Source organism: Oncorhynchus kisutch, linkage group LG11, assembly GCF_002021735.2.
Source record: "Oncorhynchus kisutch isolate 150728-3 linkage group LG11, Okis_V2, whole genome shotgun sequence".
NCBI lineage: Eukaryota > Metazoa > Chordata > Actinopteri > Salmoniformes > Salmonidae > Oncorhynchus > Oncorhynchus kisutch.
The window spans coordinates 28,002,629-28,146,807 of NC_034184.2; the positions used below are offsets into that span (position 1 = coordinate 28,002,629).

Here is a 144,179-nt window from a genome sequence, read left to right on the forward strand (position 1 = left end):
CTCCATGCTGACTGGCAGCTCTGGCGGCTCCATATTGACTGGCGGCTCCTTGCAGACTGGCAGCTCTGGTGGCTCCTTGCAGACTGGCAGCTCTGGCGGCTCCTTGCAGACTGGCAGCTCTGGCGGCTCCTTGCAGACTGGCAGCTCTGGCGGCTCCTTGCAGACTGGCAGCTCTGGCAGCGCTGGACTACGGCAGCGCTGAATAGGCGGGGGACTCCGGCAGCGCTGAACAGGCGGGAGACTCCGGCAGCGCTGTAGAGGAGGAAGGCTCTGACAGCGCTGGACAGGCGGGAGACTCCGGCAGCGCTGGAGTGGAGGAAGGCTCTGGCAGCGCTGGACAGGCGAAGCGGACTGTAGGCCTGGTGCGTGGTGCTGGCACTGGTGGTACTGGGCCGAGGACACGCACAGGAAGCCTGGTGCAGGGAGCTGCCACCGGAGGGCTGGTGTGTGGAGGTGGCACTGGATGGACCGGATCGTGAAGGCTTACTGGAGATCTTGAGAGCAGGGCTGGCACCAACCGCCCTGGCTGGATCTTCACCCTAGCCCGGCAGATGTGAGGAGCTGAGATGTAGCGTACCGGGCTAAGCACACGTACTGGGGACACCATGCGTTCCACCGCATAACACGGTGCCTGACCAGTACCACGCCCGCCACGGTTAGCACTGCTAGGCGCACTGTAGCGCTGAGCTGGCACAGGACGTGCAAGGCTAGGGTGGTGCACAGGAGGCCTGGTGCGTGAGGCTGGCACCATCTTCACCAGCCGACTAGCACGCACCTCAGGACGAGTATGGAGAGCTGACCCAGGTGCCATCAAATCCCCGACACGCTCCGTCGGGCGAATTCCGTGCCTCATGCACCAACACAGAAACTCCCTCATAACTCTCTCCTCAAATTTCCCCATTAACTCCTTCACAGTCTCTGCTTCGCTCACCTCCAACACCGGCTCTGGTTCTGGTTTCCTCCTTGGCTCCTTACGATAAACAGGGGGAGTTGGCTCATGTCTGACTCCTGACTCTGTCACACTCTCCCTGTGCCCCCCCAATACATTTTTGGGGCTGACTCTCGGGCTTCCATGAACGCCGCCGTGCTCGTCTCTCCAACACCATTCTCTTATAACCCTCCTCGCACTGCTCCAGCGAATCCCAGGCTGGCTCCGGCACTCTCCCTGGGTCGACCGCCCACCTGTCTATTTCCTCCCAAGTCGTATAATCCAGACTTTGTTGCTCCTGCTGCCGTTGCCTGTCACCACGCCGCTTGGTCCTGTTGTGGTGGGTGATTCTGTTAAGGTTCTCTTCTTCCTCTTCCTCTGAAGAGGTGTAGCAGGGATCGGATGACCAAAATGCAGCGTGGTTATTTTATCTTTAATAAAGATAATAACGAACAATACAAAACAAACATAACGTGAAAAAACCGAAACAGCCCTATCTGGTGCAAACATACACAGAGACAGGAACAATCACCCACGAAACACTCAAATAATATGGCAGCCTAAATATGGTTCCCAATCAGAGACAACACCTGCCTCTGATTGAGAACCACTCTAGGCAACCATAGACTTACCTAGACAATTCTACTATACCACAATCCCATAACCTACAAAAACCCCAAGACAAAACACACCACATAAATAACCCATGTCACACCCTGGCCTGACCAAAATAATAAAGAAAACACAAAATACTAAGACCAGGGCGTAACAGTATTGCATTAGAACTACATGTAAAACAATTTGATTTTATTTGAAAATCACTGTTAGTTCACATTTAATAACACTAATCAGGCATTTTATGATAAACAGATAATTTTATGATTAACAGACCTACTCATTTTCTCCTAACAATTCTGGACTCATAGTTCAAGCTAAATAAAATATGTCATACATATAAGCATACATAAACCTTTAAAAAGTCTGACCCCTCCCAAAGTCCCATCATCCCCTTCTTCCCTCTCACCTCTCCTCCACGTCACTCCCTTCCAAAACCCTTCCCCCTCAACCCCTCTCTCGCCTTTCTCCATTCCACTCCATCCCCCCTCCACATACTGCAAGTCCCTTTGCTCCAGTTGTAGTTCAATGGTTTCCAAAGGGGTCTTTTATGTACCTTTTATGTACATCCAAGCTCTGGGATCAGCCATACTACCTGGTGGTCAGCAGGTACCATGTCACGTGGGCTTGGCCAGAAGAATTTGGTCAAGTGCCCCTTGACTGGGGCACTTGACCCTGAATGCTCCTGTGGGACGCTCTGAATGGGAGTGCCTGCTAAATGACTAAAATGTAATGTAAATGTTGAGCAGCTTCACTACAGGTGGATTGCATGTTTTAAAATGAAATACAAATGAAATACATTAAAACATTAATAAAAGACTAAGATCAAATCCTAATACACCGGCTCTGACACTCGTTGGTTCTGGCAGGGCTTGCAAATGATCACGGCACGCAAATGCAAAACCAGCCATGAGCTGACTACTGACGCGAGCCTACCAGACTAACTAAATGACTTCTATGTTTGCTTCAGAGGAATGTGTGAACACTGTACGTAGCCGATGTGAGTAAGACCTTTAAACAGGTTAACAATCACAAGGCTGCAGGGCCAGACAGATTATCAGGACGTGTACTCGGAGCATTGCCTGACCACCTGGCAAGTGTCTTCACCGACATTTTCAATCTCTCTGACCCAGTCTGTAATACCTACATGTTTCAAGCAGACCACCATAGTCCCTGTGCCCAAGAACACCAAGGTAACCTGTCTAAATGTATATCGGCCCAAAGCATTCACATCTGTAGCCATGAAATGCTTCAAAAGGCTGGTCACGGCTCACACCATCATCCCAGACACCCTGGACCCACTCCAATTCCCATACCGCCCCAACAACACAGATAACGCAATCTCTATTGCACTCCCACACTGACTGTTCCCACTTGGAAAATAAGAACACTTCAGGACCTTCAGAAACGATTCACTTTTCAAATAAAAGATAAATAAATAGAAATTCACACCCCTTTACTTTTTCCACATTTTTTTGTGTTACAGCCTGAATTTAAAATTGATTACATTTGGATTTTTCTGTCACACAATACCCCATAATGTCAAAATTGAATGATATTTTTTTTTAAATGTTATGAATACTGTCTGAAAGCACTATATGTGAGAATGCTGTTCATTGATTACAGCTCAGCATTCAACACCATAATGCCCTCCAAGCTCATCACAAAGTTAAGGACCCTGGGATTGAACACCATCTTCTGCAACTGGATCTTTGACTTCCTGACGGGCCACCCCCTGTGGTGAGGGTAGATAACAACACATCAGCCACGCTTACCTTCAACACGGGACCCCTCAGGGGTGCGTGCTTAGCCCCCTCCCGTACTCCCTGTTTTTCCACGACTGCAACACCATCATTAAGATTGCCGACGACACTTTCGTGGTACTGTAGGCCTGATGACCGACAACAATGAGACAGCCTATAGGGAGGAGGTCAGAGACCTGCCAGAACAACAACCTCTCCCTCAACGTCAGCAAGACAAAGGAGTTGATCGTGGATTACAGGAAACGGAGAGCTGAACACGCCTCCGTTCACATCGATGGGGCTGTAGTGGAGCGGGTGTCCACATCACAAAGGATCTATCATGGTCTAAACACACCAACACAGTGGTTAAGAGGGCACGACCATGCCTCTTCCCCTCGTGAAGCTGAAAAGATTTGGCATGGGCCCCAGATCCTCAAAAGGCTGCCTCTCCGCTTGGTATGGCAACTACTTGGCATCAGACTGCATGGCGCTACAGAGGGTAGTGCGTACAGCCCAGTACATCACTGGGGACGAGCTCCCTGCCATCCAGGACCTCTATACCAGGCGGTGTCAGAGGAAGGCCCTAAAATTAGTTGAAGTCTCCAGTCACCCAAGTCATAGACAGTCCTCGCTGCTACCGCAAGGCTAGAGGTATCAATGCACCAAGTCTGGAACCAACAGGACCCTGAACAGCTTCTACCCCCAAGCCTGCTAAATAGTTCGTTCGAGGAGCTATTTGGTGAACTATTTAACTATCTGCATTGACCCTTTTTGCATTCACTTTTTTGTCTCGGCACATATGCTGCTGCTACTGTTTACTATCTGTCACTCAATTACCTTGTACCCCTGCACAGTGACTCGGTACCGGTACCCTATGTATAGACAAGTTATTGTTACTCAACGTGTATTTATTATTATGTGTTTTACTTGTATATTATTTCTCTATTGTCTTTCTCTCTGCATTGTTGGGAAGTAAGTAATCATTTCACTGTTAGCCTACACCTGTTCTTTACAAAGCACCTTTCATTTGAATAAGGATCTTCATAGGGCTTTAGCAGCTCTTTGTTGTAGAATGATAGTTTGAAACATGCTCAGTTGATTATGTTCATGGGTTCATAGCTGATATGAACACTCAGTCCTGATATTACATGTAGACTATAAATGGATAACATGAACAATATATTCACATGTTAGTTGAGAACTCTGGACATTACAGTAAACTTATAATAATATACAAAATCAATAGACACCTGAAAATGAAAAAGCCATATATGGTTCAGTTGAAGGGTTCAAATGTCACTGTAGAAGAAAATGTTTCAGTTCTGAGAGAGATAACAGTTTAAAATACAGTTTCATCTCTCAAAGTGAACATTGTCTTTTTGAATAAAGTTTAGATATCCTTTTTTTTTTTCATGGAGACTTTTCTGTGGTGGCCATATTTTGATTCTTAGCCTTAATGTGTTTTGCTGTTGTGTCTGCATGGGCTTTTGTGCCTCCTCGTGAGTCCGTGCAGAATGGACACAGCTATCACATTTGGCACCTCTGCAGCCATTTATCTTTGTGTAATGCTTACTATGATCCAGCAGAGGGGAGAAGCACATCAGTGACTGGGAGCCTTGGATTAAACAAGTCCATATATGTAAATAGTCCCTGTCTACCACTGAAGGAGGCATGTGTACACCAACAGCAGCAGTAAGAGAGATAGAAACAGTGATGTCTAAGTAGATAATAGGCAGCCAGCAATGCGAAGGACAGTCATTATCTTTGGTGTCTTGGTCCTTGACATATTTACAATCATACCCACACATGGATCCCCAACTCTTCCTGTCCCTCTCTCTCTCCCTCTACCTCCTCATATTTTTCAGTCTGAAAAAGGGTGATATGTTCCTATGAAGACTTATGGTTCAGTGCACTCCTCTGTGACGTCAGGGACGGGGTACATGCTGAAACGCTGAAGACAGGAGCATCAGATGGACTAGCAAATTTTTCTGCTGTGTGCGGATGGGCTTGAATCCCATCTTAATGTGTTTTTCTGCTGTTTTATCTTCAGGTGCTGAGTCTGTGTATGTGAAGACAGGGTGGTCCACCATCATCTCGTATCGTTATGATCAGATGTCTGGATAGGATGGTTCGACCTGTCTGTCACTCCAGGTAAGATTCCTTACAACTCAGTAAAGCAGAATAGGTAGTTCGCAGTAATGATGACACAATCAGCAATAGCCTGTTTTCACAAATTACATTTCCTGGTAATGGTATCACCATTACTGTTCATGTTGTTGCCTGAGGAATGTTGGTATACTGTACTTTCTGTTCTCTATCCATTTTGGAAGTGGTCGGTTGTTGCCAAAAAACACACTTGATCACTCAGAACTAATAGAGGCCTGCTCCGGATCTCCTTTTTGTCTAAACCTCTGTGTTCAGGTACTCCAAAACCCCATGTGGACCAAAATGAGGTGACCAGAGTAGAGGAAGGGATAATCACTGTCCATTGTTACTATGCACCAAGCTGTCTGTTTGAACTACTGGCACACAGCCCAGACACCCATGCATACCATAACACCAGAGTTCTCTTCATAGTCCACAAGTCCAGAACAGACTATGGGAGGTGCACAGTACTACATAGAGCCATGACTACATGGAACTCTATTCCACATCAAGTACCTCATGCAAGCAGTAAAATTCAATTAAAATATAAAAATACACCTTATGGAACAGCGGGGACTGTGAAGCAACACAAACAGAGGCACAGACACATGCATACACACACACGATAACATACACACTATGCACACACATACACATGGATTTTGTGTTGTAGATATTCTGTTGTGAATGTATTGTAATGTTTTCAAAATTGCCTAGATTTTTCTGGACTCCAGAGGTAACAACACACACCATGGAGTCCAGGGGTAACAACACACACCATGGAGTCCAGAGGTAACAACACACACCATGGAGTCCGGAGGTAACAACACACCATGGAGTCCAGAGGTAACAACACACACCATGGAGTCCAGAGGTAACAACACACACCATGGAGTCCAGGGGTAACAACACACACCATGGAGTCCAGAGGTAACAACACACACCATGGAGTCCAGAGGTAACAACACACCATGGAGTCCAGAGGTAACAACACACACCATGGAGTCCAGAGGTAACAACACACACCATGGAGTCCAGGGGTAACAACACACACCATGGAGTCCAGAGGTAACAACACACACGAGTCCAGGGGTAATAACACACACCATGGAGTACAGGGGTAACAACACACACCATGGAGTCCAGAGGTAACAACACACACCATGGAATCCAGGGGTAACAACACACACCATGGAGTCCAGAGGTAACAACACACACCATGGAGTCCAGAGGTAACAACACACACCATGGAGTCCAGAGGTAACAACACACACCATGGAGTCCAGAGGTAACAACACACACCATGGAGTCCAGGGGTAATAACACACACCATGGAGTCCAGAGGTAACAACACACACCATGGAGTCCAGGGGTAATAACACACACCATGGAGTCCAGGGGTAACAACACACCATGGAGTCCAGAGGTAACAACACACACCATGGAGTCCAGGGGTAACAACACACACCATGGAGTCCAGGGGTAATAACACACACCATGGAGTCCAGGGGTAACAACACACACCGTGGAGTCCAGGGGTAACAACACACACCATGGAGTCCAGAGGTAACAACACACACCATGGAGTCCAGGGGTAACAACACACACCATGGAGTCCAGAGGTAATAACACACACCATGGAGTCCAGGGGTAACAACACACACCATGGAGTCCAGGGGTAATAACACACACCATGGAGTCCAGGGGTAATAACACACACCATGGAGTTCATGAAAACTATTTTGCGCGGTAGCACGAGGGCATCACGTGAACAAGCTGTGCAGGCAGTCAGGCAGACATGAAAGCACACCTCCGGTGCACAGAGAGCACATTTTAGAACGGAGAGAGATAACTCCAAAACAGAGCGACACAGACTCAAAACATGTGGATATTGTGGATACACAGTGTATCGCGAACAAGGAAATTGCCCAGCTAAAGGCAAACCGTATATTAAATGTGGAAAATGGAATCGCTTTGCAAAAGTGTGCAGAGCTTACCGTGGAAAAACAGTATATGTAGTGAGTGAAGATGAAATGTCAATCAAAGAGTCAAACGCTGATGAACTGTTTGTTTATTCAGTGACAAAGAAAAGTCAAATATCAGAGACAGAGCAAGCCTTTGCTGACATTGAGATAGGAACACAAGGCACAGAGCTAAAGTTCAAACTACACACTGGTGCACAAGTAAACATTATTCCTCTGAATAAGTACCGCAGCTTGACATCTGAGTGCGAGCTACAGCCCACCACGTGCAGACTGACTGGTTATGGTGGTGAACAGCTCCCAGTAAAAGGCAGATGCACTTTCAAATGCAAATACAAGGAAAGTGACATGATGTTGGACTTTTACGTTGTTGACACTAGAGCACCTGCAGTGCTAGGTCTTAAAGCATCTTTAGACATGGACCTCATCAAGCTAGTTTTATCAGTGACAGCACCAGTAGAGACAGACAATGTACTGGAGGAGTTTACTGATGTTATTACAGGAATAGGACTATTCCCAGGACAATGTACCATTCACCTTGACCGAGACGCAACCCCTGTGGTCTACCCACCGAGAAAGATTCCCCTTGCTCTCCGTGCATGTCTGAATAAAGAGTTGGAGAGCATGGAGCACTGTGACATAGTCACCAAGGTTACAGAACCAACTGACTGGGTAAACGCGTTAGTGGTGGTGGGGAAACCACGCACAGGCAAGCTCCGAGTATGTCTCGACCCAAGAGACTTGAACAAGGCTATCAACCGCCCCCATTACCCTTTATCGACGATAGATGGCATCACACACAAGCTAGCGGGAGCACACTACTTCAGTGTCATGGACGCTAGATCAGGCTACTGGGCTATCAAGCTCACAGAAGAGTCATCTAAGCTCACAACATTCAACACACCGTTTGGACGCTACAGGTTCCGTCGCCTGCCTTTTGGGATTATCTCAGCCAAAAACGAGTCTCAGCGAAAGATCGACGAAGTGTAGGAAGGCCTCGACGGAGTTGTGGCAATTGTGGATGAAATCCTTGTCTATGGTTAAACCAAAGAGGAGCACGACCGAAACCACCGCGATGCTGCACAGGTCCCGTGAGAGGTCAGCTACTTCGGACATCTTCTCACAGCGAATGGAATCAAGCCAGATCCACAGAAGATCTCAGCCATAAAATAAATGGAGCCACCAAAGAACCGTGCAGAGCTGGAAACAGTGGTTGCCATGGTCAACTACTTAGCCAAGTTCGCACCCAGCCTCTCCAATGCTAATGCACCCCTGCGTCAACTGCTAAAGCAGTCCAGTGAGTTTCTCTGGGTCAAACAACACAACATTGCTTTCCAGCGTGTGAAAGACTTGATCACGAGAGAACCAGGACCAATCCTTGCCTACTATGACCCCAACAAAGACTCCAAGTAGACGCATCGAAGTATGGACTAGGTGCAGTGCTACTGCAAGAAGGAAAACCCATTGTCTATGCTTCCAAATCTCTCACAGACTGTGAAATCAACTACGCTCAAATCGAAAAGGAGCTCTATGCCATTCTGTTCAGATATAAACGTTTCCATCAGTACGTATATGGACGACAAGTCATTGTGCAATCCGACCACAAGCCCCCTGACTCAATCATGAGGAAACCACTAGCCGCAGCCCTGCCAAGGCTACAGAGAATGATCCTTCAAATACAAAAATATGACTTCGCAATCACTCACCGTCTAGGCAAAGACATCCCTGTTCCAGACACACTCTCCAGGAAGTTTCTTACCTACAAGGACAGCAACCCTCACTGAAGGCATGGACATGCAAGTGCACACTGTGTACAGCAACTTACCAGTTAGTGACACAAAACTGAAGGAGAGCCAAGCAGAAACAGAAAAGGACTCACAACTCACACAGCTGAAGAAAGTCATACAGGATGGATGGCCTGAGGAGAGAAGAAAATGCCCTCAGAGCGTCTCAGAATTCTGGAACCATCGTGATGAACTATCACAGATCAACGGAATAATTTTCAAAGGAGAGAAAATCATTATTCCTACCAGTGTTGGAGAAGAGATTTTGACAAAGATCCATGCTGAACACATGGGCATGGAAAAGTGCAAACAGAGAGAACGGGACATTTTGTTTTGGCCCGGAATGTGCAAACAAATAGAGGACATGGTTGGTAAATGCGCCATATGTCTTGAACGACGCCCCTCAAACACCAAAGAGCCAATGTTACCTCACTGTATCCCAGACCGACCCTGACAGGTCGTGGCAACCGATCTGTTCACCTGGAACAATGAGGACTACATCAACCCCGAGAAGTGGACTACTACAGCAGATACTTTGAACTCGACAAGTTTCACAGCATCACAGCTGCAAGCTAAAAGCAGCATTTGCCAGGCATGGCATTGTAGAGACTTTAATATCTGACAATGGCCCCTGTTACAAATCAAATGAGTTTGAATCTTTCACAAAAGCATGGGAGTTCACACGTCACCACAAGCCCACATTACCCTCAAAGTAAGTGCCTTGCTGAAAAATCTGTGCAGATTGCTAAATCACTCATGGACAAAGAAAAAGCAGACGAGAGACCCCTACCTCAGTCTCCTTGAATACCGCAACACTCCAGTTGACAACTTCAAATCACTAGCCCAGCTGTTCGCTTAATCCTTCCCAGCACCAACCAGCAACCTGAGGTCGTCAGCTACAAAGAAATGCATGAAAAACGTGCACAGAGACAACAACAACAACAGCGATACTACGACAGGTCAGCTAGACTACTACCACCACTGATCGACGGAGAGTCAGTTAGAATCCAGGAGCATGGCCTCTGGAAGCCAGCAGTCGTCATCCAGCCAGCTGACACTGAACGTTCATATCACGTTCGCACCGCAGAAGGAGCGGTGTACCGCCGCAATTGTCGTCACCTACTGAACATAAAAAACAAAACACTGCTGAGAATCCCTTGTTTGAAAAGTAACAGTATTTTGGATTATTGTTTCAGAGTCTATGTTGATTCAGTTGCTGTAGTATGAAATATAAATGGTTACTTACCTTGAGTTCAAACTACAGAGCATGTATTCAAAAGAAACCCTTAGAATATGTCAACATTTTTCTTTTGTTTTAAAAGAAGGGGGGTGTAATATTCATATGTGTAAACATACTGAATTGTAATTGGATGCATTTTACCACCATACCATACTGTGCTAGGATTGGTTAAGACCACCCAGATGGTTAGGTCATGGTCGGTTGATCATGGTTGGAGATACGTGAACATGCCAGTTGTAGCTAGCTAATAAAGAGCTACGTTAAGAAATATCCTGTAGTACTGCATTTTATTATGTTGTATAAAGTGGGCAAAACAAGACACCCTATGCCTCCATACACCCATTCTCTCCCGCCCTCATACACCCATTCTCTCCCGCACTCCTCCACATATTCATATTCATCCTCCTTCCCTATCCTATTCATATGCACAGACATAGGATGTGAACAACTTTGTGCACAAAATTTGAGATAAACAAGGTTTTTGTGTGTATGAAACATTTCTGGGATCTTTTATTTCAGCTCATGAAAAATGGGACCAACACTTTACATGTTGCCTTTATATTTTTGTTCATTGTAAATTTGCATCACCAAATAATTGATTAAAACACACTGTTTTGCAATGAAGGTCTACAATAGCCTCAACAGTACTCTCTGGAGTAGCACCATGGTGTAGCCGGAGGACAGCTAGTTTCATTCCTCCTCTGGGTACGTTGACTTCAATACAAAACCTAGGAGGATTATGTTACTCACCCCGTTCCAGTAATTATGACAACTTCAGTCCTCCAACCTGTCAGAGCTCTTGCAGCATGAACTGACATGTTGTCCACCCAATCAAAGGATCAGAGAATTAATCTAATACTGAAAGCATATTCCGGCTGTATCCCAAACGGCTGTGGTTGGGAGTCCCATAGGGCGACGCACAATTGGCCCAGCGTCATCCGGGTTAGGGGAGGGTTTGGCCGGGGTAGGCCGTCATTATAAAATATTTGAATTTGTTCTTAAAAGGTTCCCCCTTTTCTTTTTTTTTGTGGCTAAAATGACATACCCGTCTAACTGCATGTAGCTCAGGCCTTGAAGCAAGGACACTTTGAAGTTTGTGTAAATGTTAAAGGAATGTAGGAGAATATAACTCAATCGATCTGGTAAAAGATAATACAAAGAAACAACCAACAGTTCTAATGTATTTTTTTGTACCATCATCTTTAAAAAGGCTCAGTGCTGTTATCCTCGCAAATGGAGGGTGCAGAGTATTGAAAACAGGGGTGCCAATAATTTTTTTACATATCTTTTTTTATCCTTTAATTTAAATGACTTGTTAAAGAAAATGTCTGTCTCTGAGCAACTGTGTTAGTATAAAATAAGATAATTTCCCAATTTCTTTGAGCTTACAATATAGCTCAGTATTTTAAATATTTATTTTTAGCTCATTTTTATCAAGGGTGCCAATAATATTAGACGTGACTGTGCTTGACTATGACGTGATCAGAACAAAGGCAAAGGTGCATCTTTTTCACTAGGTGGCACTCTTTCCTTTACATGATAATAAAATCCTAGAACATCTAAACATAGCCATTTGTTTGATTTCTTTTAAACCATAGCATACATTAGACACATTTCAGTGCATAATTTCACTGCAACGATTGTTAGAATGTTGTGTATGTTACATATATAAAAGGTGTAATACCAGTTTGGAAAACCAATAGGAAATGTATATGCCACCATGATGCAAAGAATCTACATGTAGGGTATCCATGTTGGTGAGCTAAACAAGGCAATCGATTCAAACCAAGACAATGGTCAATACCAACATGAACGAAGCAGGTCTTTATTGTCCGTCATCATTGATGAAATAGATAACTTGTCAGCAAGCTAGTTCATATAATAAGCAGTTTATTTGATAATGATTTAATTCATGAAACACATTCATGCAAAGTCTGTCCTAGATTGGGAAGATCAATAGTCCAGATAAGTAAACGTGGATTGAGGACAGAAAACGTCTTGAATGTACCCATAACAGAATAATATATTTTCTCCATCTTCCTACCATCATTTTATGTATTCATCACTTTTGTTTTTAGATCTTTAATCAAAGTTAAAGATTAAGTACATGTACTGTTCACTGTTTACATTGGATACTGTATCTTGATGTTCTTTAAAATGTAGGTACATGTAGTCCTTAATACCCTTGATTGGTTAGCATTTCGTTGCACTTCAATTTACATACCATATTTAATTATGAATGTTGTAGTTTGTCATTGCTGCAAGTATTTGTTCTGATAACTTTCCATAGGTTCTCTTTCTCACCAAACATTATTTTGAATAATGTCAAACTAAACAAATGCTGTATATTTAACACCACAGAAATTTTAAACACATTTTGACTTGTTAGTTTGAATGAAGCAGTATTGTTAAAGCTTGAGGTCTCGTTCAACAATTTGACACTTCTGAAAATGAAAGTAAGTGAAGCAAATGCAAGTACACGTTTTTTTTTCTAAATACTTGATTTATCAAATAAAAATAAAGATAACTTATTGTCTCTAGAAGTAACTATATTATGTACAATACACTATGGGTAAAGTATTATGGAACACCAGTATATTTCAATGGCAAGGCATGGCAAATGCATGGCCAATTTCTTAGAAGTGCTAATTGGTGCACACTAGATGGACCAATTAAAAGCAAACTTTTATTGGTGTGAGCCAATGAAATGGCTTCTTATTAAACTGTGAATGATTGACATCACATAGCAGCTCTACCTGATTGCATGTCTTACTAAATTGCTCAAGACATTTTGTTGTGGTATTGTTGTTGGGATATAATACATTTTAAAACGTTGCATTGCACTATTGTAGATGTATCGCTATATTGTAAGTTGCATTATCCTTGTCATTTGTTGTGAGAAATGATGATTTCCGTAAGTTAAATGGTAACACGTTTTATGTGAAGTGCAGACTAACAGTAAGAGAAGACAAATAAACAGTGACATTTAAAGTGCAAAATAAATCATATTCTACAGTGACGTTTTTAATATGCAGCATGTAGTAAGGGGACATATATGTTCAGAATAATAGTTCTTTGTAACTGAAAAAAACTAGGAATTAGCTAAATCTCTGAAATGTGAATGATTGACTGATGATTTTACACCTGAAGTAAAGATTCGGTGAAACTGTATAGCTAGCGTATTAGCTGTAATACAAAAATAACAGAAATCATGTTCGTTTGGACACATTCCACAGTATCTATCTTCAAATTTGTTTCTGATTTGCGCCCCAAATGGCACTCAACTCCCTATTTAGTGCAGTACTTTTAAAAAGACCCCTATGAGCCCTGGTCAAAAGTAGCGCACTATATAGGGAATAAGGTGCCATTTGGGACGTAATATTCATCTCTGGGTACATCCAGTGAATTCCCCTAAAGAAAAGCCACTTGTGATCATATCTGAGTGAAACCATCTCCCGAGGTAGACAAGAACACATGCGGACCATTACAAAGCCACAAGTAGATACATCGACTTTATCTTGCAAAACGCATTCATTTCGATTCCCACCAAAATCCTGTTCTATCTCAATGAACAAAGAAAGAGTAATAATGACACTTATTTCTGCAATACTTTACCTAATGTAGTATTACCGTTATTTCAAATGGCGATATAGGCCTACTGTAGGTAACATTTAGTAACACTTGAAGCAGTTCCTCGTGAAGTGTTATATGGTCTAATAAGCACATTCATAGCACTTTATAGATGCATTCGTAGGGCTTAATAAGACTGTATAATAAATACTCTATAATAGTTATCATTGATACGGCACACTTTTTCACTCCAAATGCAGACTTACCAGCTGTGATAGTCCCTGATTGGGTGTGAGAGATAAATAATAATGCCATGTGTAAACTGCACATTGCCTTTTTATAATCAAACACCATTTCAGATCTGATTCTTTAGTACATGAAGGTAAAACTTTACTTGATCCCCCTTATGTGTTATAATGCTTTAAAACATGAATGCAGCACATAGATACAGTCATTGAGCATTGTGAAACTTTACAATAAAGGTAATAAGGCATGAGAGAGACATTAATGATATATAACAGTCTCTGGCACCTTATTGCTTTATTGTACAGTTTAATTGACTTCATCTTTAAGGTGATATGAATGCTTGTAAAGCAATACAACAGTTGATAACCCTTCATAAGAAGGAGCGTCAAATAAAGTGTTACCTAAATTACTTCTGAGGTCTGACCTATATAAAGTGAATCCTATAATTGAGCTATATATTATGTTCATATCACACATGATCATTCTAATTTAAAGCACTTCTTTACGCAAACTAGTCAGTAAGATCAGATGAGGCTGCTGCTCTCCTGTTACAGTTCTTGTTTTGTCCCTGGAAGCGTTTGTGATGGGAGGAGCAGATAAGAACAGGTCTTAGAACAGGTCTTATTAAGGCTTTTGAGGGCTGTTGTACTGAGTCAGACTCCATTAGATTCCTCCAGGATCAGGATTTAATTACAGAGGGGTTAGGGGACCCCCCATAACAAATCGGGGACCCCACATTTGTCAACGACATGGACGTTGGGCACCATTGTCGTGCAGAGCCATAAAGAGTCAATGTGTAATTCGAACCCTGCTAAAGAACATGTTCCTAGACTGGAGCAGGGAGGCCTTAGCTGCAGAAAGAGGTTAGTAACACCCACTTCCCTAGTCTGTGCGGCGTTGGGGGTCACACCGCTGCCTAGTGCTCCCTATTACTTGTTTTGTTCTTGGGCTTAATTGTAATTTGAAGCAGACCCCTCTTTGTATTCTTAAGCTGAGAGTTAAAACAAAGCGTTTTTGCACAATTTGCGACAAACACGTTTGTGGTTGTGGAGTTACTCTGACATACAGTAGATAAAGGGGTGTGTGAAGTGAGGTTTGGATAGACTGATATATAGATTGCCCTGGGCTAGCCTATATTATCTGGTGGCTGTCTTGCTCTCAGAAGCATCTGACTTCCCTTTAGTGGGTGTGGATGTAGATGACGATGAGTAAAATTTGCCTCGCCTTCTGGGCATCCCAGTGACGGAGGAGTCCTCGGTCTGAGGCGGTCTGGGTTTTAGCGGAAGTGCAGTCTGCGCCCGCACAGATATGAGCTGCCTACGGACCTCTGTGACTGCAGCCCCCCGTCGTGGGCGCTGAGGGGAGGGGCTGTCGGTCCGGGAGGTGGAGTAGCTGCGGGGGGAGGTGCTGAGGCTACGGGGGGAGGGGAATGCAGAGTGAGGGGTTCGGAAGATGACCCCACGCAGGGGGGTTCGGGAGGTGGAGAATAGGGTTGAGTCGGCCCCGGGTCCAGGTCGGGATTGCAGAGTCTGGGACCTCTGGTGCAGTGGAACATTCATGCTTGGGGTCCTGGGTTTGTGAGATTGATGCCTGAAAGACAGAAACACAACACAGAAATAGTCAGAGATCTAGAATGATGCTTTGAATCCTATGTTCTAAAAGGATGCTTTGAGTTTATAATATGGAGTCTTTCAAATAACATGAATATTATTATCCATGCAGAATATTATTCAAAGGACAGGGTGAACAACACAGTCGACAGAAGGCAGCCTTGGCTTGAGCCCCTATAGATTGAGAATTGATAAGAGCATGTGTTTCCTGTCAGATATGTTATAACTGAACCCACCTAGTATATACAGTTGAAAGTTGTGGCTTGTGGACACTAGCATTGGTGCCAGTTTGGGAGATGGCATCAGATGCTGTAACAGAGGGACCCTGCAGCTTAACAGGCGTGACGGGACGGGGTATCCTGCTTCTTTGACGCCCGCCACGCCTCTCCCTTTCCCAGCCAACACCCCTCTCCTTCCTGGGCAGAGAGTCGTCCTCATCATGGGTGTCTTCCTCCGACTGAGTCTCTGCTGCTGCTTTACAGCCATCATCAACAGACGAAGCTGAGGAAACAGAAGCCAGTCTTAGCATACGACCTTGTGTCCTTTCCATGACCAGCCGGGCTAAGTGAGGTCGCTTGGCCTTCTGACGAGTCTTGAGTGACTGGGACGCCGCCGACTGGTCCTGGTCCGAGCCAGTGTCCTCCTCAGACCGGGAGAGAACCGGGATTCGGCTCAGTTTACGAGGCCTGGTTTGTTTGCTAGTCTCTGCCACTTCTTTGCTCTCTACCTGGTGCACTGCCAATGTTTCTGGATCACCAGAGTCCTTAGGTTCTTCTTGTGGAGAAGCCTCAATGTTTTGTTTGAGCTGGACCTGGTTCTCCATCTCTGCCATTGTCACGTCTTGGGCAGGTGCCTTCTCAGGGGAAACGGCAATAGGAGTATCCTCTTGTTCAGAGTATAACTTGGTTTCTGTGGAAACGACCAGGACATCCTGGGCTTCAGGTTCTTCGGAGGGACAGAGAATGGGAGAGGAGAGGTTTGACTGTATCTCTGGCGGAGCCTCCGCCCCAAGTTCCGTCTCTTCTTCCTTCTCTTTTTCTGGAGAGATTAACTCCTCAACCTCTTTCTTTGCAACATCCTCTTCCTCTTCCTCCTTAGCTATGTCTCCATCTGGGGAACCTGGGGTTTCTCTCTCTGGAACTTCCTCCTTGGACCTACCATCTCTCTTCTCCTCATCCGGATCTTTCTCATCCTCCTTGTCGCTCTCTGGAATGTTCTCCTCAAACCTGTTCTCTTCATCCCCTTCCTCGACTTTCTCATAGACATCGCCTTCTGATCCACTCTCCCTCCTGTGTACGTTGTATGTCTTTGGGACCTCACCTTCAGACTCCCTCTCCGTCCCCTTCTCAACGTCGTTTTCTGAAAGGTCCCCATTGGATCTGCTCTCCCTACCTTTCTCTTTCTCTCCATCGGAGACATCCTCCTCTTTCTCTCCCTCCAAGCAGTCCTCCTGTTCAGCTGTGGGCTCCTCAACCAGCCCAGGGAGCAGCAGCCTGGGTTGCAGGGTCCCCGAGGAGCTCATCACATTATGGTGGGTGGTCTCGGCAATGTGGATAAATGTACGCTCCACTTTGGTGAAAGGAGGGGAGGTGCTAGTGGGAGCAACCACATTGGATGCCATATTGACCAGGATGGCAGTGACGGCTGTCAAAGACAATTTGGGCTCGGACTTCAGCTGGGAGGACAGAGTACCTGGCTCAGATACATCCAGCAGGCTTCCCAGAGCTCCCAGGGCTCGCTCACACTGGGGTGTGACGGCTGCCAGGGTCCCCTGGTGGCTCGCGGTATCGTCAGGGGGCAGATCTCCCACCACAGCAAGGGACTTCCTCATGTCTCCAGGGGAGAAGAGCACCAGGGTCTTGGAGCCTTCCTCCAGCTCCAGGTCCGGATCACCCCCCAACCCCACTCCCGCAGAGACTAGGTGAGGGTAGTCCAGAGGAGGCTCGTCTGCAAGGAGAGTAGAGGGCGCTCCATCATCACCCTCCTGGCTGTGCTCGCTACTTTTGGGGCTCCCGACACCGTTGGACCCAACCCCGGCCCCATTCATATCCCCATCACGATCCTGCTCAACAAGGGTTCCGGAACCAACCTCAAAAGAGGTTTGGAGAGGTGGAAGGGTGGCGGTGAGCATGGCAGAGAGGAAGTCCACCCGATGTATGCGATGCTGGGCCAGCATGGTAAGGTCAGGTCTCTCTCGCTGGTCCTCCACACTGCCACCCCGGTATGTGTTGATCTGCTCCTGGGCCTATAACATATGACAAAGAGAGAGGCTGGCTGTAGTATATGAGTATCAAAGAAAAGGAAACACTTTCCCTGAAGCCTAGGACATAATACATACAATATATAATAATGAAATATCAGATGTATTATCTAACAATGTGTTACTGAAATGAAACAGAACAAACATATTTGAAGAACACCGTCACAAAGACTTTAGTACACATATGAACGCAGACACCTGTAAACAGTTGCAGAGCAGAACCAGTGTATGACCTTAAAAATATGAATCTATTAGAAAAATTCAGATACGTTTAAAATGACTATCATAGCATCAAAACAGCTCACGCAAAGACAACATTTCCACAAAGTACTTCCCCAAATCCTTTAATCATATTTTGGTTGTATACAAGAGTCTGAGGATTGTCTAGTATAGTTTACATCCATGGATAGAAAAGGCACGGAAAGTTCATACTGTCTGTATGTACATGTTATGTTCTCTGTTTTCTTTTAAAATGCTCAAACCAGGTTTGATTTCAAGTGTGGCCAAGGTGTAGCCATGATTAAAAACAGTGTGTTGCCAAATGTATGTACAGGTGTGAAGCAGATATACAAGATCACATGACATGCTGACATTAAAGTGTTGCAATGTTGTTGATCCAGCAATGTACTAATATACATGTTTTTAAACATTTATTGAAAAAATTGCTTGATATACATGCTTTTAAATACATTATGTAATACATGACTCTACAGGGTTATTGCGATACAAAAACAAATGCTTATAATATATTCACAAAAGGCGATAGGGACTGTCCCGTCCTCCTTTACTGAGAAAGACACTCACAGATCACGATGTTGTTCAAATAATGGTTGACATCTTTTACATTCACTCCAAAGTGTTAGAAAATAATGATTGGTACTGTATTATCTTACACATTCCCATGCCAACCCACCCCACCGCACACATACATTATCTGCAATGAACTGGAGGAGATCATAAGCACAGGTATGCAAGTACTGCAAATCATTATACATCCTAGGAAGAATTTGGTCAGGAAGAACTTTCATAGAAGAGGCCCCAATGAAACGGAGTCAAAAATATTGTCTCCAAGTGTTTGATATTTGGTACCATTCCATTGACTCAATTCCAGTCATTACAATGAGCCCGTCCTCCTGTGGCTCCTCCCACCAGCCTCCTCTGACCTACACACAAGACCGGGGCAACAGAATACAGGCTAAAGCAGCATCATTACAGTATATGATTGCATGTAATTTTACATGAAAATGCTTCGTCAGGAAAACTCCCAAAACGCATTTCAACGTTACCAGCCAAACAAAATGTTTGACATGCATGTTTTTAACACATGGTTACCAAGCCTACTAAGGTAATCCCTGATCCGTGAGTATCCTTATTTGGTTTGGAAATAAACCAAAGTGCAGAAGATAAACTCTAGACCAACGTACACAAGGACATATCACATACAAATCAGACTTGACAAAATATAGTTCAAGCAAAGTGGCAACCATTATTGTTTATTGTGAGAACTGAACTGAGATCAGGGCCCCTATTCACAAAGCGTCTCAGATAAGGAGTGCTGATCTAGGATATATTTTTTCATTTTAAATCCTAACTAATAAGATTACATGGACAGGGGTACCTGACCTTAGATCAGCACTTGTATTCTGAGATGCTGGATACATACAGCCTCAGAACTGAGCTTAACCAGAGGTTGAGAAATACATTCAGTGAGTTTCATTATTAGATCTCTGAAAAAGTGAAATTGATGGAAGACCAAAAAGGCAAGTGTATTATAAGATATTTTTTGCTCATTATAACAATCTTTACATGGTCTCAATTCAATTAAACCTGCATTGTCTTGTTTACGCAGCATAGCTCTTCCTTTCCCACGGTCAAATGAAATGACAGAGCGGTGTTTGGTACTGTTAAATCCATAGAATTAGGAATTAGAATACAAATGGATCATGATGAGAGGGAGGGAATATGTTGTGTACCTCCAACCAAGTTTACTTGCAAAGTTTCATCGAAATGGGTGTCACATCGGCTTAGATTTGATGGAAGGAAGACTGGAATTTATCATTGAGCATCAATCAATGTTTATTGGATCTCTATGGTTAAATCCTACTACTACTGGCCTAAAGCAAGCAGATGAGACTCTCTGCTCTGGAACCATATACCGTGCATTCCAGGAAATATTCAGACCCCTTCACTTTTTCCATACTTTGTTACGTTACAGCCTTATTCTAAAATGTATTAAATAAATAAAACCCCTCATCAATCTACACACATTACCCCATATGTTTTGAGATTTGTTTGCAAATGTTAAAACAATTTTTAAAAATAACGTTATTTACATAAGTATTTAGACCCTTTGCTATGAGACTCGAAATTGAGCTCAGGTGCATCATGTTTCCATTGATAATCCCTGAGATGTTTCTACAACTTGATGGGAGTCCACCTGTGGTAAATCCAATTGATTTTCCAGGATTTGGAAAAGGCACACACCTGTCTATATAAGGTCCCACAGTTGACACTGCATGTCAAAGCAAAAACCAAGCCATGAGGTTCAAGGAATTGTCCATAGAGATCCGAGACAGGATTGTGTTGAGGCACAGATCTTTGGAAGGGTACCAAAAAATGTCTGCAGCATTGAAGGTCCGCAAAAACACAGTGACCTCCATCATTCTTAAATGAAAGAAGTTTGGAACCACCAAGAGACTCTTCCTAGAGCTGGCCGCCCGGCCAAACTGAGAAATCAGGGGAGAAGGGCCTTGGTCAGGGAGGTGACCAAGAACCCAATGGTCACTCTGACAGAGCTCCAGAGTTTTTGTGTAGATGGAAGAACCTTCCAGAAGGACAACCATCTCTGCAGCACTTCACCAACAAGGACTTTATTTCTAGAGTGGCCAGACAGAAGCCACTCCTCAGTAAAAGGCACATGACATCCCGCTTGGAGTTTGCCAAAAGGCTCCTAAAGGACTCTCAGACCATGAGAAACAAGATTCTCTGGTCTGATGAAACGAAGATTGAACTCTTTGGCCTGAATTCCATGTGTCACTTCTGAAGGAAACCTGGCACCATCGCTACGGTGAAGCATGATGGTGACAGCATCATACTGTGGACATATTTTTCAGCGGCCGGGACTGGGAGACTAGTCAGGATCGAGGGAAAGATGAACAGAGCAAACTAAAGAGAGAACCTTGATGAAAACCTGCTCCAGAGCGCTCAGGACCTCAAACTGGGGCAAAGATTCACCTTCCAACAGGACAACGACCCTAATCACACAGCCAAGACAATGCAGGAGTGGCTTCGGAACAAGTCTCTGAATGTCCTTGAGTGGCCCAACCAGAGCCCGGACTTGAACCCGATCAAACATCTCTGGAGAGACCTGAAAATAGCTGAGCCGCAACGCTCTCCATCTAACCTGACAGAGCTTGAGAGGATCTGCAGAGAAGAATGGGAGAAACTCTTCCAATACAGGTGTGCCAAGCTTGTAGCGTCATACCCAAGAAGCTGTAATTGCTGCCAAAGGTGTTTCAACAAAGTACTGTGTAAAGGGTCTGAATACTTATGTAAATGTGATATTCTCCGTTTTTTTTTATTATTATACATTTGCAAAAAATTCTAAGAACTAGTTTTTGCTTTGTCATTATGGGGTATTGTGTGTCGACTAATGAGGGGCGGAAACTATTTAATACATTTTAGAATAAGGCTGTAAGGTAACAGAATGTGGAAAACGTCTAGGGGTCTGAATACTTTCCGAATGCACTGAAGGCCTTCATCCCCCTGCAAAATGGATCCCAGTTTGATCCTCGCATGAGCTATTTCTGCTCCCTCTACTCTGTCTCCCTTCTTCTGCTCCTATCCTGTCATGAAACAATTATTACTAAAGGAGTTCGGAAATTCCGTCAAATCTACTACTATTACCAGGTAGACTCCTCTCACAAGTATTTATGTTTGTAAACAAACATTGCATAAACATAGCTAGGACAGGTTCAATTGAATTTCATCCTTAATCGCCTCCTTTTAAACAATTACATAAGTGAGCAAAAAATATTGACAACATGGACAATTTAAAAAATCTATAGTTGTGACTGGTGCAGCAAAATGAAGGCATGTTCTTGAAGCAACAAGATCTGTGTCTTCTATCCAGAGTCCAAACAGCAGTATCAAAGGCAAGAGAAATGAAACGATTGACAACAATAAACATTATTAACTATAAAATTATGAAAAATTAATAATTATTGCTGGTAACACTGGTAAAACTGTCAAAACTGACATGAAAAAAACCAGATGCAATTGTTTGTGTGCATATGAATAATACAATATTATAGACATGTTATAGGCATTCTACATACATGTTATAAACATGTATATGTGGTAAGACAAAGCAGCATTCCACTAAAATGATGGAATCTATTACCTATCAATATATTGCTTATCAATCTATTGCCTATGAATCTATTGCCTATAATGACCCATAATTGACCCTCAGACAGTAAACAATCATATAGAATCCATCTCTGTTCATCTCAACATCCTGGCACATTGACTATGATAAAGCAGCATCCGGAATAGCCATTCAACATTTTGCTATGCTTCGATATTTTAAATAACAAAACCTTAAACTTGATCAAACAAGAACAATACATGGTGATGAAGAGGGTAATAGTGTTTGTGGTGATGATGATAATAATGAGTAGAAGGGGAAAAATACTTATCCCCCCCTATACACACACACACACACACACACACACACACACACACACACACACAAAAGCCAGACCTAAAGCACTTTAAGCATGTGCAGATGAAAGCCTGGGCAGAGCAGAAATGAGCAGAAACCTCTAACAAAGCTACAGTACTCAGCGCTTGAAGAAAAACAGCATCTTTGAAAAAACAAATGTCAGTGTACAGTAAAGTGGGGTGTACAGTAAAGTGGGGTGTACAGTAAAGTGGAGTGTACTGTAAAGTGGAGTGTACTGTAAAGTGGGGTGTACAGTAAAGTGGAGTGTACTGTAAAGTGGAGTGTACTGTAAAGTGGAGTGTACAGTAAAGTGGGGTGTACAGTAAAGTGGAGTGTACTGTAAAGTGGGGTGTACTGTAAAGTGGAGTGTACTGTAAAGTGGAGTGTACAGTAAAGTGGGGTGTATAGTAAAGTGGGGTGTACAGTAAAGTGGGGTGTACAGTAAAGTGGAGTGCACTGTAAAGTGGAGTGTACAGTAAAGTGGAATGTACTGTAAAGTGGAGTGTACAGTAAAGTGGAATGTACAGTAAAGTGGAGTGTACAGTAAAGTGGAGTGTACAGTGTCTGTGGTGTACAAGTTTTTGAAACATGTGGATCGTTCTCTCTCTCTCTCCTCTCACAATACCTATCTCTCCCTCTGTCTCTCTTTTAAAGCTGGGTGATATAGACAAAAATCCATATCGCGATAAATTGCCTAAATTGATGCAAAAACGATAAAAAGTTTATAACATAAAATTGCACCACAGTTGTTTTATTCTTCTTTAAACGACTACTACTACTAACTTGGTTGTAGCCATCAATTGTGCCATTAACAATCACATGGAGTGATTTCAGTGCCAACAGAAATTGTATTTGAATTCCATCATTTTTTATTTGTATTAGGATATTGCATTTGAATTGAATATATTTGAATTTGTAATGCACAAATTTAATCATTTAATTCATAAATTTAACTAGTATTTCATGATTTTAAACTGAATTGAATGAATATTTAAAATTAATTTTCAATTTAATTGAATATTCAAATTCAATATTTAGATATTCCGATATTGCATTCATTGTCTGTATGAAGTTTACAAACTATTATTTCAAGTTGATCAAAGTTTCATATATTCAACTTCTCAGATGCGCTCAGAATCAGTTTTCAAATTCAGATCTCTAAATTCAGATTCAAAACCATAGACAACATCCTGGTACTTTGCCAGTCAGGACAGGTAGAGGACAACAGATAGAATCAAACTCTCTCTGTGGTAGAAACTTCTGGCGGTTTCTGAAGCCAATGTTGCATGTTACATGAATTTTCTAACTATGAATTTGGCTCTATTGGCACTAAAATCGCTCCATACAATCACCCATATTAGCAAACATATTTCATTTCAAACTTCACATTTCTCTAGTATAGGCTTATCGTAATGAACAATATCAGCAAAATGCCTGCGATTAGTGATCGTTATGGTCGGTGTTGATAATCTTCGGTTTATCTTCCCAGCTCTATTCTCTCGCTCCACATCCACAATATCCACTGAGCTGTATGCCTCGTGGAGTGGCCATTTTAGGAGCCTGGGGTTCGTATCCAGTAACCTTGCCTGCATTTCCTCCAGAAGGACGAAACCCGACCATACTACTCCTGGTCTACAGACCCACAGGCTTATCTGGAGCACAGGGTACAGGCCGGCCCCAGTTTATTGCACAATAAATAAAAAAGTTATATTTGTTGTAATATTCCCTTTTGTTAAACCCTCCAGTCCACTTAGATATAGCCAGGATTGTGTTTATTTCTGTGACGAGGTGGAGGAGGGAGCAGAATGTATTGTTGTTGTGGTTTGGGAAAAAGCGCTGTATGTGATTACACAAAACGCTAGCTACAACCCTTACTGGGTTTTTTATCCGATCACGTCTTATTCATTAGTTTGGCCAGCATCTGTTGTATCTGGAGTCGGGACAGGTTGAGGACAGAGTGTCTGGGTCGCGACCCCCCGGGGCTGCCGGGTACCAGGGGTATGTGGCGCCGCGAGGGGAGACGGGCGGGGCTGCTCTCGGCGGAGCGGCTTCTCTGGATCAACGCCCCAGCTTCCGAATTACCATGGGGATACTGCTCCGTCTCCAGGGTAGAGGACGAGAACACGTACGACGCCAATCTCCTCAATTGTTTGGGCCTCGGGAAAGAGTGGTGGGGGTGGGGCCTGTCCTCCTCCAACTGAAAAAGACCAATAAGAGTGGAGGAGAAAGGCATCAGGCGTGGGTGTGGCCAAGAAGACTCCGTCTCTTCTCTATCTCTGCTGGCAAGGGAATATCTGGGTCTCTGTGTGTCTGTGTGCATGTTGTAGTGAGCACACCACACACACACGCACATACAGCAGAAATATAGGGGGGGGGATCTCTTTTTTCAATCTCTTTTTTTAGGGAGGGATAAACGAGACCGAAGCGCAATGGTTTGGGTTGGGTTTTATTTTGAATGGATAAAAACAGATGTTCGAGCATTTCAGTGTTTGCCGACTGTCACTGGATATGGATATGCAGGCACAGGGCCAAAGTTGTTCTGGCAAGATATTGAATGGGGTTTCCAAGGGGCTGAGATTGACTTGGCGCTGAGAGAGAGGAGAGAGAGGAGAAACATATCCCTACTTGTTTTGTGAAACAGTTTTTGTGTAACTGTCTGGAGCAGTTTACCGTCTGAACCCAAAACATAATCTTCTATCAGAACATGTATTCACACAACAGCATTATCCTGCATCATCAGCACAAAATGGTTGCAATGATTGCTATCTTGAACAGGTCTCTCTTGCAAAATAACTCTTTGTATCAATGAGACAATCATGGATAAATCAATTAAAAAAAGCTAACTACAAGGAACGTTCGCTCCACCCATTTCAGTAGCTGCCAAAATTAATGTTATTAAAACTATGGCCAGAATTTAACCATTGCAGATAACTGTTCCTCCACACTGCTGTGCTTCATGAAGTGTGTTTCACTTGCACAGCTGTGTATCCCGGATGGGGGGAATTCATTCTTCATAGGAGATAGGAATCTGCAGTCCTCTTGCACACACTGGATGACTTATTAAATACAATACTACCGGTATAAATAAAACATTATCCATTGACTTTATGACAGCTTGGTAATTATAGGCTTTGGTCAGTGGATAGATGAAGCAAAAATACAGTAAGCTATGTAATGCACTGTTATTGGTCAAATTAACACTGGGTGTACATAAATTGACCTTCAAAAAGTAACTACCAATGGATGAGAAGATTAAGAATAAGTATACCATTCATTCAAATTGTGTCCAGTTACATTGTCGACACAGGAAATAACAGGAAATGGCCCCCGGCCCAAGATAACATAGACATATACCCGCAGAAAGACAAACACAGATGCAGACGAAGACAGACAGGTGGCCAAGTACATTTCAATTTAATTAGAATTTCAATTCAGTTCAAATGGACCCCAACCCATACAAACACACTCACACACCAAGACACACACCAATTCTCCACCCCGCAGTCCCTTGATCTTACCTGTCCTTGAGCTCCAAAGTGCTCCGACTGTGGCCGTGGTCTTTGTCCACGGCTATGAGGCAGAGTGTGATAACCCGAGTGTCCAGGACTAGCCCCATTAGACCCCTCCCCTTCCGGAAGTGCCACTATGCCTCCTGCTCGCATCTTAGGCCTCACCACCACCTCTCCACCTACAGCTCCCCGTAACCTCCTCCGTTCCTCCAGTTCATCCAGGGGCTTCAGCTCCTCGGGCTCCTCATCGGTGGTGGGCCCCGAGGTGGTGGGCTCGGCACCCGGGCCCAGGAGACCCAGGAAGTCCTGGAGCTCAGTCTCCTTGTCAATGATAACCCACTCCTTGCTGTCAAAGTCTTCCTCCTCGGCGAGTGGTACAGACCGGATGAAGGCGTTACTGTGAGCCTCGGGGTCAGCCGCGGAGGCAACGGAGACCTCCTGGCCTGGTCTCCCACCGCCACCCTGCCGGTCCCCACCTCCTCCCTCCAGGGAGTGCATCTGGGCTGGCTGGGAGGAGTGCACGTAGCGGGACGGGGATCCCAGGATATCCATACGAGACCTGGTGGGGAGGCAAAAAAAATCACTGTCCAAAATCTTGGTAACTTGACTGTGTGTTGCGTTTTCAGTGTGTGTGTGTGTGTGTGTGTGTGTGTGTGTGTGTGTGTGTGTGTGTGTGTGTGTGTGTGTGTGTGTGTGAGTAGGTGGGGAAGATCTTCCTGGGTTATACTCGACCTTGTCTCAGGGTAGTAAGTTAGTGGTCTGTTCACATCCCTTAACACTAGAACCGCCTTTTAATTTTAATTTAAATAAATAAAAGATAAATAAATAAATAAAAGAATCACCCCCCAAAAAATGTCCTGCTCCTTCCCTGACTTTTCCTAAATGTTTTGTATTTTACACTGCTAATTTGTCAGACTTAAAATCACAAACAGAAATGTATTTGGAGCCTTTTTACCTGTTTTACCACACCTATTCCTAACTCAATCCGCCAAGACAATGTGCTGTAAGACGCTGGTACCCAGCCAGATGCTAATGCTTCTCTTTCCTCACTGTATGAATGACCAAACTGATGAATGGACGATTTAATTGTGCACTTTACTTCACAACTGAATCTGAATTAGGCCTAACTGAATGATGAGGGTGAAGAGGGCGTTTTAATTTAAAACAACAATAGTGTAACGATGAGTTTGTGTTATGCTTATTTATCTATGTTTGGCGCTCATGTTAATAATTTGACCGCATGCCTTGCGGGTTGATACCATTCTCTTTTACATCTTAATTTGTAAAAGGAAGCTGTTACAGAACTGTTTTATTTACTATAACTCTATTACTAATCAAATGTATTGTAAGGGAAACAAAAACATGCTGTGTGTTGCTTTGGGACTTTAGAATAATGAAAAACATATCCTTGACTGCATCCAACTTGATGAAGTTTGATTCTAGTAATCTATCCTCCTTCAGGCTTCATCTTCTTTCTATAACTTGATTAAAGTTACCAACTTTAAGGTGGATTACAACTGTACTACCAACTCTGGACTGGAGTGTGGACCTCAGTTATCTTTCAATCACCCACATGGCTATATGCTTCTAAAAACCAAGGAGGAGATGGGAGAGCCGGGACTTTCAGCGCATCAAGCGTCACAAATAAAACCAAGTTCTATTTTAGCGCCTGGCTACGCAGATGCTCATTGATGCACGCGAGCAGTGTGAGTGCAAAGATTGAATAACATATATGTGTACATTTTATTTTGCCATGCTCACGCACGCTACGTGAGCGAGCGGTGTGGTCAGCATGTTAGAAAGAGAATATTCTGCAGTTTCTATTACACATACCTTTGTCAAATAACTCATAATTCAAGAGGTCCAGCTCTATTTCCAAATTTCACTTTTTCCAAGAATATCCATGCTGTCCATGCATTCAGCACCACTCGCACGGAAGCATTGATCTGGCTTCTACGCAAAAACTAGTAACATAATAAACTTAAAATATGCTATTTATTTATGCAATTCATATTTTAGTTGTTTATGCACTGGTGCATTTGTTCAGGAATACAGTAAATCATTTCACCTGTGCACCTGGCTGGTTGTATTTTTATTAAAGTCCAGCTGTAACTGGACTTTATGAATTACTATAACTCTATTACTATAACTCTACTACTATAACTCTATTACTATAACTCTATTACTATAACTCTATTACTATAACTCTATTACTATAACTCTATTACTATAGACTCTACTCTACTATAACTCGTATTACTATAACGCTACTACTATAACTCTATTAATATAACTATATTACTATAAACTGCTACTCCTATAACTCTATACTATAACTCTATTTGACTATACACTCTATTACTACTAACTCTATACTATAACTTCTATTACTATAACTTACTACTACCCTATTACGAACTCTATTATACCGATTACTATAACTCTATTACTATAACTCTATTACTATAACTCTACTACTATAACTCTATTTACTTAACTCTACGATTACTATAATACTCTATGACTATAACTCTATTACTATGAACTCTACTACTATAACTCTATTACTATAACTCTATTACTAATCAACTCTATTAATAACTCTATTGACTAAATCTATACTATAACTCTGTTCATACTCTATTACTATACTCTACTACTATAACTCTATTACTATCAAACTCTATTACTAAACGCTATACTATAATCTATTACTATAACTCTACTACTATAACTCTACTACTAAACTATAACTCTATTACTATAACTCTACTACTATAACTCTATTACTATAACTCTATTACTATAACTCTATTACTATAACTCTATTACTATAACTCTACTACTATAACTCTACTACTATAACTCTATTACTATAACTCTATTACTATAACTCTATTACTATAACTCTACTACTATAACTCTATTACTATAACTCTATTACTATAACTCTATTACTATAACTCTATTACTATAACTCTACTACTATAACTCTATTACTATAACTCTATTACTATAACTCTATTACTATAACTCTATTACTATAACTCTATTACTATAACTCTATTACTATAACTCTACTACTATAACTCTACTACTATAACTCTATTACTATAACTCTATTACTATAACTCTATTACTATAACTCTATTACTATAACTCTATTACTATAACTCTACTACTATAACTCTACTACTATAACTCTATTACTATAACTCTATTACTATAACTCTATTACTATAACTCTATTACTATAACTCTACTACTATAACTCTATTACTATAACTCTACTACTATAACTCTATTACTATAACTCTATTACTATAACTCTACTACTATAACTCTATTTCTATAACTCTATTACTATAACTCTATTACTATAACTCTATTACTATAACTCTATTACTATAACTCTACTACTATAACTCTATTACTATAACTCTATTACTATAACTCTATTACTATAACTCTATTACTATAACTCTATTACTATAACTCTATTACTATAACTCTATTACTATAACTCTACTACTATAACTCTATTACTATAACTCTATTACTATAACTCTACTACTATAACTCTATTACTATAACTCTATTACTATAACTCTACTACTATAACTCTATTACTATAACTCTATTACTATAACTCTATTACTATAACTCTATTACTATAACTCTATTACTATAACTCTATTACTATAACTCTACTACTATAACTCTATTACTATAACTCTACTACTATAACTCTATTACTATAACTCTATTACTATAACTCTATTACTATAACTCTACTACTATAACTCTATTACTATAACTCTATTACTATAACTCTATTACTATAACTCTATTACTATAACTCTACTACTATAACTCTATTACTATAACTCTACTACTATAACTCTATTACTATAACTCTATTACTATAACTCTACTACTATAACTCTATTACTATAACTCTATTACTATAACTCTATTACTATAACTCTATTACTATAACTCTACTACTATAACTCTATTACTATAACTCTACTACTATAACTCTATTACTATAACTCTATTACTATAACTCTATTACTATAACTCTATTACTATAACTCTATTACTATAACTCTATTACTATAACTCTATTACTATAACTCTACTACTATAACTCTATTACTATAACTCTATTACTATAACTCTATTACTATAACTCTATTACTATAACTCTACTACTATAACTCTATTACTATAACTCTATTACTATAACTCTATTACTATAACTCTATTACTATAACTCTATTACTATAACTCTATTACTATAACTCTATTACTATAACTCTACTACTATAACTCTATTACTATAACTCTATTACTATAACTCTATTACTATAACTCTATTACTATAACTCTACTACTATAACTCTATTACTATAACTCTATTACTATAACTCTATTACTATAACTCTATTACTATAACTCTATTACTATAACTCTATTACTATAACTCTATTACTATAACTCTACTACTATAACTCTATTACTATAACTCTATTACTATAACTCTATTACTATAACTCTATTACTATAACTCTATTACTATAACTCTATTACTATAACTCTATTACTATAACTCTACTACTATAACTCTATTACTATAACTCTATTACTATAACTCTATTACTATAACTCTATTACTATAACTCTATTACTATAACTCTACTACTATAACTCTATTACTATAACTCTATTACTATAACTCTATTACTATAACTCTATTACTATAACTCTATTACTATAACTCTACTACTATAACTCTACTACTATAACTCTATTACTATAACTCTATTACTATAACTCTATTACTATAACTCTATTACTATAACTCTACTACTATAACTCTATTACTATAACTCTACTACTATAACTCTATTACTATAACTATATTACTATAACTCTACTACTATAACTCTATTACTATAACTCTATTACTATAACTCTACTACTATAACTCTATTACTATAACTCTATTACTATAACTCTATTACTATAACTCTATTACTATAACTCTATTACTATAACTCTACTACTATAACTCTATTACTATAACTCTATTACTATAACTCTATTACTATAACTCTATTACTATAACTCTATTACTATAACTCTACTACTATAACTCTATTACTATAACTCTATTACTATAACTCTATTACTATAACTCTATTACTATAACTCTACTACTATAACTCTATTACTATAACTCTATTACTATAACTCTATTACTATAACTCTATTACTATAACTCTATTACTATAACTCTATTACTATAACTCTACTACTATAACTCTATTACTATAACTCTATTACTATAACTCTATTACTATAACTCTATTACTATAACTCTATTACTATAACTCTATTACTATAACTCTATTACTATAACTCTATTACTATAACTCTATTACTATAACTCTACTACTATAACTCTATTACTATAACTCTATTACTATAACTCTATTACTATAACTCTATTACTATAACTCTATTACTATAACTCTATTACTATAACTCTATTACTATAACTCTATTACTATAACTCTACTACTATAACTCTATTACTATAACTCTATTACTATAACTCTATTACTATAACTCTATTACTATAACTCTATTACTATAACTCTATTACTATAACTCTATTACTATAACTCTATTACTATAACTCTATTACTATAACTCTATTACTATAACTCTATTACTATAACTCTATTACTATAACTCTATTACTATAACTCTATTACTATAACTCTATTACTATAACTCTACTATAACTCTATTACTATAACTCTATTACTATAACTCTATTACTATAACTCTATTACTATAACTCTATTACTATAACTCTATTACTATAACTCTATTACTATAACTCTATTACTATAACTCTATTACTATAACTCTATTACTATAACTCTATTACTATAACTCTATTACTATAACTCTATTACTATAACTCTATTACTATAACTCTATTACTATAACTCTATTACTATAACTCTATTACTATAACTCTATTACTATAACTCTATTACTATAACTCTATTACTATAACTCTATTACTATAACTCTATTACTATAACTCTATTACTATAACTCTATTACTATAACTCTATTACTATAACTCTATTACTATAACTCTATTACTATAACTCTATTACTATAACTCTATTACTATAACTCTATTACTATAACTCTATTACTATAACTCTATTACTATAACTCTATTACTATAACTCTATTACTATAACTCTATTACTATAACTCTATTACTATAACTCTATTACTATAACTCTATTACTATAACTCTACTACTATAACTCTATTACTATAACTCTATTACTATAACTCTATTACTATAACTCTATTACTATAACTCTATTACTATAACTCTATTACTATAACTCTATTACTATAACTCTATTACTATAACTCTACTACTATAACTCTATTACTATAACTCTATTACTATAACTCTACTACTATAACTCTATTACTATAACTCTATTACTATAACTCTATTACTATAACTCTATTACTATAACTCTATTACTATAACTCTATTACTATAACTCTATTACTATAACTCTATTACTATAACTCTATTACTATAACTCTATTACTATAACTCTATTACTATAACTCTATTACTATAACTCTATTACTATAACTCTATTACTATAACTCTATTACTATAACTCTATTACTATAACTCTATTACTATAACTCTATTACTATAACTCTATTACTATAACTCTATTACTATAACTCTATTACTATAACTCTATTACTATAACTCTATTACTATAACTCTATTACTATAACTCTATTACTATAACTCTATTACTATAACTCTATTACTATAACTCTATTACTATAACTCTATTACTATAACTCTATTACTATAACTCTATTACTATAACTCTATTACTATAACTCTATTACTATAACTCTATTACTATAACTCTATTACTATAACTCTATTACTATAACTCTATTACTATAACTCTATTACTATAACTCTATTACTATAACTCTATTACTATAACTCTATTACTATAACTCTATTACTATAACTCTATTACTATAACTCTATTACTATAACTCTATTACTATAACTCTATTACTATAACTCTATTACTATAACTCTATTACTATAACTCTATTACTATAACTCTATTACTATAACTCTATTACTATAACTCTATTACTATAACTCTATTACTATAACTCTATTACTATAACTCTATTACTATAACTCTATTACTATAACTCTATTACTATAACTCTATTACTATAACTCTATTACTATAACTCTATTACTATAACTCTATTACTATAACTCTATTACTATAACTCTATTACTATAACTCTATTACTATAACTCTACTACTATAACTCTATTACTATAACTCTATTACTATAACTCTATTACTATAACTCTATTACTATAACTCTATTACTATAACTCTATTACTATAACTCTATTACTATAACTCTATTACTATAACTCTATTACTATAACTCTATTACTATAACTCTACTACTATAACTCTATTACTATAACTCTATTACTATAACTCTATTACTATAACTCTATTACTATAACTCTACTACTATAACTCTATTACTATAACTCTATTACTATAACTCTATTACTATAACTCTATTACTATAACTCTATTACTATAACTCTATTACTATAACTCTATTACTATAACTCTATTACTATAACTCTATTACTATAACTCTATTACTATAACTCTATTACTATAACTCTATTACTATAACTCTATTACTATAACTCTATTACTATAACTCTATTACTATAACTCTATTACTATAACTCTATTACTATAACTCTATTACTATAACTCTATTACTATAACTCTATTACTATAACTCTATTACTATAACTCTATTACTATAACTCTATTACTATAACTCTATTACTATAACTCTATTACTATAACTCTATTACTATAACTCTATTACTATAACTCTATTACTATAACTCTATTACTATAACTCTATTACTATAACTCTATTACTATAACTCTATTACTATAACTCTATTACTATAACTCTATTACTATAACTCTACTACTATAACTCTATTACTATAACTCTATTACTATAACTCTATTACTATAACTCTATTACTATAACTCTACTACTATAACTCTATTACTATAACTCTATTACTATAACTCTATTACTATAACTCTATTACTATAACTATTACTATAACTCTACTACTATAACTCTATTACTATAACTCTATTACTATAACTCTATTACTATAACTCTATTACTATAACTCTACTACTATAACTCTATTACTATAACTCTATTACTATAACTCTATTACTATAACTCTATTACTATAACTCTACTACTATAACTCTATTACTATAACTCTATTACTATAACTCTATTACTATAACTCTATTACTATAACTCTATTACTATAACTCTACTACTATAACTCTATTACTATAACTCTATTACTATAACTCTATTACTATAACTCTATTACTATAACTCTACTACTATAACTCTATTACTATAACTCTATTACTATAACTCTATTACTATAACTCTATTACTATAACTCTATTACTATAACTCTATTACTATAACTCTATTACTATAACTCTACTACTATAACTCTATTACTATAACTCTATTACTATAACTCTACTACTATAACTCTACTACTATAACTCTACTTACTATAACTCTATTACTATAACTCTATTACTATAACTCTATTACTATAACTCTATTACTATAACTCTATTACTATAACTCTATTACTATAACTCTATTACTATAACTCTATTACTATAACTCTATTACTATAACTCTATTACTATAACTCTACTACTTACTATAACTCTATTACTATAACTCTATTACTATAACTCTATTACTATAACTCTATTACTATAACTCTACTACTATAACTCTACTACTATAACTCTCTTACTATAACTCTATTACTATAACTCTATTACTATAACTCTATTACTATAACTCTATTACTATAACTCTATTACTATAACTCTATTACTATAACTCTATTACTATAACTCTATTACTATAACTCTATTACTATAACTCTATTACTATAACTCTATTACTATAACTCTATTACTATAACTCTATTACTATAACTCTATTACTATAACTCTATTACTATAACTCTATTACTATAACTCTATTACTATAACTCTATTACTATAACTCTATTACTATAACTCTATTACTATAACTCTATTACTATAACTCTATTACTATAACTCTATTACTATAACTCTATTACTATAACTCTATTACTATAACTCTATTACTATAACTCTATTACTATAACTCTATTACTATAACTCTATTACTATAACTCTATTACTATAACTCTATTACTATAACTCTATTACTATAACTCTATTACTATAACTCTATTACTATAACTCTATTACTATAACTCTATTACTATAACTCTATTACTATAACTCTATTACTATAACTCTATTACTATAACTCTATTACTATAACTCTATTACTATAACTCTATTACTATAACTCTATTACTATAACTCTATTACTATAACTCTATTACTATAACTCTATTACTATAACTCTATTACTATAACTCTATTACTATAACTCTATTACTATAACTCTATTACTATAACTCTATTACTATAACTCTATTACTATAACTCTATTACTATAACTCTACTACTATAACTCTATTACTATAACTCTATTACTATAACTCTATTACTATAACTCTATTACGATAACTCTATTACTATAACTCTATTACTATAACTCTACTACTATAACTCTATTACTATAACTCTACTACTATAACTCTATTACTATAACTCTATTACTATAACTCTACCTACTATAACTCTATTACTATAACGCTATTACTAGAACTCTATTACTATAACTCATTACTATAACTCTATTACTATAACTCTATTACTATAACTCTATTACTATAACTCTTACTTACTCTATACTATAACTCTATACTATAACCTATTTATATAACTCTATTACTATAACTCTATTACTATAACTCTATTACTATAACTCTATTACTATAACTCTATTACTATAACTCTATTACTATAACCCTATTACTATAACTCTACTTACTATAACTCTATTACCTATAACTCTATTACTATAACTCTATGACTATAACTCTATTACTATAACTCTATTACTATAACTCTATTACTATAACTCTAGTACTATAACTCTATTACTATAACTCTATTACTATACTCTACTACTATAACTCTATTACTATAACTCTATTACTATAACTCTATTACTATAACTCTATTACTATAACTCTACTACTATAACTCTATACTATAACTCTATTACTACTATACTCTATTACTATAACTCTATTACTATAACTCTATTACTCTAACTCTATACTATAACCTATTACTATAACTCTATTACATAACTCTATTATATCACTCTATACTATACTCTACTTACTATAACTCTATACTATAACTCTATTACTATAACTCTATTACGATAACTTACTACTATAACTCTACTACTATAACTCTATTACTATAACTCTATTACTATAACTCTAGTACTATAACTCTATTACTATAACTCTATACTATAACTCTATACTATAACTCTACTACTATAACCTCTATTACTATAACTCTACTACTATAACTCTATTACTATAACTCTATTACTATAACTCTATTACTATAACTCTACTACTATAACTCTACTACTATAACTCTATTACTATAACTCTATTACTATAACTCTATTACTATAACTCTATTACTATAACTCTATTACTATAACTCTACTTACTATAACTCTACTACTATAACTCTATTACTATAACTCTATTACTAACTCTATTACTATAACTCTATTACTATAACTCTACTACTATAACTCTCTTACTATAACTCTACTACTATAACTCTATTACTATAACTCTATTACTATAACTCTATACTATAACTCTATTACTATAACTCTACTACTATAACTCTATTTACTATAACTCTATTACTATAACTTATTACTATAACTCTACTACTATAACTCTATTACTATAACTCTATACTATAACTCTATACTATAACTCTATTACTATAACTCTATTACTATAACTCTATTACTATAACTCTATTACTATAACTCTACTACTATAACTCTACTACTATAACTCTATTACTATAACTCTATTACTATAACTCTTCCATACTATAACTCTATTACTATAAACTCTATACTATAACTCTACTACTATAACTCTATACTATAACTCTATTACTATAACTCTATTACTATAACTCTATTACTATAAACTCTATACTATAACTCTACTAACTATAACTCTATTACTATAACTCTACTACTATAACCTCTACTACTATAACTCTATTACTATAACTCTATTACTATAACTCTATTACTATAACTCTACTACTATAACTCTATTACTATAATCTATTACTATAACCTCTATTACTATAACTCTATTACTATAACTCTATTACTAACTCTATTACTATAACTCTATACTATAACTCTATTACTATAACTCTACTACTATAACTCTATTACTATAACTCTATTACTATAACTCTATTACTATAACTCTATTACTATAACTCTACTACTATAACTCTATTACTATAACTCTACTACTATAACTCTATTACTATAACTCTATTACTATATATACTCTATTACTATACTATACTACTCTATTTCTATAACTCTATTACTATAACTCTATTACTATAACTCTATTACTATACCTCTACTACTATAACTCTATTACTATAACTCTATTACTATAACTCTATTACTATAACTCTATTACTATAACTCTATTACTATAACTCTATTACTATAACTCTATTACTATAACTCTACTACTATAACTCTATTACTATAACTCTATTACTATAACTCTATTACTATAACTCTATTACTATAACTCTACTACTATAACTCTATTACTATAACTCTACTACTATAACTCTATTACTATAACTCTACTACTATAACTCTATTACTATAACTCTATTACTATAACTCTACTACTATAACTCTATTACTATAACTCTACTACTATAACTCTATTACTATAACTCTATTACTATAACTCTACTACTATAACTCTACTACTATAACTCTATTACTATAACTCTATTACTATAACTCTACTACTATAACTCTATTACTATAACTCTATTACTATAACTCTACTACTATAACTCTATTACTATAACTCTACTACTATAACTCTATTACTATAACTCTATTACTATAACTCTACTACTATAACTCTATTACTATATCTCTATTACTAATCGAATCTGCAAATAAAGCTGATCAAATTGATTACACTGTAATGTTTTTATTGTACGGGAAACTAAAATAGGCTATAGGCCTACGTTTTTTCTAGGACTTTGTAGACTTACACAAAACATATCCATGACTCTATCTAAACAAAAAACTATTGTTATTTTATATATATATATATATATATATATATATATTTTTTTTTATAAACAGTGCATTTGAAAAGTATTCAGACCCCTTGAATTAAAAAATAAATATAATCTTCAATCTACACACAATACCCCATAATCACAAAGCGAAAACAGGTTTTTCATTTTTGGGGGCAAATGTATAAAAAAACTAAACAGAAATACCTGATTTAAATAAGTATTCAGACCCTTTGCTAAGAGAATCGAAATTAAGCTCCGATTCATCCTGTTTCCATTGGTCATCCTTGAGATGTTTCTATAACTTGATTGGAGTCCAACTGCGATAAATTCAATTGATTGGACATGATTTGGAAAGGCACACACCTGTGTATATAAGGTCCCACAATTGACAGTGCATGTAAGAGCGAAAACCAAGACATGAGGTCTAAGGAATTGTCTAAGGAATTGGTCACTCTGACAAAGCTCCAGAGTTCCTCTGTGGAGATGGGAGAACATTCCAGAAGGACAACCATCTCTGCAGCACTCCACCAATCTGGCCTTTATGGTAGAGTGGCCAGAAGGAAGCCACTCCTCAGTAAAAGGCACATGACAGGCCGCTTGGAGTTTGCCAAAAGGCACCTACAGACTTTCAGACTATGAGAAAAAATATTCTCTGGTCTGATGAAACCAAGATTGAACTCTTTGGCCTGAATTTCATGTGTCACTTCTGGAGGAAACCTGACACCATCCCTATGGTGAAGCATGGTGGTGGCAGCATCATGCTGTGGGGATGTTTTACAGCGGCAGGGACTGGGAATCTAGTTAGGATCGAGGGAAAGATGAATGGAGCAAAGTAAAGAGAGATCCCTGAAGAAAACCTGATCCAGAGCACTCAGGACCTCAGACTGGGGTGAAGGTTCACCTTCCAACAGGACAACGCCCCTAAGCACACAGCCAAGACAATGCAGGAGTGGCATCGGGACAAGTGTCTGAATGTCCTTGAGTGGCCCAGCCAGAGCGCGGACTTGAACCCGATCGAACATCTCTGGAGAGACCTGAAAATAGCTGTGCAGTGACGCTCCCCATCCAACCTGATAGAGTTTGAGAGGATCTGCAGAGAAGAATGGGAGAAACTCCCCAAATACAGATGTACCAAGCTTGTTGCGTCATTCCCATGAAGACTCGAGGCTGTAATCGCTACCAAAGTTGCTTCAACAAAGTATTGAGTAAAGGGTCTGTATACTTATGTAAATGTGATATTTCAGCTTTTTATTTTTTATACATTTGCAAAAAAATCTAAAAACCTGCTTTTGCTTTGTCATTATGGGGTATTGTGTGTAGATTGATTTGGGGGAACAAAATGTGGAAAAAGTCAAGGGGTCTGAATACTTTCCAAATGCACTATATTTACACAAATATAAGGTTTACTGCATCTTGCAGATTTATATGCATCTGATGCATATGCTAAAGAGGAAGACCGGCAACGTTCTCTAGTGGGTACTTATAGGCTGAAAGGTCAGGCGGTTCTAGGTTTAAGTGGTGTGGGGGCTGAGCTTTGGAAGAGTGGTTGGGGTTAACTCCTTCCTGGTTGGCCCCGTCCAGGGGTGATGTTGTACGGGGCCACAGTGTCTCCTGACCCATGTCTCAGTCCCCAGTAGTTATGCTGCAATAGCTTGTATGTGCCAGGGGGCTAGGGTCAGCTTGTCTTAACTGGTGTACTGTGATCTAATCCATTCTCCCACTACTCCCCCTCTATCTCTCTTCTTTTCTTTCTGTGTCGGGACCTGCGGTCCGTATTGACCCCATTCCGGGTCCGGATCCGGATCGCCTGTTGAGCATGGCTGCTCTATAGCCATCATGGTTACTAATCTGACCATGCTAGTCATCAATGAACGTTTTAACATTTTGAAAAAACGATCTGGCCTTAATGGTCACATGTACTCTTAAATCTCAACCGGTACAGCCAGAAGAGGACAGGCCACCCTTCTGTGCCTGGTTCCTCTCTAGCTTTCTTTCTAGGTTCCTGCGTTTCAGGGGTGTGTCTTAGCCACTGTGTTTCTGCCTCTGCATTGCTTGCTCTTTGGGGTTTAAGCTGCCGCTTTCAAGGAGCTGCTGCGTTCAAGGAGTGGGACTCTAACCTGAAAGCTTATAAGAAACCCCGCTATTCTCTCCGACGAACCATCAAACAGGCCAAGCATCAATACAGGACTAAGATCGAATTGTACTACACCGGCTCCAACGCTCGTCGGATGTTGGATGGCATGCAAACTATTACAGACTACAAAGGGAGGCACAGCCGAGAGCTGCACAGTGACATGAGCCTACCAGACGAGCTAAATAACTATGCTACTAACTACTAAATTCTATGCTCGCCTTGAGTTAAGTAACACTGAAACATGCATGACAGCATCAGCTGTTCCAGACGACTGTGTGAACACGCTCTCTGCAGTCGATGTGAGTAAGACCTTTAAACAGGTCAACATTCACAAGGCCGCAGGGCCAGACGGATTACCAGGACGTGTACTCCGAGCATGCGCTGACCAACTGGCAAGTGTCACTGACATTTTCAACCTCTCCCTGTCCGAGTCTGTAATACCAAAATGTTTCAAGCAGACCACCATAGTCCCTATGCCCAAGAACACTAAGGCAACCTGCCTAAATGACTACCGACCTGTAGCACTCACGTCTGTTGCTATGAAATGCTTTGAAAGGCTGGTCATGGCTCACATCAACACCATTATCCCAGAAACCCTAGACCCACTTCAATGTGCATACCACACCAACATATCCACAGATGACGCTATCTCTATTGCACTCCACACTGCCCTTTCCCACCTGGACAAAAGGAAGACCTACAGTGCCTTGCGAAAGTATTCGGCCCCCTTGAACTTTACGACCTTTTGCCACATTTCAGGCTTCAAACATAAAGATATAAAACTGTATTTTTTTGAAGAATCAACAACAAGTGGGACACAATCATGAAGTGGAACGACATTTACTGGATATTTCAAACTTTTTTAACAAATCAAAAACGGAAAAATTGGGCGTGCAAAATTATTCAGCCCCCTTAAGTTAATACTTTGTAGCGCCACCTTTTGCTGCGATTACAGCTGTAAGTCGCTTGGGGTATGTCTCTATCAGTTTTGCACATCGAGAGACTGACATTTTTTCCCATTCCTCCTTGCAAAACAGCTCGAGCTTAGTGAGGTTGGATGGAGAGCATTTGTGAACAGCAGTTTTCAGTTCTTTCCACAGATTCTCGATTGGATTCAGGTCTGGACTTTGACTTGGCCATTCTAACACCTGGATATGTTTATTTTTGAACCATTCCATTGTAGATTTTGCTTTATGTTTTGGATCATTGTCTTGTTGGAAGACAAATCTCCGTCCCAGTCTCAGGTCTTTTGCAGACTCCATCAGGTTTTCTTCCAGAATGGTCCTGTATTTGGCTCCATCCATCTTCCCATAAATTTTAACCATCTTCCCTGTCCCTGCTGAAGAAAAGCAGGCCCAAACCATGATGCTGCCACCACCATGTTTGACAGTGGGGATGGTGTGTTCAGGGTGATGAGCTGTGTTGCTTTTACGCCAAACATAATGTTTTGCATTGTTGCCAAAAGGTTCAATTTTGGTTTCATCTGACCAGAGCACCTTCTTCCACATGTTTGGTGTGTCTCCCAGGTGGCTTGTGGCAAACTTTAAACGACACTTTTTATGGATATCTTTAAGAAATGGCTTTCTTCTTGCCACTCTTCCATAAAAGCCAGATTTGTGCAAAATACGACTGATTGTTGTCCTATGGACAGAGTCTCCCACCTCAGCTGTAGATCTCTGCAGTTCATCCAGAGTGATCATGGGCCTCTTGGCTGCATCTCTGATCAGTCTTCTCCTTGTATGAGCTGAAAGTTTAGAGGGACGGCCAGGTCTTGGTAGATTTGCAGTGGTCTGATACTCCTTCCATTTCAATATTATCGCTTGCACAGTGCTCCTTGGGATGTCCAAATCCGGCTTTAAACTTCTTCACAACAGTATCTCGGACCTGCCTGGTGTGTTCCTTGTTCTTCATGATGCTCTCTGCGCTTTTAACAGACCTCTGAGACTATCACAGTGCAGGTGTATTTATACGGAGACTTGATTACACACAGGTGGATTGTATTTATCATCATTAGTCATTTAGGTCAACATTGGATCATTCAGAGATCCTCACTGAACTTCTGGAGAGAGTTTGCTGCACTGAAAGTAAAGGGGCTGAATAATTTTGCACGCCCAATTTTTCAGTTTTTGATTTGTTATAAAAGTTTGAAATATCCAATAAATGTCGTTCCAATTCATGATTGTGTCCCACTTGTTGTTGATTCTTCACAAAAAAATACAGTTTTATATCTTTATGTTTCAAGCCTGAAATGTGGCAAAAGGTCGCAAAGTTCAAGGGGGCCGAATACTTTCGCAAGGCACTGTATGTGAGAATGCTATTCATTGACTACAGCTCAGCGTTCAACACCATAATGCCCTCAAAGCTCATCACTAAGCTAAGGACCCAGGGACTAAACACCTCCCTCTGCAACTGGATCCTGGACTTCCTGATGGGCCGCCCCCAGGTGGTAAGGGTAGGTAACAACACATCCACCACACTGATCCTCAACACGGGGGCCCTCAGGGGTGCGTGCTCAGTCCGATCCTGTACTCCCTGTACGATACACAGCTGTACATTTCAATGAAACATGGTGAAGACCCAAAATTGCTCTCCCTGGAAGCCTGCATTTCAGACATAAGGAAGTGGATGGCGGCAAATGTTTTACTTTTAAACTCGGACAAACAGAGATGCTAGTTCTTGGTCCCAAGAAACAAAGAGATCTTCTGTTGAATCTGACAATTAATCTTGATGGTTGTACAGTCATTACAAATACAACTGACCTTAGCGTTTCTCTGAACCCTGATCTCTCTTTTGACGAACATATCAAAATTGTTTCAAGGACAGCTTTTTTCCATCTACGTAACATTGCAAAAATCTGAAAGCTTCTGTCCAAAAATTATGCAGAAAAATGAATCTATGCTTTTGTCACTTCTAGATTAGACTACAGCAATGCTCTGCTCTCCGGCTACCCGGATAAAGCACTAAATAAACTTCAGTTTGTGCTAAACACGGATGCTAAATTCTTGACTAGAGGCAAAAAATTTGATCATATTAGGGTTTTACTGATAACCTACAAAGCATTACATGGGCTTGCTCCCATCTATCTTTCCTATTTGGTCCTGCCGTACATACCTACAGGTACGCTACGGTCACAAGACGCTTGCCTCCTTATTGTCCCTAGAATTTCTAAGCAACAGCTGGAGGCAGGGCTTTCTCCTATAGAGCTCAGTTTTTATGTAATGGTCTGCCTACCCATGTGAGAGACGAAGACTCGGTCTCGACCTTTAAGTCTTTACTGAAGACTCATCTCTTCAGTAGGTCCTATGACTGAGTGTAGTCTGGCCCAGGGGTGTGAAGGTGAATGGAAAGGCACTGGAGCGACGAACCACCTTTGCTGTCTCTGCCTGGCTAGTTCCTCTCTCTTCACTGGGATTCTCTGCCTCTTACCCTATTATGGGGGCTGAGTCACTGGCTTACTGGTGCTCTTCATTGCCATCCCTAGGAGGGGTGCGTCACTTGAGTGGGTTGAGTCTCTGACGTGATCTTCCTGTCTGGGTTGGCGCCATTTGGGTTCGTGCCGTGGCGGAGATCTTCGTGAGCTACTCGGCCTTGTCTCAGGGTAGTAAGTTGGTGGTTGAAGATTCCTGTAGTGGTGTGGGGGCTATGCTTTGGCCCTGTCCGGGGGTATAGTAGGACGGGGCCACAGTGTCTCCAGACCCCTCCTGTCTCAGCCTCCAGAAATTATGCGTCCGGGGGCTAGTGTCAGTCTGTTATATCTGGAGTATTTCTCCTGTCTTATCCGGTATCCTGTGTGAATTTAAGTATGGTCCCTCTGATTCTCTTTCTCGCTTTCTCTCTTTCTCTTCTCTCGGAGGACCTGAGCCCTAGGACCATGCCTCAGGACTACCTGGCCTGATGACTCCTTGCTGTCCCCAGTCCACCTGGTCGTGCTGCTGCTCCAGTTTCAACTGTTCTGCCTGCGGCTATGGAACCCTGACCTATTCCCCAGACGTGCTACCTTGTTCTGGACCTGATGTTTTCAACTCTCTCTACTGCACCTGCTGTCTCTAACTCTGAATGATGGGCTATGAAAAGCCAACTGATATTTACTCCTGAGGTGCTGACCTGTTGCACCCTCTACAACCACTGTAATTATTATTATTTGACCTTGCTGATCATCTATGAACATTTGAACATCTTGACCATGTACTGTTATAATCTCCACCTGGCACAGCCAAAAGAGGACTGGCCACCCCCCAGAGCCTGGTTCCTCTCTATGTTTATTTCTAGGTTCCTGCCTTTCTAGGGAGTTTTTTTTAACCACGTGCTTCTACATCTGCATTGCTTGCTGTTTAAGGTTTTAGGCTGAGTTTCTATATAGCACTTTGTGACATCGGCTGATTTAAAAAGGGCTTTAAAAACACATTGATTGATTGACTCATGACTGCACAGCCAGGCATGACTCCAACACCATCATTAAGATTGCTGATGACACAAAAGGGGTAGGCCTGATCACTGACACATGGGCGGCAGGTAGCCTAGTGGTTAGAGCGTTGGACTAGTAACCGAAAGGTTGGAAGATCGAATCCCCGAGCTGACAAGGTAAAAATCTGTCATTCTGCCCCCTGAACAAGGCAGATAACCCATTGTTCCTAGGCTGTCATTGAAAATAAGAATGTATTCTTAACTGACTTGCCTAGTTAAATATAAAGTACAATTTAAAAAAATAGGGAGGACCGTGTGGTGCCAGGACAACCTCTCAATCAACATGATCAAGACAATAAGGAGATGATTGTGTACTACAGGAAAAGGAGGACTGAGCACGCCTCCATTCTCATGGACAGGGCTGTAGTGGAGCAGGTTGAGAGCTTCAAGTTCCTTGGTGTCCACATTACCAACAAACTAACATGGTCCAAGCACACCAAGACAGTCATGAAGAGGGCACGACAAAACCTATTCCACCTCAGGAGACTGAAAAGATTTGGCATGGATCCTCAAAAGATTTAACAGCTGCACCATCGAGAGCATCCCTGCCTGGTATGGCAACTGCTCGGCCGCAAGGCACTACTGGGGATAGTGCGTACGGCCCAGTACATCACCGGGGCCAAGATTATTGCAACCCAGGACCTCTATACCAGGCGGTGTCAAAGGAAGGACCTAAAAATTGTCAAAGACTCCAGCCACCCAAGTCATAGACTCTTCTCTCTGCTTCCGCACGGCAAGCGGTACTGGAGCGCCAAGTCTAGGTCCAAGAGGCTTCTAAACAGCTTCTACCCCCAAGCCATAAAACTCCTGAACAGCTAATCAAATGGCTACCCAGACTATTTGCATTGCCCCCCCCCTCTTCTACACCGCTGCTACTCTCTGTTATTATATATGCATAGTCACTTTAATAAGTATACCTACATGTACATATTACCTCAACACCGGTACGCCCTGCATATAGCTCCGCTATTGTTATTTACTGTTGCTCTTTAATTATTTGTTACTCTTATCGCTTACTTTTAAAATATATATTTTCCCAAAATTGCATTGTTGGTAAGTAAGCATTTCAATGTAAGGTCTACCTGTTATATTCGGCGCATGTGATAAATTAGATTAGATTTGATTTTGAGGCTGGTGCTGATGCAAAAAGGTCTTTATAAAATCAATTTCATGCATGTATGGTGTACAGAAAGTATACATCTGCACAAAAGTGTATTATAACTTGTCTGCACTCTATAGAGCCCTCACCCTCGTTTATCGTAGACATCGGGTCTCCCATCTGCGCCGGACAGACGGTCTGACTCTGGGCTGTTGATCCTCCGGTACCGCAGAGCACAGACCTGAGCACCAGTCATTTCTAGGGGAGCTCCACCCACAGTGGCCTCAGGACACACCCCTCTAGCAGGCTCCTCCTCTGCAGCCAACTGTCCCTGGGGGAATGAGGGTTTCTAGGGTTACCACTGTTAGAAAGCACTGTCAAGAGTTAGACCTATTCTGTTGACTAATTTCAAATAAGAATTCTAGGTATATAGCAGATTGAATTGTACTGTAAATGCGTTACTATTTACTTTACCATGTTTGAGCACTGTTATTTCATGGTAAACACAGTACCTGAAATATATCTCTTGCTCTATCTACAACCAGGTATGTCTATATCCTCTGAATGTAATAGATGGTAATTGAAAACCAACAAGAAAGTAAACTAGACCTTTTAATTTATTTCTAACTTTGAGTATATTTAAAGAATGTAAGGCCATGTTTTACAGTGCTGCCATCACCAAAGTGAGACACACAGAGGATGTATTAGATGGTCCCTCCTGTACCTTGCTGATGCTGATCCTGAGTTGGTTGCGGTTGAAGTCGGTGTCGTTCCATGCCTCGCCTTCCGCCTGGGGTCGTGTCCCCTCGCAAGGCCTGCTAGGTACTGCAGGTGGAGCATTCTCCTGGTCACTCAGGTGCTCATCTTGTAGAACGTCATCTGTGTTCTCCCTCGGCAGCTCCCCAGGAATCAGAGTCACGTTCACGACCCTGGGAAAGCACAGAACATACACTGACATTTTTACTATTTGTTTATTGATTGCCTTTATTTAACCAGGTAAGTTATTGAGAACACATTCTCTTTTACAAAACAACCAGGCGATTAAATAGATTTGTGTTGTCGAAAATATCCTGTACCACTTCAAATGCAAACAGTGTGCTACAAATTCTCATAGTTGCATTCTAATCCTGAATGAATTATCACAACAAGGCATTGGACTATTTGTTCCTGATTTTGTAATGTAAATTAGGCTACAGGTAATGGGAATTGTACAATCTCTTGGCTAGCTGGATGTTTTAATATTTAATATTAATGTGTCCAAATGTGTGACCCCATTTGAATTCCTTTCTGCTGTTTAATCTGGTTGATAAGTAGTGGATACACTGTTCAAATCAAATCAAATCAAATTGTATTAGTCACATGTGCCGAATACAACAGTGAACCTTACAGTGAAATGCTTACTTACGAGCCCCAAACCAACAATACAGTTATAAATAATGTAAAATACAAATAAGAAGAAGAAATAAAAAGTAACAAGTAACTAAAGAGCAGCAGTAAAATAACAATAACGAGACTATATACAGGGGGGGTACTGGTACAGAGTCAATGTGCAGGGGCACCGGTTAGTTGAGGTAATTGAGGTAAAATGTACATGTACGTAGAGTTATTAAAATTAATATGCATAGATGACAACAGAGAGTATCAGCGGTGCAAAAAGGGGAGGGGGGGGGGGCAATGCAAATAGTCTGGGTAGCCATTTGATTAGATGTTCAGGAGTCTTATGGCTTGGTGGTAGAAGCTGTTTAGAATCCTCTTGGACTTAGACTTGGCGCTCTGGTACTGCTTGACATGCGGTAGCAGAGAGAACAGTCTATGACTTGGGTGGCTGGAGTCTTTGACAATTTTTAGGGCCTTCCTCTGACACCACCTGGTATTGAGGTCTTGGATGGCAGGCAGCTTTGCCCCAGTGATGTACTGGTCCGTATGCACTACCCTCTGTAGTGCCTTGCGATCGGAGGCTGAGCAGTTGCCAATCCAGGCAGTGATGCAACCAGTTAGGATGCTCTCGATGGTGCAGCTGTAGAACCTTTTGAGGATCTGAGGACATATGCCAAATCTTTTTAATTTCCTGAGGGGGAATAGGTTTAGTTGTGCCCTCTTCATGACTGTCTTGGTGTGCTTGGACCATGTTAGTTTGTTGGTGATGTGAACAACAAGGAATTTGAAGATCTCAACTTGCTCCACTCGGTCCTCTTATTCCTGTAGTCCACAATCATCCCTTTTGTCTTGATGACGTTGAGGGAGAGGTTGTTGTCCTGGCACCACACGGCCAGGTCTCTGACCTCCTTCCTATTGGCTGTCTCATCGTTGTCGGTGATCAGGCCTAACACTGTTGTGTCATCTGCAAACTTAACGATGGTGCTGGAATCGTGCCTGGCCGTGCAGTCATGAGTGAACAGGGAGTACAGAAGGGGACTGAGAACGTACCCCTGAGTGGCCGCTGTGTTGAGGATCAGTGTGACGGATGTATTGTTGCCTACTCTTACTACCTGGAGGCGGCCCGTCAGGAAGTCCAGGATCCAGTTGCAGAGGGAGGTGTTTAGTCCCAGGGTCCTTAGCTTAGTGATGAGCTTTGAGGGTACCATGGTGTCAATGAATAGCATTCTAACAAAGGTGTTGCTTTTGTCCAGGTGGGAAAGGGCAGTGTGGAGTGCAATAGAGATTGCATCATCTGTGGATCTGTTTGGGCGGTATGCAAATTGAGTGGGTCTAGGGTTTCTGGGATAATGGTGTTGATGTGAGCAATGACCAACTTTTCAAAGCACTTCATAGCTACAGACGTGAGTGCTACGGGTCGGTAGTCATTTAGGCAGGTTGCCTTAGTGTTCTTGGGCACAGGGACTATGGAGGGCTTCTTAAAACCTGTTGGTATTACAGACTCGGACAGGGAGAGGTTGAAAATGTTAGTGAAGACACTTGCCAGTTGGTCAGCGCATGCTCGCAGTACACATCCTGGTAATCTATCTGGCCTTGCGGCTTTGTGAATGTTGACCTGTTTAAAGGTCTTACTCATATCGGCTGCGGAGTGCATGATCACACAGACTTGCTGAACAGCTGGTGCTCTCAAGCATGTTTCAGTGTTATTTGCCTCGAAGCGAGCATATCAGTAGTTTAGCTCGTCTGGTAGGTTTGTGTAACTGGGCAGCTCTCGGCTGAGCTTCCCTTGTAGTCTGTAATTGTTTGCAAGCCCTGCCACATCCGACAAGCGTCAGGTGTAGTACGATTTGATCTTAGTCCTGCATTGACACTTTTCCTGTTTGATCGTTCGTCGGAGGGCATAGCGGGATTTCTGATAAGCTTCCGGGTTAGAGTCCCGATCCTTGATAGCGGCAGCTCTAGCCATTAGTTCAGTGTGGATGTTGCCTGTAATCCATGGCTTCTGGTCGGGGTGTGTACGTATGGTCACAGTGGGGATGACGTCATCAATACACTTACTGATGAAGCCAATGACTGATGTGGTGTACTCCTCAATCCCATCGGAGGAATCGCAGAACATATTCCAGTCTGTGCTAGCAAAACAGTCCTGTAGCTTAGCATCTGCTTCATCTGACCACTATTCAGGAACCAGGAGGATAGAATTATGGTCAGATTTGCCAAATGGAGGGCGAGGGAGAGCTTTGTATGCGTCTCTGTGTGTGGAGTAAAGGTGGCCTAGAGTTTTTTTCCCTCTGGTTGTACATTTAACATGCTGCTAGAAATTTGGTAAGACAGATTTAAGTTTCCCTGCATTAAAGTCCATGGCCACTAGGAGTGCCGCCTCTGGGTGAATGTTTTCCTGTTTGCTTATGGCGGAATACAGCTCATTGAGTGTGGTCTTAGTTCCAGCTTCAGTCTGTGGTGGTATGTAGACAGCTAAGAAAAATACAGATGAAAACTCTCTAGGTAGATAGTGTGGTCTACAGCTTATCATGAGATACTCTACCACAGACAAGCAAAGCCTCGAGACTTCGTTAGATATCGTGTACCAGCTGTTATTTACAAAAATACATAGTCCGCCACCCCTTGTCTTACCAGATGGCACTGTTCTATCCTGCTAATACAGCGAATAACCAGCCAGCTGTATGTTGATAATGTCGTCGTTCACTCACGACTCTGGGAAGCATAAGATTTTACAGTTTTGAATGTCCCATTTGTAGTTTAATCTTCCGCGTAGGTCATCGATTTTATTTTCCAAAGACTGCACGTTTGCTAGCAGAATGGAAGGCAGTGGGGGTTTATTCTATCGCCTACAAATTCTCGAAAGGCAGCCCGCCCTCCGGCCCCTTTTTCTCTGCCTTCTCTACGCAAATGATGGGCATCTGGGCCTGTTCCCGGGAAAGCAGTATGTCATTCACGTCGGGCTCATCGGGCTCGTTAAAGGAAAAAAAGGATTCTGCCAGTTCGTGGTGAGTAATCAAAGTTCTGATGTCCAGAATATATTTTCGGTCATAAGAGACGGTAGTAGCAACATTATGTAAAAAATAAGTAAAGAAAAAGTTACAAACAACGCAAAGAAACTAACAAAAAAAACACAATCAGTTAGAGACACGTAAAATGTCAGCCTTCTTCATCTTTATTTTGATACGGTCATGGCCGTCATAAGAATTGGACCAAAGTGCAGGGTGGTGGACGTACATTTTCCTTTTATTTTAGTAAATGTCGCCAACAAACGAAAAACAACCGTGAAGCTTACAGGGTTAAGTGCCACTAACAAAGATAACTACCCGCACTGAAAGGAGGGAAAAAGGGCTACCTAAGTATGATTCCCAATCAGAGACAACGATAGACAGCTGTCCCTGATTGAGAACCATTTCCGGCCAAAACATAGAAATAAAGAAACATAGAAAACAAAACATAGAATTCCCACCCCACATCACGCCCTGACCTAACCAAATAGAGAAATAAAACGTCTCTCTAAGGTCAGGGCGTGACAGATGCGTTTGTAATACACCTAAATAGCTCATTTTGATTTCCTTACCCGACCACAGCGGGGGTCTGTCGTGTGTTCTGTTGAGGGGGCGTTGACGTGCAGGTGGACAGAGGCACTCCATCCGTCCCTCCCTTTTCCCAATCAAAAGACTCGTTCTCTGTGATGATGCGTTCCTTCATACTGTTCTCAAAGACAGACATCAGCAACTGCAAAGAGGATCACAGAGAAATGTAAAAAGTAAGGTATAAAGGTGACATTCGATCAAACCTACAATGCTATAAAATAATAGGCTTTACTTTAAGTACTAAAAGTTATTTACTTTTATTTAGTTTCGACATACTGTAGTTTTATTACTGACACTTAACAGAGCGGGTATGGTATGGGAGTTAGTCTCACATTGCCACACTTCCAGGTCTTGTTCACTCTGCTATTGAAGTGAACGCAAGGAAATCAAGGTTCAGTGGGGATTAACAAGGTGAATCCACTTGCAGGGAGTGAACAGTACGTATTCATGTCTAAGAATTAACCAATGATATCAGGCCACACCCGGCCATGATTACAGACACTATATAAACTAGTGACCTGCAGTGTTTGTTTGATGAAGACAGCTTGTCTGTTGAAACGTTGGTTATTAGGTTATTCAATTATTGCATCTGAGCTCCTAGAGTGTGTGGCTCTCCTTTTCTTTTTCAAGTGAACAGTACGTACCTGGTAATCTGGTTTGGTAAAGTAGTCAAGGCCTAAAACATGATCCAGGAACACATGAAACTCAGAAGGCATGTGTTTGAGCAGCATTCTGTGGTCGTAGCGCTCCTTAATCTGACCCACTTGCTCCTGGTGGCACACAAGAGATACAGTAGAAACCATTAGAAATTAGTTGAGCCCAGCAAGACACCAGTAGACACCAGTAACCATTCTCTACTGCAGGATTTCTTAATCCTGTTCCTGGGGACCTAAAGAAGGGATTTTTAGTTTTTGCCCTAACACTACACACGATTCCACTAATCAAAGGTTTGATGATGAACTGTTGAGTCTAACCAGGTGTGTAGTGCTCGGCCAAACATAACAATGTGCACCCCTTTGGGCCCACTGCACCAGGAAACAGAAATATTGGAAATAACTGAAACTGCAGTAGACAGTAGCTCACCTTATCTTTTATTTTTCGCCATGGTAGCTGACCGACTGCAAATTCTACCAACATGTAAAATAGCGACCATAGATCGTCATGGCGACCCATTTCCTGAGAAGTTAAAGAATGAATGAATCAAGTAATTATTTTCATGACTTATTAGAATTCCTGAAGTACATCTGCAACAGTTATTTTGGATTTCCCGACAAACTGATGATACACAAAACCCTCAGGTCTAAATGAATTTGTAGTGCATTGCATTTTTCGAACCCAAAAAGACACTTACTTTGTTTTTATGAGCATTTACTGAAGCATAACGAACAGTGCCCCGAAATCCCGCTACAGTTCTGGGCTGGAAAAATAAAATTAGGTAAATTCTCTTTTCAGCACAAAACCTAAAAGAATTTCACACTGACAACTAGAAAGAAAAATAAAGTATTTAAATTAAAAACTCAAAAGAGACAAGGAAGGATATGGAAAATATCTCAGGCAGGGAGAGATAATAAAAACTGAAATGGGATCAAGCACCTTACTGATGAGACGGATCACAAGCATGCGCTTCGAACAGAAAAGGCCGAAAAGGAACAGCAAAACTGCAAAACATAAAATCACACAGGTGAAAAAAGGACAGCATCACATTGCAGCAAAACAACTGTAAACACTTTATTAACATCAACACTTTGTGAACATAATATATGAAACAATGTTGCAGTAATTTACAGTAACAAACTATGCACTAATGCATTTACAAAGCATAAGGCATCATTTAAATGTATCATTTTCCTGTGATATCTTCCTAATATTTGTAGTTTCTTATAGTCATTGGAATCTGTGATATAATAACTGGAATCTGCATCACCATTTTGGCTCAAGAGTGGAGGATGACAGGTTTGACCTTGATAATAACACCCATTCCATTCAGGCAGGTAGTCCTATGAATATTACCTTAGAAACCGCATGTTAGAATTTACAACAGTGTGTGTGTGTGTGTGTGTGTATGTATACTGTATGTGTGTGTGTGTGTGTGTGTGTGTGTGTGTGTGTGTGTGTGTGTGTGTGTGTGTGTGTGTGTGTGTGTGTGTGTGTGTGTGTGTGTGTGTGTGTGTGTATGTGTGTGGTCTAGTTGCTGTTCTAAATCTGCAGTACAGACCCGCCCTTCTAATCGATGAGTAGAGGCTGAGTCAGCAAAAAGAAAAGCAGAAAGAATCTCTACTGTGGCCCATCAGCCTATATCAGCCTAGCCAACTTCATCAACCTATATCAGCCTAGCCAACTACATCAGCCTATATCAGCCTAGCCAACTTCATCAACCTATATCAGCCTAGCCAACTACATCAACCTATATCAGCCTAGCCAACTTCATCAACCTATATCAGCCTAGCCAACTACATCAACCTATATCAGCCTAGCCAACTTCATCAACCTATATCAGCCTAGCCAACTACATCAACCTATATCAGGCTAGCCAACTCTAAATCAGCCTATATCAGCCTAGCCAACTACATCAACCTATATCAGCCTAGTCAACTACATCAACCTATATCAGGCTAGCCAACTCTAGATCCGTCTGTATCAGGCTAGCCAACTATTAATCACATCACAAAAAGGCACATGCCCTGTGCTTTCCTATTCTCCTACCCACTGTGCCCTGAGGACCAAGCATTTCCTGTGCAAAAAAAACATTGCCACTACCCCCAGGTTGTGTGAACTACCCCTCCTAACTCAACACCAAAACAGCAAACCTTATACCCCAAGTCCTATATTCTTGCTATATTCATAACATAATAAATTAAATGAAGAAAATCCTTCCACGGCTACTTACCGGTCGGACCTCTCCGGTAGTGTTGGTGTACTGGCGAGCCAGGCCAAAGTCTAACATGAAGCACTTTCTATAGGTGGAGGGGAGTCGACCCATGGCAAAGTTTGACTGGGAAAAAAACAACAGAAAAACAGAGTTGAGTCGAGGACATCACAGGCATATCAACAAGTGAAGCCCAAAGCAGTGTTTCTCTCTGTCATTGTATAGACATGACCCTAGCTCACACCCTCTCTCTCTCACAATCTCTCTCTCTCTCTCACACACACACACACACACACACACGCACACGCACACGCACACGCACACGCACACACACACACACACACACACACACACACACACACACACACACACACACACACACACACACACACACACACACACCTCTCTCTCTCTATCTCACACCCACTCTCTCTATCTCACACCCACTCTCTCTATCTCACCCCCATTTCTCTCTATCTCACATCTTTGCTCTTTCTCTCACCCACCCCTCTCTATCTCTGACATGTAAAGTGCCCCCTACAGGCTTGATGTCTTAGTGCAGGAATCCCCCAGAGTCAATGACCTCTATGAACTCTAGAATAGATTAAATAGTCTTACAATGCATTATAACCACACATCACAATCCCTTATACCTGCAAGCTTTAGGTAAAGTGCTACAGAGAGGGCCACCTACAGGCTTGATGTCTCTGTGCAGGAAGCCCACAGAGTGGATTGCCTCTATGGACTCCAGGATCTGTTTGCCCAGGCGTAGCGTGGTGCTCATGGTGAAAGTGCCGCGGGGTTGACTCCTCCTCAGGTCCGCTAGGTTTCTCCCCTGCTGGGGTGGAGAGAAGGGGGAGGGAAAGAGGGGGAAGGTGGGGGGAGAGAGTGAGATGGAGGGGTCAGAGGGAGGGAGGGTAGAGAGAGATGAGAGAAAACAGGGGGAGGGAGAGGGGGGACGGAGAGAGGGGGGATAGAGGGAGAGAAATATATTTCATTCATTTTTTTCTACTTTAGTTGTAGCCTTGGCTACGATTCTCTCTACCTAAAGCAATTGTATCAGACTGTTCTGATAAATGGTTACCTGAAGTTGCATGACCACATAGTTAAACTTCTCGTTCCTTCCACATCCAATGAATTTACAGACATGATTTTTTCCTGTGACAGAAGTGAGAGGTTAGTGTAAATGTGATTATACAGTCATTATAAAATGAGCTATTTACGAATCTACTTGTACCATCACAGTTAAACAACTGATTCAGTTGGATGTTTAAGATTAAGATTACTTTCTTTTTGCATCTGTTTTTCGGACAACAGACCAGAACAAGCGAAGCTGACAGACACAGAAATACCCCAAAATAAATACTGCCTAAGAGATCGACGATGTGAAACACTCACTGCCAAAATATAATTTTGCACAAAGCAGTATAAACCCCAGTGCAGCAGGCATGTCAACTGATTGACTACCTAACTCATCAAACCCCAGAACAGAACAAACAATCACCACACCTACAACCTTGCCTATCACACTAATCAAATGGCTAGACAGACAGATGTCACATCAGACCATAGCCAGACAACTTAATTAACCTTGCCATGCTTATTCATGTACAAGGTGATGTTGTCATTGATTGATCATGTCCTTAGTGAACCCAATCTGTCCCCGGTATCTGCCTGCCCTGCCCTTACCTTGCAGTTTCTTTTTCATAACAGTAAAGTGGAATCACAAAGGGTGATATATAGTGCAGGAGAAGAGAAAGTGGCAAAGGTCACAGGGATTGAACCCACAACCTTTGAGGTTCTAATACATGCTTGTATTAGTGGCGTTACCACTTAACCACACAAACACACAGCTGTACGTGTGATTGTGTGTTACTGCTTAAACACATAGGCCCTTACCTTGCAGTTTTTTGAGGACAGCCACCTCCATCTTGAGGACCTGTTTAGGCTGCTGGGCTGACTCTACCTTGAGAGCCACATTCTCCCTGGTCAGCAGGTCCAACGCCTCGTAGATCTCCCCGAAACCTCCCCCGCCAATTTTCTTCAGCTGGGAATGGTGGCAGAGGAGAGACAAGGGTGGAATAAACACAGTAGAAAAGTCAGGATTGTGGATGCCTGCTTCTTACTGTTTGCTGCCTGCTCTTTGAAGTGAACATTTAGAAAATGCTAGTTCTCCACTAACCTGGTCCCAGATCGGTTGGTGTTGTCTTGCCAATTTTTATGGTCATTGTCATGCCTAACAATGACCATATCATTTGGCAAGACAGCACCAACAGATCTGTGACCAGGCTAGTTCTCATCAGGTGAAGGAACATTCTAAATCAGGGACTCTCAACTCTTGCATTATGTGTTTCATTTTAATCAATTGCTTAATTATTCCACCAGTCACTCAGCTGAGAGTCAATTACATGGTCAAAATGTCTCTGAAGATAAAACCAAACTCACCACTTTCCATCGGTCCTTTACCAAGCAGTTTGGGGACAGGATGTCCACCTGCTCCCCCGCTCCGTTCATGTTTTCGTCGGGCTGGGCGGCCGTCCCTACGCACTGCATTGGCCGGCCAGACAGAGACACAGCAGCTCCCAACTTGATTCAGCCATTTACCTGTGAAGAAGAACACAGTAATGTAAGCTACAACATACACAAATAGAGTATACAACACATACATTATGAATAAAAAAAGTATTCTCTAAACTGACTAACTCATTTTAAAACAACAAGGTACAAGCTTGACAATACAATGAGGCCACAAAACCAATATGTCAGGAAGAGCAGCAGATTTAGCCTCAGCCTTCAGATTTAGCCTCGGTCTCCTGGTAAACTGTCGACATGTCACTAACGTCTCTGAACCCCAAATATGTCTATTTGGTCATAAGTAAACAATTTGGCCCAATGAACAGCACCGCTCTCCGTGCTTAACAAAAATTCAGCACCACAGACAGCACCACTATCCTCGCTTAACAACAATTCAGCACCACGGAAAGCACTGCGACCCGCGTTTAAAACAAATATGTTGGTCACAGATTCAGCACTAGGGACAACAACAGTTAGCGCTAAAATATTAGATAGATTGCATGCAATTTTGCTACAAATGGAATCCATAGGCATAGGTGTGACTGAAGCTGTCTTTTCAGCACATTGGACAGCACCACTCATTACAGCAACGTGCTGGCCAAGGACAGCGCCGCAGCACCCCTCATTTAACACACTTGCTGGCATTCTCTAGGCCAGTGTTTCCCCACTCCTCAAATACACTTTTTTGTTGTAGCCCCAGACAGGCACACCTGATTCAACTAATCATCAAGCACTCAATGAGTTGAAATAAGTGGGTTTGTGCAGGGCAACTACAGAAATGTGTGCTGTTTGGGGTACTAGAGGACTGTAGTTGGGAAACACTGCTTTAGGCTTGCGCTGCCTGCCAGACAGCATACCTACAGGTAACTACTAAAATCAAGGAAACACCAACATAAAGTGTCTTAATAGGGCATTGGGCCACCACGAACCAGAACAGCTTCAATGCACCTTGGCATAGATTCTACAAGTGTCTGAAACTCTATTGGAGAGATGCAACAATTTTTCCACAAGAAATTACATAATTTATTGTTTTGTTGATGGTGGTGGACAGTCCTATATCAGGCACTGCTCCAGAATCTCCCACAAGTGTTCAATTGGGTTGAGATCTGGTGAGATAAACACACACACACACCCTTTAAACCCCCTATGCTCCTTTGACACCCCTCTTTCATAGTCACTGAGATCTCTTCTAGTCATGGTAGCCAAAATAATGGACAACTGGGCATTTTTATACATGACCCTCAGCATGATAGAATGTTAATTGCTTAAATAACTCAGTAACCACACCTGTGTCGAAGCACCTGATTTCAATATAACTTATATCCCTCATTTACGCAAGTTTCCTCTATTTTGGCAGTTAGTTTATAGTTATAAAGTTTCCTTTATTTTGGCAGTTAGTTTATAGTTATAAAGTTTCCTTTATTTTGGCAGTTAGTTTATAGTTATAAAGTTTCCTTTATTTTGGCAGTTAGTTTATAGTTATAAAGTTTCCTTTATTTTGGCAGTTAGTTTATAGTTATAAAGTTTCCTTTATTTTGGCAGTTAGTTTATAGTTATAAAGTTTCCTTTATTTTTGTATTAGAACGGCTGGGCTAAAAGCCTTCCCAAATCAAATGCAGAAGCAGGAGAGAACATCCTGAGGACTTACACTAGTGTGGAAGCTTCCCACTGCCCTAGACAGTTCATGTGCTGAAGGTACACTCAATGCAACAATGCAAAGTAATAAAGCAATGTTCAAGTTCATTAACAATGCAATTACCTCGAGATTCAATAATGTCAATTTACACTTGGGTGATTAAAGTTAAGTACACCTGCATTGGAGACTTTGGATTGAACAACTCCAATACCACACACCCAGTGTTGGCAAAACACTTTTAGTAGGCCAATATTTAAACCATGTCTTTATATTCTTCCAAATCTATAACGAACCCCATCACAAAAAATAGACTGGTCAATTGCAACACCTCAAATCCATTATCATAGTAGGCTACTAAGAAAACCCTGTGATCATTTTCAAGTATGTAACTAGGCTACATTTATATTTAGAATTAGGAAAAGGGTGTAACATTTTAGTAGGCCACTGCACTGTCTAATGTTGGGCCTATGAATTACTTGTAATTTGCGCTCTCACCTTACTGCTACAATCACAGGGTGGGAAACGTTCTGATTCCAATAGTCTTTCCTTGGATATCATTCCATAAGACACAACCTCTCCTCCATCGCAACTAACAGAAGTCCCCAGGCCCATAAGCTCTCCTATCATTCTCCTCCTACTGTTACATTTTCTCCGCACTGCAGTTCCGGCGCTCTCTCAACGGGTAGGGAGGGTTACCATCCAAGCGGCAGGCGGTGCGCACAGCCCATACAGAGTTCTAATTCTAGGATTGACGTTTTCTAAGTATCAACATTCACCATCGCCCTGCGCCTCTGGCCCAATGGACAGGTTGTGTACCTTTACTCCGCCCCTAAAACATATTTCAGGAATCACCCATTGGATCAATATCAGTCAATCAGCCGCCATGGAACGTTCCACTGCACGGTAAGCCGCGAGTTGCACTTTGGGAAATGTCGTTTATAGTCGGGAAAGCCGGATGCAAAGGGACCCGACTAGATGCTTGTAAAAGACTACACCTCCTGTGTGAGCGACTCAAATCACTGACGTAAGTCTGCATTATGATGGTCCTTTCTAAATTATTCATTATTCTTGTTATATAGATGTAAAAAATACTAATTGTTATGTTCAAGCTCCTTACGTCATCTGGCATCATTGCCAATAACTGTGTTGTGGAGTGACACCGTGATCTATTCCAGATTGCTTTATTCTCTAGAAACAGCGCATCGAAGTGGCGTTGCTCTCCCAAGTTATCATACCAAAGCGAGCGACCTTGTATTCAGCATCATTATTGACAAAGTGCCAATGCCTTGGATGTTCTTTATGTCCGCAAGATCATCTACATCAATTCAACAAAGAGCAAAACATTGTATCCAGACCTGATTTTCTGACATCGTTGTAGGGTCTCGGTTCGCGAGGCATTTGAGAGGTGCATCAGTCCTTGTGCGAGGTCTTGTTAATGACATATGTGTCGGTTATCGTTGCACCATTCTCCATCCTCCCCGTTATACGCCTCTACTCCTCTGAATCAGCATCACCGAGATTCTCCCATTACGCAACGCGCGCAGTCTTGCATGACCATGGATGGTTGTTGCGTGGTAACGTGAGGAGCGCACGGCGCTCGATAAGCGCCTGTTGAGAAATTATGTATTGTGTGAAATGTGCCAGAAATAGCAGATTCAGTAGCAGCACCAAACTAACAGTGTGTCTGTAGGATCTTAGGCAAATGCAAAATGCACTAGTGCACAATGCACAATGGTTTCACTGAGTCACTAACCATGACCTCCTCCTTTGTGTAGATTCATTCTTACACGCAAGAGGGCACTGTTTCTCCACAGATAAATTCCAGTTCTCATTCGTGCATTTAACCTTGACGTTTGGCCCTCATGACCGAAGCGCCTCTGCCTATATGCAGATTACAGACTTTTGTTTTTGGAGGGGGTACTCAATTTACTGTTGAGTGTTAGAAAGGTAGAATAAACAAGGTGCAATTTCGACATTTGGTAGTGCATCAGCATTTTTCCACTTGTTATGTCAGTCTGATAGTCACTCAAATCTAAGTGTAGTTGGCCCAATCATCAACAACCAGACACATACAGTAGGGCATGTGCCCAGGGTCCTAGACCTCCAGCGGGGCAGTCATTGATTTTGCTAGTCACACTCATTCAGATATAATGAACCTGGCGTAAGTCATGGCAAAATGTGTAGAATTGCAGGAAATTAGCTTTACAACTGCCAAAGTTTCTTACCGCCAGATGGGAAAAATATGTAGAATTGGCAGATATTACCTTTGAAACTACAGCATTTTACATTTTTGCTCAGCCCCATGGCAGAATGGGTTGAAATGCAACCAATTTACTTTAGCACTAGTTAGGTTTCCATCCAATTGGCAACATATTTTCATGTGAATATTCGAATCTCCGCATAAAAACAATATGCACATTTTCCCACCAGAGATGGACTTGTTGCAGATAAAAAGCTGTGTGTGATGACGCAGTGCACATAAAAATACTCTTTGTGATTACATTTCCTTGTACCAAATAAAAAATACAAATGAAATGGGTTTCCATCATATTTTCATCTGTAACCATATTGATGGGTTACAGCCACTAAAAATGTTGGGTGGGTATAGCGAATGGATCCACTCTGGTATTGGCATGTGTGCTCTAGCCAACAGCTTGCAGATACAGTGCTGGTATAGCCGATATGCAGTGGTGTACTTACGTAAAAAATACTTTAAAGTACTACTTAAGTCGTTTTTTGGGGTATCTGTACTTTACTTTACTATTTATATTTTTGACAACTTTTAATTTTAGTCCACTACATTCCTAAAGAAAACAATGTACTTTTTATTCCTTACCTTTTCCCTGACACACAAAGTACTCGTTCCATTTAAAATGCTAAAGCAGGACAGAATTATGGCACCTATCAATATAACGCTTTGTCATCCCTACTGCCTCTGATCTGATGGACTCACCAAACACAACTACTGTGTTTGTAAATGATGTCTGAGTGTTGGAGTGTGCCCCTTTCTGTCCGTAATTAAAAATAATATGAAAATAGTGCCGTCAGGTTTGCTTAATATAAGGAATTTGATCTATAGCATTTACTTTTACTTTGTACATTTACTTAAGTAGGACAATTTAGTACTTTTTTCTACCACTGTACTTAAGTACATTTAAAACCAGATACTTTTAGACTTTTACTCAAGTAGTATTTTACTGGGTAACTTTCACTTTTACTTGAGTCATTTTCTGTTAAGGCATCTTTACTTTTACTCAAGTATGACAATTGCATACTTTTTCCACCACTGCCGATATGATGATATTATTATGGATAAAAGTACGAGGTTATTTTTATTTGTCAAACAGCAGCCAAGCATCGATCATCATGTCACCAGAATAAGATCCTTGATATTTAAATGGAGCATCAAGCTCATCACCGTTCACTTTCACCATCCTATGAAGTTCATCATAACCTATTTAATCTGTATCCTAATAAACCGTATGCTTTCCCCAAGTCATAGTGGGAAAACCACACAACATATCATCAAGTGACTCCAAGTTTACTTTGATATGATGGATATTATGTTAATATTATGTTAATAGTTTCCACCTCTATTTCTCACATCGTTAATTTTCCCGACACTTTTTGTCTCACATATTGTCACGATCGTTGGAATAAATGGACCAAGGCGCAGCGTGCATAGAGTTCCACATGTTTAATAAATTAAACTCACCAAAACAATACAGAACAAATGAAGCGTGAAGTAAATGCAGTGCTCAACAGCAACTATACACAAAACAAGATCCCACAACAAACAGGTGGGAAAAGGCTGCCTAAATATGATCCCCAATCAGAGACAACGATAGACAGCTGCCTCTGATTGGGAACCATACCAAGCCAACCCAGAAATAAAGAAACTAGAATACCCACCCTAATCACACCCCGACCTAACCAAAATAGAGAATAAAGGATCTCTAAGGCCCCCCCCCCCCTGACTCTATAGGGGAGGGTCCGGGTGGGCATCTAGCCTCGGTGGCGGCTCCGGTGCGGGACGTCGACCGCTTCGGTGGCGACTCTGGTGCGGGGATCGTCACCGGAAGCTCCGGCCCATGGATCATCGCCGGAGGAACCGGACCGTGGATCATCGCCGGAAGCTCCGGCCCGTAGATCGTCGCCGGAGGAACCGGACCGTGGATCGTCGCCAGAGGAACTGGGCCGTGGATCGTCGCCGGAAGCTCAGGACTGTGGATCGTCGCCGGAGGAATCGGACCGTGGATCGTCGCCAGAAGCTCCGGATTAGGAACCCTCGTTGAAGGCTCTGGACTGGGAACCCTCGCAGGAGGCTCTGGACTGGGAACCCTCGCAGGAGGCTCTGGACTGGGAACCCTTAAGCTGTTAAGAAGCCTTTTGGACCTAGACTTGGTGCTCCGGTACCGCTTGCCGTGCGGCAGCAGAGAGAACAGTCTATGACTTGGGTGGCTGGAGTCTTCAACAATTTTTAGGGCCTTCCTCTGACGCCGCCTGGTATAGAGGTCCTGGATGGCAGGAAGCTTGGCCCCAGCGATGTACTGCGCCATGCGCACTACCCTCTGTAGAGCCTTGCGGTCAGAGGCCGAGCAGTTGCCATACCAGGCAGTGATGCAACCAGGATGCTCTCAATGGTGCAGCTGTAGAACCTTTTGAGGATCTGAGGACCCATGCTAAATCTTTTCAATTTCCTGAGGGGTAATAGGCTTTGTTGTGCCCTCCTCACAACTGTCTTAGTGTGTTTGGATGATGGTGTTGATGTGAGCCATGACCAGCCTTTTAAAGCATTTCTTGGCTACAGATGTGAGTGCTACCCTGGGATGATGGTGTTGATGTGAGCCATGACCAGACTTTCAAAGCATTTCATGGCTACAGATGTGAGTGCTATGGGGCAATAGTGAATTATACAGGTTACGTTGGCGTTCTTGGGCACAGGGCAAGGGTTCTTGGGCAAGGGTTCATCCACAAGTTTGCCTTTAAGTGCTTGGTATGAGTCTATGCAAAGTATTTGCCATTCTAAAGTAAAAGTCCTTTCTCACAGTATACTCTGAATTACATCATACATGCATACCCAAATATTACATGAAACAATCAAATGACTTTATCTCCCTCTGTTAATGTAAAGTGAATTCATTCCAATATTTCTAGAGTAAAGAGCAATGCCAGTGGTCCAGTCACAGCTGAGAGCAGAACACTTATTAAATGTGGCTGTTTTATGGGGTATTGTGTGGAGATTGGTGAGGGGAAAAAACAATTTAATACATGTTAGAATAAGGCTGTAACGTAACAAAATGTGGAAAAAGTCAAGGGGTCTGAATACTTTCCCAAGGCACTGTATATTGTATCTATGTACTGCCCACTCACAAACTACTGCAACAATTACATCTATTTATTACTCATTTAACCATTTAGAGAGTTTAAAAAGTATCTCAAACAGAATTGAACTGGGTGCACTGACAAGAGCTTATAATATTGTAGAGTATGTGCAGCTGCCTGAACGTTCGCCATCCCTAATTTCACAATACAGCTTTTATTCCACTCAATAGGCATGATCTCTTTCACATTTTTCCTGTCAATTGTCGAAAAAGTTAAAGCTACAATCTTTAGTTGCTACATCAATTTTTGGACATATAACTTAATGATATAACCTACAAATTGAATAAACGGCATTGATTCTTCAACAATATAAATGATAAATGCCTAATGAGCTTTGTTAAAATATAAGCTTATTATACTCTGTTTGTAAACAAAGTAATTATAAACAAACACTGTATAGCCTCAAAACAGGGTTAACACTGGAATTTTGATATTATGGATGGTCAGTAATTGCATACATAGCTCTCGCTTTGAATTTGAGAGTGGTTACATTTCTCCAAGCCCATCCTTCAGCTTTTTACCAAAACTCAGGCTGGTTGGCCACTTTGTTATTGTTTCAACTAAGGATTGCAGCTTTAACTTTGTCATCAGTTCATTTTACATATGTAATGTATGGTCATTTTAGTGCCAGATGATAGCCTCATCATTGCATAATATGTAGATGCCACTTATCTAAGTGCTACATCACAGAAAGATCATCATTGTATCTGAAGATTGGTGATAATGAAAGACAACGGCTGTCTCTTTTCTGTACTTTACAGACATTACTGTCAAATGCATATGCTCTGCAGTAGAAGTTGCTTTAGATAAGTTCTCACTTCTTTGAAATGAGTACAGCAGAGTTTGTATATACTCTACATCCAATCAATTATTATTATTATTACTACCTGGTTTTGAGTTGGAACTAAGAAGACTGACTGCAGGGGGAAAGAGTTGAATTCACATCATATTGCTTTTCCCTCTCCAGCCATAACAAATCAGTGATCCCCGACAAGAGTAATTGAAGACTATTGGGACACAGCCTTGCACTTGATGTCATTCCAAGTCAATGAAGGCTTCAGGAGACCTTTGTAGAGAGTACAGATGAGTAGCATGTATGGACAGGATTGTTTTGATTCGTTTTTGAGCAGGCTGTTGTGGTTGTGTGAGTGTTTGTGTGTGTGTGTGTGTGTGTGTGTGTGTGTGTGTGTGTGTGTGTGTGTGTGTGTGTGTGTGTGTGTGTGTGTGTGTGTGCGTGTGTGTGTGAGTGTACAGATATTCGGGGGTCTGGTGTGGATCCTGGTGGCATCCACCTATGTAAAGCCAGGGAACCCACAGGGCTGTTTGTGTCTGTGTTCTGCTTCATTATGACCTTCCTCGTCATCTTCACCACCAGAGGACACAAAAACAAGGGCGGATGGGTGGCAGCGGTCATTGTTAGCCAGAAATTATTTTTGATAATGATATAAAAATGGTTGCATTGGGCCTTTAAGGAACTCATCATCCTGTTGTTTATTTTTGTTTTTTATATGCAATATTGTCACATAGTGTAGTCCATAGTGTAGTCCATAGTGTCGTCCATTGGTGATATATGTATGTCTGTTATTCCTTTTTTTAAAGTACACTTGACTAACCAAACAGCCACTGTCTGGGCACCCCATCTTTTACCATCACTTTACATACCAATTCACATTTTTACCAATGATATATGTTTTATAACTATTGCACAATTCATTTTGTCCAGGCTATTGAATGTTTAATGTGATATGGTACAAAATGAGTGAAAGGTATAGTCTTGCGACTGAAATTACTCTTTAGTTTAGCAATTCTTTATATGATATTCATTAGACTGCATAAAAAACTTTTTCAACATGCCATGCTCTCTGACTAGTTTTGTTAAATATGCTTAATTATCTTGATTGCATTTATATGATGTTGGTCAATTGTGTTATAAGTCATACTTGTGCTAAGTGTCTAGGTTTGTTAGGGTGCATTGTGTGTTTACTAATCAGAGATAATGGGCTGTGCTATTTCTAAGCTAACCCTGTCTCCAACCATAATCTACTGTCTACTCTAACCCTAGCCTTCTCTCCAACCCCAAACTTAACCCTAACTCCAGCCATTTCCATGAGAGAGCGGGCATGCTGGACTGTATGTGGGGGCCCAGGGCCAAGTAAAGGTGTATGTAAATATTTAAATGGTATAAGTGGGCCTCTGTAGGGCCTCACCCAACACAAAAGACCCAGGGGTCGAGTAAACATGCCGGCACTGCTAGTGAACCTTTACACAGTCTGTGGTATTTGCTCAGCTAGCACTACAGAAACTCAATCAGAGAATGGATATAGATCCCACTGTTAACAATAAGTGTGACATATCTGCTTTTAGTCACATGTACTACCTATAGAAAGCAACCTAGTCCCTCTGATGATACAGCTATTGTAATTCTTTACAATACATCTACAGATTTTCCATGAAAGCCAAGGAACTTGAGCTATAAGATAATTCAATAGAGACATTTACGTAGTTTTTTTCCATATCAATCATGACCAAAAAAATAATCCTATCTGTATCTACAAATAAAGACAAACAATAATGAGAAGCCTGAATATCAGGTATACTAGTAGTAACACCCCCAGGTGGTGGAGAGGTCACATGACACAATGCACCTGTCCTGTGTAGGGTTGCAAATGGAAGGCATATTACCAGTAAACTACCAGAATTGTGGTAACGTTCACAGTTTATTAGGAATTTATAAGGTGACATCTACTGGCCTTTTTTGGGTACTTCAGATTATCACAGGTGTCTGTAATCATATCTGGTCCTCTGTGGCCTTATCACATTTAAAATATGAAATAATTAAATAAGATGATTTTAAATGATAGAATAGAATGACAAAGCTGGAAAACATTACATGGTTTTAGCAGTGCTGGTATGTCTACTCTACCCATGGGTCTTTTGTATTGGGTTTAGGACTCCCGAGTGGCACAGCGGTCTAAGGCACTGCAACTCAGTGCTAGAGGCATCACTACAGACTCTGGTTTGATTCCAGGCTGTATCACAACTGGCCATGATTGGGAGTCCCATATGGCGGCACACAAGTGGCCCAGCGTTGTCCGGGTTTTTAAATTTTATTTTATTTGACCTTTATTTAACTAGGCAAGTCAGTTAAGAACAGGTTAGGCCGGGGTATGTCGTCATTGTAAATAAGAATTTGTTCTTAACTGACTTGCCTAGTTAAATAAATGTTAAATAAGAAATTATATTGAACCATATGGAAAAGTGAATAGCTTAATCAATTGATAGTGACAAAATTAGGTTACTTCCCCTTGGCTATAGGTTGTAGTTCAGCCTCTGAATGTCAAAGAAATGAAACGTTGATATCCTGTTGCAACCTGGTCTAAGAGCATTTCATATTATTCTGTATGTAAATCCGAAACACCCCATTTAGTATTATATGTTACGTTTGTAGGATGGTTGGTCGGGGTGGATGGGTGAGCGTTAGTGAGTTAGTGAGCTAGCTAAATTCGTAACATATCATACGTTTTGCAAATTAGTAAGCTATCATACCTTCTGCAAATTCATAACATATTGTACGTTTTTCAAATTCATAACATACAATATGAATTCTAATTAGTAACATATCATACAAAATTGGTGATGGACACCCAAAAATGAATACATACCATATGAAACCTAACATATCATACTGATTGGGGTGTCTCGGATTTGATGTTTGAAATGAATTATGCCTACCGTACTCAAATGTGTCTACTTTCAGCACCATGAGCGGTCCTTTTCCAATTTATTTGTGCCACGGCTGCTGCTTCAAGTTTCAGGACCACAATGTAAATGACTAAAATCTGGCTTGTTGTGAGGTCAATAACTTTTAAAGCTATCAAAGTTGACCTCCGGTCCTCATCTTCACGCTCTCCTTCTCAAACTGAATAGAACATAGGCTATAGGCTAGTCCGCATGCACGATTTACTGGACTAGGCCTAATAGTCAAAAAATAGGCCACCAATCCCGTAGAGATTAAACGTGTAAAAGTGTGCAGAAGAAGAAGAAAAAAGTATGACGAAGATGTAAAGTTCCACCCAATTACCAAAGATTTTTCTGTAAATTACTGGTAGCTTTGCAACCCTAGTCCTGTGCTACCCTACATTTTCAGCTGAAAGAGTTTACTACTTTGTTTGAATCCTACCATAATATCCACCACCAAGTTCAAGGCAAATTCAAAATCACATGAATAAAACATTATTGAAATGCCTGTCCGGCTTAAGACAGATGGCACTATTGGTAGGATCTTCTTCTTTGGAGAACTTCTCATATGTGAATGAATGCTTCTTCATACTTCTTCAAACCAAGAGAGACTCCCTGCCACACACACACATAATTATTTATAATTTGTAAGTTGACTACAGGGGCCATTAAAAGAGAATAATTATACACATTAACAGTCAGATTATAGTCAAGGGGAGATAACATGGAAAGCCAGAGTACGGTAAAGTATGGCAGAACGTAATACTTTGTGTTTACCAAGTCATTCACTGTTAAAAGCACTAGTTCTTTGAAGCCATTTTCTTGGTGCATTGTTACCACTGAGTTTCGTTTTCATGTTTGTAAAATGTGGCGAATATGTTAGAAGTGGCATACTGGAAGTGTAGGGCGAAATCCCTGAAAAGCTAAAACATCAAGAGCCTCCGGAGCGAGCGACAGACAGACGCTGAGGAGAAATAGTATACACAAACAATCACAACTGTGATCTTAGCATGAAATGTCCCGACAGCTCTTTCAAAAGCAATACATCACAACACAAACCATTTTGGAGAGTTTCAATGTTTAATTAGACAACTCAGATTTTCAGCAATGTCACATGAACAAGTGATTTTGAAACAACACTATTCTTACAGAGCCTAACAGATCCACAGGTTGAATTAAACTGTTTAGATGTGAAACTCTTTTGGGAGTATTTCACAACCTTTGGTGAAATACTAAGTCATGATGTTATACATATGCATACAGTAAATGTCTCGGTTTGATGATGTTATTTCCACTGGGGTCCAATCTTACGAGTCGTATGATGCCTGAGAGACAGGCTTCCTTCCTAGTAACACTCTCAACCCAACAACCTGAACCCAGCCAAACATCGCCCTAACCTATCTCAACCGGTCCATAGGGCGGGTCTACTGTTATGGTTGTGTTGTGGTCACCAGATGGTCCTCTTGAGCCCGGCCCAGACAGAGCGTTTCATGCCCTGAGAGGCACGGACGTCGTCCCAGTTGAGCCGCGTGTTGGAGATCTCCTCCTCAGGTTCAGGGTCGGGTCGCACACCCTTCTTAGGGGTGGCCACGATGAGGGGCAGGGGCCCGCGCTCCGGCTGAAACTCTACCACGTGGAGCTGCTTCTTTTCAGCCAGGGACTGGTGGGTCTCCTACACAGAGAGAAGGGGAGAGGGTTAGTCTAAAGCAGTGTCTGTGTGCGTGTGTTTAGAGCTCGTCTATGTTTTTGCAGGAAGATTTCCTGCGATTGGCCAGAGCCAGCAGGTCTCCCTGACGATGTTGACAACGGCTCACCTGATTAGCCAGTCCGGTGAACAGAGCCCTGGTGATGTTAAGCAGGTTGACGGAGCCTTCTACCTTGGCGTACATGTCCTCTATACCAATCAGCTTACAGATGGTGATGACTGCACGGTGACAGTGTAGTCCGTAACCTAGAGAGAGACCGACTAGTCAGACTAGTAGCCAACCTCCATGCCTATCACGGTGTTGTCAATGACTCTTCCATTGCGAACAAATGACATTCACAGAAGCACATATACTCAGACATGAAAAACATGCACGGTTTAGAGTATTAACTGACACCAAACTAATCTCTGATAAGTGATATATTTAGGAGAGGTTGTGCCTACATCGCTTGAGTCTAAGACTGGGGAACAGACACTAACACTAGTGTTGTGAGTGAGGACAAAGGTCTGAGTGGATACTACTCCAAAAGCCAGTGTCACAACTACACTGCAGTTTCATAATCCTTTACACAAGACCCCAATGACAGGGCGTAAATGAGAGAGAGATGTGTGGGTTCCTTTGTGTGAGTGAATAGGTTTTGTGACTGTGTCTATGTGAACAGTATCAGAGAGACTGTGTGTGTTTGTGTATAGGGTATGAGAGCAGCATTGTCATGGTATCATTTCTCAGTGCACTGTCAGTTCAACTCTCATCAACTTGTTGCTCTTTTAGGTGTAACACATTCTGTTAGGGGCAGCCCTGAACCCCCCCCCACCCCCCCTCTACTATACCTTTATGCTGTTTCTTCATGAGTAGGGTAGTCCTCTTGAAAGTGGAATTGATATCATGGTAAACTGTTAAAAACAGAAGAAACAAACCATCAAAGTCAACCCAGCTGTCAGTTCATCCCAGCCTGTCCTGCACTTTACCTCTTGCCAAAAAAAAGTGCACTAAGTAGTGAATAGGGGGCATTTTCTGATTTCTCCTGATTAGGGTTGTAAAACTACCAGTGACTATCGCTAATTTGGTAATTAACAAGTAATCTATGATAACATTGGTAATTTATACTTGAATAACTACATATATATATTTTTTTACATCTGTCCATGAGTTTCAAGTGGATAGACTACAAGGTTCAAGAGACAATGGCCTAATTAATTTTTAAAAGCATCTAATCAACAAAGGATTTTTTTTTAAATTAACTCTGCAACTCTTCCAATTATTGACTGTTTTTATGTCAAAACATTGACAACAAATACATATTAACATAGTATAGATTATAACAGTTTGTAAAAACAAATAAAGGATATTCATGCTGAAACCCTCATACACCGTATTCACTAAGTTGATGGTTTATATTTAAGATAATGTTTTACAGCTTTGTCATTCATTTTTTTTGCAATCATCTTATTTGATTATTTTATACATTTAGTTTTATGTGATAATGTCAGACAGCAGGCCAGACACCTGTGACAATCTGAAGTACCCAAAAAGGCCCCTAAATGCCAGGTGATAAAATACAATAAAAAACTTGAAGGTTACCGATAAACTTTCAAAGTTACCAGTAATATACCCTCTGTTTGCAACCCTACTCCTGATGAACCTTGGATGATGAGTCAGAGCCTTGAGCAAATGTAACTGTGTGGGTTAGTGACGGCAGTCAAAGAGCCAGCCTCTGTTAGACTGGGTCACGAACCCTGGTCACGAACCCATCACCCACAGAACAGAACATTTACAGTAGCTGCTGCAGTAGGTCTGGGCCTGTTAGGAACAGCCCCTTTCAGTGTGTGTGTGTGTGTGAGAGAGTGAGACACTCACACAGACAAACTTACAACAAGAGAAATATGCCCAAACCCCTAGAGTGAAAACACTTCTCTTTGATCTACCGATTTGTAGCAACAGCTCCTCTGCAGAAAGCCTTTAGCAACATGACTACCGTTGATATAGTTTGATTAGTCTATGCTGACGAAATAGCAAAGATATTATTTCAGCTCGCTCACTTGCAGTACAAGGGTTTGCATAGAACAAGCCTGGTTCGCTGTTCAGACAGTAAGCACAAAAACCATGTTAGCCAAAACAGACCCCTATTCAACAGCCCTGTGTCTGAATGGGCCAAGAGGAGATGGAGGAGTAAAGAAGGATGAGAGAGGAAGCCTCAAACATTCTGATCTCACCCTCAAACTCAATGCCCGCAGAGACCCTCCCACAAAAATAGTGACTTACTAGTGTGGTCGTTGTATCTCTCAATGTAGTACAAATAGTGCACTGCTCGGTTCTTTGCCTGTTATGGTAAGAAGACCATTGTCAGTGTCTCCACATTTCAACACAGCCACTTCCATTATTGAACACGTACTGTATAACAGGGCTGCCCAACCCTCTTCCTGGAGATGTACCATCCTGTGGGTTTTCAGTCCTACCCTCTTCCTGGAGATCTACCATCCTGTGGGTTCAGTCCAACCCTCTTCCTGGAGATCTACCATCCTGTGGGTTTTCAGTCCAACCCTCTTCCTGGAGATCTACCATCCTGTGGGTTTTCAGTCCAACCCTCTTCCTGGAGATCTACCATCCTGTGGGTTTTTAGTCCAACCCTCTTCCTGGAGATCTACCATCCTGTGGGTTTCAGTCCAATCCGAATTTAACACACCTGATTCTACTAATTAGCTGCTCAACAAGACCTTAACTAGCTGAATCAGATATGCTAAATTAGGGTTGGACTGAAAATCTACAGGACAGTAGATCTCCATGAAGAGGGTTGGACTGAAAGCCTACAGGACAGTAGATCTCCAGGAAGAGGGTTGGACTGAAAGCCTACAGGACAGTAGATCTCCAGGAAGAGGGTTGGACTGAAAGCCTACAGGACAGTAGATCTCCAGGAAGAGGGTTGGGCTGAAAGCCTACAGGACAGTAGATCTCCAGGAAGAGGGTTGGGCTGAAAGCCTACAGGACAGTAGATCTCCAGGAAGAGGGTTGGACTGAAAACCTACAGGACAGTAGATCTCCAGGAAGAGGGTTGGGCTGAAAACCTACAGGACAGTAGATCTCCAGGAAGAGGGTTGGACTGAAAACCTACAGGACAGTAGATCTCCAGGAAGAGGGTTGGGCTGAAAACCTACAGGACAGTAGATCTCCAGGAAGAGGGTTGGGCTGCCCTGCTGTAGAGTGCCAGTATGGGTATTTTCCAGGTAACAGGGAAACATTTTACCTTTCTCAGTGCAGTTTGACGGTCTGCCGCCTTACCCAAGGCAAAACCTGTAGGAGAAAAGATGGAAATAAGTATACAAAAATATATAATAATCTTAAGAATGATGTTTTTAGTTTCATCCACATCAGCATCACTGCCTGTCATAGTTTCCATATCTGATTGCTTTACGGTTCATCTTTTCATGCTGCTGTCACTTGATCTTTTTTTATAATTCATTAAGCTGACAGCTTCTACAGATCAACCAGTCCCTTTCCAATCCATGAAAGACACTTCTGGCTCGCTCATCTGTCTCAGTGAACTGAAAGCTTTCGAGTGCCACACGGAGGAAAAAGTAGAGAGGCTTTGCAACCTGAGTGTAGCTAGCTCAGGAGTGGCCACCACTTCTCCCTGGAGCTACTCTTCAGCAGGGTTTTGGACTCACCTGCTGCCCCGTTCCCATTGCCAACAGCTACCAGGCAGCTGATGGACCTCTTCCGGCCCTCTTTGGCTGTCATGTTGAACACGCTCTTCACCTGTCAATAATAAAACTTGAAACTCAAACAACCACCACCAGGTTAAAATAGCTTAGACTGACCCCTAGAGGACAGTCAGAACAAAAAACACCAATTACTGCAGACCAGAACAATGTGAAACATGTATTTATGGGAGACAGAATGTCAGTGAATTCCATATACATGCTATTATAAAACAGAGGATGGGCCCTGGGGCAGAACTAAAGGGAGGCCCCAGGTTCATTGGATTTGGTGATAAATGTATTCCCTCTCTTTGTAATTGCTTTCCTTCTAAAAGTCCTATGGAAAAAACAGACCAGAGTATAGTCAAACGAACAAATGATTCATTGTTATCAAAAAGAATGCAGGTAGCACCTTATTAAAACTTTGGCTTTTTAAGAGGGATTGACCTTTCCTTCAAGGCCCGAGTCGCCAGTGTCCACTTTGTGTCCGATGTTTCGACTGAGTAAAGTTCCTGCCGGTGTCTGGAGATGGTCTGTGGGTTTGCTCCTGGGGAAACAGCCCATCTCATCCCTACTAGACACCCTCTCAAGATTTAATTGCCTCCCATCGATCGGTATAGACAGACGAGTGCTGCCCTTCCCTGTCCAGTCACTCTGTTCCCCTCCTTCTGGACAGATTTACGAGCTGCAGTGTGACATTGGAGGCAGCAGGGGGCAGTGTGAGCATATTTCAGAGCTAAGGGTTAGCCATGCATACATATGGCACTGGAGGAGAGACAACGGCTGCTCTAAACACATTCACACCTGTAACACACAAACACATTGACATAGAACATACATTTAACACACACACACACACACACACACAGACGCACAAGAACACACACGGCAAACATACTGAGACAATATCCTCTGATATAGACCATCACTGCCACCACTTTAAGTTTTATTTATTCGCACCAAAGAAATTAAATGAGACAAAACTGTACAGACCAAAAAAATGAAACTGGTAAAGACGGGGCACAGGTGAGAAGCCCAAAAGGGTTTATAGGAAAACCACACCACAGATGCAGGTAAAACAAATGAGTGTGTTTGATCAGTTAAAACAAAGCAAATGAATTATAATTGTACATAATATAAGCAGTAAAAAAGAATAAACATGTTTGATTATGTGTGTGTGCATGTGAGTGTGAGGTTACACGGAGGGGATTTTTTTCCGGAGTTTGTTTCCCTGGAGAAAAACTCCTGGCCCCTTCATGTGGTAGACTGGATGTGATACTAGTGTGCTCCTGGGCTACCTACAGTACATCCAGAAAGTTTGAGTGTGTACAATAAGTGTCAGTGCTCTTCAGTGTGATGTGGAGGAGTTTGATGAGACATGAAGAAACCATGACAGCTTTCCCCCTTTCCGGCCAAACCCAGAAGAGGGAAAAATGAGTGGCAAGATGGGTAAGAGACTCTTTAGAGGTTAAAGAGACAGGATTAAAGAGAGACCAGTGAGAGATGAGATTGAGAGGCAGATACATAAGCTAGAGAGGGAAAACGAGAGGGAGGTATAGCATAATTATTATGCACCAACTCCCCTCCCCCAACACACACCAAATCACATTGTATCCAGGCTGTATCACATGGGGTCGTGATTGGGAGTCCCATAGGGCGGCGCAGAATTGGCCCAGCGTCATCCGGGATTGTCCGTTATTGTAAATAAGAATTTGTTCTTAACCGTTTAGCCTAGTTAAATAAAAAGGTTAAAAGAATGTGCGTTGTAAACAGGCGTAGACTAACCGCGAAACGTTTATTTGCACACACACAGCTTATTCACCCAGTCCTAGCCTACCCCGTCCACTACTACTAGGTTACTAACCCCATCACACCCTAACCCATCCTACTAGTACCCTCATCCCTACCTCATCCAATTCAATCTCTCCACTCTCTCCCTCCCCCCATGGGAGCTGGTACAGCTGGACAGTAAGAGATTCTCCCAGGGCTCACAGCAGTCACAGACAGAAGCAGGACAGAACAGATGTAGAGCTGGTACCGGTCCAACAGAACTCTGCTCATAACTCAACAACACCGACTTCAGAAGTTCCCCTTTGTGTCCCCCCCCCCCCCCCCGTCTTGGTGGGTTATGAGCCTTTGCAGGCCAGCTGTTCCCTATGTGACAGGGAACTGCCAGTGGCCAGCCAGAGAGACACAACCCCACTGCAGATCCTGTCTGTTTGGAGGTAGGTAGGCGTGTATGTGTGTGCACGTGAGAGAGAAAGAGCTCTCATTACAGCAATACATTAAAAGCCTGCTAAAAACCCAACATATTATGACTCCATTTAAAAAGGAGGAAACCATAACAGCTGGGTATTTCACTATAAAAATGTGTTTAGACCCACAGAGAGGGAGGGAGAGGGAGAAAAAGAGAGCGAGAGAGGGGGGAATAGCAAGAAAGAGAGAGTCAGACAACGAGAGCTCCAGTTGCAAGCTAATGTATTGGCAGTGTCGTTAAGCCACTTTGCCATTATATTCTTGTTGCCATTTGCTGCTTATTACGAAGTCGCAGAGAACTGTTTTCTATTCACCCGGATACAATTAGGAACCAACATTGTCTCTAGAACCCTCATACTTATTTAACTCGAGTTAGCGGGTGCCCTGGCAAATTGCATGGCAGAAAACATAATTGCAATAGTTAAACATGCATGAAGTCATAAAATGAAAGTTTGCCAGTGCAATGCGAGGCAGAGAGGGAGAGTTGGGAAGTGATATCTTAGAGGAGCTGGTGCTGAGTGTCATGGCGGGACTCATCAGTGGTGTTTTAGGGAAACTGTTTACTGTTTAAGAACCAAAATGGAAGCAAACTATTGGAGAGTTTCTATTGGACAAATTCAGGTAGGTCCTACCCATTTCGTTTGCTTCCATTTAAGAAACATTTTGCAAAAGAATCGGTGGAATGAATACATCCAAGGACTGTGGAGGAATATTTAACTAAACTCTACTGCTGTGTGTTGATTAAGCCTGAGGAGGTGTGGAATATGGCCATTATACCACGGCTAAGGGCTGTTCTTAGGAACGACGCAATGCGGAGTTCCTGGATAAAGCCCTTAGCCGTGGTATATTGGCCATATATCACAAATCCCGAGGTGCCTTATTGCTATTATAAACTGGTTACCAATGTAATAAGAGCAGTAAAAATACATTTTGTCATACCTGTGTTATACGGTCTGATATACCACAGCTTTCAGCCAATCAGCATTCAGGGCTCAAATCGCCCAGTTTATAATTAACAATATAGTACTATAAACAGTGAGCCATGTTGGCTGGCACAGGACTTAATGGACCACACACAGTGCACCACTTCACTATGTGCATACTGGAGAATCACTGAGCTACTGTATGGAATGGATTACCGACCATGGGTATATAAAACAAAGCACACATTCCATTCTACTGCAAGAGTGGTGCATCTTTTCAAACAAATCTTTGACTTTTGGGGATACTTTGAAGGTTGTGTAGCTAGTAGTTATACAATACATCCGTAATGGTATTCATCCCCTTTTAATGAAATGAGTTGTGAGAGGCCTGAGTCTCCGTGCCATTGGAGCCAGGCCATCTCCTATGGAAGTGCACTCTCCTGTCCCAACCCACTGACTAACTAATGACATGGTGCTATTGTCCTTGGGAAGAAATCCTCCCCCTTTCCAGGAAGCATTTCATATAATTCATGTATATTTATAGGGAGATGGAACTCATAAACTGATCCATCAGTTTCCGGGGGACACGAGTGTCTGTGGCTCTGTCTAATTTATGTAAAGAGGAGCACATGCAGAGGCTGGGGAGGATTATCAGTGCAATGAATGCAGGACATATTTAATTAGTTGATTGCTGCAGGCCTGGGTCAATGCTGACCGCATTACGATATATGACAGCTGGGCACTGGGCCCAACACATGCCCAACCTCTGAATACAGCTGTCATAATGTTGTCTAAACAGAATGAACGACAAACAGCAACAAAACAGAACAGTAGGCCGACATGGACCTCTAAGGCCATTCCAGCAAAATCTCTTACGCAAGAGAAACATCCATTGCATCCCTTCACATCCCCTCATTTCGCTCCTTTCATCTTAACTCTCTATTTTCCCAACACTTTTCCCTCTCTGTCTCCAAGTCAATAGAAATCTATAGCGGTACCTTTATGTTGAAGAAGATGGTAAATACTGTACAGGCAACCACAGCTCACATGTTAAGGAATGAGTGCTTTAATCAGCCTGCCAGGCTTTGAGGGGAATGTCAAGTACTCAGCCTAATGTTCAGATTCAAAATAAATATCACCACCATGTTAGGAAAACAATCACAGCATTGCTCTATCTCGGAGAAACAGAGATATAGGGACATCGCCGCTCTGGATTTCATCCAAATGCCTCATCAGCCAACTAAACATCTGCCAGGTGGCTTGCTACACCATTCAGCCGCTTACTGGTCAATCACAGCTCAGGGACATGATTGACAGATTGGAAAAGGGAGGTGTGTGAAACCTGGTCAGGCAGTAGTGTCTTTAGAACAGAACAAACACATAGATGTGGTAAAGGAGACAATGGAATGCAGAGGTTGACCAGATTGGCACACATTCAACAAACCTGATCTAACAAAGTGGATATTCATCAAATCCGTATTGATTTATCTATTATAACAAGCCCACAATGTGCTTAAGTTTTGCTACATAACATAACACTTTTCAGGTTTAGAAGAAGTGACTGGTAATGCTAACTCCCGTTCGTATAAGATGGTAGTATAGCTAGCATAAAGAAATCATTGATGGTAGTCAAAGTTGTTTTCAACTGTAATGCAGTTAATTGGCAACAATGACATGAACATGTGTTGGGGTTGACATCCATACAAGAATAATACTCGGATTTTTTACCTCAACATAGTGAAAAATACACATATAAACAATAGCCTAAAATGTAGCCATTTTTTCTGGGGGAGACTATCTTTGCCCCACGTCTCTTTACCTCCAGCGTTTCCATGGCAAATTCCATTGTTTTGGTCGAGTTCAATTGACCTCTTTACCGCATCTATTAGTGGCTCAAGGGTCACGGAGATGATCTAATGTGTACTGTAGCATCATGCTGAGTAGGGGGTCTAGCACTCACTTTGGGAAAAAGAGAAGGAGAGGGAGTACAACGGAGAGGACTGAAATGGAGAGGACTGCAGCATTCTCAGACCCATGTTATCCATCTTAAACCTGATACCCGCAGACATTTCAAACGGCAGCTTGACCCTCAAAAACAATCCCAAATGCATTATGCACCTTAACTCGGGGATGAAAAATTCAATGGCAACCAATTTGTCTTCCCCTTAAGAATCACTGTGGAATTACACAGTAGAAAGGAAATGTGGTGCAGGTCCATTGCTGCAGGTATAAATTGACTTTATTACAATGGCTTAATGCCTTGGGTGGACTTCAGTAGCTCTGTGCATCACATCCCTAGGCCCAGGTTTTCAGAATTTGAATGATCCGCATTCTGTAATCCTCTTTTTTTGCAATTCAGGATCAGATCAATCTGGCTGCTTTTGAGACGTTTTTTCAGAAAATATTCAGATAAGATGATTCTGATCCATACCAAAGTATTATGCTCACAGAATGCGTATTTTCAGTGCTTTGAACACCTTGCCATCGACTGGACAGTTTATGGTACTACTTCTACACTGTCACTGGGAAACGGCGATGAGTAAACCACATAAAGGTAGCTAGATTAAAAATAGAGCCTGCATACATCCCTTATAAATACACATTTGACACTCATTATAACAACTGACCTTATACCCATACTGCTGTCAATTTTACTTAATGCACCTTTATTCCAGATTAAAAGGTCAAATTGGATTACCAAATCCCATTCTTCAGCTCTTTTGAAAAACTATATGGATGGTCCCTGTTTGTTTGGGCCCTCCACAACATCAATTTTTATTAAATTAGCCTAAATGGAAAGACCATCATTACCATGAGATCTCTTCCGACTGGATGGGAAAGCTAAACGTAACCCTGAATCTCTGTAGCCCCTCTTCTCTCTCTCTGCCACATAATGAGGATGGATGATGATGGCGAGGAGTTTGTTTTGGGTGACGGTTGGCTTGTTAATCTGTTTATCAAAGTGTTTTGTAATGGACTATGTCTATATTCCAATATCCTCTCAGAGGGGTGCCCCTGATAACAACGTGTTAGTAATATCCATATCGCCACCATATTCATATCACCGTACTTTCCTCCATTTACCAAAATAGAAAACGACATCATTTCCTCAGTTAGGTGGGTTGAGTTGCAGTGAGACCTCGGTGTTGACAACATGGCTATGCCTACAGTCTCTCTCATGCAACCATAGCATAGAACAGTCCTTTGGGAGACCGAGAGCATGCAAGTGGAATCATGTTATGCTCTATGTTTGGAGGGTGGAAGATGGGTTGCCATTTCCTGTAGCCCCCCCTCCAACCAACCTTCAGTTTGTGCCCGAGTAGGAGTGATGCATGTCGTGGTGAGACGTATCGGTGAGTGTAAACATACGATTCATTTGCCCTTTTTCCACACTGTGTCTAATACACTGACTATAGCATGACTGTGGTAGGGTTTGTGTGCGTGCGCTCCATGGTCGTATCCTCTCCTGTTCATCTCTGCATCTTAGCCCGGTGAGTTCAGCCGTGGGTCATGTTCTTCGATCAGGGAGGTTCAGAGGCCCGTCAGCACCCAGCTCCTCAACTGGGTGCTGTTCCTCACCGAGCAAGGAGTTACGGCAAGCAGCAGAGGACACTCAAGACAGACTCCCAGCCAGCCTCCACGGATCAAACCCAGCTCTCCCAAGTCATTGGAACAACCATCAAAGGGATCCCATCCACTTTTCTTCAAAGCCACCAAATAGCACTACGCTACTGCATTTGGTCTGCCCTGCTTTTTCAAAACTACAGACTTTGCTAGATGCGCCGACATACCCTTTTGGGCCGGGTTAATACCATGGTAACCGATTCCAACATTTTGGGTTAGTATTTGAAGAGCACTCACCTCGATCACTCGGGAGTCAAAGTCATCGTAAGTCTCTAAAAAAAAAGAAAGGAAAATAAGTTAGTAAAAAACAGAGTAACATGGAGGTAAAAGGTGACTTCCACTGGCATGACATGTTAACCCAGGTTACAGTTTCCAATAAACAATATATGTCACTTTTAAAAAAATCTACATTTTATATGACCTTTATGAGAAGAACTATTTGGACTGATAAAGTCCCTGTTTCCCCAATGCGAATACCTCTGATTGTATACTGTTAAACTGCAACATCACCTTCTATCAGACACTAAACATGACAAGGTTCACCTGTGCGGATTGGGTTTATGAGGCAAATTCAATCCAAACAAATTGGCCTTAGATTACATGTGTAATAGGAGCCACAGAAGCAACTCTCAGAGCTGATCAAAGCAAATTAGCAGTCAGCTTTTAGCGAGGCAAATAAAGGGGAGATGAGGCAGACTTCTCAGAGGGAGAGAGGAAAGGGTTTATTGACTTATTTGATGGCATGGGTAAATCGGACTTGCTTATTAGTGTACTCCATCGCTAAAACAGTAGAGAATGTCTGTGGTAAACCCATAGAAATCCAAAACAAATTGTTAACAAACACATGACGTTCACTACATGGGGCTAGTTTAAATGGAAGGTTTTACGGTAGGTCACCATAAGAGGATTCATTATTCCACTTTTGATGGGAGGTAAATAAATCCAGTAAGGTAAATCTGTCAAATCAAATCAAATGTTATTTGTCACATACACATGGTTAGCAGATGTTAATGCGAGTGTAGCGAAATGCTTGTGCTTCTAGTTCCGACAATGCAGTAATAACGAACAAGTAATCTAACTAACAATTCCAAAACTACTGTCTTATACACAGTGTAAGGGGATAAAGAATATGTACATAAGGATATATGAATGAGTGATGGTACAGAGCAGCATAGGCAAGATACAGTAGATGATATCGAGTACAGTATAACATATGAGATGAGTATGTAAACAAAGTGGCATAGTTAAAGTGGCTAGTGATACATGTATTACATAAGGATGCAGTCGATGATATAGAGTACAGTATATACGTATGCATATGAGATGAATAATGTAGGGTAAGTAACATTATATAAGGTAGCATTGTTTAAAGTGGCTAGTGATATATTTACATCATTTCCCATTATTAAAGTGGCTGGAGTTGAGTCAGTGTCATTGACAGTGTTTTGGCAGCAGCCACTCAATGTTAGTGGTGGCTGTTTAACAGTCTGATGGCCTTGAGATAGAAGTGAATTAGCTCAGGTTTGCCAACAGCAACGTGTCAGTCATTCCCTCAATACCCTAACAAGGGATTCTAACAGAGACAGGTGGCGACAGGACATTTCCTGGATTTAAGAGCAGGGCTTGGTGAAGGTATCTGTGAGGAGGTGGGGTAAGCCTAGCATGAGAAAGAGGAGGATGAAGGTCGAAGGTCAAGCGTTCCCAGCTCCTATCCAGAGCTGTGATTTAGGCTCCCGTCCACGCCATCGCATGGTAATCCATCACTGTGGTGACTAGCAGACAGAGAGAGCGCAATCGGAAGGCAGGAAATGTAATAACCAACCCAGCCCAGAAGAGTAGAGGAAATAAATATACACTACCCGTTAAAAGTTTGGGATCACTTAGAAATGTCCTTGATTTGAAAGAAAATCAAAATTTTTGTCCATTAAAATATCAAATTTATCAGAAATACATTGTAGACATTGTTAATGTTGTATTTGACTACTGTTGCTGGAAATGGCAGATTTTTTTATGGAGTATCTACATAGGCGTACAGAGGCCCATTATCAGCAACCATCACTCCTGTGTTCCAATGGCACGTTGTGTTAGCTAATCCAAGTTTATCATTTTAAAATGCTAATTGATCATTAGAAAACCATTTTACAATTACGACTTCAATTCAACAGAGATTGTTCTGTCTGTGGTGTGTTACCGTAGTAACAGTGGTAGGGGTGGAGGGAGGAGGGGGATGAGGAAAGGTTGGAGAGGCAGGTGAACAATACCCATTTGATACCAGTGTTCATCTCACAGGGATATGAGGGGATGCAGAGACATAGTGTGAAGACACAACTGAAAGAGAACTCTATGACAGAGGAACACCATCAATATGTTACTCAGGCAACTTACTTATATTCTCAAGTTCTGCAGTTCTGAATGTTTAAGCTTATTGACTACTTTAGTATTCCAAGCCCTAAATAAGATGTCCCTCGGAGGGGTGAAGAGCCAGATGGACAGAGCTGAAAAACGAGAGAGGAAGGGAGGGGGTGAGTGGGTGGTAGAGGGATTGCTTTCTAAATGTGGACAAAGCCGCACTGTCCCTCCTGTTAAATCTTGCTCTCCATCAGTCATGAGGTGCTAATGGGCCTACATGCAGGGCTATCCCTCAGACCTACAGACGGCCCGCTCATCCTTCCTCCTTTAAAATGACTTACACTTTATCTAGAATCTATCAACAGGCCTTGATCTCAAACATCATTTTAAACGACAAAGACTTGATCAAAATAATCTCAACGTTTTTTGATAATTTCATAGAAATATTGTTTATATATAATGAATTTAAATCATCACGTTTTGGTTAGCCTTAGTGTTGGAGAGGGTTGGTGGGAGGGGAAGGGTCTCTAGTGGGAAAGAGACCTGTCAGTCTGTCTGGCCTTTCATTGTGTTTCGCTAGGCTCGGTTGGCCCTCAGGACGTCAAGCAGGAAACTGCTAGCTCCAGGTGACATTTGCCCTTTCCAGACAGAGGTACGGGCTGTGCTCTCCCCAGTGGATTGAGCCTTTACCGTGTGGTGCAGCGTTTGAAAGGTGCCGAGTTGTGGAGGCTGTTGGCATTTGGAGCTTTCAGAAGGAAAAGAGTGACCCAACCTGCCATTTCACTACCACCAGGGGTATTGATTACCAGAGCCGATAGAATGCTGGGAGAAATGGCCCAGTGTTGTGAATATGTCTGACTGGAGGAATACGTTCGGTCATTACTATAGTACAGCTAGGGCAGAGGTGATGTATGGAAGCAAGTCAGAGTGTGTATGATGAATGCAGAGCTCTTTGCTTCAATAACATAGCAACAATATTCAATCTGATCCAAAGCAATGCTACTAAACAATAATAGTGATTGATGTTTGATGTAAAAACAGACCTTCAAAGTATGTGCACTAGGAATGTGCATCTTTCCCTTTTAAAACGATTTGATACGCACCTAGAAACATGGGCTTCCATACAATACAGGAACGATATGTTTTAGTTTGAAACGATTTGGTGTAAGTTGATCTGATTAGGGAAACGATTCAACATTTGTTGCATAAACGCATTCATTCTCCATTCGAAATGTAGACCTGCTGCTGATGGAGCTCATGAGCTGGGCCTTTGAGCTGGATTTTTCTGAGCTGACGTGTGTGTGTGTGTGTGTGTGTGTGTGGGGGGGGGGGGGGGCGTGGCGTGGCACTGAGCATCTACCACCCCACTGTCAGTTAGGGGGCAATGTTTGCCTTTTGCCCCCCCGCACATACACTTTTGAGCTGAAATCACCATCACCCATTAATTCATTTAACATTTTTGCAGATTAAAAGTTTGAGCTAGTAATGTATAATATTCATCTTCATTTTTTTTGCTATGCCATAGTCAATGAATACATAGCACAACTTTGGATTTCACCCCCGTCTCATAATCGAATGGTTAAGACCGTTTGGAAGTTGACAGACTTGGAGTGAGTCTCTTCTTCCACTTTGACCATGCAGTGCGGGTAACAAAAGTGATCGCGGACCTCGTTACGAAATTATCAACTTTACCCTGTATATCTAAAAATGACCATATATACACTGACAGTTTGGGTAGTTCTGCTTGAAACAGGTGAACCTGAACAATCTAAATCAAATCTAATGTAAGGCCCGATCAGCATGTAGTCTACCTATAGCCAGATGAGTTGTGTCTCCAGCAGTAGCTTAGGTTACTTTTATTCAGGTAAATCAAATCTAATGTAAGGCCCGATCAGCATGTAGTCTACCTATAGCCAGATGAGTTGTGTCTCCAGCAGTAGCTTAGGTTACTTTTATTCAGGTAAATCAAATCTAATGTGAGGCCCGATCAGCATGTAGTCTACCTATAGCCAGATGAGTTGTGTCTCCAGCAGTAGCTTAGGTTACTTTTATTCAGGTAAATCAAATCTAATGTAAGGCCCGATCAGCATGTAGTCTACCTATAGCCAGATGAGTTGTGTCTCCAGCAGTAGCTTAGGTTACTTTTATTCAGGTAAATCAAATCTAATGTAAGGCCCGATCAGCATGTAGTCTACCTATAGCCAGATGAGTTGTGTCTCCAGCAGTAGCTTAGGTTACTTTTATTCAGGTAAATCAAATTTCAATTGCCGCATTTAAAAAAAAAATGGGAGAGACGAAGGTCGAAAGCCATGCGTCCTCCGAAACACAACCCAACCAAGCCGCACTGCTTCTTAACACAGCGCGCATCCAACCCGGAAGCCAGCCGCACCAATGTGTCAGAGGAAACACCGTGCAGCTGGCGACCTGTTTAGCGTGCACTGCGCCCAGCCCGCCACAGGATTGGCTAGTGCGCGATGAGACAAGGATATCCCTACCTACACAATACCCCATAATGACAAAGCAAAAATAGATTATTATTTAAAAAAATATTGCAAATGTATAAAAAATGTAAAACCCAGACATCACTTTCATATATAGTACCAGTCAAAGTTTGGACACCTACTCATTCCAGGGTTTTTCTTTATTTTGACTATTTTCTACATTGTAGAATAATAGTGAAGATATCAAAACTATGAAATAGCACATATGGAATCATGTAGTAACAAAAAAAGGGTTAAACAAATTCAAATATATTTGAGATTCTTCAGAGTAGCCACCCTTTGCCTGGTGCTGCCACTCAAGGACATTCAGAGACTTGTCCCAAAGCCACTCATGCGTTGTCTTGGCGGTGTGCTTACGGTCATTGTCATGTTGGAATGTGAACAGTCCTGAGCTCTCTGGAGCAGGTTTTCATCGAGGATCTCTCTGTGCTCAGTTCATCTTTGCCTCGATCCTGACTAGTCTCCCAGTCCCTGGAACAGAAAAGACATCCCCACAGCATGATGCTCCCACCATGCTTCACCGTAGGGATGGTGCCAGGTTTTCTCCAGATGTGACGCTTGGAATTCAGGCCAAAGAGTTCAATCTTGGTTTCATCAGACCAGAGAATCTTGTTTCTCATGGTCAGAGTCTTTAGGTACCTTTTGGCAAAACTCCAAGTGGGCTGTCATGTGCTTTTACTGAGTGGCATTCGTCTGGCCACTCTACCTTAATGGCCTGATTGGTGGGGTGCTGCAGAGATGGTTGTCCTTCTGGAAGGTTCTCCCATCTCCACAGAGGAATTTTAGAGCTCTGTCAAAGTGACCATCGGGTTCTTGGTCACCTCCTGGACCAAGGCCCTTCTCCCCCGATTGCACAGTTTGGGCAGGCAGCCAGCTCTAGGAAGTGTCTTGGTGGTTCCAAACTACTTCCATTTAAGAATGATGGAGGCCACTGTGTTCTCTGGGACCTTCGATGGCGCAGACATTTTTTGGTACCCTTCCAAAGATATGTGCCTCAACACAATCCTGTCTCGGAGCTCTACGGACAATTCCTTCAACCTCATGGCTTGATTTTTGATCTGACATGAACTGTCTACTGTGGGATATTGTATAGACAGGTGTGTGCCTTTCCAAATCATGTCCAATCAATTGAGTTTACCACAGGTGGACTCCAATCAAGTCATAGAAACATCTCAAGGATGACCAATGGAAACAGGATGCAGATGAGCTCAATTTGAAATTGAGTCTCATAATAAAAGTGTCTGAAATGTTATATAAAAGTATTTCAGTATTTAAAAAAATATATAATAATACATGAACAAAAAATTCAAAAAACCTGTTTTCGCTTTGTAATTATTGGGTATTGTGTGTAGATTGCACATAATTCTTTTATATTTAATCCATTTTAGAATAAGGCTGTACCGTAACAAAATGTTAGGGTCTGAATACTTTCTGAAGGCACTGTATGTGCCAGATCAGGAATAGGCCTACCTCTCGTTGCTCAGCGTGCAGTTTGACTAGGCTATTGGTATTGCCTGGGGTTGTTCAGCATGCATAATGACTTCTAGATCAATAACTGTCAACATAATGACATGCTTAGTTTGACACTGAAGGAGAGGATGCAGTCGTCACAGAAGATGAGGTATTTTCGGAAGGTAGAAAAAATGTAATTTGAGCTAAAAAAAAGCCAATTCATAACATTTCATCTATTTCTTTACCGATGCATGCTACATTTGGATCGCTCATATTTTAAACATTTGAACCGGGGACCAATGTGTATTGGGGAAATCGTTACGTCCCTAATGTGCACGCTTTACACGCGCAGTACCTCCGTTGGGTCCAGGGTCAGGGGGCCCCAGACTGATGCCGCCCCAGGAGTTGCCAGTCCACCCTCGCTCCCTCTTCACCCTCATCTTCCTCCTGCGATCCCATTCGTCGCGCTGTCGCAGAAGCTCTGCCTGCAGTTCCTGTTGCTCTGACTCCCCGCGGCGAGACATGATCTGTATGGTCCCGCTCTTCAGGATGGGAGAGTTCAACCCCGGCCACAGGAACCCCCCGCGCCCTGAGAGAAAGACAGAGAGAGGGTAGGGGGTTTGTTATGGGAAGGAGCATTAATTTGTCCTAAACGCTCCACTGCACTAACTCAACTCAAACGGAGCACTAACTTCAACTTTATTATACGTTACAGACTGTATAAAGAATAGTCTTCAGAGACAGACACAGACGGGAGAAATGGGGCAATGATTACATGGAGTAGACAGCACTTCAACCAGTGTGACGAGGTGCAGACTAAAATCACAAGAACATTGGAAGAGAAGTCACGCCTATTCTCTTCCAATGCGGTACTGATTACACAATCTTGTCACATCTGTAGGGTTTGATGGATTTGAACAGGGCCAGAAAAGAAAGAGGGAGACTGACTGGGCCGCAGACAGCTCAGCAATAAAACACTCTCAATGAATTTCCACTTTTTAAACGGCACTGAGATAGATGAAAAGAGAAAGAGGACTAATCTGTTCATTATAAATTAATGTAATTAATTAAAATACTACTGGTAACAGATGAATAGTCTACTGCCCATTAGCATAAGGAAATTCAGATCAAACTTTAGCCACCAATATTCAAACTCGTATTCAGGTTTGGCCTTAGAGACAGAAATATACATGATACCAACCAATCGTAGTGGGTTTACTCTTTCCCCAACAAAGTCAAATGTTTGGGTTACAGGGATATATAAATAACTATGAATGAAATAGATCTAAAACAATATATCCATCTTACCCTCTCCGATATTCTGGCCTCGGTTCAGATCCTTCTTCATCTTCCTCTTGGTCCTCTTCCCTCGGCCCTTTCGAGCACCGGCACCAGTCTCTGCCAGAACTCCCCTCCAAAGCTCCTCTGCTGTCACTGCAATGATAACACACAGAAAGGGGAATTTAATTGCCAAATCAGACTAATCTGGCAACCTCAATGCAGCAGCTTTGTCCAGAATATTGAAAACTATCGTCTGGTTGCCTGTAGGATACCGATTTTTTAGTAAAGGTTTTTAAAAAGGGGGTGCTTATATTTGTCCTGTTTCACACACCTGTACACGTGTGTGGTGTGAAATGGAAATGTGTTTTTTGCATATCTCACTCCCCATGAGACACACTCAGAGAGTGGGGTCACGACCAGGGATAATCTTAGCCTAATATATATACATACATATATACACACATATATATATATATATATGTTTTACCTACCTACAAAACTCTAGGAATAGAAAATTAGAACACTAAAGAGTTTGAAATATATTGAACCTTCTCTTTGATGTAGCTTTACTTGTCCAGACCGAGAAAGTAAACAAGGAAACTAGTTAACGTCGCAACAGGCCGCCCTTGTCCTCATGGACCTGAGTGTCTAAACACAGTCGGCATAATATTACTATTTGCAAGTACAACATTTTTTTTTTAGACTTTAGTTTACAGAAGCAGCACAATCTCTCTGCAACAAGACTGGGATCGACCTCCAACAAAAGAGCCCAGAAATTCCAATCTGCATCTACAGTCATACACTAATCAAACCTGCTAGAGCGCACTATGCATTCCAGCAAACAAACACCTGCTATTACTCAGAGAGCGAGAATGCTAGTTTGTTTTTCCCAAATAAAATCTATTTTCAGCCGGGCTGCTCGCTTCTCAAGGATTTAGAAGGAGATGCTCGGTGCCGCACAGAGAATCGATTAGGAGTTAATTAAAGCATGTGAAGGGAGATGTAACCAGTGTGTTTGAGAATTTAATGGAGCTTTGTACTACAGCAAAGCAACAAGGCACTAGGCCAATAAAAGCTATGATTGTCAAAGAGCCAAACCTTGCTTGAGGCTAAATCTGGTGTCCTCGCTGTGAGGAAAGTCTGAAAAGGGAGTCCTAGACCTAGATAGATAGTGTGGAAATGAATCCATTCTAGATCAATGTACTTAACAATACTACCGGTCAATAAAAAAGCTAACCTGGCAGCTTGGAGCGCTTCAATAGTCTCACTCTTGGTGTGCATTGGCACCCCAGCTTTGATGATTTTCCTCCATCTCTCCTTTTGGATGGCACAACCATGCTACAACAGATGCCAGTCATGCCACTACAGGGATGAGGTATACAAACAAGTTGAAAGGCACAAGAACAGGCCAGGCTTCCCTCTCAGTATGCAAGTTTGTTTTCCCTCACTTTGCCCATGGCAAGGAGACTTATTTGCTACAAGACTTAAAATAGGACGCAAACTAAAGCAGCTAACAGGCATACTGCATTTCTAATCCAGTAACGTTTGTTCAGAGACTAAATATAATCAAACATGAACTCTGAACAGTTCTGAACAGAGTTCTGAGTATTCAACAAAAAGATTCCAGCTCATCTCCAACAATGTCATGAACTAGTGAAAATATTATCTTCAAAGCACCAAGCCCTCGAGCAGAGGTCTGTTGAAAAGTTCATCACTCAGTGATACCTTTTCACAACAGTTCTTACATTGACACCATGTACAAGCAGAGGGACCCTGGTTTCCCTTCTCCCTTGATTCCTTCTCTGTGGCCACTCAGATGTCTGACACCATTATGTGATTCTACAATTTAAAATCTATATATATGCATCAGCAGCATCTGCTCTGCCACCAGCCAGTCAGTCAGCATCTTTCCTTCGCAGTAGTAATGATCCTGTGTTAGGCTGCCACGACCAGCTATTAGAGCGCCTGGTGTCAGGCAGAGAAACAATCATTTGAGTCCCACTGGGACAATTCATTTCCCTCATCTTTTACATTAGTAAACCCAGCATCACATCAGCCTAGGTTTTTAGCTCAACTTATGTGATAAAGGTAACTAACTAAAGGTAACATTTCTCTGCCTCTCAGAGACATGGCTCCATAAACACTCTCCATATGCTGCTTTGATTGTGCCTGGCTACAATGTTTTCAGGAGAGACAGGATTGAAGGAAGAGGAGGGGGTGTGATGATTTACATTAAAGAACATATCCGATGTAAACAAATTGAGTGGTCATGTGATAATGAACTAGAATGTATCGGCCTGAACGTTACACTGTCTCCCCAAATGTCTTTTACCCTCATTGGAATGTATAGGCCACCTTCCACCAAAAGTGTGTTTTTTGATCAGTTTAATACCATGCTTAGGGAATGTGATTTTGGGAAAGAGGTCATCTTAAATGGGAGATTTTAACATTAATTATGAAGACAAGTGTTGTAGGAAAACCCTCAAACGGATCACTAATACCTTTGACCTTACACAGCTAGTTAAAGGGCCGACCAGGGTGACTTGTTGCTCTAAAACACAGATTGATTTGGTGTTCAGTAATAAACCAGAGAGAGTGACTAAATCATTCAATATGGTTACTGGGCTGTCTGATCATAATCTGACACTTATAGCCAGAAAGCTGTCTAAGAGCAGGTTTAACCTCTCTACTGTTAGAAAGCCGGATCAACTCAGAATACCTAAGAGTTAATTAAACTATTTTGAAAAAGCAATTAAGGGAATAAACTGGAATGATCTCTTGTCCTATACAGACGTGGAAGCTGATAGTCAGGTTTTTCTATCCACAATCCAGACTACAATAAATGGCTTCCTAAAGAAAATCAAATCCAAACCTGGCCAAAAGAGCACTCTTCCTTGGCTAAATGGAGAAATCTGGAAATTGATGAAAGAACGAGATTATGCTCTAAAAATAGCCCTAAAATCTAAATTAGAGCATGACAGACGTAGGTTTACCATGTTGAGAAATAAGGTGATGAAAGAAATCAGACAGGCCAAGGCAAACTTTTTTATTAACATAATTGGTGAAGCAAAGGGAAATTCTAAATTGATATGGGAGAATCTAAAAAAGTTAACAGGGAAAGACCATAGTAACACTGCAAAAAGACTAGAAATCAAGGTGAATAACAATCTAACACAGGATGCAGTCGAAATAGCAATAGCCTTCAATTCCTACTTTATTGACTCTGTCAGGGTACTGACACAGAACCCCTCCACTGGTTTCTTGGGCTCAGTGCTAGTGAATGACACTCAACATGTCTTCATCATAAGGGAGGTTTCTGAGTCAAAGGTGAACAAGGTGATTAGCTCACTAAAGAACTCTAAAGCCACAGATGTGTTTGGGATGGACTCTACCTTTCTTAAAAACTACAAAGAGTCACTCATTGGCCCCATTACTAAGGTCACCAACACATCTATTGGTCTCGGTGTGTTTCCAAGGGTATGGAAGTCGGCCATAATAACGGCCATCTTTAAATCAGGCGACCCTGCAAACGTGAGTAACTACAGGCCCATTAGTATACTACCTGTGGTGTCAAAGGTTGTTGAAAAGTGTGTAGCAGAACAACTGATTGCCCACCTCAACAACAGCCCCTTCACATTACACTCCATGCAGTTTGGCTTCAGAGCGAAACACTCCACAGAAACGACCAACTGCTTTCTGCTGGAAAATGTGAAGTCCAAGATGGACAAAGGGGGTGCTGTTGGGGCTGTGTTTCTGGACCTAAGGAAGGCTTTTGATACTGTTAACCATGAGATTCTCATCATAAAATTGTCCAAGTTCAACTTTTCCCCTGATGTCTTGAGATGGATGAAATCATACCTTGAAGGCAGAACTCAGTGTGTCAGAGTGAGCAATGAGCTGTTGCCCACTCGTAGCTATGATGTGGGCGTGCCCCAAGGGTCAATACTGGGGCCCCTCCTGTTCAGCCTGTACATTAATGATCTGCCTTCTGTCTGTACTGGGTCTGAAGTTCAAATGTATGCAGATGATACAGTGATATATAGTGCCTTGCGAAAGTATTCGGCCCCCTTGAACTTTGCGACCTTTTGCCACATTTCAGGCATCAAACATAAAGATATAAAACTGTATTTTTTTGTGAAGAATCAACAACAAGTGGGACACAATCATGAAGTGGAACAACATTTATTGGATATTTCAAACTATTTCAACAAATCAAAAACGGAAAAATTGGGCGTGCAAAATTATTCAGCCCCCTTAAGTTAATACTTTGTAGCACCACCTTTTGCTGTGATTACAGCAGTAAGTTGCTTGGGGTGTCTCTATCAGTTTTGCACATCGAGAGACTGACATTTTTTCCCATTCCTCCTTGCAAAACAGCTCGAGCTCAGTGAGGTTGGAAGGAGAGTATTTGTGAACAGCAGTTTTCAGTTCTTTCCACAGATTCTCGATTGGATTCAGGTATGGACTTTGACTTGGCCATTCTAACACCTGGATATGTTTATTTTTGAACCATTCCATTGAAGATTTTGCTTTATGTTTTGGATCATTGTCTTGTTGGAAGACAAATCTCCATCCCAGTCTCAGGTCTTTTGCAGACTCCATCAGGTTTTTTTCCAGAATGGTCCTGTATTTGGCTCCATCCATCTTCCCATCAATTTTAACCATCTTCCCTGTCCCTGCTGAAGAAAAGCAGGCCCAAACCATGATGCTGCCACCACCATGTTTGACAGTGGGGATGGTGTGTGTTCAGGGTGATGAGCTGTGTTGCTTTTACGCCAAACATAACGTTTTGCATTGTTGCCAAAAGGTTCAATTTTGGTTTCATCTGACCAGAGCACCTTCTTCCACATGTTTGGTGTGTCTCCCAGGTGGCTTGTGGCAAACTTTAAACAACACTTTTTATGGATATCTTTTAGAAATGGCTTTCTTCTTGCCACTCTTCCATAAAGGCCAGATGTGCAATATACGACTGATTGTTGTCCTATGGACAGAGTCTCCCACCTCAGCTGTAGATCTCTGCAGTTCATCCAGAGTGATCATGGGCCTCTTGGCAGCATCTCTGATCAGTCTTCTCCTTGTATGAGCTGAAAGTTTAGAGGGACGGCCAGGTCTTGGTAGATTTGCAGTGGTCTGATACTCCTTCCATTTCAATAGTATCGCTTGCACAGTGCTCCTTGGGATGTTTAAAGCATGGGAAATCTTTTTGTATCCAAATCCGGCTTTAAACTTCTTCACAACAGTATCTCGGACCTGCCTGGTGTGTTCCTTGTTCTTCATGATGCTCTCTGCGCTTTTAACGGACCTCTGAGACTATCACAGTGCAGGTGCATTTATACGGAGACTTGATTACACACAGGTGGATTGTATTTATCATCATTAGTCATTTAGGTCAACATTGGATCATTCAGAGATTCCCACTGAACTTCTGGAGAGAGTTTGCTGCACTGAAAGTAAAGGGGCTGAATAATTTTGCACGCCCAATTTTTCTGTTTTTGATTTGTTAAAAAAGTTTGAAATATCCAAGAATGTCGTTCCACTTCATGATTGTGTCCCACTTGTTGTTGATTCTTCACAAAAAAATAAAGTTTTATATCTTTATGTTTGAAGCCTGAAATGTGGCAAAAGGTCGCAAGGTTCAATGGGGCCGAATACTTTCACAAGGCACTGTATGTGCATGCAAAGAGCAAACAACAAGCTGCACAAGAACTCACTACTGTAATGGTCCAGGTTACAAAGTGGCTCAGTGACTCGTGTTTGCATCTCAATGTGAAAAAAACTGTTTGCATGTTCTTCACAAAGAGGGCAACAGATGCTACTGAGCCAGATGTCTATGTGTCAGGGGAGAAGCTCCAGGTGGTATCCGATTTTAAGTACCTTGGCATCATACTTGATTCCAACCTCTCTTTTAAAAAGCATGTGAAAAAGGTAATTCAAATAACCAAATTCAACCTAGCTAATTTCCGATTTATACGAAATTGTTTGACTACAGAGGTAGCAAAACTGTACTTCAAATCTATGATACTCCCCCACTTAACACACTGCTTGACTAGTTGCGCCCAAGCTTGCTGTACAACATTAAAACCTATTCAGTCTGTCTACAAACAGGCTCTCAAAGTGCTTGATAGGAAGACCAATAGCCATCATCATGGTCACATCCTTAGAAAGCATGAGCTCTTGAGTTGGGAAAATCTTGTGCAATACACCGACGCATGTCTTGTATTCAAGATCCTTAATGGCCTGGCTCCCCCTCCACTCAATATTTTTGTTAAACAGAAAACCCAGACATATGGCAGCAGATCCACAAGGTCTGCCATGAGAGGTGACTGTATAGTTCCCCTAAGGAAAAGCACCTTTAGTAAATCTGCATTCTCTGTGAGAGCTTCCCATGTCTGGAATGCACTGCCATCAGACACACATAACTGCACCACATATCACACTTTCACAAAATGCTTGAAGACATGGCTAATGGTCAATCAGATTTGTGAACATGGTCCCTAGCTGTGTGTTGCCGCTCTCCATGTTGTCTGTAGCTTGTGAGGTGTGTAAACACTTTGTTGCTTTTATTAATTTTGACTTGCTGCTTTTTGTTCTATGCTGCTCTGTCTGTATGCTACGTCTTGCTTGTCCTATGTTGCTCTGTCTGTATGCTATGTCTTGCTTGTCCTATGTTGCTATGTCTTGCTTGTCCTATGTTGCTATGTCTTGCTTGTTCTATGTTGCTATTGTCTATATTGTAATTGTTTTTAATAACCTGCCCAGGGACTGCGGTTGAAAATTAGCCGGCTGGCTAAAACCGGCACTTTTACTGAAACGTTGATTAATGTGCACTGTCCCTGTAAAAATTTAAAATAAACTAAACTAAATCTAGTGATAATTCTGCAATTCCACATTTTGTGGAAAAGTGGACCTTTTCCTATCAAAAAAAGAACCAAAGCAGTCTTCCCAAAGCAGTTCAAATGGATGTCAGTCAATTGTTAAAACCCATTGCTAAAAAATAATTTGTCAACAAAATCTTTGAAAAAGTGTTCCGAAAAATCAGTATACACCAAAGCAAAGTATGATCATACAAAGCAATCAAAGTAACAATTTCTCTTGAGTATGTACACGGCAAATAGAAATATGAGTGTCAACTGAAGGTGGCAGGTTAATAAAGTGGGAGGAATGGTGGGTGTTTTGGGGTTTCCACGCATTGGCTGAGACGGAGCTGGTGGTGACAGATGTAGCATGAGTAATTATCTCAGTGAGATGCTGCAGGAAATAGCGTGGCTGCCTGCCACTGCTGTGTTGCGCTGATAGACACACACCTTCCTGTGGAAGCTCTGCATTTGACAGGTTCAACCACTGTGAATAGGTATCACTTAGTGAGCTCAGGCCATTTTATGTGAGTCCTATTAAAACAATCAAGTAGTTAAGCCTATATTATAGTGCTGCCTCTGGTAATACTGGGGCAGTATCAAGATATTACATTCGTAGACCAGATCCGAGTCAGAGATGATTAGCATTGTGAATATCAGCAACATTTTTGCGAGGTTTGACCACGTCACAGCTGATGTCAGCAAATAATGACTTGATTTGTTCACTTGAAGAGCTTAGCTGATAATGACAATGATTTTATTGATTGGAAAGCTTCAATATAGGTGTTCTATCGAATCTTGAGAGTTAGGGAACATCAGCACTTACATTTGTTGAAGAAACTGCTATGTCTGGTCTGTATCCAGGTAGCAGGGGCTGGTGGAGTAGCAGTACATAGAGAGGCAGTGGGTCTGGCTAGGTGAGAGAGAGGCAGGGCGCCCCCTGCTGTCCGAAGTGGTGTTACCCCTGAAACACAGCATAGAGGTAATGCCATTTACTAGTGTAAAATTACCTAGAACAGTTATAAATCAGCTAATGCAAATTATCCTGTCTTGTTATTATTCTGGGTGTTAATGACAGGTCCGGGACGATATCAGTATCGTGATACTCGTTAGTATCGTGGCAAGGAAACAAAACACGAAGCGGATTTAACTTGTTTAGGAAAATATCCCTAATGTTGAAAACAAACATGTTGTCATCCAGAATCACATGTACAGTCCCTCTGGAAAGTATTCAGAACTCTTTACTTTTTCCACATTTTGTTACATTATTCTAGAATGGATTAAATAGTTTCCCCCCTCATCAATCTACACACAATACCACATAATGACAAAGCAAAAAACCGTTTCTTTTATTGGCAGTGATTACAGCCTCGAGTCTTCTTGGGTATAACGCTACACTGTATTTGTGGAGTTTCTCCCATTCTTCTCTGCAGATCCTCTCAAGCTCTGTCAGGCTGGATGGGGAGTGTCACTGCACAGCTATTTTCAGTTCTCTCCAGAGATGTTCTCTCAGGTTCAAGTCCGGGCTCTGGCTGGGCCACCCAAGGACATTCAGACTAGTTCCGATGCCACTCCTGCATTGTCTTGGTTGTGTGCTTAGGGTCGTTGTCCTGTTAGAAGGTGAACCTTTGGAGCAGGTTTTCATAGGAACAGGAGTTAGAATTTAGCAGTCACTTCTTCTAAAGCTGAAAGGGGACTTCTAAATGTCATTATTTCAGCTTTAGAAGAAATGACTGCTAAATTCTAATAAATCCTATAATCTGGTAGCATAGCAAAAATACAGAAATCGGTGTTGGTAGCCAAAGTCGTTTTACTGTAATGCAGTTGATTGGTGATGATGTTATGCAGCAAAAAAACACATATCAAAATCGAACTTCATTATCCACATTGTGGACCTGTTACAATACATGAATCAAATCCAATTCATGATGGGTTTGACGAATATCCAATTTGTTAGATCAGATTTGTTGAATGTGCACCGATCCGGTATCCTTCTTCTATCCCCACGGTCTGCATTCTATTGAACTCTTTACCGCATCGATGTCATGATATTTCTGGAATGTTTTATTCTCCCTGTCAATTTTTTTTATTTTGGTGATAGTTCTCAAAGATGATCTTGTTTAAAAATATATTGCTCCATTATATTTATGACAATTTATCTGGTTTTAGCCATTTACAGTTGAAGTTGGAAGTTTACATAGACTTTGGTTGGAGTCATTAAAACTTGTTTTTCAACCACTCCAGAAATGTCTTGCTAACTGTAAGTATACACTGAAAACTTTTCGCATCCTGAAAATGATTCCTCCCCCCAATGGCGGTACGCTGCTGCTAAGTACATATAAGGGAAACACTGGCATCCATTTGTGTGATTGGAAGGCACCCTTATAGCTCGCTCTCGTTCCAGTGTATTCAGTATCTCTATCCATCTCGCTACATTTGCTACAGAGAGAATATTCCATGGACCTCCAGAGCCTTCTGACCAACTACCTGCGATCTCTCCGGAGCAGAGAAGTAAGCTCCTCTGGTGGCAATGTTTTATGCACTATGTAAACTTCCTTCACTATGGCTGTTTGTCTGTGTGATGAAATACACTCACCAGACAGTTTATTAGTCATGTGGCCATGGCTTACTATATAAAGCATGCATACAGGCATTCAGTTACTGTTCAATTTAACGTTAGAATGGGCAAAACATGGGACTTAAGTGACTTTGAGCATGGTATGAACGTCGGTGCCAGGTTCGAGTGTCTCAGAAACATCCGCCTCCCTGGGCTTGTGTAGGGTTTACTGAGAATGATGCAAAATACACACAAAAAAGAGAATGGGAAATATCGTGCAAGCTAACAGGCAGGCCACAAACAGACATAATGGCACAGTACAACAGTGGTGTGCAGAACGGCATCTCAGAAGGCACAACTCATCGATCCTGCTGCTATTGCAGCAGATGACCAGACCGGGTTCCACTACTATCAGCTAAAAACAAGAAGAAGCGGCTCCAGTGGGTACGCGATATCCAACACTGGACAATTGAGGAGCGGAAAAACATTGCCTGGAACATGATAAGCGAGTTCAGTTTACTTGAGTAGCCTGCACAGTCCTCAGACCTCAAGCAATACAGCATCTTTGGGATGAGACAGAACAGGCTGTTCACGTCAGCATGGACCAATATCCCTGTGGAATGTTTCCGACATATTGTAGAATACGCCGAAGAATTCATGCTTTTCTGGAGGAAAAGTGAGGTACGACCTAGTAATAGATGGGTGTATCTAATAAACTGTCCGGTGAGTATATCCCAGATGAGGCTAAAGATTAGGACAAATAGACGTGAATATATACTGAACAAAAATACAAAACGCAATATGCAACAATTTCAAAGATTTTACTGAGTTACAGTTCATAGAAGGAAATCAGTTAATTGAAATAAATTAATTTGCCACTATCCTATGAATTTCATATGACTGGGGAGGGGTGCAGCAATGGGTGGGCATAGGCCCAACCATCAGTCAATCCAAATGAGTTTTCCCTACTAAAGTACTTTATTACAGACAGAAATATTCCTCAGCACCCCTCACAGGCAAACCGTCAACCCCCATAATACATTAGCAAAAAAAACTATTAAAGTCTTGTCTTCTCATCAGTGGAATGATAACAGCAAGGAGAAGCAACCAACATTTTAAAATTAACGTTGTAAAAAGATTCTCATTATTTTGACCTCCCCACATTATAAATTAGAAGAACTGTAAATTCTTACATAACCTAGTAGCTAGAAAGGTAACTCAAAACACATTTTCGCCAAGAGCAGCTGTTTAGCTGGTTAAACAAATGTTAGCCATGTGTAGGCAAACATGTATGTCCAAGTCAAGAAAGCTTACTGGTAACCAGCAGGACTTGCCACACTGATAGGCTTTGAAAAAGCACCAGCGAATTGGCAATGTCAGACACTCCAGTGAGTGTAATACCAAAGACAGTAGCAACTCTAATTTGCTCAAAATTATTTGAGAATTAAAAGGTAATTAGAATATATTGTTTTTTCTAGTGTAGTTATGTAATAAAAAAAATCGTTTATTATGTTGTTTCTAGCAATATTCATAAAAACATTGAACCTTTCTCCACTTTTTTATTTATTCACATTTTTGCGGACTCCGTGCGTACTGCACAAAAATAATAAACGATTTTTGTTGAATACCCCTGGCCTAGGCAACTAGTTATTGTCGTCACGCGATGGACCAGGCATTCATCAGAAAGCGATCCAAACGAAATACGGATAAGAATCCCATTGTGATGGAATGGTTAGTTTACATAGCTTGCTGGCTGTCTGGCTAAATGACAAGCCGAGTATGACAAGCTATAGCTAGCTAGTATTAGCCATAGCATAGTGTGCAGAATTTGTCTATGAAAATATACATTATTCCAATAAGACTGCACAGTTCAGTATAAAATCCGATTACATATTCTAGGGCCCTTTTTGGGTAAAACATCTGTGTGACAGAAATGTGTAATTTAGGAAATATATTCACCTCCCAGCGTAATTCGGAGGGCACAGCAAACCCGTATGGACGCCGCCATCTTGATGTTGTGAAAGGTCCTGAATAGCATAACAGGTAGGCTGAGATGTGCCTGTAAAGAATGAATATGATTGAGTTTGTTTAATTGGGAAACGAGATAACGTTACATTATTGATAAACTACAGGTAAATATGTTTAAAATGCATTTAGATGAAAGCTATATGAAATGTAATGAAAGTTATAGCTAATGAAGTACAGTGTTTTGATTTTACGCGTGTAGGCTACATCTGTCCAACATCTGATATTGGTATAGGGCTGATTGGTTAATAATTATTGGGTGGGATGGCATATACTCTAACCCTATTATTCAGTGTGAAATAGCTGTACAAATAAATTAGCTCGATTTCTTCTGGCTATTTGTGACACATTTGCAAATTTTTATCAGGTTTTAAATGCTAATTTCTATAGATTTTTATTTTTTAAAGGGAAAGAATACAGACAAATCTTAATTTACAATTGGGAAAATTTACAAGGCTAAGGGGGGCCTTACAGAGGGGAACTTAAAATCTGGTACAGTCTAATCAGTCTTAGTACCATGGCCATGAAATACTGTACTGAATACTGTTAGGGTTGCGTCAATTCGAATCTGGTATCAGAACAAGTTATAACACTGAGTCACTGATTGTACTCTATGTACTTTTATTAGCTAAGCAATAAATGGCAAATGCAATTTTCGTATATACGGGCTCACTGTAATACCACGCAGGGCAGAACAGGGAACTGACAGGATGTACGTAAACAGCTGTTCTTATACTGTGATAGACATAGTTCCAACCCGTCTGTTGGCCTATCACAGTAGAGGCTGAGCGTGGTTTAGACTTGCTCAGCCTATCGCAGGCGCTCAGGCTGGTCCCCGCCTCTTGGCGCCTCTTGGAGTCCACCCTCTGTCGATGTATAGATTCTCACTGTTCTGGTATCACCCCCTAGTTATAACAGTTGCTCAGTTCCTGCTATTGTGTTGTTCAGTATTCTTCCATCTCAATTAAACCTCGTGATGACCACCCCTCCCTATACCTGATTAACCACAACTTTGTAAGATACAGCAAGACCATTTCAAGGACAGCTTTTTTCCATCTACGTAACATTGCAAAAATCAGAAACTTTCTGTCCAAAAATGATGCAGAAAAATTAATCCATGCTTTTGTCACTTCTAGGTTAGACTACTGCAATGCTCTACTTTCCAACTACCTGGATAAAGCACTAAATAAACTTCAGTTAGTGCTAAATACGGCTGCTAGAATCCTGACTAGAACCAAAAAAATGTATCATATTACTCCAGTGCTAGCCTCCCTACACTGGCTTCCTGTCAAAGCAAGGGCTGATTTCAAGGTTTTACTGCTAACCTACAAAGCATTACATGGGCTTGCTCCTACCTATCTCTCTGATTTCACAAGACGCAGGCCTCCTAATTGTCCCTAGAATTTCTAAGCAAACAGCTGGAGGCAGGGCTTTCTCCTATAGAGCTCCATTTTTATGGAACAGTCTGCCTACCCATGTCAGAGACGCAAACTCGGTCTCAACCTTTAAGTCTTTACTGATGACTCATCTCTTCAGTGGGTCATATGATTGAGTGTAGTCTGGCCCAGGAGTGAGAAGGTGAACGGAAAGGCTCTGGAGCAACGAACCACCCTTGCTGTCTCTGCCTGGCCGGTTCCCCTCTTTCCACTGGGATTCTCTGCCTCTAACCCTATTACAGGGGCTGAGTCACTGGCTTACTGGGGCTCTCTCATACCGTCCCTGGGAGGGGTGCGTCACCTGATGTCCCTGGGAGGGGTGCATCACCTGTCCTCGGATGGGGCCACAGTGTCTCCTGACCCCTCCTGTCTCAGCCTCCAGTATTTATACTGCAGTAGTTTATGTGTCGGGGGGCTAGGGTCAGTTTGTTATATGGGGTGGCAGGGTAGCCTAGTTAGAGCGTTGGACTAGTAACCGCAAGGTTGCAAGTTCAAACCCCTGAGCTGACAAGGTACAAATCTGTCGTTCTGCCCCTGAACAGGCAGTTAACCCACTGTTCCTAGGCTGTCATTGAAAATAAGAATTTGTTCTTAACTGACTTGCCTAGTTAAATAAAGGTAAAATAAATAAATATCTGGAGTACTTGTCCTATTCGGTGTCCTGTGTGAATTTAAGTGTGCTCTCTCTAATTCTCTCTTTCTTTCTTTCTCTCTCTCGGAGGACCTGAGCCTTAGGACCATGCCTCAGGACTACCTGACATGATGACTCCTTGTCCCCAGTCCACCTGGCCGTGCTGCTGCTCCAGTTTCAACTGTTCTGCCTTATTATTATTGGACCATGCTGGTCATTTATGAACATTTGAACATCTTGGCCATGTTCTGTTATAATCTTCACCCGGCACAGCCAGAAGAGGACTGGCCACCCCACATAGCCTGGTTCCTCTCTAGGTTTCTTCCTAGGTTTTGGCCTTTCTATGGAGTTTTTCCTAGCCACCGTGCTTCTACACCTGCATTGCTTGCTGTTTGGGGTTTTAGGCTGGGTTTCTGTACAGCACTTTGAGATATCAGCTGATGTACGAAGGGCTATATAAATAAAATTGATTTGGTCACACCATGTGCTCAATATTGTCACATACAAACACAAGGACAAAGCATCTGCTGGGCTGTTATCTACAGTTTTGCAACATGCAGGTCACACCATGTTACTCAGTTCTTGTCACACATACACAAACAGGCAAGTAGTTGTAGCAAGCAGTTGTTTAATCTCATGATGATGCTCAAGTGCACAAATGCAGATACTTCACACAGCCAACATCAGATAATATTTAATCATATATATGGTAATGGCTATAATGTAAAACACAGAATCCCACAATCCCCCTTTTTCACACCCCCAAGGGTGTGAATAAATTTTTTGCAATGAATCAGATAACAGTTACAAAGTTTAAAATACCTTAATGTCCTCCATTCGATCCCACTATGTACTAGATTGGCTACCAGCCACCTAGGAACTTAAAACCCTCATGTCAAAAGAGAACAGCTCAGTTAAAAACAGAATAAAAGAAAATGGTGTTAAATTTAAGTCCCCCTTTTGACACCCCCTAGGGTGTCACTCATTAACCTTTAGTTCAGCGGTTCCAACATAGTAATAGGTTAATAGAATTTCATGAAAATAATAAAAAGTTTATTATTAATAAAACATTATTATTGTTTTGTTTTTTACAGAAACAGAAAAAAATCAACCAAGAAAAATTGAAAAAAAAATCAACAAGTGATATATGCTTTTGTCTCCCCCTTTTGACACCCATAAGGGTGTCACTTATCAAAAACAGAATAAAACTTTGTTTATTGACATGTAAGATATAGGATAAAACTTTGGTCATGGAAAACAGAGTAAAGCAGAGCAAAGCATTATTATAAACCATCTGGTCCTCTCAGCTACTCCTATCCTGCACCAGGTGGGCACCATGCCACCCAGGGACTCCAAACCTTCACAACAGGGAGAACAAACATACTGGAAAGAAAACTTATCATAAAACAAAAATGTAAAAGAAGGAACTATGGTGGTGTAATATTTATTCTACTACCTCACCCACAGCATACCATGGGTCATCCTCAGTCAGTCCCATCCTCCCCTGAAAGCTTGATTCAGTATCAGCATCTCCAACTGGAGCATCAAGCAAAGGCATCATGCCTGAAGCCTTCACCACATCTGTAACAGACTTCTTAAAACATGGTATGATGCAAGCAGCACAACACATCAATAATAAAAATAAAATAATTAGGGTCAGAAATCCAGTAACCACCATACCAGTGTACTTACCAAACCAGGCTCCCAGCCAAGAGAACAGTCCAGACTCCTTGTAACGCTCCGGGTGTCGTGGGTGTGGAGTCAGACGCAGGAAACAGAGAGTGCAATACTGTGCTCTTTAATGCACTCACGCAACACGGGGGATGAAAACAGTACAGCAGAATACACGACCAGGAACAAACACGTTCCTCTACTACATAACCGAAGGTCACAATAATTAATCCCGCACAAAGAAACAGGCGGGCCGACTGTCTAATAAAGCCCAACTAATGAATCACTAACAGGTGCTAACAATAAACATACAAGGAGGGGGAGGAAAGACAATCAGTGGCAGCTAATAGACCGGGAAGGGGAGCCCTCGGTCGGACTCGTGACAGTATCCCCCCCCCCTGACGTGCGGCTCCCGCAGCGCGCCGACACCGGCCTCGAGGTCGACCAGGAGGACGAGGTGCAGGGCGATCCGGATGGAGGCGATGGAAATCCCTCAACATTGATGGATCCAAGACCGTACCCCTCCCAGTCCACGAGGTACTGCAGGCCCCTCACCCGGCCTCTTGAGTCCAGAATGGCCCGTATCGTATACGCCGGGGACCCCTCGATGTCCAGAGGGGGGGAGGGACCTCCGGCACCTCACTGTCCTGCAGGGGACCAGCTACCACCGGCCTGAGGAGAGACACATGAAACGAGAGGTTAATATGATAATAGGAAGGGAGTTGTAATCGATAACACACCTCGTTTATTCTCCTCAGGACTTTAAAGGGCCCTACACACTGCGGACCCAGCTTCCGGCAGGGCAAGCGGAGGGGCAGCACTCCTCTTCTGCCGTCCACTCGCTTGTTGGAGAGATTCCTGGATGGCCCTCCAGGTCTCCTTGGAGCGCTGTACCCATTCCTCCACCGCAGGAGCTTCGGTCTGGCTCGGATGCCATGGTGCCAGGACCGGCTGGTACCCTAACACACACTGAAAAGGGCACACCACAGTAGAGGAGTGGCGTAGTGAGTTCTGGGCCATTTCAGCCCAGGGAATGTATCGTGCCCACTCCCCTGGCCGATCCTGGCAATACGACCGCAGAAACCTACCCACCTCCTGGTTCACTCTCTCCACCTGCCCATTACTCTCGGGGTGATAACCGGAGGTCAGGCTGACAGAGACCGCCAAACGCTCCATGAACGCCCTCCATACTCGGGACGTGAATTGGGGGCCCCGATCAGAAACGATGTCCTCCAGCACCCCGCAGTGCCGAAAGACATGGGTGAATAATGCCTCCGCAGTCTGTAGGGCTGTAGGGATACTGGGCAACGGGAGGAGACGGTAGGACTTAGAGAACCGATCCACAATCACCAGAACCGTGGTGTTCCCCTGAGACGGGGGAAGATCGGTCAGGAAATCTACGGATAGATGTGACCATGGCCATTGTGGAACGGCGAGGGGTTGTAACTTCCCTCTGAGAAGGCGCCTAGGAGCCTTACTCTGGGCGCACACCGAACAGGAGGAGACATAAACCTTAACGTCCCTAGCCAAGGTGGGCCACCAATACCTCCCCCTAAGGCTCCCGACTCTCCTCGTCACCCCAGGGTGACCCGAGGAGGGTAGGACGTGAGCCCACCGAATCAGTTGGTCCCAAACACCAAGCGGCACGTACTTTCGCCCCGCCGGACACTGAGGAGGCGCGGGTTCCTCCCGTAACGACCCCGCTCGATGTCCGAGTCCACCTCCCATACCACTGGTGCTACTAGCCTCGAGGCGGGAAGGATGGGAGTAGGTTCGGTGGACCTATCCTCCGTGTCGTAAAGGCGGGAGAGTGCGTCAGCCTTTACGTTCTGGGAGCCCGGTCTATGAGACAATGTAAACCGGAACCGGGTGAAGAACATGGCCCACCTTGCCTGATGTGGGTTCAGTCTCCTAGCTGCCCGAATATACTCCAGATTCTGGTGGTCGGTCCAGATGAGAAAGGGGTGCTTAGCCCCCTCAAGCCAGTGTCTACACACCTTCAGAGCCCTGACCACCGCTAGCAACTCCCGGTCCCCCACATCATAGTTACGCTCCGCTGGGCTGAGCTTCTTTGAGAAGAAAGTGCAGGGGCGGAGTTTTGGTGGCGTACCCGAGCTCTGTGATAGCACGGCACCCACCCCAGCCTCGGAGGCGTCCACCTCCACTATGAATGCTAGGGACCATGCGGATGGCTCGGAGCCGGTGGGAAGGCTGATTGATTGGCTGGCTGGCTGGCTTTAGGACTTTGAAGTGCACAGCTGCAGTTGTTGAACAGCGCAACTTCTCTCACACTTGAGTTGATGAAAGCAGTGCAGACAAGAAGATAGCTAGATAACTGCTGTTAAACCCAAACTAAATTTGGGTTTAATCACGGTGCTGAGCTAGCTAATAGCTAATTTCTGTATATTTGTTATAAAATGTTATGTATGTTCATTATCGACTGATATTAATGACACTACCTCAGCTATGGTGATAATGGCTGGAGTAATCTTTACTTGTATTTGCTGTTCTCCACATAGTTTTTGAGAGCTTTTACATCTCATCGTATATAGACTTGTTTATACTATATTATTGACTGTATGTTTGTTTTACTCCATGTGTAACTCTGTGTCGTTGTATGTGTCGAACTGCTTTGCTTTATCTTGGCCAGGTCGCAATTGTAAATGAGAACTTGTCCTCAACTTGCCTACCTGGTTAAATAAAGGTGAAATATAAAAAAATATATATATTTTTTAGCAGAAATGCAGTAACGTCGCTTCCTTTGGGGGGAGGGGCATCCTTGGTGTCCTGTTCTAGATGGCACGGTAGAATTAACTTCACAATGGAGACTGAAGTACTAATACTTTTAGCTTTATATCTGAAGCATGGTAACGATTAACACTGTTAACGCAGGCACACTTCCAACTGTAAGACTGCTCATTTACATATCCCCTTGACCTTCAACCTCGAGTGTTACTGGTTGGCTGTTAAACACAAGGGAGTTATGGACTATCATTAAAGGTGTATAGCTCCATCTATTACATTTGGAGGGGGAGACAACACTCAACATGTATCTAACTTTAACATGGATCAAATGTATTTATTTTAATAAATTAGGGAACCTACAAATTAACAGTTGATTGTAGTTTAATCCAATTTTCAATGCTATTTGTGATACTATTTGCTGATTTCCCATGGCCACCCATGACTGGTTTTTGGTCCCCCATTGGCACCCCATCAGAATATTCCTAGAGTAAAAAGTAAAAATGGGGAGACAGTTTTAGGCCTATTAACTGCATTTCAAAGTAGTGTGTACAGTTTCAGCATAAACAATATGCATAAACAAAAAGTAAAAAAGATATGTTATTACAACAGACCCATAGACACACACTGAGTGTTGATGTATATAGCAGAGCAGAAAAGGCCATAGAGAAGCCAGATTTAGACCTTGCATATAATTTAACAGTTTCATTTCATGTCACGCTATACATATAAATAATATATCATAATTTACCAGTTTCTCACAGTTATTTATCCTGGGAAACGGGAGTGGGTTTGGGCGCGAAGTCTCTGTGACCTGGTTCTCGCCATTAAACCCTAGTCTCTGTTCCTGCCATGATCATGATAGCACCAAACAAAGTCTTAACACATGGAACACGCCTTCATGACCCATAATCACTGTGATGAAGTTAAAGACATCTCCAGTGCCTTCGGAAAGTATTAAGAACCATTGACTTTTTCAACATTTTGTTACGTTACAGCCTTATTCTAAAATGGATGAAATAGCTTTTAATCCACATCAATCTACACACAATACCTCATAATGACAAATCAAAACCAGGTTTTTACCAAATGTTGCGAATTTATATATTTAAAAAAAACCTGCTATAGCATATTTACATAACTATTCAGACCCTTTACTCAGTACTTTGTTGAAGCACGTTTGGCAGTGAGTATTGAGTATTCTTGGGTATGACGATACAAGCTTGGCACACCTGTATTTGTGGAGTTTCTCCCATTCTTCTCTGCAGATCCTCTCAAGCTCGGTCAGGTTGGATGGGGAGCATTGCTGCACAGCTATTTTCAGGCCTCTCCAGAGATGTTTGATCAGTTTCAAGTCCGGCTCTGGCTGGGCCACTCAAGGACATTCAGAGACTTGTCCCGAAGCCACTCCTGCGTTGTCTTGGCTGTGTGCTTAGGGTCGTTGTCCTGTTGAAAGGTGAACCTTCACCCCAGTTTGAGGTCCTGAGTGCTCCATAGCAGGTTTTCATCAAGGATCTGTCTGTACTTTGCTCCATTCATCTTTGCCTCGATCCTGACTAGTCTCCCAGTCCCTGCAGCTGAAAAACGTCCCCACAGCATGATGTTGCCACCACTATGCTTCAACGTAGGAATGGTGCAGACCTCCAGTCGTGATGCTTGGCATTCAGGCTAAAGAGTTCAATCTTGGTTTCCTCAGACCAGAGGATCTTGTTTCTCATCGTCTGAGAGTCTTTAAGTACCTTTTGGCAAACTCCAAGTGCATTTTATTGAGGAGTGGCTTCCGTCTGGCCCTACTACCATAAAGGCCTGATTGGTATAGTGCGGCAGAGATGGTTGTCCTTCTGGAAGGTTATCCCATATCCACAGAGGAACTCTAGAGCTCTGTCAGAGTGACCATTGGGTTCTTAGCCACCTCCCGGACCAAGGCCCTTCGCCCCCGATATCTCAGTTTGGCTTGGGCGGTCAGTTCTAGAAAGATTCTTGGTTGTTCCTAACTTCTTCCATGTAAGAATGATGGAGGCCACTCTGTTCTCTGGGATATTAAATCCTGCAGAAATGTTTTGGTACCCTTCCCCAGATTTGTGCCTCGACACAATCCTGTCTCGGAGCTCTACGGACAATTCCTTCGACCTCATGGACCTTATATAGACAGGTGTGTGCCTTTCCAAATCATGTCCAATCAATTGCATTTACCACAGGTGGACTCCAATCAAGTTGTAGAAACATCTCAAGGATAATCAGTGGATACAGGATGCACATGAGTTCAATTTCGAGTTTCCTAGCAAAGGGTCTGAATACTTTTAATAAATTTGCTAAACTGTTTTCGCTTTGTCATTATTGGGTATTGTGTGTAGATTGTTGAGTATTTTTATTTATTTAATCCATTTTAGAATAAGGCTGTAACAAAATGTTGAAAAACTAAAGGGGTCTGAATACTTTCCGAAGACACTGTAAGCTGAAAGCACTCAAATTTGCCAGCTGCCAAGAACCTTACTGACAGTCCTTTGCTCTCCTTTGAAAAAAAACTCTTGTCATCTTTCTTTTCTCTTCTTGTCTGGTAGCACATCCATTGCTAACTTGCTGACCCTATAATGAAGACTGAGACAGTGATTGTGCAAGTCATTCTGTTGCTAGCCAGTTCTTGGCTTCATATCATTCACCATTAATTTTTTTACACAGCCAGAACTACCCAGCGCTAGCTAGTTAGATTAAACCTGACACAGCTAAAAATGACTCAACTGTAAATGTAAAGCTATGTCACGTTGTATAAATGATAGGAGACAGGCGCAGGAATACGTAATAGGGTTTTTTAATACTCCACCCAAAGATACAACATGCCAAGAAAGACACAGGGACAAATCCCAAAACAAACACGTATACAAAAACACAGGGAAGTAACCCAAACAAAGGGCGAGGTTAAACCTCTAATAAATACACGTGACGAGACTCGTAATAACGAGTACACAATACACGCAGCACGAAAGCAGAAACCACAAAGCACAGGTACACACAAGACCGACGAACATGGGAACAGTAACCCACAAGACAATGGTGAACAGAGGGCACATATATACAATTACTAATCAGGGGAAATGGGAACCAGGTGTGTGTAATGAAACAGTTCAGGTTAGCCTAGAGGCCTGTGACGTAGACCCCCTGGTGCACGGAATGAGCAGCAGTACCAGGGGAATCCCTGACAAACTAGCTCATAGCCAGGAGAAAGCTAATGGTTGCTGACTTTTGTACTAACATATAAAAGGTTATTTACATTCATACACTTTTTAATTAAACTTGCTTTGTTGTTGCCATCAATTACTTTACCCGGTGCGGTGAGTAATGATGGTGGATGTGCACAGTGCTTTTTCTCCCATTATAGCTTCTGTGACCGCATGGGCAGCACTATTGGGGCTATCTCCATTTAATGTAGTAAATGTTATTCTTCTTCATTGGCTGATTGTTCCCAACTCTTAGGAATCACCACACAGTTGACCACTTTCAAATGGTGGAAGCCCTCAGTGGCAATCTCCATGCTAATACAGGTTATATCCATGATGAGTCCTCCATCTACTGTATCTCTATGACAACAGGCAAATTCCAATGTGAAGTAATTTTATCAAATGCCAAGTTTGTCCACTTATATCAGTGCATTTGTAACAATCTAACCATTATGAAACTTCTATTAAATTATATAAGCCTCACGTAGCAAATGAGCAAAAACATTTTTTGTTGACCAAATTTATCATATGCTTATATGCCCTTGTTCACATGTTCAACTCAAAGAGCATGGCTCCTGCTATGCTTATTGCCACTGTGTGTTCTAATTACAAACAGTTTCAGCATTTAATGAGACTTCTAACACCTGCAGGAGGCAAGAAGTGAAATGTGTCTTCTTAGTCAGAATATCCTGTTACAGCTCTTGTCTCTCTTATTACATGGAATGGAAATGGGAATTTATGTACAGTACCAGTCAAAGGTTTGGACATACCTACTCATTCCAGGGTCTTTCTTTATTTGGACTATTTTCTACATTGTAGAATAATAGTGAAGACATCAAAACTATGAAATAACACATATGTAATCATGTAGTAACCAAAAAAGTGTTAAACAAATCAAAATATATTTGAGATTTGAGATTTTTAAAAGTAGCCACCCTTTGCCTTGATGACAGTTTTGCACACTCTTGGCATTCTCTCAACCAGCTTCACCTGGAATGCTTTCCCAACAGTCTTGAAGGAGTACCCACATATTCTGAGCACTTGTTGGCTGCTTTGCCTTCACTCTGCGGTCCAACGCATCCCAAACTATCTCAATTGAGTTGAGGTCGGGTAATTGTGGCGGCCAGATCATCTGATACAGCACTCCATCGCTCTCCTTTTTGGTCAAATAGCCCTTATACAGCCTGGAGGTGCATTGGGTCATTGTCTTGTTGAAAAACAAATGGTAGTGCCACTAAGCGAAAACCAGATGGGATGGCGTATCGCTGCAGAATGCTGTGGTAGCCATGCTGGTTAAGTGTGCCTTGAATTCTAAATAAATTACAGACAATGTCACCAGCAAAGCACCATCACACCTCCTCCCCCATGCTTCATGTTGGGAACCACACATGCGGAGATCATCCATTCACCTACTCTGCATCTCACAAAGTCATGGCGGTTGGAACCAAAAATCTCAAATTTGGACTCATCAGACCAAAGGACAGATTTCCACCGGTCTAATGTCCATTGCATGTGTTTCTTGGCCCAAGCAATTCTCTTCTTATTATTGGTGTCCTTTAGTAGTGGTTTCTTTGTCAGCAATTCAACCATGAGGGCCTGATTCACACAGTCTCCTCTGAACAGTTGATGTTGAGATGTGTCTGTTACTTGAACTTTGTGAAGCATTTATTTAGGCTGTGATTTCTAAGGGAAACGATTTCTGGGGTTGGTAGAGTGCTTCACTTCTGTTGTTATTACAGAACGCTTGGATCTACCCTTAAAGAGATGGGTGGGGCTAAAACTTAAGAGGGTGTGAACGATGCTGAATGGGCATAGACAAAGAAGGGCTCTCCAGTAGTAGTACCAAAAGATTCAAAGGCCATTTTCTCAAAAGTGAGTTTACAAGTTTATCAACTTTCAAAGCAAAATTACTCTCTCATTGTTCCTCAACTGTAGTGAATGATATACCATTTTGTAGCTCTGAGTCTATTTAAAAAAAACACAATTTAACATTTTGCTTCATAAGACCGATTTTAGCTGATCGGTCACATATAAAATATATTTTGATTTGTTTAACACTTTTTTGGTTACTAGAAGATTCCATATGTGTTATTTCTTAGTTCTGATGTCTTCACTATTATTCTACAATGTAGAAAATAGTAAAAATTAAGAAAAACCCTGGAATAAGTAGGTGTGTCTAAACTTTTGACTGGTACTGTATGTGGATTTTCTTATTGCCATTTGTATAATTTATCTACCTACCTACCTTGCCTGCTGTTGGACAAAGAGAAAGAAAGGTCAGGAAAGGAACCTGGGGATGTGAATACAAATCAACATAGCTCAATCAGCTGTCACGCCCTGGTCTTAGTATTTTGTGTTTTCTTTATTATTTTGGTCAGGCCAGGGTGTGACATGGGTTATTTATGTGGTGTGTTTTGTCTAGAAGTTTTTTGTAGGTCATGGGATTGTGGTTAGTGAGGTTGTCTAGAAAAGTCTATGGTTGCCTGGAGTGGTTCTCAATCAGAGGCAGGTGTTTATCGTTGTCTCTGATTAGGAACCATATTTAGGCAGCCATATTCTTTGAGTGTTTTGTGGGTGATTGTTCCTGTCTCTGTGTTTGTTTGCACCAGATAAGGCTGTTTAGGTTTTCACGGTTCTTGTTTTGTATTGTTCGTGTTTATCTTTTATTAAAGATGAATCAAAATAACCACGCTGCATTTTGGTCCTCCTCTCCTTCACCGGAAGAAAACCTTAACATCAGCATGATAAACTCCTGTCCAACAGGATAAGCCTCAGTGCATCACCAGACCCAGGCTTCTGCAATTTTCCGGGAATATGACAGGAAACAAATTAAGATTCTTGAAGGTTCCTCTCCCACTGTCAGTGCAACAAGGACAGTTCAAGCTTTTTCCCCTTAAAATGAATTATAAAATCTACAGGGTTCGAATAAGGCAATTACAGAGTACATTTGATGAAAATACTTCAGGTTCCACCATTATCTGCTCTTCCTGGGATCTTGATTACAAATTTACAGCCTTTTTCTAAGAGTAAATGTGAGTGTTTACTCGTCTGGGCTGACTGTCAGACCTGAGTGAAGCTACTGCACTCATATGGGGCATTGTAGGAGGCAGGAGAGCTATATCTTATCATATTGATGCAGGTGTTGCATAAGCATAAGCATAATGAAGCATAATGAACTAAGAATCTAAATGAACAAATAGTTCTAAGTTTCTCACTCCCAGCCATCCATGCACTTTTTAAGTGATAACTTTCCAGTGCCAATTATACTCCAGATTATCTTTTGATCAAGTTTGACATAACACTACTTTATTTTGGAGCAAAATAATGAATCATATCCATTCAAATATGTTCTGAAACATTGTCAATTTCACTTTTCAATGACGCATGACTGTAATGACACTGTAATTACATTGTAATGACTCTTTTCTTACAAGAGGGACAAGTCTATCACTTCACCTCATCTGTCTGGCCTAGCAGGCTCGGGGGACTAGATTGGTGGACACTTCAAGCTTCAGTCTAGTTTAGAGCTGCATGCTATTTTTCATCAGTTCCCCAGGCCTTTCGTCCTGGTCTTTGATAGACACTTCCATAATCACACTCTATTCACCCTGCTATGTATAATTACCCTTCCTCGGGCTACCGGCTGGGGCCTTTTTTGTGTGTGCAGCGGGTCACCCATCACTCCTGCCGTATGGCTTAGCTGTAATTGCTGTGTGGCGAGGTGGGTAAAATATCCACGGTGTGATTCGCAATTGCATGCTATTCAGTGTAATTGTCACGGCATTACCTTGCTTTTCTTCGTTGCAATCAAAGGAGTGACAGTGAAAGCAATAATATCAAGATTTTTTTTTAATGGAAGGGTGTTAACTGCTACGGTAATCAAGCTAAGTTACACACACAGAGGGCTTCTTCACAAAAAGACTGACTAAAAAAGGTGAGGCAAAACCAGTTTTGAAACATTAAATTAGCACATACATGCAGACAGACAGACAGTACAGTATATCCATACACACGGAGTCACTGTCCCTCCTATCCATATCCAGTCCAGAGTCTACTGTCCAGGCCAGGCTATTCCTGAAGGGATCCTGAAGGTGTTGATGGGGAGCAAGCCTCCAGCCCTCACATTGATTGATATCAGCCTGTAATCTCCAAAGAGACCTTTAGAAGTCTGATTTAGTGCGCAACCTGACTGGGATCGATATGTGCCTGTTAGCACCATGCAGCTCTGGACCAAGCCACTGACTCTGGTAGCTACTGAGGCAAGAGCGGGAAGGAGGGGAGGAAGGGAAAGAGAGAGAGAGAGGGGCGGAGGGAAGTAGAGCGGGAGAGAGAGGACCCAGGGATCCAACCTTTTTCTACCCCTCAGGAAACTCACTGAACAGAATCTACCAATGATGGGAACCTTTCGATCCAAAAAGGTTTTTATTTAGGGAAAATGGCGAGACCATTGTAAGAAAGCAACTTATAATAGGGGCTTGTAGATGCTTTTGGTGTATTCACTTGCTCCTCATGCATAGAGATAAACTATTTCAACCAGGTGAAGTCTCATGGGTGAAATTATGATTTATCTTTATCTTCCCAGGCATATGCTGTTTTCCTCTCCAGGTATATCACTCCATAGCCATTTAGCTTGAGACATTTTATTTAAGACTATTGATATGAAATAATTGCTTTTCTGGGGAAAAGAGACTTACCAACTCAGTGTCTCCCGTTCCATTTGGAGGACAATTTGTCTGTGTACTTTGTAAGCTGGAAACACAAAGTACATTTAACTGAAGTAATATCCAGCCATAATCAAATTGAAGGCTGTCACATTAGGGCTTGGCAAAACATGAGACAAAGTATTGGCAGGTCCTCTGGCCATTTCCTGTGATTTCTTTCCGTCCCTGAAACACCCATTACAAATATTAGTGCTGAAGAAAGCATCAGGCTGTGGCTGTGTCGTTCAAGGCTTTGTCATTACCGGCCGTGACCGGGAGTCACATAAGGCTGTGCAAAATTGGCCCAGCGTCGTCCGGGTTAGGGGAGGGTTTGGCAGTGGGGGCTTTACTTGGCTCATCTCACTCTAGTGACTTCTTGTGGTGGGCCAGGCGCCTGCAGGCTGATTTCGGTTGAGGGGTGTTTCCTCTGACACATTGCTGCAGCCGGCTTCCGGGTTAAGCGAGCGAGTGTTAAGAAGCGCGGTTTGGCGGGTCATGTTTCGGAGGACGGATGACTCGACCTTCACCTCCCGAGCCCATTGGGAGTTGCAGCGATGAGACAAGATTTTAATCACGAAATTGGGGAGAAAAAGGGGAGAAAAAAAGGAAATCTTAAGTCCGACATGACTGTGTTCAAGTGCTTTTTGGAGGAAATCTTCAACCAATAAAATTAGCTAGCTAGATGAACTAGCTAACATTGCTAATAAAGTTAGTTTGCTTGAGGTATCTGTCCAGTGTTACAGATTTCGATGAAATATTACCTCAAATGTATTACAATATGAATCAAATGTTTAAAAAATATAATTAACTTCTTATGGCTGCAGGGGCAGTATTGAGTAGCTTGGATGAAAGGTGCCCAGAGGTGCCCAGAGTCAACGGCCTGCTCCTCAGTCCCAGTTGCTAATATATGCATGTTATTTTTAGTATTGGATAGAAAGCACTCTGACGTTTCTAAAACTGTTTGAATGATGTCTGTGAGTATAACAGAACTCATATGGCAGCCAAAAACCTGAGAAGAAATCCAAACAGGAAGTGGAAAATCTGAAGTTGGTCGATTTTCAACCCAGCCCCTATTGAATACACAGTGGGATATGGATAAAGATTGAGGCTTCTACTGTGTTGTGGAGCCAGATGGGAGCTCTTTGAGTCAGTGGTCTGGCAGAGAGCCAGGTCCTGGTCATGCGCTTATCACATGATAGCGACCTGCGTTCCATGGCTTCTCTACAGACATAGGAATTCTCCAGTTGAAACTTTATTGAAGATTTATGATAACAACATCCTAAAGATTTATTCTATACTTAGTTTGACAAGTTTCTTCGACCTGTAATATCATTTTTTGAAGTTTTCGTCCGATGTTCAGATAGACCTGCACGAGCGTTTGGATTTGCGTACTAAACGCGCTAACAAAAGTAGCTACTTGGACATAAATAATGGACATTATCGAACAAATCAAGCAGTTATTGTGGAACTAGGATTCCTGGGAGTGCATTCTGATGAAGATTGTCAAAGGTAAGGGAATATTTATAATGTGATTTCTGATTTCTGTTGACTCCAACATGGCAGATAATTTTATTTATTTTCTGAGCACCGTCTCAGATTATTGCAAGGTATGCTTTTTCCGTAAAGTTATTTTGAAATCTGACACAGCGGTTGCATTAGGGAGAGGTATATCTATATTTCCATGTGTAGCAATTGTATTTATCGACATTTATCATGAGTATTTCTGTAAAATGATGTGGCTCTCTACAATATCACCGGATGTTTTTGGAACTAGTGAACGTAATGCGCCAATGTATACTGAGATTTTTTAATATAAATATGAACTTTATCAAACAAAACATACATGTATTGTGTAACATGAAGTCCTATGAGTGTCATCTGATGAAGATCATCAAAGCTTAGTGATGAATTTTATCTCTATATCTGATTTTTGTGACTCCTCTCTTTGGCTGGAAAAATGGCTGTGTTGTTCTGGCTTTGGCTTTGTGTTGTGACTTGGCTTTGACCTAACATAATCGTTTGTGGTGCTTTTGCTGTAAAGCCTATTTGAAATCGGAGACTGTGGTGGGATAAACAACAAGATTACCTTCAAAATGGTATAAGATACGTATGTTTGAGGAATTTTAATTATGCGATTTCTGATGTCTTGAATTTGGCGCCCTGCACTTTCACTTTCACCTTTAACGGGATTGCAGCCCTAAGAAGTTTTAAGGTGTAAGGGGTGCGTACTGGTGGAAGAGAAGTCAGGCGCAGGAGAGTAAAAACTGTACAACGGCGCAGTTTAATAATAAAAATCACCTTAAACAAAAACAATCAATACAATGGGTACAAAACCCGTCGCATTCCAGACATAACGTGCACAAACACTTACAATAAACAATTCCGGACAAGGACATGGGGGGAACAAAGGGTTAAATACACAACATGTAATGATGGAATTGAAACCATGTGTGTGGGAAGACAAGTCAAAACAAATGGAAAATTAAAAGTGGATCAATGATGGCTAGAAGACCGGCGATGCCGACCGCCGCCCGAACAAGGAGAGGAAGCAACTACTGCGGAAGTCGTGACATAAGGATGTTAAAAGCAGTTTTTATCTCTGCCCCTGCTTTGCCTGTTATGAAACAACAAAGTAGTTTGTGTGTATACCGGTCAAAAACAGCTGATTTGCTCAGCCAATGAGATGCGCATACACCTGGATATTAAAATGTGCTCCCACGGCGCCAACAGAGATGGCCGCCTCGCTTCGCGTTCCTAGGAAACTATGCAGTATTTCGTTTTTTTAACGTGTTATTTCTGACATTGGTACCCCAGGTAATCTTAGGTTTCATTACATACATTCGGGGGTAACTACTGAATATAAGAGCAACGTCAACTCACCATCATTACGACCAGGAATATGACTTTCCCAAAGCGGATCCTGTGTTCTGCCTTCCACCCAGGACAATGGATCGGATCCCAGCCTGCGATCCAAAACAACGACGTCGTAAAAGGGGCAAACGAAGCGGTCTTCTGGTCAGGCTCCGGAGACGGGCACATCGCGCACCACTCCCTAGCATACTACTTGCCAATGTCCAGTCTCTTGACAACAAGGTTGATGAAATTCCGAGCAAGGATAGCATTCCAGAGAGACATCAGAGACTGTAACGTTCTTTGCTTCACAGAAACATGGCTCACTCGAGAGACTCTATCGGTGCAGCCACCTGGTTTCTTCACGCATCGCACCGACAGGAACAAGCATCTTTCTGGTAAGAAGAGGGGCGGGGGTATGCCTTATGATTAACGAGACGTGGTGTGATCATAACAACATACAGGAACTCAAGTCCTTCTGTTCACCTGACTTAGAATTCCTCACAATCAAATGTCGACCGCATTATCTACCAATGGAATTCTCTTAGATTATAATAGCCTTATATATTCCCCCCCCCCAAGCAGACACATCGATGGCCCTGAACGAACTTTATTTGATTCTATGTGAACTGGAAACCCTAAGGCTGCATTCATTGTAGCTGGGGATTTTAACACGGCTAATCAGAAAACAAGACTCCCTAAATTCTATCAGCATATCAAATACGCAACCAGGGCAGGTGAAACCGTGGATCATTGTTATTCTAACTTCCGCAATGCATATAAGGCCCTCCCCCGCCCTCCTTTTGGAAAAGCTGACAACGACAGAAACTAAAACAAGAAGCTCCCGCGCTCAGGTCTGTTCAATGCTGGTCCGACCAATCCAATTTCACGCTTCAAGACTGCTTCGATCACGTGGATTGGGATATGTTCCGCATTGCGTCCAACAACAACATTGACGAATACGCTGATTCGGTGAGCGAGTTCATTAGAAAGTGCATTGACGATGTTATACCCACAGCAACGATTAAAACATTCCCAAACCAGAAACCGTGGATTGATGGCAGCATTCGTGCAAAACTGAAAGCGCGAACCACTGCTTTTAACCAGGGCAAGGTGACCGGAAACATGACCAAATACAAACAGTGTAGCTATTCCCTCCGCAAGGCAATCAAACAAGCTAAGCGTCAGTATAGAGACAAAGTAGAGTCGCAATTCAACGGCTCAGACACAAGAGGTATGTGGCAGGGTCTACAGTCAATCACGGATTACAAAAAGAAAACCAGCCCCGTCGCGGACCAGGATGTCCTGCTCCCAGACAGACTAAATAACTTTTGTGCTCACTTTGAGGACAATACACTGCCACTGACACGGCCCGCTACCAAAACCTGCGGACTCTCCTTCACTGCAGGGCTGCAAGGCTGCAGGCCCAGACGGCATCCCCAGCCACGTCCTCAGAGCATGCGCAGACCAGCTGGCTGGTGTGTATACGGACATATTCAATGAATCCTTATCCCAGTCTGCTGTTCCCACATGCTTCAAGAGGGCCACCATTGTTCCTGTTCCCAAGAAAGCTAAGGTAACTGAGCTAAACGACTACCGCCCCGTTGCACTCACTTCCGTCATCTTGAAGTGCTTTGAGAGACTAGTCAACGACCATATCACCTCCACCCTACCTGACACCCTAGACCCACTCCAATTTGCTTACCGCCCCAATAGGTCCACAGACGACGCAATCACAACCACACTGCACACTGCCCCAACCCATCTGGACAAGAGGAATACCTATGTGAGAATGCTGTTTATCGACTACAGCTCAGCATTTAACACCATAGTCCCCTTCAAACTCGTAATCAAGCTCGAGACCCTGAGTCTCGACCCCGCCCTGTGCAACTGGGTACTGGACTTCCTGACGGGCCGCCTCCAGGTGGTGAGGGTAGGTAACAACATCTCTACCCCGCTGATTCTCAACATTGGGGCCCCACAAGGGTGCGTTCTGAGCCCTCTCCTGTACTCCCTGTTCACCCACGACTGCGTAGCCATGCACAGCTCCAACTCAATTATCAAGTTTGCAGACGACACTACAGTGGTAGGCTTCATTACCAACAATGACGAGACGGCCTACAGGAAGGAGGTGAGGGCCCTCGGAGTGTGGTGTCAGGAAAATAACCTCACACTCAACAAAACAAAGGAGATGATTGTGGACACATTGGTGCGGCTGGCTTCCGGGTTGGATGCGCGCTGTGTTAAGAAGCAGTACGGCTGGTTGGGTTGTGTATCGGAGGACGCATGACTTTCAACCTTCGTCTCTCCCGAGCCCGTACGGGAGTTGTAGCGATGAGACAAGATAGTAGCTACTAAACAATTGGATACCAAGAAATTGGGGAGAAAAAGGGATTAAAAAATTCAATAAAAAAAACTAAAAATACAAATAAAAATGATAGACTGATAATTTCTTTGTCAGTAGGCAAACGTACAAAATCAGCCTGGGGATCAAATACTTTTTTCCCTCACTGTACGTTATCAATTTGGGCACCAGGCATGTCCGTATCTCCTCTCTCGGCAGAGTCACTGCCGAACTGCCCGACAGGCTTGCCCTTTCCCCAGGTTTTAGCAAACCAAGTAAAATAGTATTGATGGATTCAGGATTTGGAAATGAACGATGGAACTACTAGGGCACTGTACTATAACAGCAATAAATACAGACGGATTATTTCACATTATTGTCACTATTCCATTTTAGTTGCTAACTAGCTAGCTAATCATGCTCACTAGCAGCTAAGCTAGCTAGCTAACTGCTGCAACCTAGGTAACTATGTTTCCTCTTGACATCCAAATTTGAGCTACAAACTACATCATTTGAAATTGACATGGCTGGCAAGATAGTTGTGTAGGAGTTTTGCTAACACCAGCTGAGGATTGCTTGGCTTGCTAGCTAGTTAGCTTGTGTGCTGTGCGCAATCCTGAGCCTGTGTATCCCACCTTGTTCACACCAGAGAATTTGGGGGGAGGGGGGGGGGGAAGCTGCTGGACATTTTGACAAATCACAGATGGGCCTGTCTTGGTCAAAGAGGATAATGTCATGTCTCAAGCAAATGTCAAGCATTTGTTTCGAATACAGCAACGGTTTGTTTCAAATACACGTTTGAGATGGGGTTTTACTCTAATTTATGCTTTGGCCGTAACTAAAAGTAAAAGATGAGTCAACAACATTATTTGGGTATGAGCAAACAGAATATGAGCTTTTAAAAATGAGATTTTCACGGACAGTTACTTTAAGATTGACAATATGGTCAAAATATCTACACATTATGCACACTGATAAGTTTGTAATCGTCAAAATAGGATTTGCTTTCATCTTCTGGATGAAAATGTGAAAGGTTAGTGGTGAATTGTTGCAACTCGGGTAACAACCACATATCTGAGTTTCCCTCTTATAATTACAACTTGGAGGGTCATTCAAGTGAAACTTCCCAGTCGGAACTCTGAACTTAACTCCGACAGCAAGTGAACGCACATTAGCATATTAACCATAACGGAATGCAATAAAAATATCTCTTCTCTTTGATTTTTTCATAACTAAAAACTCTAAAAAGCACTCTCACATCGGAGTTATCTCATTTCAGGTGTGGGAACAATGAAATTACTTAAAAGAAAAGAGAAACCTACACCCTGCTCATATCCTTTTTTAAAAATTAATCTTAAATGTCGGCCTCATGGCCTTCGTCATAAAGTTTGTAGTCTCATTTCTTCATAATTTAACACAAAGTTTGAAGAAAATCACACATGGCCGATGAATAATTGAACCAACTCTATGTCAGATTAAATATTAATTGTGAAAAGCGACGTAATATTAATTGAAGTGAGCAAAGTTGGAGGCAAACTTTGGCCTTTTCAAAAGAGAGATCCTGTAGAGCAAGGCTCTTCAACCCTTTTTCTGGAGAGCTACCGTCCTGTAGGTTTCCGCTTCAACCATAATCTAGCGCACCTGATTCTAATTATTAGCTAGTTGATAAGATTAATCAGATTTGTTACAACAGGAGTTGAAATGAAAACCTATAGGAGGGTAGCTCTCCAGGAACAGGGTTGGAGAGCCCTGCTGAACAGCAACGCAGTGTTAATTACGAAGGAAGATGGGGAATAAGAGGGTTGGATATTTTTGCATGTATTAATCATATTTTAAATGGCTTCAATATTTCATCAGATGAGAGCGATAGTGTCACTGATTAATCACATCATCGGAGTGACTGACTGAGAGAGAGAAAAAGACTAACGGACGAGAATAATTCTTCATATCAGTAATATAAACAATTGCACATTCCTGCACTGTAGGGCAGAATGAGACACAGTCAGAACAAGTACGTAGGAGGTTGGGAAGAAAGGTGATGTGAGAGAAGGTGATGGAGAGGAAATGAGAAAAAGAGATGAGCAAAGGGAATGAAAGGTTGAAAATGAGAGAGAGGGAAAGAGGGAATGAGGGGGTTAGGGACGTGAGTGTGTTGTTAGGAGGAAGGTGAGCAGGGCTGTAAGAACAGCAGGAGGGGGATCAGAAATGACAGCAGCCTAACTGGAGACGAATGAAACAGGAGCAGAGGTGACCTACAGAGACAAAACCCAGAGCGAGGACAGACAGAAAACAGAAGGAGGTAGAGGAGGAACTGACAGATACAGAGAAAGTTTCAGAGAGAGCAGATACAGACATACAGATACCCAGAGATAGCAGATACAGACATACGGAAACCCAGAGAGAGCAGACACAGACATACGGACACCCAGAGAGAGCAGACACAGACATACGGACACCCACAGAGAGCAGATACAGACATATGGACACCCAGAGAGAGCAGACACAGACATACGGACACCCACAGAGAGCAGACACAGACATACGGACACCCAGGGAGAGCAGAGACAGACATACGGACACCCAGAGAGAGCAGAGACAGACATACGGACACCCACAGAGAGCAGACACAGACATATGGAAACCCAGAGAGAGCAGATACAGACATACGGACACCCACAGAGAGCAGACACAGACATACAGACACCCAGAGAGAGCAGACACAGACATATGGACACCCAGAGAGAGCAAACAACCAGACACAGACAGACTTGAAGGTAACCATGGACAACGGGGATACAGAGAGGCCCTGAGATAAAGGATGGTATAGAGACACACAGAGAGGACGGATACAGATTTACTCTGTTAGACCTAGGACAAATAACACTCAGACATACAGAGATATACTGTCCATAGAGTCTAGGAAGAAAACACATATGAATACAGAGAATAAAACAGACACGAAGAGGCAGAGAGAGCAGAGACAGATCCAGTTCAAATACATACACAACAAACAATCCTTTCAAACCTATACACAGTATCAAATATTCATTGATGTCTGGGCACAGTCAACGCTGATGGGACAAACAGGCATTATAGGTCATGCAATGATTCACTTTTACCTCTGATCTAAAGGACATTGGACTGGGTTTGACATTGGCGTAGACAAGCAGAAGCCACAGTCATGGTTTGATGGTTTTATTGAATAAGTATGTCTCTTTTCAAATGGATGAATTGAATGGACATGACTCTAATGGGCTGGATGAATTAAGGGACTGTGGTTGTAATGAAATGGAACTGCTCTCCTGGCGAGTAACAACTGCACATAGAGCAACCGTACTGTGAGGTCATCATCACTGGCCAGGAGGAGGAGGACGGAGGTCATGTAAGGGTGGAACACTATTTGTACTTTGGTATTTTATTAGGGATCCCCATTAGTTCCTGCCATGGCAGCAGATAGTCTTCCTGGGGTCCAGAAAAATGAAGGCAGTGATATACTATTTTAAATATGACATTACATTTCATAACACTTTACCCAATACATTTAGCGTGTTCCCTCAGGCCACTACTCCACTATCACATATTTACAATACAACATCCATGTGTACGTGTGTGTAGAGTGTGTGTCTTTTCATGTATATGTGTGTCTGTGCCTGTGTGTGTGTATCTACTCACAGTCCCCATTATTCCATAAGGTGTATTTTTATCCGTTTTTTATGTCTACTGATTGCATCAGTTACTTGCTGTGGAATAGAGTTCCATGTATCCATGGCGCTATGTAGTACTGTGCGCCTCCCATAGTCTGTTCTTGACTTGGGGATTGTGAAGAGACCTCTGGTGGCATGTCTTGTGGGTTATGCATGGGTGTACAAGCTGTGTGATAGTAGTTTAAACAGACACCTCAGACACCTTCCAGACTCATATCAAACATCTCCAATCGAAAATCAAATCAAGAGTCGGCTTTCTATTCCGCAACAAAGCCTCCTTCACTCACGCCGCCAAGCTTACCCTAGTAAAACTGACTATCCTACCGATCCTCGACTTCGGCGATGTCATCTACAAAATGGCTTCCAACACTCTACTCAGCAAACTGGATGCAGTCTATCACAGTGCCATCCGTTTCGTCACTAAAGCACCTTATACCACCCACCACTGCGACTTGTATGCTCTAGTCGGCTGGCCCTCGCTACATATTCGTCGCCAGACCCACTGGCTCCAGGTCATCTACAAGTCCATGCTAGGTAAAGCCCCGCCTTATCTCAGGTCACTGGTCACGATGGCAACACCCATCCGTAGCACGCGCTCCAGCAGGTGTATCTCACTGATCATCCCTAAAGCCAACACCTCATTTGGCCGCCTTTCGTTCCAGTACTCTGCTGCCTGTGACTGGAACGAATTGCAAAAATCGCTGAAGTTGGAGACTTTTATCTCCCTCACCAACTTCAAACATCAGCTATCTGAGCGGCTAACCGATCGCTGCAGCTGTACATAGTCTATTGGTAAATAGCCCACCCTTTCTCACCTACCTCATCCCCATACTGTTTTTATTTATTTACTTTTCTGCTCTTTTGCACACCAATATCTCTACCTGTACATGACCATCTGATCATTCATCACTCCAGTGTTAATCTGCAAAATTGTAATTATTTGCCTACCTCCTCATGCCTTTTGCACACATTGTATATAGACTCCCCCTTTGGTTTCTACTGTGTTATTGACTTGTTAATTGTTTACTCCATGTGTAACTCTTTGTTGTCTGCTCACACTGCTATGCTTTATCTTGGCCAGGTCGCAGTTGCAAATGAGAACTTGTTCTCAACTAGCCTACCTGGTTAAATAAAGGTGAAATAAATAAAAAAATTCAGTATGTCAACACTTCTTACAAAAACGAGTAGTAATGAAGTTAATCTCTCCTCCACTTTGAGCCATGAGAGATTTACATGCATATTATTAATATTAGCTCTCCGTGTACATTTAAGGGACAGCCGTGCTGCCCTGTTCTGAGTCTATTGTAATTTTCTGAGGTCTCTCTTTGTGGTATCTGACCACATGACTGAACAGTAGTCCAGGTGTGACAAAACTAGGGACTGTAGGACTTGCCTTGTTGATAGTGTTATTAAAAAGGCAGAGCAGTGCTTTATGATGGACAGACTTCTCCCCATCTTAGATACTGTTGTATCAACATGTTTAGCAGTTTAGTCACCTCATCTTGCTAAATGTTCACATTATTTATTACAATATTTTTGTTTTGTTCTTAACACAATGCTTTTAGTTTTTGAAATATTTAGGGCTAACTTATTCCTTGCCACCCATTCTGAAACTAACTGCAGCTATTTGTTAAATGTTGCAGTGATTTCACTCGCTGTAGTAGCTGATGTGTATAGTGTTGAGTCATCACATATGTAGACACACTGGCTTTCCTCAAGGTCAATGGAATGTCATTAGTAAAGATTGAAAGAAGTAAGGGGCCTAGACAGCTGCCCTGGGGAATTCCTGATTCTACCTGGATTATGTTGGAGAGGCTTCCATTAAAGAACACCCTCTGGGTTCTGTTAGACAGGTAACTCTTTATCCACAATATAGCAGGGGGTGTAAAGCCATAACACATACATTTTTCCATCAACAGACTATGATTGATAATGTCAGAAGCCGCACTGAAGTTAACAAAACAGTAGCATGTCGTAGCTCTTGGACATGTCTAAATAGTGATGAACTCAACAGTGGTACCTGCTCCAGGGGGAGTTAATACCAAAGGCTTGATCTAGGATCAGCTTCTCTCAACCTTGCCTGAACCTTCGTTTTTAGGAAACAAAATCTAAATATATTATTGCCTGGATCACTTTCTGGGGAGAAACAAATACTATATTTTGCATCTGCTGTTCGGTCCAAACCAGTGTGACATTCTTGCCGCCCGTAGTATTGAAGGCAAGGGAAGTCAGCCAATTTATTTATACAATTAAATAAATTGCCAGTCAGCTTTGAGCTAAACTGAGCAAGATCAACTCCGAATGGTCCTGGCGCACCAAAATAAAGTGTCAAGGGAAGCCATATTGGATTTGGCGTCACTCATATCAATACTTCATTGACAGAAAAACTTGAATTGTTTCATCTAGTTGTGTTATTGTCCTCCTGTGGCTAGCTAGCCAGCTTCCTAAATGGTCCCTTTCTTAAATTAGCCATGGATGGAGGCAGGGATTTGGACTTGTGATTTTACTTGATTCTCCTTACTGGTCAATGGTTATAACAGCAATTCTGATCCAACCATTAATTCATACATTGTTGAGCCCCTGGCCTGAGAGGATGGAAGTTCAATATGTAGCTAGATGTAGAAGGCTAATGTTAACTAGCTAACATTGCCCATGAATGGAAGTTAGGCTAGCGAGCAAGCAATTTAGCCTGGTAGCCTATGACAGCATAAAATAAAAGCATGTACTGTATGTATGTACTGTATGAGTGATAGACTGTTTCGTCAACACGAAAGAGAGGATGATGGCATTGGCGAAGTAGGGTGAGTCAACATGTTGTTATACTTGCACGAAGGTACATGTCGTGATGTTGTATTAGTTAATGTGACGACTGTTGCTCATCGAATGATTAAAGGTCATGATATTGAAGTCATTACCTGATGGTAAATCTACAGGTTATGGTCTTATGGACAATTTTTTGCTTCGCTGTGCTGCTCCCCAGATTGCAGTTCCACTGAGATACATAATTAATTGGTCACTGGAAAAGGGGTTGTTTGCAAATGTATGGAAGCATGCGAAACTGTGTCCTATTCCGAAAGACTGCAAAGAACCCATTACTCCTGCCAATAGTCGACCAATTAGTCTACTCCCTACACTCAGTAAGATATTGGAGGGTATTGTGAGTAGACAAATGTGGGAGTATATGGAAAAGAATGATCTGATTACAGCCAATCAGCATGCTTATCGCAAAAACCATTTCACTACCACTGCATTGGTTGACATGACTGACCAGTGGCTCAATGCTATGGATAATGGCAGGTTTGTAGGTGTACTATTTTTAGATTTCAGTGCAGCATTTGACTTAGTGGATCATGAAATTATTTTGACAAAATGAATGCATTGTGATTTTAAGGAGGTAGCATTGAATTGGGTACAGTCATATCTAACTGACAGGAAACAGTCTACCTATATCAATGGTTCATTTTCTTCCCCTAATGTGTTAAACTGTGGAATACCGCAGGGCAGCTGCCTTGGGCCACTTCTCTACTTAATATACACCAACGACCTTCCCTGTGCCTTGGTTGAAACTCAAACTACTATATTTGCAGATGATACTACAATTTCTGCAGTAAGACAATCGGTTCAACAGGTACAGCAAGCTTTGCAAGGAGATTTGGAGATTATCAGGAAATGGGTTTGCCAAAACAAACTTGCTTTAAACACCAAGAAAACCAAAGTTATGTTGGTCTGTTCAACTAGGAAAAGGCCAAAACAGCATGGGATACAATTAAGTATGGGAGGAGTACAAATTGAAGAAGTGGCAGAAACCAAACTACTGGGAGTGCAGCTAGACAACTGCTTATCATGGTCGTCTCAAATAACCAATCTATGTAAAAAAAAAATATTAAAACAGCATGCATAATCAGAAGGATAGCTAAATATTTACCAGGGAAAATCCTTCAGCAAAAAACACAGGCATTGGTTGAGAGTCAAGTGAACTATTGTTCGGTGGTCTGGGGAAATGCATCATCTAGTGAAGTTAGGAGGCTGCAGAATGCACAGAATATAGCAGCAAGGATTGTTTTAAGGCGGATATATGGTTCTTCTGTTGCAGTCATGCGCAGTGTTCTTGGTTGGTCATCAATCGACAAGATAATTGAAAAAAACATGCTTATCTTATTTTATAATATACATCATTTAAAACGGCCAAGTTCTATTCACAATGGTATTCAGTTGGTAAGAGACAGACATTCCGTAAATACTAGGAATAGATTGTACACCATCTATGCGTTATCCAGACAGAAAAAATAAATGGGCTTAAGAACATTTCGATTTAGAGCAATAAAGAAATGGAATAAATTAACTGAGCAAACTAGAAACCTTTCAATATATACGTTTAAACATTATTTAAAAACAATTTAAATATAGTATATAGAAATGTTGTGGGACTATAGTAGATGAAGAATCAATATTTTTTTAGATTGAGTATTTATTGGGTCATTATGCTAGTGTATTATGTATGTTTGTAATAGTGTGTTATATGTGAAAGTGTGTTTGTATTATAAATTGTATTTTAATGTTAAGGACTCTTGGAAGATTAGTCCAAATGGGGACTAAAAGAGATCCTAATAAAATAAAATAAAATCAAAGGTTTCTAATTGCGTGATTAACTGAATCAAGCAATTATGAACTCATTAACCTGGGGGACCATGGGAAATGTAGTTTTACTGAGTTTCTATTTCCCAAATTAACTCAAAGAATATCGGAATGTCGATTTTACAACAGTCGCTAATTAATCAGTTTCCTCTACAGTCTCATTCTGAACGTCGCATAATCCGGGAATCTGCACGGACCCGGGTCTCACCAATGAGTTCGTACCACACCAATCTTAGTTGAGTATTTATTTACTATAAAGCTAAAATGATGATAAAAGATACACATACACAAAAACACATTCAAGGCTATTGATTAGAACTTAGTATAACGGGCTAACAGACTATGGCGCGTGTTACCCAAAATGGGGAATTAAAAGAGAGAGAAAAAGAGAGTACACGAGAGAAATATACATTTAGGTGCATTTGTCAGTTATGCTTATTTTAACCCTAGCCTTGCCCCGAACTGCCGCTCTTATGGGTCAGAATATAATGATGTAATTACGTGTTGGAGGTCTTAGATGGGAAGCTCCGCGTGGGTCGTTTAGGCTTCTCAATGAAGCACTTCTCAGGCGCAACTCTCTGGTTGTCCTCACGATGTCAGTGTCCTTTTGGTCTGATTCCTCGCCCTTGCTCTGGGAGGGGTCTTCTGAGGGCAGACAGCTCTGTAGCTCAGAGCTCACAGCGTAGGAATGAAACAGTGTATATACCACTCTCGATGGAGAGTGGAGGTTAGGTGGTCCGGCTTGAGTTCATCTGCTTAGACACAGCTACTCATCAGTAGCATGGGTAGAAAAAGATGTCTTTGTCTTCAACCTTGGGTTGAGTTTTGGGTTTGTTGACTTTTTAGACCTTGGCTGCAGCTCGGGTCACTTAGTCTGATCTGTTCATTCTTAGCTCTCATGTCTTATACCCTCGGGTCAGAAGTGGGCGTATCCGCCTTTAGGGCACTTCTCTGGGCGTACCAAGTTAAGAAGCAAGGTCTAGATTTTACTCAAATCCAATTTTAGACGACTAACTTCACATTTCATCTTTACCAAAACATTCTCTTTGATTTGGACATTTTCCACACAACGCACAATGTATAAACACCAAGCATATCCTAGGAAAACTCTTACAGTTACAATGTTTTCGTAATAACGTAATCTATTAACCTTTTATAACAAAACGAAAATGACATACATTTTCATATTCCATCTATCGTCATGACCACCATTGTGGCTGACGGAAACCATTGTTCCAAAGTACCTTCATTGCATGTTTAATGTTCTGAGGCTGGTTCTCCATAGTGAGACGACAAAGGAATGTTGTCTGTGGCCTAAGATTTACCATGGGCGTGAGGGGTCATAAAAAACCAACATCTTCAGACCCCTAGATCTCTCCTCCTCTGTTGGGGGTGAGAGATAATCTGTAGGGTTGTGGTCTCCTGTAACCTGACCTGATCAGAACAGTCATGACACACACACACACACACACACACACACACACACACACACACACACACACACACACACACACACACACACACACACACACACACACACACACACACACACAAACACACACAAATCAGGACCATGGACAGCCACATCATAATTAGCTTGCGTTGATTTGACACCGTATTAGACTAGGCAGAGGAGATTTGATGATGTTGAAATGGTGCTGGAATAGTGATGGCAGCTCCTGTTTTCTTTGCAACTTGCGGTAACTCTCTGTGGTTCTCAATCAATAGTTGTTTAGTGGTCCGAAAATGTTGGAAACATTAACTTGCTTGACCACGCTGTAGGTCATGTAACTGTCTGTTATTGTACATGCTTTGTGGACTTCACTGGTGTCATGACGTTGGCCTGGGGGGGTAGGTTTATGACAGTCATAAATACCTCTCCCCCCCTTTTTCCTCTCTCTACCATACTGATGTTACATTTGAAAACCCCTTGGTTAACATAGAGATTCTGGGAACATCAGAAGGTGGGGGGAAATGAACTATATTCTGGTAATCTGACCAATTGAACATATGCAGTGGTACTTAATGAATATGATGTCAGTTCGGTTGTCATTTGAGACATTCTCATCAATGATAAGATGACATAAACTCAACAGTGTAAAGTCTACACATCAGAGTTATCAGGTTCACATGGAATTGTTGTTCAATTTAAATGTTTGAATATGAAATTATTCATGATGGGATGATATGTGATTTTAGCTTCTAAAATGTGAGAATTGGGTTTTCACGACTGAATTAGGCCCGACTCAGTGGCACGCCCACGTGAAGAGACATAGGTTGTAAACTATGAAACACACCCCTTTTCTCCCTCCAGTATATAAGCCCTTGACGAAAATATAACCTCCTGTTCCGAGGATGTGAGGACGACGGTCCGATGTCAGAATGGTTCAGATAATAACTACAGAATGAAGCCAACATCAGCGTGAGCTTTGGTTGCGAATGGTATGAACTTTGAACTCTTATTCACTACAGAAGCGATACCTCCTAGCCATTGAGTTAGCAACAACGACGTTACTACAACGTATCCAAATGACCACCAGAGACATTCTTCAAAGGACAAAGGACTCGGTTTGGGAACACGGCCTTCCATCTACCACCAACCTACCGAAGCGCATCTCAGAGTAAATATTTATTGCATTTTCCTTTTCCAAATGGGTGGTAATTTAGAATGCATGAAATGCTGTATTTACGATAGCACAGCTTCTCCCTTTGTCTCTGTCTTCCCGCTCTTTCACTCAATCCCAGCCCTTCTCTTTTGTGTAAACAGCTGTCATATCTGTTCCGCCCGCCAGGGACGTTTTCCTTTATGACATAATTTGTAATCAAGGTATGATTAATTCTGTGTACATGTAATTCTGTGTGATTAGTAAGGTATTTAGTAAATAAATAATTAAACCCAATTTTGTATTGCTGATTCAAATTGTTAGCCAGGGTTCGTGAAGATAACCAAGAATTTACAACTTTCAGATGAGATTGAATTAAGGTGACAATTAATATTGACTGCTATTGATGTAAAATATTACTAGGTCTTTAAGAGTTTATTCGGAAGATAACAACTCTATAAATATTATTTCGTGGTGCCCCGACTCTCTAGTTAACTTCTTGGATATAGGGGGCACTATTTTAATTTTTGGATGAAAAACGTTCCCGTTTTAAACAAGATATTTTGTCACGAAAAATATGCTCGACTATGCATATAATTGACAGCTTTGGAAAGAAAACACTCTGACGTTTCCAAAACTGCAAAGATATTGTCTGTGAGTGCCAGAGAACTGATGTTACAGAAAAAACCCAGATAAAAATCCAATCAGGAAGTGCCGCATTTTTTGAAACCGCCTCATGCCAATGACTCCTTATATGGATGTGAAGGAGCTAGGAGTCAGCTTATGTTTTCCACGTTTTCCCCAAGGTGTCTGCAGCATTGTGACGTATTTGTAGGCATATCATTGGAAGATTGACCATAAGAGACTACGTCTACCAGGTGGTCGCTTGGTGTCCTCCGTCGCAATTATTGCGTAATCTCCAGCTGCAGTATTTTTCCGTTTGCTTCTGATGAGAAGCCAACTGCCACCACTGATAGATTATCGAATAGATATGTGAAAAACACCTTGAGGATTGATTCTAAACAACGTTTGCCATGTTTCTGTCGATATTATGGAGCTAATTTGGAAAAAAGTTTGGAGTTGTAAGTGACTGCATTTTCCGGTCTTTTTCTAAGCCAAACGTGATGAACAAAATGGAGCTATTTCGTCTACACAAATAATATTTTTGGAAAAAATGAACATTTGCTATCTAACTAAGAGTCTCGTCATTGAAAACATCCGAAGTTCTTCAAAGGTAAATGATTTTATTTGAATGCTTTTTTTGTTTTTGTGAAAATGTTGCCTGCTGAATGCTAGGCTTAATGCTATGCTAGGCTATCAATACTCTTGCTTGTGTAGCTTTGGTTGAAAAGCATATTTTGAAAATCTGAGATGACAGTGTTGTTAACAAAAGGCTAAGCTTGTGTTTGAATATATTTATTTCATTTCATTTGCGATTTTCATGAATAGGAAACGTTGCGTTATGGTAATGAGCTTTGCTCGACGCTAGAGGTTAATTACATTTACATGATTAGCTCAATCAGGTAATATTAATTACGGAGAAAGGATTTTATAGAATAGCATGTCATATCACTTAATCCGGCATAGCCAAAGACACGACACTGGACAGAGGTTGCTATCCGGTTTTGTGATAAAAACAAAGACGTAGTTGAATTTATTCTGCCACAGTGTCTTCTTATTGTCTCGGCCTTTAGGCCGTATATATTACCGTTGCAAGGCATATGAATTAACAGGTTATAGAGCCAAAAACACAATTATCACATATAGGTTGTAATATGGCTTTGTTTTTCCATATACGGGTCTCCCATTCAACAGCTAACCTATCACTAGCCGTCATAACTTCTGAAATGCTGCACCTGTAACTGCAAGCTAAAAGCATTCCAGAATTTCTCCCTGACTGTACATTAATGATTAATTACATTATAATCCCGAGGAAAACGTGTTTATCTTCCTCTACCATTGTTATACCAGTAATCCCAATAGTGACAATAATTGAGAGAGAACTAGAGGGATAACTTTCTTTCATTACTGTGCTCATGCAGTTATCTACAGTAACTGTCTCTCTATTGGATATGATGGGGGCTAACTATAATAAATGTGTCCAGGGACACATTTACATGGTGTAAATCAGGGTCAGTGGTGAGACAGTGACCTCGCCCCAGCCTGGACCCGCTCTGTCATTAAAACAGGGACCATCAACTAGATTCAGCCGCGGGCCGTTTTTTTTTCTTGAGCAGATGGTGGGCCGGAACACAATTTCAAATCATTTGTGGACTGCAAATTGACCACAAGAATCCCAAACGGATATAATATTTGATTAAAACATAAAATATTTGTACACTATCACGTGTCTTTCTATTATGTGTGGGAATACTTGGGAACAGATTTCACAAATTAAAATCATTTGGAGCTGATTTCCTGGTGTTTTTACAGTCTTTGATGTCCAGCAATGAAAATATAAAAATATATACTTTTTTTATTTTGATGTGCTCAGAAAACTTGGGGCCAAATAAAACCACCTTTGGGCCAAGTTCAGCTCACAGTTGGGGAACCCTGCTCTACAATGTCAGCTCCTATTTATACACTGCCAGGCATCAAGCTATACCATTCCCCAGAAAATGTCCTTTTAAATTATTGTCACTCAATTATTTATTAGTGTGCGTTCAGGACTTATTATGCGTGTTGAATAATTCAAGCAGGTTAATAATTCAAAATTAGATAAAAAATGGTCTGGGTTAACTCAGTTAACAATTAGCTTGGGAGAGTAAGGCTGCATGCATACATACGGGCAGCCCAATTCTGATATTTCTTTCACTAATTGGTCTTTTTACCAATCAGATCAGCTCTGATTGGTCAAAAGACCAACTAGTGGAAAAAATATCAGAATTGGGCTAACTGTGTCAACACAGCCTTAGAGAGCCACTGACTGACTGTTTGTGAACTGTGTGACTAGTCATGTATTATGTCTGTGATGCTGTGATAATGCTCTGATATTACGTAGCCTATGACTTGGAACACGTTGTTGACATTGTGTGGCTTGACATTTTTAAATATTATCTAGTCATAACAAACTTAGTCATACTAATAGAAATATGACTAAGATGTGGTGATCTGGTGATCTGTCTTTCTCTGTCATTTGTCTACATGTGGGTTCTTGGCAGCAACTTGCAAGTGTTTTTCAAGTGTGTGTGTGTGTGTGTGTGTGTGTGTGTTTGTGTGTGTGTGTGTGTGTGTGTGTGTGTGTGTGTGTGTGTGTGTGTGTGTGTGTGTGTGTGTGTGTGTGTGTGTGTGTGTGTGTGTGTGAGTGTGTGTGTGTGTGTGTGTGTGTGTGAATGAGAGTCCGCACATGCGTGAGTAGCAAATAAGGCTGGTGTGTTGAAAATAAAACAGCTCTTGTCTAGTCATTATATTGGATTAGTTTTGAGGAGTGAGAACATGTGTGTCAGTGGAGTCTCCTCAGAGGAGGAAGGGGAGGACAGTGAAATCCTCCTCTGTGAAATGTAATAAAAATATAAATAGTGAAACGTAAAAAATGTTATCCTTTTAGATAACACTATGCTAAATATACATATGTCACCAAATAATTGATTAAAATACACTGTTTTGCAATGAAGGTCCACAGTAACTTCAACAGCAATGTCTGGGGTAGCACCATGGTGTAGCTGAAGGACAGGTAGCTTCCGTCCTCCTCTAGCTACATTGACTTCAATACAAAACCTAGGACGTGTCACGCCCTGACCATAGAGAGAGTTTTATGTCTCTATTTTGTTTTGGTCAGGGTGTGATTTGGGTAGGCAGTCTATGTTCTATGTTCTATGATTTTCTATTTCTATGTGTTTGGCCGGGTGTGGTTCTCAATCAGAGGCAGCTGTCTATCGTTGTCTCTGATTGAGAACCATACTTAGGTACCCTTTTCCCCCACCTGTTTTGTGGGAAGTTAACTTTGTAGTTGTTCAGGGCACATAGCCCAAAGCTTCACGGTTGTATTTTTGTTCTTTGTTCTTTGTTTTGTTGTAAGTTTGTTGTAAGTTCAAATGTACGCTTATCATGCTGCACCTTGGTCCAGTCCTTCAGCCAGCCGTGACAGAACTTCCCACCACCAACGGACCAAGCAGCATGGTAAGGTGGACTCCTGGACATGGGAGGACGTTCTGGACGACAAGGGAGTCTACACATGGGAGGAGATCCTGGCGGGAAGGGATCACCTTCCATGGGAACAGGTGGAGGCAGCTAGGAGAGCAGAGGCCCAGTGTATCCGGTCCCTCGGCCAAGGAAGACGCCTCCTGGATGTCTCCCCAGCCCGGTGAGTCCTGTGCCTCCCTCCTGTCCGGAGCTGCCAGAGTCTCCCTCCTGTCCGGAGGTGCCAGAGTCTCCCTCCTGTCCGGAGGTGCCAGAGTCTCCCTCCTGTCCGGAGGTGCCAGAGTCTCCCTCCTGTCCGGAGGTGCCAGAGTCTCCCTCCTGTCCGGAGGTGCCAGAGTCTCCCTCCTGTCCGGAGGTGCCAGAGTCTCCCTCCTGTCCGGAGGTGCCAGAGTCTCCCTCCTGTCCGGAGGTGCCGGAGTCTCCCTCCTGTCCGGAGCTGCCAGAGTCACCCTCCTGTCCGGAGCTGCCAGAGTCTCCCTCCTGTCCGGAGCTGCCAGAGTCTCCCTCCTGCCCATTACAAGGGTCCCCAGTCCGGGGTCGGCGGCGAGGGTCCCCACTCTAGAGGGGAGTGGAGCGGGGACCCTCGCCTAAGTGGGCCGAGCCAGAGGTGGAGCGGGGTCTACGTCCCTCGCCAGAGCCTCCACAGTGGAGAAATGCCCACCCAGACCCTCCCCTATAGGTTCAGGTTTTGCGGCCGGAGTCCGCACATTTGGGGGGGGGGGGGATGGGTGCTGCTGTCATGCCCTGACAGTAGAGAGCGTTTTATGTCTATTTTGGTTTGGTCAGGGTGTGATTTGGGTGGGCAGTCTATGTTCTACGTTCTATGCTACCATGCTGCACCTTGGTCCAGTCCTTCAGCCAGCCGTGACAGGACACTCGTAGGCCTCACCCCCTTTCATAGACATACACGGTAATTATGACCACTTCCGGAGGACGTCATCCAATTAATCAAAGCTTTTGCAGTATGAACTGACATGTTGTCCATCCAATCATAGAATTAGGATCAGAGAATTAACCTAATGTGTTTTATTGGGATTGTGCCACAGAGCATAATGGGGGTTCTATGTGTTGAGAAGCTCGGTGACATTGTTGGATAGAGATTAAGAGTGAAGAGTGATAGTTGAGCATTTTTTTTATTTTATTCAATTGACATTTGCAAATAAATTCATAAAAAATCCCACAATGTGATTTTCTGGATTTTTTATCTCATTTTGTCTGTCATAGATGAAGTGTGCCTATGATGAATTACAAATACTTTTTTGCCTCACTGTATATCCATATTAAAACGAGTCCTATATCGACATAACCTGAAAGGCCGCTCAGCAAGGAAGAAGCAACTGCTCCAAAACCGCCATAAAAAAGCCAGACTATGGTTTGCAACTGCACATGGGAACAAAGATCGTACCTTTTGGAGAAATGTCCTCTGGTCTGATGAAACAAAAATAGAACTGTTTGGCCATAATGACCATTGTTATGTTTGGAGGAAAAAGGGGGAGGCTTGCAAGCCGAAGAACACCATCCGAACTGTGAAGCACGGGGGTGGCAGCATCATGTTGCGGGGGTGCTTTGGTGCAGGAAGGACTAGTGCACTTCACAAAATAGATGGCATCACGAGGGAGGAAAATTATGTGCATATATTGAAGCAACATCTCAAGACATCAATCAGGAAGTCGCAAATGGGTCTTCCAAATGGACAATGTCCCAAGGCATACTTCCAAAGTTGTGGCAAAATGACTTAAGGACAACAAAGTCAAGATATTGGAGTGGCCATCACAAAGCCTTTATCTCAATCCTATAGAACATTTGTGGGCAGAACAGAAAAAATGTGTGCGAGCAAGGAGGCCTACAAACCTGACTCAGTTACACCAGCTCTGTCAGGAGGAATTGGCCTAAATTCACCCAACGTATTGTGGGAAGCTTGTGGAAGGCTACCCAAAAATAGAAGCTGAAATAAATCATTCTCTCTACTGTTATTCTGACATTTCACATTCTTAAAATAAAGTGTTGATCCTAACTGACCTAAGACAGGGATTGTTTTGCAAGGATTAAATGTCAGGAATTGTGAAAAATTGAGTTTAAATGTATTTGGCCAATATGTAAACCTCCGACTTCAACTGTATGTTCTCAAGCTTCTTATCAACACCACTGCGTTTTGGGGTATGCAAGAATTTGCTTTAAGAGGACATGACGAGAGGGAAATTTCAGCCAACAAGAGCAACTATAAGGAGCTTGCAGAATTAATTGCACGGTACGATGCTTTCCTTGCTGAACCTAATCGAACTTTCCACTGTCTTTTCTGGGATGTTGAAAACAATTCTGAATGATTTGATGGCTTCCATTGCCTCATCCATTAAAAGTTAGATTAAAGAGAGAGGTTGACACACCACATTTTTTCATGTAAGCTTTCTATTTTCCTCCGGTACTTATTTAGCAAAGATGACACAAAACAGGACAGAAACTCATTACATACATGTTGAAGCAGCCTAGGCTACACCTAAACATCCCATGCAGCATGTCAGAAATCTGACATGTTGTATGGGATCAAAACAAGACTATTTTTCATTCTGATCAACTGTAGGCTACTAATAAGAGCAGCTGCATACAGCCTATGCGCCCTGTCCATCTGGTCAGGGTAACTAATTGGTAGCGTTATGTATTTATAGTCCATTGGTGTGTCAGGAGAAAATGTGATCACATTTTTTTATATAAAAAATTGGGCTGGCTAGGCTGTCGATACGTTTTTAATCCAAAATTATTAACTGGAATTAATCAATCAACATAATAGTATGAATAGTATAATAGCATAAAACCCTGTATGATGCAAACATGCATAAAGCAAGCTCAGCCCTGTGAGTTCAATTGTCTATCAGTTGTTGTCTATGTGTCTGGGTAGAGGGAATCCCACTCCTAATCTAGTCTAAATGTTTGAACAAATATAAGGTAGCTGCAGTTTGACAGGGTTTTCATCCCCCCCAGGGCCAGGCTTTTAAAACCATGTGACCTGATTAGGAAAAACTGGTCCCATCATAGCCTATATAAAACATTTTTACAACAATTAATCAGTCATACGTCCAGAGTTTTCCTAGTTAGTTTAACTTACAGACTAACCGGTGCTCCCGCACATTGACTCTGTACCGGTGCCCCCCTTATAAAGTCTTGCTACTGTTATTTTATTGTTGTTCCTTGAATTATTTGTTATTTTTCAGATTTTTTTAAATTTTAAATTTTAATTTTTTACTTCAGTTTATTTAGTAAATACTTTCTTAACACTTTTTTCTTCTTAAAACTGCATTGTTGGTGAAGGGCTTGTAAGTAAGCATTCACAGTACCTGTAAGGTCTACACCTATTGTATTCAGCCCTTTCCAACACTGTGTATGTAGCCCTCTCATTCCCATTCCCCGCAATATTGTACTATAAAGGTTTTTATTAAATGCTTTAGAATAAAATAATTAGTCTTTGACGATTTTTTAAAAACATTTTGTTATCTCCGCGCCTATACCGTGGGTCTTTTTTCAAGTCACCAGCCTCCACGTGTGTGTGTGCGTGTGTGAGAGAGAGAGAGTCCGCGTGCGTGAGTAGCAAATAAGGATGGTGTGTTAAAAATAAAACAGCTCGTCTAGTCGTTATACTGAATTACTTATGGAGAGTAAGATTGTGTGTATGGTGTGTGTGTCATGGGAATGTTTGTGTCATGGGAATGGGATGAGTCACATCTCACCTCCCTCCCACTCCACTGCCAGACACTCACACACACACACACGCATACCGGCATACCTGCACACACATACGGGTTAGGGCCAGAGTTCACAACATGATATGTCTGTCTTTTCTCTCTGATTGATGGATTGATAGTACAGTAGGTATTGACTGTGGTTGAGGTGATAAGCTGCAGCACAGTAATCACATACACATCCCTAGAGAGTGTTGAGGCTTGGAGAGACCATCTGCTGCTAAACTCAGGGACCTTCAGGACCAGATCAGAAAAGCCTTGCTATATCCAGTATCATTACAGTTGCTCATTAACAGACTAGTGTCCCCTCATATCTGACTGCGTGTGTGTGTGTTACTGATCAGGTTTCCAGGGTCCACTGGAGCATGAGAAATGACTCTACAAGAGCCACTAATGACTCATACTGGTGCCACCTTTCCCTTTCTATCTCAAGTGCACACACACAAGCACACAATCATTTTACACAAATGCACACAACTTTAAAAGATGATTAATGGTCACCCCTTATCCACAAAGACTGATTATCATATTGTGTTGAGATGAATGTGGTCAAAGCATGGTGCAATCAATACTGTATAAAAAGCTGTGTGATCATTTATCCATGTAGTCATTCATATAGCCTAACATGTCGTTTTTAATTATCCCTGGCTGCTGGCATAAATCAAGCTGCAACCATTAATGGTTTGGGAGAAGTAGAAGAGGACAGCTACAGATGGAGCTTCTCTCTCTGAATGGGCCTATAGAAGCTAATGTGAGCGCTATGAAGCCTGGCAGCTATTTATTTCCTCTATGAAATGCATTCATCTACATAAAAAAAACAAGCTGTCAGGCTAAAAAAGAAAAAGAAAGAGAGAGAGAAAAAAACTACAGCCATCAAACATGTCACCAAGGACATGGGCTTCGGCATGGCTGACTGATTTGAGGAGAGCGGAAAGCTTTAAAATCGGAGGTAAATCCTTGGATTCTGCAGGAGCCTCTCTCTCTCTCAGTCAAAGCAATGTCTGCCATTATTGTAATGGGAGGATGGACGGCTTCCGCTGTGTCCAGCCTGGATTACAGCGACTCAGTGGTGTGACTAAAAATAAATGAGAGACTGACTAAAGGTGCTATCAGGCCCTCTAAGAGGATGTTAAATTATCAGTAGGGTAATTTGATAATTATTGGTATTTTATAGATATTTGAAGTGTCTCTGAAATGAGTTCCATGTTCATTTTGTTTATCTATTCCATTTCCACTGGTGGAGGAGGTCAGTCTCACCTGGTTCCTCTTCAATTTAACTCATCAGTATTAGTCCTAAATAATGTGGCTCTGGATTGTATTGATTTACCCTTCGTTATACCATGGTGGGTCTAATCCTGAATGCTGATTGGTTAAAACCGCATTCCATTCCACAAGTTACCACCAGATAAATCTATGATATTAAAATGGCTATTTACTCTGTTCCTATCTGACTGCACAATCCACTGTCTCATCAGCCCAGCCAAGCAATTTATACATTTGATCTCCACTATAAAAAGCAACTAGACATTATCTCATATTTATTTTAGGCTAACATTTCATTTTCAACAGCAGATATTTGTATATCAAATCAAATCAAGTCAAATGTATTTATATAGCCCTTCGTACATCAGCTGATATCTCAAAGTGCTGTACAGAAACCCAGCCTAAAACCCCAAACAGCAAGCAATGCAGGTGTAGAAGCACGGTGGCTAGGAAAAACCCCCTAGAAAGGCCAAAACCTAGGAAGAAACCTAGAGAGGAACCAGGCTATGTGGGGTGGCCAGTCCTCTTCTGGCTGTGCCGTATAAACCTTGCTGTCTGTCCTCTGACATTTGCAACATTGTTTCAATATTCAAATCTCCAGCTGCACTTGTATTTATTTTTATTCCTATGATTTATGTTTCCTGTTTATTAAGAATAACATTGACGGACCATTTTCAGGTAGCCTAGTTAGTTGGGTTTTAGAGAACAGTCGATGACATGGCATTCATCCATTGGGTGACGCAATAGAACATTTGCAATGTAGTCTTCATGGAACGCGACCAGTACCAACGACAGGTGGATCCTCATATGAAACAAAATGATACTTCAAAAGGAGATACAATAAACATGGATTTGACAGAAAAACAAACATAATGGTAATAGTACAATGCATAACATTAACATTTCAGGATGGATTATCCCAAAGTACTGCATGAGAAAGGGACACTCTGTCTAGAACACCTAACTTGAATTACTTGTGGTTTGGCAAGATAACAATACGGAAATGTATTGGCAGCATTTCCAAAGGAAAATGGGCGTGAGCCCGTGACATTTAGGCCCTACCTGGGCTCAAGTTGAGAATGTTTTTGACCTTTGTCTTGTTTTTAATCAACAACTAATACTTTTGTCCCTGTGTCATTCTCTGGGTTGAGAAGACAAATGAATACACAGCATAACTTGTATTTATTTTTCATGGGATGAGTTTCAGTTGCTTCGTACAGTTTAGCTTTCATAACATTTTAAAGGCCCTGCAACCTTTTTCTCTGTTTTGGAGGCCATTGAACTCCAGACTGCGATCTTAGGATGATTGTTTAGAGGGATGTTTGAGGATGGGCCTTCAGCCTCTATCATAGCCAACAGCGGTAGGCCTAACTCAAGAGTAAGGATTCTCTAGTGGTGTCAAGCTACATAAAACCCTGCTTTCATTGCAGCAACATGACTGTTTTCTCCCCTTAGCCCATCGCCAATGCTTAACGGGTCCTATTGTGCATCGAGGTCCTGCCTGTTAAAATTCTGCGTAAATGGATGGGTCTGCAAGAGTACGAAAAATGCTTCAGTTAAAGTTTTCTCTGAGCTAGAGGCTAAAGCTGTACGCTGTAGTTAGGTTAACCCTCAACTATGGCTTCATGTGACATAGCTGTTAGCTTTGAGCCAAAGCTGTGCACTACAATTACACTCAGCTACTCAGACCACAACAAAACAATTACATTAGCTACTGTTGGATGTTTATCGTCAGCTGTAGGCACTGCAGGCTATGCTAAGGTTAACTCTGATCTCAAGTTGAGCTAAAATCAAATCAAATCTTCAAATCAAATTTTATTGGTCCCATGCACATATTTAGTAGATGTTATTGTGTGTGTGTGTGTAGCAAAATTCTTGCTCCAACAGTGCAGTAGTAGCTAAAAATTCACAACAATACACACAAATCTAAAAGTAAAAGGATGGAATTAAGAAATATATAAATATTAGATTGAGCAATGTTGGAGTGGCATTGACTAAAATAGAGTAGAATAGAAAACAGTATATAAACTCAGCAAAAAAAGAAACATCCTCTCACTGTCAACTGCGTTTATTTTCAGCAAACTTAACATGTGTAAATATTTATATAAACATAACAAGATTCAACAACTGAGACAAACTGAAAAAGTTCCACAGACATGTGACTAACAGAAATTGAATAATGTGTCTCTGTACAAAGGGGGGTCAAAATCAAACGTTGCAGTCAGTATCTGGTGTGGTCACCAGCTGCATTAAGTACTGCAGTGCTTCTCCTCCTCATGGACTGCACCAGATTTGACAGTTCTTGCTGTGAGATCAAATCAAATCAAATGTATTTATATAGCCCTTCGTACATCAGCTGATATCTCAAAGTGCTGTACAGAAACCCAGCCTAAAACCCCAAACAGCAAGCAATGCAGGTGTAGAAGCACGGTGGCTAGGAAAAACTCCCTAGAAAGGCCAAAACCTAGGAAGAAACCTAGAGAGGAACCAGGCTATGTGGGGTGGCCAGTCCTCTTCTGGCTGTGCCGGGTGGAGATTATAACAGAACATGGCCAAGATGTTCAAATGTTCATAAATGACCAGCATGGTCCAATAATAATAAAGCAGAACAGTTGAAACTGGAGCAGCAGCACGGACAGGTGGACTGGGGACAGCAAGGAGTCATCATGTCAGGTAGTCCTGAGGCATGGTCCTAGGGCTCAGGTCCTCAGAGAGAGAGAAAGAAAGAGAGAAAGAGAGAATTAGAGAGAGCACACTTAGATTCACACAGGACACCGAATAGGACAGGAGAAGTACTCCAGATATAACAAACTGACCCTAGCCCCCCGACACATAAACTACTGCAGCATAAATACTGGACGGGAGGGGTCAGGAGACACTGTGCGATACACAGACACCCCACTCTTCCACCAAGGCACCTGCAATTTCCCGGATATTTGTGGGGAGAATGGCCCTAGCCCTCACCCTCCGATCCAACAGGTCCCAGGCGTGCTCAACGGGATTGAGTTCCGGGTTCTTCGCTGGCCATGGCAAAACACTGAGATTCCTGTCTTGCAGGAAATCACACACGGAACGAGCAGTATGGCTGGTGGCATTGTCATGCTGAAGGGTCATGTCAGGATGAGCCTGCAGGAAGGGTACCACATGAGGGAGGAGGATGTCTTCCCTGTAACGCACAGCGTTGAGATTGCCTGCAATGACAACAAACTCAGTCCGATGATGCTGTGACACACCGCCCCAGACCATGACGGACCCTCCACCTCCAAATCGATTCAGCTCCAGAGTACAGGCCTTGGTGTAACGCTCATTCCTTTGACAATAAACACGAATCCGACCATCACCCCTGGTGAGACAAAACTGCGACTCATCAGTGAAGAGCACTTTTTGCCAGTCCTGTCTGCTCCAGCGACGGTGGGTTTGTGCCCATAGGCGACGTTGTTGCCGGTGATGGCTGGGGAGGACCTGCCTTACAACAGGCCTACAAGCCCTCAGTCTAGCCTCTCTCAGCCTATTGTGGACAGTCTGAGCACTGATGTAGGGATTGTGCGTTCCTGGTGTAACTCGGGCAGTTGTTATTGCCATCCTGTACCTGTCCCGCAGGTGTGATGTTCGGATGTACCGATCCTGTGCAGGTGTTGTTACACGTTGTCTGCCACTGCGAGGATGATCAGCTGTCTGTCCTGTCTCCCTGTAGCGCTGTCTTAGGCATCTCAAAGTACGGACATGGCAATTTATTGCCCTGGCCACATCCTCAGTCCTCATGCCTCCTTGCAGAATGCCTAAGGCACGTTCACACAGATGAGCAGGGACCCTGGGCATCTTTCTTGAGGTGTTTTTCAGTCAGTAGAAAGGCCTCTTTACTGTCTTAAGTTTTCATAACTGTGACCTTAATTGCCTACCATCTGTAAGCTGTTAGTGTCTGAATGACCGTTCCACAGGTGCATGCTCATTAGTTGCTTATGGTTCATTGAACAAGCATGGGAAACAGTGTTTTCACCCTTTACAATGAAGATCTGTTAAGTTATTTGTATTTTTACAAATTATCTTTGAAAGACAGGATCCTGAAAAAGGGACGTTTCTTTTTTTTGCTGAGTTTACATATGAGATGAGAAAAGCAGTATATTGACATTATTTAAGTGATTAGTGTTCCATTATTAAAGTGGCCAGTGATTCCAAGTCTATGCATATAGGGCAGCAGCGTCAAACGTGCAGGGTTGCATAACCGGGTGAAAGCTGGCTAGTGATGGCTATATAACAGTTTGATGGCCTTGAGATAGAAGCTGATTTTCAGTCTCTCGCTCCCAGCTTTGATGCACCTGTACTGGTACCTTACCTTCTGAAGGATAGCAGGGTGAACAGGCCGTGGCTCGGGTGGTTGATGTCCTTGATGATCTTTTTGGCCTTCCTGTGTCATCGGTTGCTGTAGGTTTCATGGACGGCAGGTAGTTTGCCCCCGGTGATGCGTTGGGCAGACAGCACCACCCTCTGGTGAGCCTGCGGTTTTGGGCGGCGCAGTTGCCGTACCAGACGGTGATACAGCTTGACAGGATGCTCTCAATTGTGCATCTGTAAAGGTTTGTGAGGGTTTTAGTGGCTAAGCACTGTTGCACATTCTTCACCACACTGTCTGTTTGGGTGGACCATTTCAGATCGTCAGTGATGTGTACACCAAGGAACTTGAAGCTTTCAACCTTCTCCACTGTGGTTCTGTCGATGCCTCCTCCCTGTAGGCTGTCTCGTCATTGTTGGTAATTAGGCCCACTACTGTTGTGTCGTTTGTAAACTTGATGATTGACTTGGAGGCGTGTGTGGCCACGCAGTCATGGGTGAACAGTGAGTACAGGAGGGGGCTGAGCATGCACCCTTGTGGGGCCCCTGTGTTGAGGATCAGCGATGTGGAGGTGTTGTTTCCTACCTTCACCACCTGGGGGCAGCCCATCAGGAAGTCCAGGACCCAGTTGCACAGGGCGGGTTTCAGACCCAGGGCCCCGAGCCTAAAGAAGAGCTTGGAAGGTACTATGGTGTTGAATGCTGAACAATAGTCAATGAACAGCATTCCTACATACAGTAGGTATTCCTCTTGTCCAGATGGGATAGGGCAGTGTGCAGTGTGATGGCGATTGAATCGTCTGTAGATCTATTGGGGCAGTAAGCAAATTGAAGTGGGTCTAAGGTGTCAGGTAAGGTAGTGATATGATCCTTAACGAGCCTCTCAAAGAATATGTCCATAAACACTCCAGCCAGCTGGTCTGCGTATGCTCTGAAGACGCAGCTAGGGATGCCGTCTGGGCAGCCCTGCAAAGGTTAACACGCTTAAATGTCTTATTCACTTCGGCCACAGATAAGGAGAGCCCACAGACCTTGGTAGTGGGCCGCGTCGGTGGCACTGTGTTATCCTCAAAGCGGGCAAAGAACGTATTTAGTTTTTCCAGAAGCAAGACGTCAGTGTCCGCGACGTGGCTGGTTTTCCCTTTGTAG

At 41.5% G+C, this 144,179-nt stretch overlaps 2 protein-coding genes across 3 annotated transcripts; both read right to left on the minus strand.

The window, feature by feature from the left end:
• Positions 1-13,439: 13,439 nt before the first annotated feature.
• Positions 13,440-60,410, minus strand: LOC109898884 (tau-tubulin kinase 1). Of its 2 annotated transcripts, none has more exons than XM_031835571.1 (15): positions 60,046-60,410; positions 56,926-57,084; positions 56,380-56,527; positions 55,565-55,638; positions 55,175-55,315; positions 54,502-54,606; positions 52,966-53,031; positions 52,698-52,790; positions 52,259-52,384; positions 51,599-51,756; positions 47,366-47,570; positions 46,791-46,972; positions 26,367-26,916; positions 16,099-18,107; positions 13,440-15,842 (listed from the first exon to the last, which is right to left on the minus strand). In XM_031835571.1, the coding sequence occupies exons 2-15, from the start codon at positions 57,031-57,033 to the stop codon at positions 15,389-15,391; spliced, it is 4,419 nt and encodes a 1,472-aa protein (XP_031691431.1). In that variant the 5' UTR covers positions 57,034-57,084; positions 60,046-60,410; the 3' UTR covers positions 13,440-15,388. The 2 variants fall into 2 exon arrangements, with proteins under 2 accessions (XP_031691431.1, XP_031691430.1); XM_031835570.1 differs by having other exon boundaries at positions 55,175-55,318.
• Positions 60,411-68,872: 8,462 nt separating this feature from the next.
• On the minus strand, positions 68,873-99,071 carry mrps5 (mitochondrial ribosomal protein S5). The gene is made up of 11 exons (XM_020495337.2): positions 98,971-99,071; positions 95,281-95,418; positions 87,628-87,753; positions 86,675-86,908; positions 80,255-80,289; positions 73,182-73,272; positions 72,761-72,807; positions 71,782-71,839; positions 70,350-70,412; positions 69,628-69,764; positions 68,873-69,485 (listed from the first exon to the last, which is right to left on the minus strand). The coding sequence occupies exons 1-11, from the start codon at positions 99,047-99,049 to the stop codon at positions 69,261-69,263; spliced, it is 1,233 nt and encodes a 410-aa protein (XP_020350926.2). The 5' UTR covers positions 99,050-99,071; the 3' UTR covers positions 68,873-69,260.
• Between the last annotated feature and the right edge of the window lie 45,108 nt (positions 99,072-144,179).

Excerpts from the sequence above, each read along its gene's own strand:
- LOC109898884 (XM_031835570.1), bottom strand. The coding sequence starts at position 57,033 with ATGCAGTGCGTAGGGACGGCCGCCCAGCCCGACGAAAACATGAACGGA. Across the intron at positions 52,385-52,697 it reads GGCGAAAAATAAAAGATAAG|GAGCAAGTGGGTCAGATTAA; the intron begins GTGAGCTACTGT and ends GTGTGCCACCAG. Across the intron at positions 15,843-16,098 it reads CTTTCAACTGTATATACTAG|GCATCAATCTCACAAACCCA; the intron begins GTGGGTTCAGTT and ends TCTGTCTTTCAG.
- mrps5 (XM_020495337.2), bottom strand. The coding sequence starts at position 99,049 with ATGCTATTCAGGACCTTTCACAACATCAAGATGGCGGCGTCCATACGG. Across the intron at positions 87,754-95,280 it reads TAGCAGTTTCTTCAACAAAT|TGACAGCAGAGGAGCTTTGG; the intron begins GTAAGTGCTGAT and ends TTATCATTGCAG. Across the intron at positions 72,808-73,181 it reads CAATGGGAACGGGGCAGCAG|GTTTTGCCTTGGGTAAGGCG; the intron begins GTGAGTCCAAAA and ends TTTCTCCTACAG.